The following is a 144,179-nucleotide window of genomic DNA, read 5'->3' as shown; positions in this document are numbered from 1 at the left end:
GACCGACCGTGCTTGGACTGTATAGCCAGTCAAGGTCGCTAAACTCTCATTATCCGTTTAGAGATTTTCAGAAAATACGATGGTTACTGTCTCATTAGAAATTAAAACCTTATCAAATATGGTGGCCTTCGGCTGTCATCTGCTCTTTTCGGGTTGTTGTCTCTTTGACATATTCATCATTTCCATTCTCAATTTTAAAATAACTAAAAATATAATTAACAGTTGTCAGATCAATATTCATTTAACAAGCCAGTGCGTTGATACAGGTTATATTCTACTAATTTTACTATATCCGTTATTATTACGTAATTATATAAGTCCCGTGTCCAGGTAAAAATAACAATTTGTGGTTTGTATGTCAGGTGAAAGTGACAACGGGTGGTATGTATACTAAAATGTTTATCGTCTTCCATTATACATGAGGGTGTGGATGGGGGTTTATAGAATAGAAAATTATTGACAAAAAAATAAAGAATACAAAAAATAACAAGACAAATATATAGAAAAGAAAATGATGAGGTACTAGAATATATGGAATAAAGAATGATCGACAAAAGGTATAACGATTAGAAAAAAATGCCTAAAATGATAGAATACAGAAATAATGAATCCCTATTCAGACCCTCACAATCTGACGATGACATTTAGCTTTAGGACAATTATGGGCATGTGATACAGTTTTAGACCCACAGTGATTTTTTTTTACAAAAGTTCACATATATACAAGCTAATTTTTACAAAATCAATTTGTATATGTAATAAAAATTATATCTTCATGTGCTCAATTTAAAAGACAAATGGGTTTGAATTATTCGACATTAAAAATTTTTACTTATAACATTTCGGTTTCTTGGACATTTTTGTCCTTTGAACAGACATCCTTAACTTTTTTGTTTCAAAAGATAAAGATATGCGGATTTCGGTAAAGAGATTAGGAATATCTTCGTTATAAAATTGGGCTCTACATTTGTGTAACAATTCTTTGTTAATATTTAATTTTTGTGAAAAGAAATTGATACAAGAAGAAAAAAACGGTATTTTTGTTGTATATTTATCTAGTTAAAAAAAAGTCGGTAATTTCTTCATAAAAGTTGCAACGAATAATCTTCATACAGTATCAAGCAAAATGTCATGTCTAAAATGAGGGGGCCATAACTGATAACACTTTTTCCTTAAAAAAATGAAAAAATAATTATTTGGATAAGAAAATAACCCAGATATTTAGATATATTAGAATAAAAATATTTTTTTGATTTTTTAAAAATCATTTAATATTCATCGGTTTATGATTAAATGAAAAATATAGAAAATTGTTAAGTTGTTTTTAAGGAAGGAAAATAATGTTTGTCCCGAGAAAAAAGCCCCCCCCCCCCCCCTATAAATGATCATTATTTTACCTAAGTGGGGGGCTTAAATTTGGAGACCGATCGCGAGGCCTGACTGCCATAAACAACAGATAACGAACAGCAAACAGTGGATACACCAATTGATATGTATGAAAGACAACGGCGGAAACAAAATGATTGCACTGAATACTTTCAAATACCATTGAGATCGTTTTTTTTTCAAATCTCCTTATCAAATTAGAAATGCATTTTAAAAAACCTTGGGATATCTTTTACAGTTTGGAATTGGAATTGGAATTAAAAATTGCATTTCCCAAAGAGTTTCAGGTAAAACCCCGAGAATATCACCTCCTAGAAATTTGAAGTGCCAGGATGTTTGAAAATATGTATGAATTTTATTACATACTTGAAATTGTATTGATTGATTGATTATTCAGTCGTTGTTTAAACGTCCAGTGGCAAAATTTTCATGCATATTCAGGACGAAAAGTCGTTTCAGAAGTATATTATGAAGTATTTGGTATTACAAATGTTTAAATTTTCTCATTATTTGGTAAATTTCATTTTCTTAGCTATTTTTAATTAATTTTTACGAATCAGATTTTTCTGACAAATTATATATTTTGCTCTAAATTAACTCATACGATTCTGATAATATAAGGAACATTGTAACTTCAGTAAAAAAAAAGAGATTATGATTGTTTAATCAGTTGTTATGTAAGTTCGCTCGTGTCAGTCGGATCACTGATTTTCGGCAATATCAAGGAAAAACCGGCACGTTCCAAATATTCTTCAACTACTCATTTAATGGTGATTCTTTTTTCTTTAAAAATTGGAATTTATGTAATAAAAATCTATCTATCTCTACCATAGTATGAAAACAGAGTACAAGTAACACGTCCTTTCTAGTCCTTAGTGGCATATTATAAGTCCTTAGCAGTGTTTAGACGTACAGGCAGAAAACAGTCGAAGGCCACCAATGGGTAGAAAATCCCGCACCGAAGGCGTTTTTCAGCTGGTCCCTAAACAAAAATGAATTTTAGTTCAGTGATAATGTACATCATACTAAACTTCGAAACATACAAATATTTCCTAAATTTCGGAACGTAAACATATGATAATTAATTAGTTAAGGTAACAAATTTAGGCAGATAAAAAGAAGAAAAGAAGGGGGGGGGGGGTCAATGCATTTGAATGGGGACATATGGTTAAAACCACCCCTTTTATCCTGGGTTGAGAACCCTCTTTTTAAAAATGGCTGGAATCGCCACTCTTTAAAACGTAGCAATTTATAAATTATTTATATTAAGTAGAATTATAAAATCGATGAGTTTTATAATTTGACAACACTCATTGATATTGGAAATACTATACTACAATTAATTTATTTAATACATGGAGTGTTTAGTAAAACTGTCGACCAATCAACACAGAAAGCGAGATATCTAAAATTTGTATACCCTTATAGATTTTCATTATCATACATCAATTTTAAATGCAATTCCAAATAAAATGGCTTTGAGAACCGTGTATTAAGCGCTTATCGTTCATTCGTCAATGAATCATTCACCGTGCGTGTATCGTGTGTTCATCATTCATCGTGCATCGTGCGTGTATCGTGCGTTCATCATTCATCGTTCATTTTTCGTTAATCCTCCGTGTAACGCTCATCGCTCATCGTGCGTGTATCGTGTAACGTGCATTCACCGTGCGTGTATCGTGCATTCACCGTGCGTGTATCGTGCGTGCGTGTATCGTGCGTGTGGTCAGTTTGAATTTTAGAAGGTCTGTATTACCATAATATGATGTAAATATTTTATAACAAACACTTATTTATTCATTCACATCAGTTCGGTTTTGTTGCACACATATATATTTTTAAAGAAATGTACGTAGTTATCTAGTGAACGTAAAAACAAATCTAACTATTTATTTAAAGGTATGTCGGTTTATATACATATAAGCCAACATCCGGGTAATAAACTTTTCAAAAAATATTAATAGTTAATCTATATTTAGATATGACAATTTTAACGTATTTAAACTAACTTTGGGTAAGTTAATCTGTGTTAATAAGTACAATGCAAACTTTAAAGTGTGTTGTTGTAGGTGACGGGTAAGTTAATATGTATGGTATTTAAAATAAATTGTTTTATTCGATATTTCGCGAAAACATAATTTGTTCAATAAATAAGATACAAAATCAACACAATTGAGTTAAATCAAAGAAATTGTTATGCGTTTACTTTTCTACATTGGCTAGAGGTATAGGGGGAGGGTTGAGATCTCATAAACATGTTTAACCCCGCCGCATTTTTGCGCCTGTCCCAAGTCAGGAGCCTCTAGTATTTGTTAGTCTTGTATTATTTTTAATTTTAGTTTCTTGTGTACAATTTGGAGTTTAGTATGGCGTTCATTATCACTGAACTAGTATATATATTTGTTTAGGGGCCAGCTGAAGGACGCCTCCGGGTGCGGTAATTTCTCGCTGCATTGAAGACCTGTTGGTGACCTTCTGCTGTTGTCTGTTCTATGGTCGGGTTGTTGCCTCTTTGACACATTCCCCATTTCCATTCTCAATTTTAAATGTTATTAAAATAAAGTTTGTTTTATCTAAAGGTCAGTGTCTAAAAATATTATATTCTTGTTTTCATAGTCAATCACATTCTTCGTTAACTCTTTATACATGTAATATATGCAGTGGGTTTTTTTCAAATGGTTTTGAATAGCAATTTATAGCGCTGAATAACATATTTTTTAAGAATACTCGTGAACGAAATTGTTGGATAAATTATCGCATATTCGTTTTATTTCAAACCCTTTTATATTAAAATTTCACTAGGATTCAAACCTTATTGATCCCCCTTTTTGATTCCAACAAGAAAATAGAAATAGAAAGCGCCATGATCATCAACAACTGTTTGGAAGTAAAAAAAAAAACAAAAGAAAAAAAACACTTAACGTGAAACTGACAATAATTACAGAATAAACTCAATAAATGTGCATTGTCGTAGTCTATAGAATTTCACTCGCTAGGAAATAGGAGATGAGGTCGAAGAATCTCGCTTAACTCTCTGTTTCTAACAAACATACAAATTATTCTACAATATACGTTTACTGTATATATTAGTATATATTAAGTTATATAAGTGTTATTTTTGTTTTTATTTGAACCAGAAATATTTGAATCATTATTCAAAACATTGGTTAATAAAAAAAAAACACGGTTAAGATACTAAGGAACAATTAAAAGCATCACTCTAACGAAAGGCAATACCATGATATAAAAAAATAGACGAAAAGACAAATAATTGAAAACAATACTACAAATCAGCTTACGAGTATGACAACAAATTAAGGAAATAAACTTAATTATAACGTGGAGTTGAACTCATGTGCTTCGGAAGGGTAAACAGTTCTTTTGGGTTTTTCCCTTCATCTATTTATAAAATCATTGCAGTGCCGTTGGGGAGACATGTCTGCTTATGAGTTATACCAGCAATAATTTCCCTGGAGAGTATATTCCTACTGTGTAAGTTAACATATACAAGTGGTAAGACTAATTCCATTCATTCCATATAGTTACATGACGTGACACTTAGGCGAAATAGTTCTGTAAGTGTTGATACAATGCTATACCATTATTGTTTGGTTAACGTTCATTGGCAAATGTTTCATGCATATTCAGGAGGAGAACCAAAAAAATCGTCAATTAATCCAATAGTAAGGTTTCACAAAGTGGAACAAGCTGGATAAAACACGGGGAACTTGACGTGTGACTAAAAAGAGAGCCTATGTTTGAGATGGAAATGGATTTTGCCCTACAGCAGTCAACCTACGGATCCCATAAAGCCACTTTTCCTTCGATATGCATCGTATTTAACATCCACATTCTGATTGGAGGTAACTGTCTTTTGATCTATCCTACACAGCCAATCAGACGCCCTGTTTACCCTAAATTTTACTGCCTGACGTGAAGAATTCTATACTGAATATGAAAATACCAATCGATTGATTGTTGTTTGCTTTACGTCCAATGGAGTAACTTACATTCGTGTTTAGGAAAAGAACAAATCAACTACATACATAAATACAATAGGTAGGTCCTGTAAAAGGTGTCGTTCGTGTTAAAGGACGGGTGATACGGTGCTTTTTGTCCGCAATTTGCTTTTTGTCCGCTTTTGCTTTTTGTCCGATAATCTTGCTTTTTGTCCGACACTTTTGCTTTTTGTCCGTTGCTTTTTGTCCGTTTTACTTTTTGTCCGATAATTTTGCTTTTTGTCCGACACTTTTGCTTTTTGTCCGTTGCTTTTTGTCCGTTTTGCTTTTTGTCCGAAAATTTTGCTTTTTATCCGACACTTTTGCTTTTTGTCCGTTGCTTTTGGTCCGTTTTGCTTTTTGTCCCCTGATTTTGCTTTATGTCCGCTATAAAAATGTGTATATTTTTTGCAGGTTTCATTTTGAACTTCGAAACACCATGCCCTTTTTTGGAGTTAAATACAGACCATACTCACTTTAAAAATGGAGGGGAGGGGGGCCTCGGAGAATTTGAAAATGAATGATATAATACCTGGTAATAACTTGAAAAGGAAAATTTGCTAAAAAAAAACAATGAATATTCCATCCGAAAATAAATTCGCATGGCCCATACACCCACCTACCACGACCCGAAAATGAAATGATCGATCACCATATATATAACGTTGCAATTATCCCAATGAAACTACCAGCCCAATATCATATTAAATTTGGCCACATTATCCTTTAATAATGAGAATCTGGAAGCAAGAAGGATTCCGATGAACTCACCGGTCGCCAAATATGACTGCAATGGTTAACATAGAATACAAAGTCGTAAAATACAATTTAAACTTATTTGTATATTAAAACCCTTAAAATTAGAAACTTTGATTAAGAATATCTGACAGAGATTAAGTGTTAAGAATGTGAAGAACGTCTTACTTAAACTATCGGACGACTCCTTTAATATTAGAGCTATTGCCCATAACTGAAACTATTTTAATTTGTGTTTGGTTTTTTTTTGTTTGTTTTTTTGTTGTTGTTGCTAATCTCGAAAACATAAATGGTCTGAGAGAAACTTCGAAAAGGTTTCAAAAAGCGTACTATCAAGACGATAACAAAAAACTTGACGGAAATAGCAAGGACAGTACTGGAATGGAAATTTTGTTTGATTGAAATTTGTATTTAAAAAGATTACATTAATTAATTTCCACCTTGGTCTGTTTAGCTCAATTTGACGTCCTTTATGGCGCAGCTATTCAACATTTTTATCAGATTTTCTTTTGTCTCCAACATCACTGAGGAGATATTAATTGCTAAAATGGCTGGTGCAATAAAATTGGTACCGTTAATGTTATTTGAGACGACCTTAGGATTATCGAGAAGGGGTGTGGTTGTTTGGATAATTTTCATCCTATTTCATAACTAAATCCTGAATTGTCCTGTAGTTTGAAGGACAAACTAGTTATCTTAATGTTGACATGAAGATGGGCTCAGTTATTTATGTTCAATTACTGATATACAAATCTATCCATTTTTAAAATTCTCTTCTCCAAAAATGTAAAAAAAGAAAACAGTTGTCATTCCCTTACTGACTCTTTGATATTATTCATGTAGGCATTCTGGTGAAGATGAAATTCATTTTGTTTCATTCAACGCCCAAGCTGCTTCACTGCACGTAAACATTACTGTGCTGATGAAAAAGATATTGTTTTCTGTTAAGTAATGACGATATAATATATAATGGTTGTTCTGTTGTAATACTGTCCCGGTTTTCGGGGCAAATTGGACTGATTGAAATGAAAGGTTGTGATATGCTGCTGATATCGGTGATGAATTTCACTATACATGTATCTTATATCATGTAGTGCTCTCACACAAGAGTGGAAAAAGCTGTTATAATAATAATAATAATAATGATAATAATAATAATAATAATAATAATAATAATAATCTTTATTTCAAGAGGGTATGCTCAATTAGTACAAACACTATTCTCCCTTGAGGCCCTCACACTCCACTCACAATGCATCACACAATTTCATCATAACAAAGATAAACATAAGAAACATAAGAAAACATAATCAAAATTGATTGAAACTGTTGCTACATCAATGCATGAGTCCTAAATTTAACAAATTCAAGCAATAAATGAGCTGAAATAACCATATCACTCTTGAAAAAACTTATTAGATTACTAGTATAGGAATTATAACAGTGGGAGTCAGTCCTCCTTCTTAGTCTACACAGTTATGTTTGCATTTGTACTTTTGTAGTACTACTCATTTGAAATACTGAAATCGACCCATAATAATGAAGTAATTTTCACAAATCAAGTACTATAAAATAATGGTACAATGTTATGCATTACCGTTCTTCAATTTTTTTATCATTACAAAAGTAAACATACAGAAGTGATTGTGCATATTATCAACATAGGCAGAAATGTTTAGTGTTATCGTGCATATTTATAATAAATTTTGCGTTTCTATATTTAATAGTTGAAGTTTGTAAGAAATAGTTCAAAGCTGAAATTTCAAATTATGCATATAACATAATCTATAACATATATTGAATGCCATAGAAAATGCAATGCTATTATAATTTTTTTCTCCAAAAAACATACTGATTTATTTTCAGCTCACCTAGCTTTATTGACCAAATGGGTTTTTCTCATCACTTGGCGTCCGTCGTCCGTCGTCGTCGTCGTCGTCCGTTAACTTTTACAAAAAGAATTCCTCTAAAACTGCTGGGACAAATTTAAACAAACTTGGCAACAATTATCATTAGGGTATATAATTTTTTTAAAATATGTCTGATTAACTCGCCTACCAACCAAGATGGCTAACATGGCTGAAATAGAACATACGGGTTAAAATTAAAGTTTTGTCTTTTATTTGGAAAACCATTAAAAAGAGAGAAAATCTGACAACAGCAGGATGTTCAGCTCAACCAATTGTCTTACATGTCAAAACTGTCAGATGACGTCCCAAAATTGGTTTCCATTCTCTAACTATAGTTTTCCCCAACCCAATGTTATGAAACTTAAACACAATGCTTATTACCACATAACCCAGATCAAGTGTGAATTTTGGTGGCGTCACTTTTACTGTTCTAGAGTTATGCCCCTTTGAAAATGGAAAAAACTGCTGAATTTTTTATTCCCGTTCTTTCACTTTAGTTTGTTTAAAAAAATGGTATGAAACTTATGTGCAATGTGTATTACCACAAAACACAAGTCACGTGTGAATTTTTGTGGTCTCACTTTTCCTGTTATGCCCCTGTATAAATGGGGAAATGCTGACTTTATCGTTTTTGTTTTCTAACTTAAGTTTGACTTAGGCAAATGTTATGAAACTTATACACAATGCTTATTACAACAGAAGTTAGATCAAGTACAAATTTGGGTAGTGTCACTTTTGCCGTTCTTAAGTTATGTCCCTGTGTAAAGTTTTATGCAAGCGGGGGCATTATCTGTGTCCCATGGACTCATTTCCCATTTATTATAGGATTTATTGCCCTTAAATGAAAAATTTTACCATTTGTATTCTTTTTTTGCCTTCTATCTTGAAAATTATAATAGATACAGAAAAAACTTTATGATGATCAGCAAGATCAGTTCTACAAATGAGACAACATGGTCGAAATCGCTAATCGACTCCTTATTACAGTTAATGTCCTTTGATGATGATTTTGACCATTTTGTTTGGCATTTTTTTGCCTTATATCTTAAATCTACAATAAAGACAATACGAAGGCGACTTCTTATTGGAGTTATTGCCCTTTAATGTAGTGTCTTTCGCATTCTTGGATTGTAAATAACAGAGAACCAATTTTTCATCAATGTAGCAAAATTTGATGCAGAAATGAAGATAACTAATGTGAATTTCATTTAAAAGAACATATTTATGAGATTTTAACATATAAATATTAATAATTGTACAAGCGTAGATTTTTTTTTTTTTTTTTTTAAATGCTTTTAAATTTGCATTTTTAGGAGAGATAACTCTGAAATAGTGTATTTTCTGAAAGGGTTTGCATAAACTTTTGCTAATTTAAATTTTAGCAGGAAAAAACGCACGGTGACCCTATCTTATCTATTGAAATTCTCAAAGCATTTTCTAAAAGCTATCTTCTCGCATATTGTTTTCAATTCTATCATTTAGTATAGCTTCTGATCACATAATGCTGTTTTTTTTTCGTATAATCCATACAAAATGTGTCATTTTGTCACAACCTGTAGCTTGAGAAAATGCTCGGTGACCTATCATATTTATTATATTTTTGAACATTTCACAATATATACTACGTTTTGGCAGAGACTGAACAAATTCTGTCATTTTTAATCTATACTCCCATACCACCTTAAAGACGATTTTCACCTCTTCTTTTTTGCATTTTGTCATATATTATAGAAAGTTATAATAGATAAAGATACACTTTAAATCAGCAAGTCAAGATCTACTAACAAGTCAAATTTTGCCGACATAGTTAAAAAGACTGTGACCCTTTATAGGAGTTATTGTCCTTAAATGAGGATTTTTATCCTCTTTTGTGTTTTGAGCAAAACTAAAGAAGATAGAAGAAAACTAAACAGCACATGATCAGCAATACAAGATCAACAAAACAGATTTTGTCATGAGTTCTATTCTTGTTTACAATGTTGGAGAGTATCCTTTGTTGAATATGCACATAGACCAAGGTAATCACAAAGGCTCGTTAGAGCCTCTAGTTTATTATTATTAGAACTATGTATAGTTGGTTAAAAATGACTTTTAAGACCAATGTCGAATACTTTTCGCTTGATAGATTTTTGGAATAGATGTGGAGTACAGGGTTATATGAACGGACGTAATTCGAGTTCGAACGTTTTCTAACTCAAGTATGACTTTCTTGCTTTTACTTTCGACATGTAAAGTTTAGCTTATGTCATGAATTTAACGCCCTTATTGTAAAGAAACAGCAGACTATATGCCAGGTCTTTTTGACAACAAGTGGCAAACAATTTGGGGCGTAATTTAAGGAGGCTTTTCCCAGGATGCAATTGCTCGTAGACTGTATTTACCCTCTACAGCAGACCAAATTATCCACAAATTCCGAAAAAGGGATCTTTTAATGACAGGCCATGTCCAGGGAGACATAAAGCAACAAACGCCCAGCAGGACCGATGCATTTGTCTGAAATATCTCTGATATTGATTACGCGTGGATTTCTAATTGGCACGAGTATCCATAGGTGTTCATGGTAAAACCTTTGGAGCTATATCAGTTTGCGTGGAAATTAAAAAAGAGCACGGCGACCTTTCCTTGGTGATATTTTAATGGCCGTCCGGCGTAAAAAATATCTGTTAACCAAAAACCATCTTATGTGTACCAAAGCCGTCAGCGATGGTCACACAGACAATTTGCTTCCTTCGCGGACCAAAGTCTGGCTTTTCGCGGGATCCTATTAAATATATAGTGTTGTCGCTACCATGTGCTGTTACGTAGAGATTTCGTTGCACAACATAATAATAATAATAATAATAATAATAATAATAATAATAATAATATCTTTATTTAGAGAGAGTTACTCATTTGGATTACACCAATTTTCAATAAGGGTCTCTTAATACAATAATAATTACATTAAAAATAAACAATACATATTCAATAATAATGATAAATAAAGATGTAATACAATTTAAATACAATAAACAATTATTATATATGGCATTACAGTACAAATATCATGGTAATGTTAAAAGTACATAGATTTGTAGTTATGTTTAAATTCTAATACTATGTTTGATTTTGATTGAATCAGGAAGAGCATTCCATACTTTTGGTCCAGTGTACGAGAAACTAGACTTATACAACTCTGTATTTGATTTTGGAATTATAAAATTATCTGAGGACGAAAATCTCGTATTGTATTTTTGGTTTGCAGAAGCTGATATTATAAGACTGGACATATATTCTGGAGCTAAGCCATGTTTTGCCTTATACATTAGTAATGATTTATGATAATGTATTCTTTGTGTAATCGGCACAATGTTACATTCGTGAAATAATTCGCTTGAAGGTTTGGTGTAATCATGTTCGTCTAAAATTATTCTTGCTGCCCTCTTTTGCAGTTTTAGTAAACTATCTAATAGAAAGTTATTACAGTTTCCCAATATTGAACAACAATAATCTAAATGAGGTAAAACGTAAGCGTTATAGAACATTTGTCTAGCTTTGTGATCTAAATATTTCTTTATCCTTTTTAGTAAAGCTAAAGAAGAGTTAACCCTTTTTATGATATAATCAATATGAGAAGACCAAGATAGAGATGCATCAACAAAAATACCTAGAACCTTTTCACATGTACTTTCTTTAATTTGTTGTCCATTCATAGCAATATTAATGTTTTCATTTGATGTAGCTGAAAGCTTCTGTTTAGAGCCAATACATATAGCCTTCGTTTTAGATACATTTACAGCCATTTTATTGTCAATACACCAGCTAAAAATATCTTGTAAAACCGTATTAAGTTTATGACTGATACAACTTTTGTTTTGTCCAATGACTGATATGGTGCTATCATCAGCAAATAAATCGGTGTTATGATTAGGATTAGACATGACAGAAACATTCTTTGTTAGGACTCTATTTTTTTTATAATTCGACATTGCATGTTTCATATACCCATTGTAGCCGAAAAATGATAAAGAAACATTTTTGATTGATATCTACGGAGTCCCTTAAGTGCCAAAGATGAAATTTGGAATATTTGTGCGCGTGACTTTAAATCTTGTGCGTACAACTTTTTTATACTTGTGCGCACAACGTTTTTAAACTTGTGTACACAACTTTTTTAAATTTGTGCGCACAATTTTTTTAAACTTGTGCGCACAACTTTTTTAATCTTGTGCGCACAACTTTAAATTTTTCATGGTTAAATTGAACTAGACTGAGTTATGTTTTAAGAAGCAATATTTGGTTAAGTAAAACCAGATATCATGGATATCTTTTTAGTACCGGACTCCATATGTGAGAATGAAGATGTGTTATGTGCTTTGGAAAACTTTGCAGAGATTGACAAAACAAACCTTGCAGATTTTCTTGATAGCCACTCTTGTAAAAAATGGAAAAACCTGACAATTTCAACCGAATCATAAAGGAAATTCCCCTCATTAAGAACTAGTTCAGCAACCAAAGTGCATTGTCCGGACTTGGGAACCTTGATCAATCCAACGAATTAACAACAGCGTTACAATACGTAACAAACGACTTTTAAGAACGTTTTGGGAAGCCTTATCTTTCTCGAAAACCTTTCTTCTACTGATAGAGATGCCATGCAGCACTTGAGAAAATGCACCAAAGAAATAGTCCAAGCCAAATTGAAATTGTTTTTATGCTTTTGTACAGCGTCTGACTTAATGTTGAAAGAACAGGCAGATATTCCATTCAGTTTCTTTCACAAGATGGTCTGGGTCATATGGGAAACTTTTGGAGGTAACAAAGAGCTACGAAAATTATCCCTCATTTAGAACAGAATTTAACTGTTTCTTTTCTATTTGGGTAATGGACATCATTTAATTACCAAATTGAAGTCTTGATGAATACATGTATGTTTGCATATCAAAACGTTTTTTTTTTTATTTATGTTGATCATAATTGACTCTTTTTATTCATAGCCTATAGTTAACTTGTACCAGAAACAAATATAACAATTAAATTCATTATGTGTAGAAAATTGTTAAAAAAAAACTACCCTCAACTTTTATATCTTTCACACATATTTCCCAAATGGCTATACTGATGTAAATATTTGATTTATCATAGTATTAATGTGTAGGTCTAGCTGTCGTCAATAATTGTTTGGGAATGAGAAACAATGAATATGGTGTATAAATTCATGACACAAAATTTCTACATACACTTGACAACGCCCAAAGCAACGGAACAGCAGTTTTATTGCTGTTCTTCATCTCAAAGTCACAGTGATGCTTTCATCGGTCTCACCGCAATGTAAGTTTAAGACGGAATTCTTTGCTGTATGTCTATAACGATACGGGACTATGTTAGGATTTTTGATTGCATGATTACAAGGGCATTTTGAGGCTTATTATTTTATCACAATGTGTTATTTCTAATGAATAATTGGCTGTGTTATTTCATTGGTGTGATAATTTTATAACTGAAAGAAATGGTTTAATGACAACCAAAGCACAACAATGAGTTATTACATGATTACGCGCACCCCCTTAACAGAGACTCGATAAATCTTCATCTGTGTAAAGATTTTGATCCAAACATATAACATACCATCAGGGTATAAAGCACAGGCACACAACAACTAAATATTTGAACATGTCATAAAAAAGAAGATGTGGTATGATTGCCAATGAGATAACTCTCCACAAGAGACCAAATGACACAGAAATTGACAACTATACGTCACCGTACGGCCTTCAACAATGAACAAAGCCCATACCGCACAGTCAGCTATAAAAAGCCCCGAAATGACAATGACAGTTCAAACGAGAAAACTAACGGCCTAATTTATGTACAAAAAATGAACGAAAAACAAATATGTAACACATAAACAAACGAGACAACCACTGAATTACAGGCTCCTGACTTGGGACAGGCACATACATACAGAATGTGTGTGTGTGTGTGTGTGTGGGGGGGGGGGGGGGGGTAAACATGTTAGCGGGATCCTAACCCTCCCCTAACCTGGGACAGTGGTGTAACAGTACAACATAAGAATCATAAGTTAGTTATGATTCCACAATATACATTTCTTTTAAATACGAAGTTGTATTTTTTGTGCGCTCGATGTTTACCGGATCAAGGTATGTCAAACAATGAAGTAAAAGCAGGCAAATATTGACAATTAATCTGATTTCTCCATTTAAATGTTTAGTTATAGTCTTGGTTCTTCAAGACATCTACACAAATATGTCATTTTCATGATAATTTATGTTTAAGCCCTGTCAATATATCTCTAGCACCTTGGAAAGATGAGCTTCAAATGTTTGTAAAATGCTGGGACGAAAAGGGTCCTCTAATGCCCCTTATCCTTTGAGGTTGCAGTGGATTGATTTACTTGATGTCTAGGAAATTGTTACCAGGACCAAATGCAGATAAGAGTTTGCTATTTGTTTTTTCCCTTCAATTCTGAAAATAAAGGCACCAAAAAGGGTGGAAAGTCAACATTGTTAAAAGCAGGTTGTTACTTATCGGTTCGAAGTTAGTTGAACGTATATGCCAGTCTAATTTTAAAAAAGACATCCCCTATCTGCCACCTGATAATGTGCTGGTTAGATTTGTGATCTGAGAGAGGTGGGTAGCTATATTCTGACAGTCCACAAGTCATACTTCCCTATTTGTCAAACAGCCTATTTTTCCGACACTTCCTTTAGTCGACAGTCCAAAAGTTGACCAACCCTTTTTTTCCAGAAATGTTTTGGACGACAGGTAAAAACATTGTGTCTGTTTCGTTCTTATCTTTAAATGAAAAATGCACGCATTGATTTCTGTATTTACAATAAGTAGTTTTTAAGTTAACAAGTTAGTTAAGTTGTTTAAACGAGTTAGTTAAGTCGTTAAAAGAAGTTAGCTAAGTTGTTAGCTAAGTCGTTATAACAAGTAAGCTAAGTCGTTATAACAAGTAAGCTTAGTCGTTACAACGACTTAAAAATAAAACTTCAATCAAATAAAAACCAAAAACTGCTAATTTTCCTTAAAATTACCAATTCAGGGGCAGCAACCCAAAAACGCGTTGTCTGATGTGTCTGAAAAATTTCGGGCAGATAGATCTTGACCTGATGAACATTTTTACCCCTGTCAGATTGGCTCTAAATGCTTTAGTGTCAGAGATATAAGTCAAAATCTACATTTTACCCCAATGTTCTATTTTTATACAAGGCGACCATCTTGATTATTGGGCGGGGTCATCGGATACTTTTTTGAAACTAGATACCCTAAGGATGATTTTGGCCATATCCGCTTTAATTTTGCCAGGAGTTTCAGAGGAGAAGATTTTTGTAAAAGTTAACGACGACGACGGATGCCAAGTGATGAGAAAAGCTCACTTAGCCCTCTGGTCTAGGTGAGCTAAAAAATCAAAACGGACAAAAAGCAACGGACAAAAAGCAAAAGTGTCGGACAAAAAGCAAAATTATCGGACAAATAGCAAAACGGACAAAAAGCAACGGACAAAAAGCAAAAGTGTCGGACAAAAAGCAAAATTATCGGACAAAAAGCAAAACGGACAAAAAGCAACGGACAAAAAGCAAAAGTGTCGGACAAAAAGCAAAATTATCGGACAAAAAGCAAAAGCGGACAAAAGGCAAATTGCGGACAAAAAGCACCGTATCAGACGGGTTTGAATTGCCACTGGAAAATGAGAATATAATGGATAGGGACAGATATTTAGCCTTGCAAGAGACAACCTACGTTCGGATCCCTAAACGAGTTGTTGCAGGGGTTTTACACGTGCAGAGAGCGTATCACTCTCTTTACAAAATCTGCGTATTTAAATATACCGTGCGGACTTTCTACTTTTGAGAGAGTTGAGCAGACCAAAAGTGACCATATCTATTCTCAAGTAACCGTCATAAAATGTATTTTTAGTTACATATATACGACCATTAATAACAAATGCCAAAAATAAAGATTTTATTTCTTAATACTATGATTAATAATTTCTTTAAAATGCTCAAAATGGACAGAAATAATACAAATAAGTTGCTTAGTAGCAAACTAATTTTTAAATAGTTCAAATAACAAAAATGGTATAATACTTGTAGTAATTTCAGAGAAAAATTAACAAAAATACCGAACGCAAAAGTGAATTCCGAAAGGATAAGTCCATAAAAAGTGACAAAATCAAACGTTGGACTATTATATCAAAGTGATTGATGTTCCGTTATTTATAGGACACTTGAGTAATAAAGTTCGTGGGATTGATCACAATTTAATGTTTTCTCTATTCTTCTTCAAAATTGTTTGGTGCTGTTTACAAGTTTATTTCATACGATTTCTTTTCCCTTTATACATTACTATGAAACACATTTTAAGAATTCATTACAGTGGTTTCCAGAAATCCAGCATCATTGTGCAGACGTCCCAACTGTATTAGTTGGAACCAAATTTGACATTCGGAAAAAAGCACTATGGGAAATGCCGAAGGTAAACACGAAGACAAACGATCAAGGGCTCGTAATGCCCAATAAAATGGGGTGTGTTAAATACGTTGAATGTTCTACAAAGACACAAAAATGTGTGAATGACGTGTTTGATCAAGCCATTAAGGCAGTATTAGTTCCGACCAAAACCAAGAAACATATACATAAAAAGTTTCATGTGTTGTAACGTATGAAACAATGTTCATACGAAAGATTGTAATCGATCAAAATGAGGTTGCGAAAATCGATAACTACAAATTTTTTATTTCGTGCAAAGTTTACTGTGCAATATAATTTGATAAAAAATGAGTTGTGATTAATTTTAATTTCTATCATTTTTTTCATGATAAAGTACATGTATCATGACTTTGGAACATTCAATTGTCTGGACCAGTTTAATTGATTCTGCATAGAGAGCAAGGTATATTCGGTTATCCGATCCAGTATTATTGGTTTTATATAGAGGAAACAGAGAATTCGTTTCTCTGACCAGTGTAATTGATTCTGAACAGAGATTATGAACCACTCGATTTTCTGGACCAGTATACTTTTATTTTGTATAGAGAATAGTATTAGACCAATAGTCGTGGTTGGTCATTTTAGAGTTGTCTTTCGTTGTTTATCTCTAAGACATTTTGGTAATTGCTCACTAAAATCGGGATGGAGAGTACATGTACCTAATAAAGTAAGTCACTGAAACATGTTTCGTGTGCAATTAAAGGGTCTAGAAGGGGTTATAATTTCTGTATTCTTTTATTTGTGAGGCTTTTTTTTACTTTATATTTTTCTCTGTTCATTGTTCTCAATTCTTTATATTTTATGTCTCCATTCTCTGATCTTTTTTTCCTTTTTTTTCTAGATTTTTTGTGGGTGTATTATTCTCTATTCTGTAATCCAAAATTTGACCCTCATTTTACTTCTTATATGTCCTATGATTATGTTTACTGTTCAATTAGACTTTAGTATAGGAAAATACATGTTGTTATTGATAAATGTGGATCGTTTCCAATTTTATATACATGTACTTAGTGTACATACTGAAAATATAATATATCTACGAGTTTATTATGTTCAATATTTATTTTGACATCCTACACGTTTACATTTTATATAAGTACACATTATGTTTCAACATAGTTATATTTATTTCATTGCAATTAACGATGCAGGCTTTGAAACTAGTTGTTGTTGGAGATTGGTAAGTTTGTTTAACTCAATATAAAAACAAGAAGACAAATATCCACCAAACACCAAACGACAAGGTTTGAACAGCTGCACGTGACCGTACGACCTCCAACAATGAGAAACAAAACTATTCCTTATAGTTCGCGACATACAAAAAGTACCTGGCTGACAAAATGTGAAACAATTTAAAGAGAAAACGAACATCAATTGGATTATATGACTCAGATATTTACTAGATTCATTAGAATTATATCACGGTTAATTGCATTGTGAAATCTGCAGTATATATTAAGAAATTGAGACGTGGTGTATAAGTTAATGAGACAGTAACCCAACGACACTTCACATACATGTATGAATATATGAAATTTTCAATAATATTTTTTTATTGATTATTATTTGAGTCCGGTGTCGTATTACAAGAGTGAAGTCTTTTTTTTTTTTTTTTTGTAGTAGTAAATTCTGAATTTGTCTGATATAACAGTTTTCCTTTTCTCTTCCATCATTTTCAAGTTGTTTCATATTTATTGACGAAATTCACGTGTATCCAAGAGCCTCCGTGTACATCCATACATCTGCACAAGTTTGTATATATCGACAGGATATTGAATTTTCTTTATTTCGGAAAGTATAAAATGTACTTCTTCTTTCATTATTTTGTACATAAATCAGGCCGTTAGTTTTCTCGTTTGAATTGTTTTACATTTGTCATTTCGTAGCCTTTTGTAGCTGACTATGCGGTATGGCTTTTACTCATTGTCTCATTGGTAGTCATACCACATCTTCTTTTTTTATATTAGTTGTTAACTTCTACGTCATTTGGCTCCTGGTGGAGCGTTGTCTCGTTGACAATCATATCACATCTTCTTTTCATATGAAGTTCCACATTCTCTTATTGCTTGTAACATTTAATGGAGATTCGTTTGATCGTTTATTTTAGTGCTGCTGCTTTGAGAGATTTATTAAATGTATGATAATGTAATTTTCATGCAAATTTGCAGAATTGAAAAGCTAAGTTTTAACTGTCCATCCTCACTCCTCTCCCAACAACAATACCGCCAATACGAGTTTATAATGTAATTTTTATACAGATTTTCAAAGGTCAATTTTTACTTTTCAACTCTTCCTCCTCTCCCTATAACAATACCCCTATTAAGAGTGTTGTTATTATTAGATAATGTAATTTAAAACTCGGCAGATTTTTAAAGCTTTTAACTCTCCCTCCTTTGCAAACATCACCCCGGTTAACACAATAGAACCCGAAAATTCCCCTCTATGTGGTCATGTTTGCGTTATTCTAAAACGTATTGATAAGCGAAAAGGGACCTATGTATAAAATTATGGTGACATGGACTTCTCCTGACCGCCAGAAATACACAATTTGGCAAAAAATTGGTTTCGCTATGTGGGTTTTAACCACGTCCGTCTTGTTTAAATAAGAACATAAATCAGACCTCTGTATTTTTCCAAAATGCCTAGCTATGCCTAATTTGGCTTGACAATCTACACCTGGGCATGGAATCATCTATGTGATTTGAATATTTCAATATTTTTTAAACAGTTAATTTACATAAAATGAAAATATCAATGATATTTCATGTCAGCACAAAGCTGACTACCGGGATGATGATATCGAACTGTATAAAATTGTACCAATTCAAGGTGTCGTGTGTCTCAAAATTGAGACAATTTTAGAATGGCTGCGTTCTCCTTTGTTTTTATTTAAGAACTGAATGCTTCTTTTTGTAAATTTATTGGGGTGTAAAAGCGTTGACCGTAGTACATTTTGTATGAAGCACGGAAGAGCTTCATTCTTAAATTGTGCGCACGGTCAACGCTTTTGCATTCCTATAAAATTACTAAAAGAAGCATTCAATACTTATGATTACATTGTTTTGCTAGGATCATGAAAAGATGATTTCTTTCAAGTTTAACTTTATTTACCTGTGCACTTTATTGTTGAAGTTCGTGTCATCATGCATGTTACATTTCATTTCGAAATGAAGATTAATTTCAGAATGACGCGAGATTGCTGTTAGCCATCAAAACGAACGTATTATAATGAAACATACATGTAATGTAATTATTACAGCTCATTTACCTTAATGTTTCTTATGGAATATAAAAATACAAAAACAAGCAAAGTTGCAAAGCATGTATACGGTAACAAAATAGTAAGCAAAGAAAAAGGACAGATGTTCGGTATTAACTATTGTTAAGATCTTTAGTCGAACTCATCTGGAGGTTGTTGAAACTTTATACAGATGAAATGGACAATCGTTCCTTAATTTTAATGGATGGTATTAATTGCTGTTCTATCATTATTTATAATAATAAGATGTGATAAGATCGAGTTCATCCAAAGACCAACTAAAAATAAAGAATTCGTTATAACTCACGTTGTCTATAGAAGACATTTTTATGAATATTCGTTAAGGTTTAGGTATATAACCGCTTACATCAATTGCGTCTTCTTCTGCTTATATTAATTGAATGCAATAGTAGTACATGGAATGACTAAACATGTGGCAAAGTATAAAGATTACAAGTTTTGTAATTGTCACTGCAATGTTATTGTTCCATGGTTGTTCCATCTATGTATCAACTACTTCAAAGCAATTAAAAAAGAGCCGTTTCTTGGTATTATCAATGTACCTTAATCTCAGCGACAGCGCATTTGGTCTGGTATTCATTTATCACAATATTCTGGTTTTTATGAACTCTCAAGGCGTTACATTCCAATACCAGTGTTTGATGATTCAACATCTAATTGGTGAAACAGTAATGTCATCTCTTATTCAGACCTTATTGATATACATCGAACGACTAAATGCTACATTCACAACACAGAAAAGAATATTGGTCTTGGTATCCAGCAACAAATGTGTTTTACTTTATCTTATACTTAGTAACTTCATTGCTTTAGTGAGATTTGGTATGGCAGCACGCGATGGTTCAGTACCATGTGACCCTAAAAACACTACTACTACACTGTTTTTATTTTCACACGACATTCCTTGCTTTTGTATTGTTGTTGCAATAGTTTCTTGTTACAGTGTTGTAGTATACAGGATGATTCGTTCGCAAGAACATTTTAAAGCAAGTAGTATGACTGAGAGCCAAGTCGCCAAGAAAAAGGCTAATGCTATAAGAACACGTAAAAACGTAATTACGCTGGGTTTAATAATTGGTATTACTTTGGTGGCAGTTCTACCACGAAGTATGTTTGTGTTCTATTTGTACATTGGGAATAAATAAAGTACCGTCAATATCTTCGTTGTAAATGCACGAAGAACAATTCAGTTTCTGATGTGACCAATTCGACAGCCGTATCCAAAATGTGCATGTAGACTAAAACTCAAAGATGTGTTGAACGTTTCTCAATTTTTCAACAACTTTAAATGTAAGTCTTGTTTGAAAAAAAATAAGTGCTGTCTATAATTCAGAATAAAGTAATCAATTTCTACGAACAAGTCAAATTTGCATCACATAATGAAGATCGTTTTACACACTTGTCTTCATTTTGAGAGTATGTATGCGCTGAACATAACTTGACGTCTCTTTTGGTTTTTAAATGATATTGTCAGCTTTTATCAGTGTTTTGTGTTTTTCTTTTGTGATTTGTTTCTTTTTATATTGCTTTTTTATTATCAACTTCTGAATCAAGATAAATGACGACAACTTATTTATAAAAATACATTTTCGGAAACTAGGTCTGTTCCTAGGATTACCCTCAGACTTCCGAAAAACAAGGGGTCATCTCAAAATAAAAAAAAAAAACAACAGAAGAAGAAATACTTAGTAGAACCAAATATTATTTTATTATGTAAATAAGTCTTTTCGGCGACGCACAATGCAGCGAATTTAGTTGGAACAAATTGTAATCTCTGTCTTTGATGTTTTTGTATGTTTGTGTTCTATTTGTACATTGGGAATAAATAAAGTACCGTCAATATCTTCGTTGTAAATGCATGAAGAACAATTCAGTTTCTGATGTGACCAATTCGACAGCCGTATCCAAAATGTGCATGTAGACTAAAACTCAAAGATGTGTTGAACGTTTCTCAATTTTTCAACAACTTTAAATGTAAGTCTTGTTTGAAGAAAATTGTTTTCATTAATTAGAAACTAGTTATTCAAATATTCAAACATGTTGAGAACGTATACGTGGATTAAAATTGTAGATGGTCTTAGTTTGATCAATTGATTAATATGTTAGTTTTACATTAAGTGCTGTCTATAATTCAGAATAAAGCAATCAATTTCTACGAACAAGTCAAATTTGCATCACATAATGAAGATCCTTTTACACACATGTCTTCATTTTGAGAGTAGGTATGCGCTGAACATCAACTTGACGTCTCTCTTGGTTTTTAAATGATATTGTCAGCTTTAATCAGTGTTTTGTGTTTTTCTTTTGTGATTTGTTTCTTTTTATATTGCTTTTTTATTATCAACTTCTGAATCAAGATAAATGACGACAACTTATTTATAAAAATACATTTTCGGAAACTAGGTCTGTTCCTAGGATTACCCTTAGACTTCCGAAAAACAAGGGGTCATCTCAAAATAAAAAAAAAACAACAGAAGAAGAAGAAATACATAGAACCAAATATTATTTTATTATGTAAATAAGTCTTTTCGGCGACACACAATGCAGCGCATTTGGTTAGAACAAATTGTAATCTCTGTCTTTGATGTTACCACAAAGTCCCCATAACTCTGTATTTGTTTTAATTCTCCGATGGAGATATTAACATCTACTCTATAGGGTGTGTTATGAACGTTAAATAACGCGCTTATATCTTTGTGCGAACGTAACATCGTTCCCGGCAAATTTGACAGTTGCCGATTTTGCGTTTCAAAATTCCGTCAACTTGTGGCATTCGAATAACATCTTTGTTTTCTCGCTTCTTATTAATCTTACATTTCTTTAGTTACTGCTATTTACATGCTTTATATTGCTAATTCGGTGTCAAGACGAACAAATGTATGCTTGCTTTCTAAATTATCCTATATTTATGTTCTCGCTGACAGTAATACACATGATAAATTTTGAATGTTGGCGACCTATTTCTTGCACGCAAAGTTATTTAGTGATTTTGTGTATAGAAATGGGGATTTCCCATGGTAAACACAATTATGATTTGAATTCGAATTCATCAGCTGAAATCATCAGGTAAATTCTTCCGACATACGAAAACCTATTACAAAAAAACGTTCAACATATTTATTATGCATGTATTTACTGTATTGCTCTTTAATTGATATATTATGCAAACGGAAATTTTTGCCTCCTACATTGTAAGTTCTGCAATTCGTCCAAAGAAACATGTTTCTTCGGAAATAGGTATATACATATGTTTTTCATCTTTGATAGTCGAAAAACTGTCGTCAAATATTACAGAAATTACAGAAACCATATGATAAGATTTGTTTCTCGGAATAGCGTATAGTCTTGGCCGGTTTTTCGTCTGAATAGAACAGTCCTAAATTGACTGTAAACGAATTGTCTGACCAGTACTAAATTTACCGCCGTCCATTAAGGTGAAAATTGACCCAAAGACTGAACATGTCTTAAAAATTTATTGTTCAGACATTGCAGATAACGTTAAGTTCAAAATTACCATTTCAGACTAAAATTCGTTCTCTAGTGAAAATATCCTTAAAAATAGATACAACGTGATTATACATTAAAAAAATAAACGCCAAAACTACTGGACAAAATAACAAGTCACATCAACCACCAAGTCTCTTATCTCCGAAAGAACTGACCTACGTACAACAACGAACAACAACGGACAACACATGGTTCAAACACTCTAACTTAGTATACACAAAACATGTATTTGGGGTTGAAATGAGGCAACAGCAGTTTACCAATGTTCAAATCCCGTAAATCGATCAGTAGGGACAAATCAAGGAAACAAAAACTGAGGGCATCGCATGAATTACAAAAGGATCGAGACTGGGTGCGTCGACATGGTAACATCACCTGCTTCACTACGAATTTATAGACGTCAGTGAAAATGTCACAAACGGTAAAATTACAGATCAGACGACTATACTTGTATCTTAAGAGTTAAGACCGATAAAACATGTGGCTAGTGAGTTGAGACATCGACACATCGTTTCTGACAACCAATTCATGACCTTGCAACTGATGTACTGTATTCAATCGTTCTTTCTCATAACTCTATTGTAGCGTGTTTTTTTGGCAGAAGCACACTCCTGTAAATGAAATATGTACAAATGCACGAGCATAATGTATTAACTGAGATATGTAAACGCAACACGATGGAGCAGAAGGTATGTTACTGCTGAAAATGGAAAGATGATACTTGAGTTTTTACAACCACTGAGTCACTACTTATATTAATTATCCTAGTGGACGTTTCGTCCCCGAGCTCGAGAATATCACATGCTCAGTAGTCAGCACTTTTGTAATGATACGAAATATCATTGATACTAAAATTGAGAATGGAAATGGGGAATGTGTTAAAGAGACAACAACCCGACCATAGAGCAGACAACAGCCGAAGGCCACCAATGGGTCTTTTTCTGTAAATTTACTGTTTATAAAATGTTGAATTATTCGAAACACTAAGTTGTTCTGCCTCCTAGCATAGACGACTAAAGTTGTACTTGGGACAACTTTTCGGTATTTGCGGTTCTAATGCTCTACATTTTCGTTTTTGATTTGACCTTCCAACTGCCTTGATTCGAGCGCAACCGATGATTTTTTTATAGGAGTAATACCACCATTTTGTCTTTGTTAAATTGGGACTTTTCAAAAAATTGTACAAAATCTATCTTTGTTTCAAATAAAAAAATACTTGTCATGAGTAAAGTTTTATCCTGTCCAGTACTACAGTAAAAATATCACATAAAAATTCATTGCATATAAGATAATAACCATCACCGGAAGTTAACCAATCAAATTGTCACCCCTTTTTTCCTGTTTACAAGCTTAAGTAACCATGTCTCTTCAAGTTACCAAAATATTTGATAGAAACACCAAATAAAAAAAAGAATGGTGCTTTGAGACACCCAAGATATATGTTTATGGCTCAAACAAATTTTCTGTAATGAAATGCAGGCTTAATTTTCTACAACTGTCAAATTCAAGAGAATGATTTTTTCAATTCTTTATCGTTGAAAGCGGATGTGACGTACTATGATTTGGTGGAATTACACGTCTGGCGTACCAAATTATAAACTCTGTATATTCAAAGATTTATTTCATTAATTTCAGTTTGAAGTCGTTTATTTGTGTCAATATCGAGGCAAAGATCAAGATATAATTTAAAAGCAGACCTTTTACTTTCGGTAGTATCCTTAAACTCAAGTTAACTGAGATATATTAGATGTAAGCACTCGTGGACCTGTGAGCTATTGAAATGAGGACATCATCAAAATATCAGAGTGGGGAATTCAAGAACTTAGCAAGATGCTTTTTCTTTTTGTCCTTGAGAAGGTTCTGTATGAATTATGCTGCATATAAATAAAAAAACAAATCGGCCTGTTTAACTTGAGCCATTCTTATCGCTCATCCGTCCGTCATCTGTCATTCGTTGTCGTCGTATGTCTGTAATTCAATAAACTTAATAAAACAAATGCTTTTGCAACCTTACTTTGTCCCTATACTTTTTAAAGGTTCTGAGTCTCAGATTTAGTCCTGACATTTATGCAAATAAATAAGTTGATCCTGGTACTGGTTAAACAAAAGATATGAATTTGAAAAGACATGTAAGACTCACGAAGCTGCACAGTATAACAAACTAGTTTCTGTAACAAAAACAAATCTCAAAAACATTACAAATAAATATCCCATGGAAGAAAATGTATAGCAAATATACCGAACTCCAAGGTCAATTCAAAAAGGGGAAGTCCATAAAAACAAAACGCTATCAATCAAGGGAACAAGTGAAGAACTGCAATATTCTTGACTAAGTACTGACATTTTCCGAAGAAAATGGTGGCCTTAACCTGGTTTTATATCTAGCTAAACCTCCCACTTATTTGACAGTTTTTAATAGTAGTTGTTTATGGAATATTTTCCCAGGTGAAAGATCCAGACTAACTAGTTTTTCAACATTTTTTGTACATTGAGTTACACATTTATCAAGAATGGACAATTAGCGAAGCCAATACGTTATTTATTGACCTGTTTAGATTATATTGACCGACAAAGTCCTAGGTTCAATATAATCTAACAGGTCCATATATAACGTATAGACTGAGTGAAAAACCTTAATTTATATTTTAATATGTAAATAATGTATTATAGAATTATACTGCAATGTTCTTAGTGTGTATTTTACATTGCATTTTGCAAGATTTTTAATATTGACCGTCAATATAAATATAAATAGAAACATAGCGTCCATATACTTAAATACCCTATGAATCACGTTATCGTAAGGAACAATGAAACAAGAAGAATGCTACACCATATGTAATATCTGACTGTATTGAATGTCCAAATATATGTATCGCCAATATAAAGTACCAATGTGGCTCTTTTCACAAAAAATCTTAAGAGTAAAAATACTCGTAAGTCATACACATTTCAGTATAACTTACGATCAATTTTAATCGTAAGATTGCTTGTGAAAAAAGGGTTTGTATTCATAGCTGTATATAATACTAATACATATCTAGTTATATATTAATACATTATACTTTTTATACTGTTAATACCAAGGAAAACAATTTCCAAACCTAAAGTGTTACATTAATTACCTTTCAGAGTAAATTATTTAAATGGTGAATAAATTTAAATGGATCGTATCGAATATGTCGGGCTCTTAAAACAAAATATACGTAAGGATGTGATATCAAGTTAGTCCAATTTCCCATACAGAACCAAGCTTCCTAACCAAATTTATTATATATGAAAACAATTTAGTACATGTTCACTGAAACAGTGGTAACGAAAACCAAAACTTAAGAATTCACCATGTATACATATATTCAGAACAGTCACGTTCAATACAGACACGGGCATAGCAAGCGAGTCATGAACTATACACGCCGTTAGAAGGGGGCAAAGGAACATGACCGTCTAAAAAAAAATAAAAATCGTATGTTTTGTTTTAAATTTGAGTATGGAGTAGTCCGTGTAAAATGGAAGTATCCAAATCTAGAAAAACAAGTACAAGTTTTGCTTTTTAACAATGTTCGTATTAAAGGGTTACAGTTGTGGATTCGGGTGGGAACGCAACCGGCGTTCCTCTTCTTATATCGTCAAACAATTATCAGGTAGGTTCGCAAACCTACCAACCTAAAATCCTGGGTCCGCGCCTGGGTTAATATAAATTCAATTTCTCAGTATGCTAAAACAAATATATTCAACACTAAGTCATAGCAAAAAATGTTAGTGGCCTAGTTAAACAGTTGATCTTTATGATATATTAAGCATTCGTTTACCTTACAGACAGAGTTACTAATAGGGTCTGATAAAACAAGACTCTTGCATTCGATATAATAAGTAATGCGTCTGGTTATATATAACTTTTATTATTCCAAAGAACTTTAAGAACAATTACTGTTTTCAAATGCAAAATGCAGATAGCATTGAATTTCTAGCATATCAAAAGACATGCAGCAAATATTATAATAAAACGGAAATTTAGCGATAAATAATAATCATAAGACTTGAAACATATGCAAAAAACTGAATTTTGATTAAAATTACTTGTACGTAGTCATAAACTGTTAACCTTAGTTATTGGCGTTCCTATTGAAACCAATTGTGCTCCCTATTCCTTTAGTCATATTAGACAGACTTTGATACAGGAGATTTTCAGGAAGAATTAAAATAAGATAAGATTATCCTTTACATTCACGTTCTACTATATAGATGATTTCCTCTCACTTAATAATCCAAAGTTTGGTGACTATGTTTTACTCATCTTAACAATCGAACTTGAGATAAAGGATACCAGGAAACAGTTAAGTCTGCCTCTTATATTTGCTTACAACTAGAGACTATCAATAAGTCTGCCTCTTATATTTGCTTACAACTAGAGACTATCAATAAGGGTCTCAATAACGGTCGGCTGAGAGCCAAACCTTACGACATTTCAGATGATTTCAGCTTCCTAATTGTGAACTTTCCATTTCTATGTTGTAATATTACGGCACATTTGTTCACCATCGTTTTTTTTTTTGGGGGGGGGGGGGGGTGTGTTGCTCAATCTGTAGTTTTCTATATAGTGTTTTGTTTGTCTTTTCGTCGTTTTTCGGTTTTTTGCCGTGGCGTTGTAAGTTTTTCTTCGCCATATGAACTTTGAATAGATATAAGAAGATGTGGTATGAGTGCCACTCTCCATCCAAGTCACAATTTGTAAAAGTAAACCATTTTAGGTCAAAGTACGGCCTTCAACACTGAGCTTTGGCTCACACCGAACAGCAAGCTAAAAAGGGCCCCAACAATGACTAGTGTAAAACCACTCAAACAGGAAAACCAACGGTCTAATCTATATAAAAAACGAGTAACGAGAAACACATATGAACCACATCAACAAACGACAACCACTGAACATCAGGTTCCTGACTTAGGACAGGTGCAAACAAATGCAGCGGGTTTAAACGTTTTAATAAGCACCAACCTTCACCCTACCTGAAACAATCGTGTAACATCTCAACATAGAAAGACTCACTATAAAATATCAATTGAAATGGCTTAACTCAATCAAAAGACATATTTACAAAAACAAGTGATAAGTTGAAAATAAACTGATAACGCCATAGCAAAAAACGAAAACGACCAATAGACAAACAACAGTATAGAAAGCACAACATAGAAAACGTAAGACTGAGCAACACAGACCCCACCCCAAACTGATCTCAGATGCTTCGGAAGGGCAAAATTCTATATATAGTACCACTTTTTTTTTAATTTTCAATGTAGTTATGTTGAAATTTGTTTCTTAATAAAATGAACAAAGTCATTAAAATGGAATAAAAGTACGTATTCTTCCACCAAAGGAATGTTTCTATGTAACATATCTATGAACTTAGCCATTGCAGTTAACTCTTCTCTTTTACTTTGTTCCACAAATTAACATTTGTAATAGTATGAATAAACATAGGAATAACTTTCTACCTTCAATTTTCTATTTAAGCTTAATTAAATCAAAAGTCCTGTCAACTTATTTTCGCGGACGATCTTTTTTCTCATTAACCCGTTTCTTTGCTATGTTGTGGCAATTTTAGTTTGCGATTTTTTTTAACTTGTTTTCATATATTAAAAGAATGACCAAAATTAAACACATTCACGACGATTGTTAATTTCTCATTATTTCATCATTTGCAAAACCCAATAAAACAAACCGCTCTGAAAATAAGTTGGTTTATACTTTGACTTCACAATATTTGCTATTAATTCAAGACTTATGTGCAATCTATTGTAATGTCTCTTTCGTCGATAGGACCAAATATGCGTTAAATATTTCCAAACGTTTTGTTAAGTTACAGATTGATTAAACTAAACATCACACTAAAAAAGTCATTAAAGATACCAGGTACTTAATTTAGTACACCAGACGCACGTTTCGTCTACATAAGACTCACCAGTGGGGCTCGAATCAAAACTGTTTGAGGTCAAAATCAAATAAGAAGTTGTAGAGCATTAAAAACCGATAGTTCCAAAATGTTGTGCTAATACGGCTAAAGCAATCCTTACCTGGGGTAGAAAAAACCTGTGTGTTTCGAGAAAAATCAACAAAAACAGTAATTTTACAGCAAAATAAACACATCACTGATATTTCATGTCAATACGATAGTGCTGGCTACTGTGCCGGTGATACTCTCGGGGGTGAAACGTCCACAATCAGTGGCATCGACACAGTGATTGTTGTACGCAAGATTCGCGTCTTCATTAGACATCTCATGTAAGTGACATGTGAAGCCATTTGATCACACATTCATTAAACTAATAAATTAACAAACTTTATTGATAAGCATATTGCCGATAGCTATCAAATGTTTTTTGTTTTTCTTATTAGTTGATTATTAATGTCAATATCGAAACTTGTGAGGAGTTAATGGTTTACGAACCGAAATTTGACTGGTTAAGGAAAAAGTAAGAGAAGCTAAAAAAAAAAAAACAAACAAGAAGGATGATGTCCAACCGTTCTCATTTTTTAGCAACATATTTTCGCCAATAAATATTTTTATTTGCCATAATATGATTTGCTAATGGAAACCCTGATATAGTTTCTCAGTGTCTATGATATATGTAGTTTCCGCAAAACAGCTTATTTAGTCAGAAGTATTGAAAACCAACTTATTTTCGTCGACGATATCTTTCCGCGTTAACCCCTCTTTAGGCTATATTGTGGCGATTTTTTAACGTATTTTCATATAAGACAAGAACCAGATTAGAAATATTTGCGACGATTTATCATTTTACTATTTTGCTAACTCGCGAAAACAACGAACATGAACCGTTTGCATGGTTATAAAAAAGCATGGTTAGTTGGTTTACAATAGACAAAACTTTTTAGAATGATTGAATTACACAATATTTGCTATTTATTCAGCTCTTTTCGTCTATATTAGACTTGTCAATGCCGACAGAATCAAAGCAGCTTCAAAGCCAAATCAAATAAACGTTAACTAGCATTAATAACCAAAATTCCGAAAAGTTTTGCCAAATTCGGCTTAGGCAGTTTACATCTAGGGGTGGAAATACCTAAGTGTTTTGAACATTGCAATATTTAAGAATCAGAAAGTTTACATAGAATGAACATATCAATGATATTTCATGTCAGCACACAAGTGCTGACTACCGGGATGGTGTTATCCCAAGGGAGCATCTTATGTACCAATTCAAGGTTTCATGTGTTTAAAAGTTGAGACATTCTTATAATGTGTGCCTTCTCCTTGGTGGTAACAACAGTTTATTTACCTTAATGTTTTTAATGAAATGTAAGAGTGCAAACATATATCTTGAAAAAAATAGTAAACAAAGACAAAAGACAGATGTTCGGTATTAGCATTTTTTAAGATCTTTAGTCGAAGTCACATGGAGGTTGTTGAAATTCTATAAAAGAAAATGGACAATCGTTCTATAATCTTAATGGATGGTATTCATTACTGTTCTATTATTATTTATAACAATAAGATATGATGAGATTAAGTTCAACCAAAGATCAACTAAACATAAAGAATTCATTTTAACTCACGTAGTCCCTAAAAGACATTATTATGAATATTCATTACGGTTCAGGTATATAATCCCTTATATCAATTACGTTTACTTCTGCTTATATTATTGAATGCAATAGTTGTACATGAATGACTAAACATGTGGCAAAGTATAAAGATTGCAAATTTTGTAATTGTCACTACAATGTTATTGTTCCATGGTTGTTCCATCTACGTATCGACTACTTCAAAGCAATTAAAGAAGAGCCGATTCTTGGTATTATCAATGTACCTTAGTCTCAGCGACAGCGCATTGGGTCTGGAATTCATTTATCACAATATTCTAGTGTTTATGAACTCACAAGGCGTTACATTCCAATACCAGTGTTTGATGATTCAACATCTAATTGGTGGAACAGTAATGTCATCTCTTATTCAGACCTTATTGATATGCATCGAACGACTAAATGCTACATTCACCACACAGAAAGGAATATTGGTCTTCGTATCCAGCAATAAAGGTGTTTTACTTTATTTTATACTTAGTCACTGCATTGCTTTGTTGAGATTTGGTATGGCAACAATCGATGGACCAGTACGATGTAACCCTAAAAACACTACTACTACACTGTATTTATTTTCACATGACATTCCTTGCTTTGGTATTGTTGTTGCAATCATTTCTTGTTACGGTGTTGTAGTATACAGGATGATTCATTCGCAAAAACTTCTTCATGCAAGTGGTATGACCGAAAGCCAAGTCGCCAAGAAAAAAGCAAATGCAATAAGAACACGTAAAAACGTAGTTACGCTGGGTTTGATAATTGCTATTACTTTGGTGGCAGTTCTACCACGAAGTATGTTAGTGTTTTATTTGTACATGGGGAATGAATCTGCTATTGCAGTTACTCTAACTTTAATATTCAACAACGTTTTTCTTTTATTAAATCCTGTAGTAGATCCCATTATCTACGTCTTGCGGATCAAGAAGTACCGTCAACATCTTCTATGTAAATGCCTGAAGAACAGTTCTGTTTCGGATGGGACTAATTCGACAACCGTATCTTAAAATGTACCTATTGACTAAATATCAAACATGTGTTAAACGTTTCACAATGTTGCATTTACTATGTAAAGATGTAAGTGTTGTTTTAAGAAAATGGTTTTCCTTAATTTGTAATTCAAATATTCAAACAGTTTAAGAAAGTATGCGTGGCTTACAATTCCAGATGAACTTTGTATGATGAGATGATTAAAAGGTCAGTTTTATATTATTTGTTGCCTATAATTGAGAATAAAGAAATCATAATTTGCAAGTTTGTTGAATTAAATGCCTGTTGTTCCTTGATAAGGTCAGAAGAAAACGGACATTAACGAATCCAAGATAGCAAGCTAACAGATCGATTTTAAAATGTACTTTTAGTAAAGATAAAACTAGAAACAGATATTCTTTACAATTAGCCCCCTCCCTTAAAAATGCAATTATGTTATATCTTAACGGCCAATTATATATACACGTGACTAATTTTGTTCAGATTCAAGTAATTCTAGCTGAAATTTAAAATTGTTCATGAAGCGGAAGGTACGATAAGCTCCTTTTTTTGTCCCTTTAATTTCAATAATTCAAAAGCATGCGGTATGATTGTCAATGAAACAACTCTCCACCAGAGAACACATGACGTACAAGTTAACAAATATAGGTCTCCATACGGACTTCACCATTGAGCAGTTGGTTTGTTTAATCTCACAGACATGTTTATCCCCGGCACGTTCTTTATGTGCGTGTCCCAAGTCCAGAACCCGTACGTAATTCAGTGGCTGGAGGTTGTTCATTTCTGTCATATATGATTTTCGTATTACTAAATTTTGTTCTATCAATTAGAACTTTATTCATTTTTGATATCGGGAACTTTTATAGCTGACTATACGGGAATTATTCTCATTGTAGAAGACCGTACGGTGACCAATTAGTTCTTATATCTTCTTCATTTGAACTCTGATGCTTGGACAGTTGTCTCATTGGCAAACATACTACATCTCCTTTTTTTATAGAGACGTGTTGTAGCGATCCTAGATCTGAAGTTTGTGTCATTTTGTACCAGCATTGTCGTCTGGTCTGTAAAATCACCAAATGTGTCCTATTCTCTATGGCGATATTATTACTGAGTAAGGATTCACATGGCGGGTGATGCATGCATAGTAGGAGATGCCTATCCTGTTGGCGCATGCTTTCCGAGTTCATTTGAACCCCTTGGTTGTTTTACTTGATTTGTATATGATAATACTGAAAATGAAATAAAAAGATTAGAGTATCAAAAGAATGCCTTTGTATGTTTTCTCAAGGATTTAGTAAGTACTAGCAATGCTAATTTCATCAGACATTTAAATAATATCCGCATTTACATGCCAGTACTGATGTATTCAGCATATAGGGCTGCTGATACCCTTGGGAGCAAACAGACCCAGTGGTTATAATAAAATAAGAAGCAGCAGATGTGTCTTTCGACAATTAAAGAAAGTGCTGCCGGTGAGTCATTTCGTTTATTCAAGTTCGTTTGAAGAACCCCTAACCTAAACAAAACACACACAATATAAACTAAACAAAAAACACAAAACACAAAAAGATAAATTGAACAAAACAAACAGGAGTCAGGAGCCTGTAATTCAGTGGTTGTCGTTTGTTGCTGTGTATCATATTTGTTTTTCGTTTATTATTTTGTACATAAATTAGGCCGTTAGTTTTCTCGTTTGAATTGTTATATATTTGTCATTTCTCGACCTTTATAGCTGACTTTGCGGTATTGGTTTGGCTCATTGTTGAAGGCCGTACGGTAACCTATAGTTGTTAATTTCTGTGTCATCTGGTCTCTTGTGGAGAGTTGTCTCATTGGCAATCATACCACATCTTCTTATTTTTATAAACAAAAAAATAAGAAAAGCGAATATCCTTTAAAGTTTAGTACATATTAGTAACTTCGTATCTCATCTATCATATCTATATACCATAATATGATGCATATATTTTATAAAAAATTAATTTATTCATTCACATCAGTTCGGTTTTGTTACACATATATATGTATAATGAAATGTACGTGGTTATCTAGTGAACGTAAAAATACGGCCTTGAGCCAAACTCGGTGTGGTTTACAGTAAGTGTACACTACACCACGGCTGTCATTCAGTATATGGAGAAAAAGATCGTGAAAGAATAAGTAACGGTGGTCAAGTATTGAGATTGGATCGTGAAAGACCTGGTATAGGATCGTGAATGAAATCTTATCGAGAAGACACAAGCAAGGTCAATGAAAAATCTTAATCAAATGAGTTATAATGACAAATTTCGGAAAAATAAAACTGTCTGTCAAAATGGTTCAACATTATGATCAGTATCTGAGAAAAATCAAGTTTCAAAAGTACACCGTTTTTACCAAACTACAAAAGGCAAATTGCTCTTCAACATTTCAATGACAAAAAAATGTAAACAAACATGATATGTTTTCATATTTCGAATGCATAAACTACTTTTCTCTTAAAAATATCGTTCCATATTACTGTTTTAAATGTTCTTAACGTGATTCTGTTTAAGTTTAATCAGAAACGTTGAAAACATAGGAATATTTGATAAAATTTGATATTTCCACTTTTTGATGATCGTGAAAAGGATCGTGAAAGATCTGTTGCCGCTCGATCGCAAAATTCCACGAAAACGACCAAATCATTCTTTAAAGGGGTGAAATGATAATTTATATTTGTAATTGTATTGCAAAAGATTGAATTTGCATGACTTATTCCGCTTTATTTTTGTTTGTGAATAGGGTTATGATGGTTTAATACTATTGGATCTGATTATTTGATAATACCACACCGAATAGATGCCTTATGATAATAAAAGTCCGTCTACATGTCGTATGAAAAGTTCAGATTGTCTCATCTGATTACCATTAATTTTTATGCACAGTCATATATATAAAACGAAGATCCTTTTTGATTCAGTTTGTTAAAATTTAAAGAAAAAAAAACATTGTTTAGAAATACCGTAGGAAAACAACGGTCATATTCTTAACTTGGAACAGGCATTTTCCTAAGAAAATGGTGTGTGAAACCAGGTTTTTTAGCTGGCTAAAACGCTCACTTGTATGACAGTTTTTGTTTATGTTCCGTAATATTGGCAAATTGGGTGTCTGAGCAACCTAAACAGACATAATTGGTGAACGTTGCAATTACTGGGATCCAGCAGCCAAAACTGTGTAAACATTCATCACAGACATACAACACAACTGAATTAAACGTTCAATCACATTTACAATTAAATCAAACAAAGACGCCAACAAAAAAGTTTTTGTAGTTGATAATGCATTCTTTCACAAAACCCTGGCTCTTTAATTTTTGGCTCAGACACTGTTGAGGTTTTACAAATTCTGAGGAGCAGGTACAAGCTCCTGAATATCGTATGAATTGAGAAATGTATAATCCAAACACGAATGAAGTTGTTAAATTGCTGCTAAGGTGAGGAAAATTTATAATTTAAAATTTGAAATCATCTCGTTTCTTTTGTCATAGATTCAGGTATTGTAGTCAAATTCGGGGTATATATGTCTAAATATGAGGCTTGAGAAGCTGTAAATGTGGTGTCTGTAATCTGTAGTTCAGGACTATTACTGGGACCCAATCAGAAAAGCTTCTTTTGTTAATGGAAAGAACATCTTCAATATACCTGTGTTTAAAATTAAATGTTATAGCTTCTTTGATCTAACCCTTACCAAAACAAAAACGTACACATTAAGATATTTCCAGGTGAAGACCACCAGACCCCCTCTCTTCCACACAATCGTGGATGCATTTAGCATTATAAATACAATTTATTTTTTATTTTTCGACAATTTGCGCTCTTCGAGGTCTAATTATCTTGGATTCCTAGTTAGCACTGCCTCTTAAAAACACGTCTAAATATGGGTCTATATGTATACATGGTATTCAAGTAATAACATACTTTTATTTATTGGACCATCTGACACACTAAAAATTAAGTTTCAAATATATCAAGTATATTGGAATGTGACCATTATAGATACAAAACGTGAATTTTTTCTTAATGGTTCTCTTTAGATCGTGTGTCGCCTTTTGTGTTTTCTCAAAAAGTACTGCATTTTTTCTTTGAAATAGTGCACAGTATTATTAAGAAAGTTGAATTATTTTGACAGACATATTTTTTTTCTGATTTGTTCCCTAGGGAGCATCTTATGTACCAATTCAAGGTTTCATGTGTTTAAAAGTTGAGACATTCTTATAATGTGTGCCTTCTCCTTGGTGGTAACAACAGTTTATTTACCTTAATGTTTTTAATGAAATGTAAGAGTGCAAACATATATCTTGAAAAAAATAGTAAACAAAGAAAAAAGACAGATGTTCGGGATTAGCTATTTTTAAGATCTTTAGTCGAAGTCACTTGGAGGTTGTTGAAATTCTATAAAGGAAAATGGACAATCGTTCTATAATCTTAATGGGTGGTATTCATTACTGTTCTATTATTATTTATAACAATAAGACATGATGAGATTAAGGTTCAACCAAAGATCAACCAAAAATAAAGAATTCATTTTAACTCACGTAGTCCCTAAAAGACATTATTATGAATATTCATAACGGTTCAGGTATATAATCCCTTATATCAATTACGTTTACTTCTGCTTATATTAATTGAATGCAATAGTTGTACATGGAATGACTAAACATGTGGCAAAGTATAAAGATTGCAAATTTTGTAATTGTCACTACAATGTTATTGTTCCATGGTTGTTCCATCTACGTATCGACTACTTCAAAGCAATTAAAGAAGAGCCGATTCTTGGTATTATCAATGTACCTTAGTCTCAGCGACAGCGCATTGGGTCTGGAATTCATTTATCACAATATTCTAGTGTTTATGAACTCACAAGGCGTTACATTCCAATACCAGTGTTTGATGATTCAACATCTAATTGGTGGAACAGTAATGTCATCTCTTATTCAGACCTTATTGATATGCATCGAACGACTAAATGCTACATTCACCACACAGAAAGAAATATTGGTCTTGGTATCCAGCAATAAAGGTGTTTTACTTTATTTTATACTTAGTCACTGCATTGCTTTGTTGAGATTTGGTATGGCAACAATCGATGGACCAGTACGATGTAACCCTAAAAACACTACTACTACACTGTATTTATTTTCACATGACATTCCTTGCTTTTGTATTGTTGTTGCAATCATTTCTTGTTACGGTGTTGTAGTATACAGGATGATTCATTCGCAAAAACTTCTTCATGCAAGTGGTATGACCGAAAGCCAAGTCGCCAAGAAAAAAGCAAATGCAATAAGAACACGTAAAAACGTAGTTACGCTGGGTTTGATAATTGCAATTACTTTGGTGGCAGTTCTACCACGAAGTATGTTAGTGTTTTATTTGTACATGGGGAATGAATCTGCTATTGCAGTTACTCTAACTTTAATATTCAACAACGTTTTTCTTTTATTAAATCCTGTAGTAGATCCCATTATCTACGTCTTGCGGATCAAGAAGTACCGTCAACATCTTCTATGTAAATGCCTGAAGAACAGTTCTGTTTCGGATGGGACTAATTCGACAACCGTATCTTAAAATGTACCTATTGACTAAATATCAAACATGTGTTAATCGTTTCACAATGTTGCATTTTACTATGTAAAGATATAAGTGTTGTTTTAAGAAAATGGTTTTCCTTAATTTGTAATTCAAATATTCAAACAGTTTAAGAAAGTATGCGTGGCTTACAATTCCAGATGAACTTTGTATGATGAGATGATTAATAGGTTAGTTTTATATTATTTGTTGCCTATAATTGAGAATAAAGAAATCATAATTTGCAAGTTTGTTGAATTAAATGCCTGTTGTTCCTTGATAAGGTCAGAAGAAAACGGACATTAACGAATCCAAGATAGCAAGCTAACAGATCGATTGTAAAATGAGTTAGTAAAGATAAAACTAGAAACAAATATTCTTTAGAATTAGCCCCCTCCCTTAAAAATGCAATTATGTTATATCTTAACGGCCAATTATATATACACGTGACTAATTTTGTTCAGATTCAAGTAATTCTAGCTGAAATTTAAAATTGTTCATGAAGCGGAAGGTACGATAAGCTCCCTTTTTTGTCCCTTTAATTTCAATAATTCAAAAGCATGCGGTATGATTGTCAATGAAACAACTCTCCACCAGAGAACACATGACGTACAAGTTAACAAATATAGGTCTCCATACGGCCTTCACCATTGAGCAGTTGGTTATTTTAATCTCACAGACATGTTTATCCCCGGCACGTTCTTTATGTGCGTGTCCCAAGTCCAGAACCCGTACGTAATTCAGTGGCTGGAGGTTGTTCATTTCTGTCATATATGATTTTCGTATTACTAAATTTTGTTGTATCAATTAGAACTTTATTCATTTTTGATATCGGGAACTTTTATAACTGACTATACGGAATGGGAATTATTCTCATTGTAGAAGACCGTACGGTGACCAATTAGTTCTTATATCTTCTTCATTTGAACTCTGATGCTTGGACAGTTGTCTCATTGGCAAACATACTACATCTCCTTTTTTATAGAGACGTGTTGTAGCGATCCTAGATCTGAAGTTTGTGTCATTTTGTACCAGCATTGTCGTCTGGTCTGTAAAATCACCAAATGTGTCCTATTCTCTATGGCGATATTATTACTGAGTAAGGATTCACATGGCGGGTGATGCATGCATAGTAGGAGATGCCTATCCTGTTGGCGCATGCTTTCCGAGTTCATTTGAACCCCTTGGTTGTTTTACTTGATTTGTATATGATAATACTGAAAATGAAATAAAAAGATTAGAGTATCAAAAGAATGCCTTTGTATGTTTTCTCAAGGATTTAGTAAGTACTAGCAATGCTAATTTCATCAGACATTTAAATAATATCCGCATTTCCATGCCAGTACTGATGTATTCAGCATATAGGGCTGCTGATACCCTTGGGAGCAAACAGACCCAGTGGTTATAATAAAATAAGAAGCAGCAGATGTGTCTTTCGACAATTAAAGAAAGTGCTACCGGTGAGTCATTTCGTTTATTCAAGTTCGTTTGAAGAACCCCCTAACCTAAACAAAACACACACAATATAAACTAAACAAAAAACACAAAACACAAAAAGATAAATTGAACAAAACAAACAGGAGTCAGGAGCCTGTAATTCAGTGGTTGTCGTTTGTTGCTGTATATCATATTTGTTTTTCGTTATTATTTTGTACATAAATTAGGCCGTTAGTTTTCTCGTTTGAATTGTTATATATTTGTCATTTCTCGACCTTTATAGCTGACTTTGCGGTATTGGTTTGGCTCATTGTTGAAGGCCGTACGGTAACCTATAGTTGTTAATTTCTGTGTCATCTGGTCTCTTGTGGAGAGTTGTCTCATTGGCAATCATACCACATCTTCTTATTTTTATAAACAAAAAAATAGAAAAACGAATATCCTTTAAAGTTTAGTACATATTAGTAACTTCGTATCTCATCTATCATATCTATATACCATAATATGATGCATATATTTTATAAAAAAATAATTTATTCATTCACATCAGTTCGGTTTTGTTACACATATATATGTATAATGAAATGTACGTGGTTATCTAGTGAACGTAAAAATTCGGCCTTGAGCCAAACTCGGTGTGGTTTACAGTAAGTGTACACTACACCACGGCTGTCATTCAGTATATGGAGAAAAAGATCGTGAAAGAATAAGTAACGGTGGTCAAGTATTGAGATTGGATCGTGAAAGACCTGGTATACGATCGTGAATGAAATCTTATCGAGAAGACACAAGCAAGGCCAATGAAAAATCTTAATCAAATGAGTTATAATGACAAATTTCGGAAAAAATAAAACTGTCTGTCAAAATGGTTCAACATTATGATCAGTATCTGAGAAAAATCAAGTTTCAAAAGTACACCGTTTTTACCAAACTACAAAAGGCAAATTGCTCTTCAACATTTCAATGACAAAAAAATGTAAACAAACATGATTTGTTTTCATATTTCGAATGCATAAACTACTTTTCTCTTAAAAATATCGTTCCATATTACTGTTTTAAATGTTCTTAACGTGATTCTGTTTAAGTTTAATCAGAAACGTTGAAAACATAGGAATATTTGATTAAATTTGATATTTCGGATCGTGAACGATCGGGTTCCACTTTTTGATGATCGTGAAAAGGATCGTGAAAGATCTGTTGCCGCTCGATCGCAAAATTCCACAAAAACGACCAAATCATTCTTTAAAGGGGTGAAATGATAATTTATATTTGTAATTGAATTGCAAAAGATTGAATTTGCATGACTTATTCCGCTTTATTTTTGTTTGTGAATAGGGTTATGATGGTTTAATACCATTGGATCTGATTATTTGATAATACCACACCGACTAGATGCCTTATGATAATATAAGTCCGTCTACATGTCGTATGAAAAGTTCAGATTGTCTCATCTGATTACCATTAATTTTTATGCACAGTCATATATATAAAACGAAGATCCTTTTTGATTCAGTTTGTTAAAATTTAAAGAAAAAAAACATTGTTTAGAAATACCGTAGGAAAACAACGGTCATATTCTTAACTTGGAACAGGCATTTTCCTAAGAAAATGGTGTGTTAAACCAGGTTTTTTAGCTAGCTAAAACGCTCACTTGTATGACAGTTTTTGTTTATGTTCCGTAATATTGGCAAATTGGGTGTCTGAGCAACCTAAACAGACATAATTGGTGAACGTTGCAATTACTGGGATCCAGCAGTCAAAACTGTGTAAACATTCATCACAGACATGCAACACAACTGAATTAAACGTTCAATCACAATTACAATTAAATCAAACAAAGACGCCAACAAAAAAGTTTTTGTAGTTGATAATGCAGTCAGTATAGTCAAGCATAATGACAAAAACCTCATTTGCCCGAATAGCATCTCTGGAATCACTCGCATAAGGAACGCCAAAAACCAAAAACATGAAAGCTGGATGCGCATATACCGAACCACGTCAAGAGTCATACAACCAAATGGAACATACTAGTACAAAATCAAATAAAGTTCAATTTGTAGAGTAGATAGAATTCTACAAAGTCAGCAGCACATAGAATCTGTAACTCAAGACCATCCTGTATTATTTTTTAAGTAGACACTGAATATTTATCTAGTATTAGGTCTTGGTAGGTTCCAATAAACTTTTTGAGAAAAAGGACGAGACATTCTTTCACAAAACCCTGGCTCATTAATTTTTGCTCAGACACTGTTGACATTTTACAAATTCTGAGGAGCAGCTGCAAGCTCCTGAATATCGTATGAATTGAGAAATGTATAATCCATACACGAATGAAGATGTTAAATTGCTGCTGAAAATTTATAATTTAAAATTTGAAATCATCTCGTTTCTTTTGTCATAGTTTCAGGTATCGTAGTCAAATTCGGGGTATATATGTCTAAATATGAGGCTTAAGAAGCTGCATATGTGGTGTCTGTAATCTGTAGTTCAGGACTATTACTGGGACCCAATCAGAAAAGCTTGTATTGTTAATGGAAAGAACATCTTCAATATACCTGTATGTAAAATTAAATGATATAGCTTCTTTGATCTAACCCTTACCAAAACAAAAACGTACACATTAAGATATTCCCAGGTGAAGACCACCAGACCCCCTCTCGTTCCACACAATCGTGGATGCATTTAGCATTATAAATACAAAGATATTTACTTTTCGACAATTTGCGCTCTTGGAGGTCTTATTATCTTGGATTCCTAGTTAGCACTGCCTCTTAAAAACACGTCTAAATATGAGTCTATATGTATACATATATATAATTATATTTCACCAAAAAAAAGCAATAATTGACGTTCTTAGTAAGTGATTACACGCTTCAACCAATTACAAGTGTATCAATTCGTAAAAGAAATGTTGTTTTCTGATCATTAAGCCTGGTCACGCCGGGTCTTTCACGATCAATTTTGATTAAAAATGAACAAAATTATACTATTTTTCAAAAATAATATGAATTTTTTCAAGTAATAACATACTTTTATTTATTGGACCATCTGACACACTAAAAATTAAGTTTCAAATATATCAAGTATATTGAAATGTGACCATTATAGATACAAAACGTGATTTTTTTCTTAATGATTCTCTTTAGATCGTGTGTCGCCTTTTGTGTTTTCTCAAAAAGTACTGCATTTTTTCTTTGAAATAGTGCACAGTATTATTAAGGAAGTTGAATTATTTTGACAGACATATTTTTTTTTTTCTGATTTGTTCCACCTTTTGAAAATACGGCAAATTTTTCACAGATTTTGAAGTAGAATTACACTTAATTGCATTCACGATCCGATACCAGATCTTTCACGATCCAATCGCAATGCTTGACCACCGTTAGTTATTCCTTCACGATAATTTTTCTCGATATACAGAATGACACCCATGTACACATAAACTAAATTAAATCTCTATTACGTTCCCATAGATAAAAAATCAATATTTACAGGTAGTTTAAAACATGTTTTCACTACATGCAGTCGATAGTCAATGTTGACCTTGTGTGGGTTTAGTAGTTCATAAAACTAGTCTACTAAGATATTAAAAACGTGGATTGTATTGATTATTTAACATGTTTAAGGAAGTTACAAATATTGAATACAAATGATTATAATAGTAATATGAATTAAGTTATTTACCTATTTATGTGACAAAAACTCAGAAATTGTGTCGTTAAAAACAGGATTAAATTCAATTGGACCATTTGATTTTCAGTGGGAGGGGGATTTTTTTGTTGATAGAATATTCATTTTACACACCGGTTGATAGCATGGCTTATATATTTAGCACGACAATTATTTTCACTTTTTGTACACAACTATTTCTTGCAAAGTCCAAAATAATCATTTTCATCATGTCTTGGACAAGGTTATTTTTACAGTTAGTACCAGTCCAGACTATTTATTTCCAAAATCACCCCATGTGTGACTGGGGAATAGAAATATGTTCACTTGGATTGTATGCCGATTAGCCGTAAAACCCTTGCCAAAATGGGGCGTCCGTTAGGCTGTGCGGGATGTATAAGTACTCAGCCACGTAATATCAGAATGGGAACATTAAATTTGATGCCTCGTGTAGGTCGAAAAGTGTCAAGATTTCTGCACGTTAAGAAACTTTGCAAAAACTCTTTGAGGGGTCCGAAGGTGGACTGTTTCAAGGCAAAATTTCTGTCCCTTTCCAATATATACTCTCATTTTCAATAGCAGTCCAAATTGCTCCGATCTTAATCTCGGGCGCCCTCTATTACAGGACCTACCTACTGTATTAATTATGAATTTGTCCTTGTCCTGAATATGCATGAAATATTTGCCACTGGACGTTAAGCAATCAACAATCAATCAATAAATCAATCATAAAATTCTTTTTTTCGCCCATTTTTTAGTCCGCGTAATCGTGACATCTTTAGAACTTTCAAAGTTCTCCAAATCAATAAAACGATTTTCTTAAGGCACCGACCATTCATCTCCGTGGGAAAAACGATTTTTTTTATTTGTTTTATTACTTTAATTTAACTAAATTTTTTTTAATAACATACACGATCATTTATTTATTAACTAAAAAAGTATGAATTTAAACATTTGATCTCCCCTCATCCCCACCCCAAAAAAGTATATATGTGAATTGGTTTACGCTTAACTGATGCAAAATTTTACAGAGAAATTTTAAATTCAATTCTATGTAAAGTAAATTGTAAATTACGTGTACAAAAAGTCATGTAGTTTACTGGTGAAAACAATATTCATGTACAGGTAATTAAAACCGATGTACAGATGAGAACAAATTTAATGTGAAACCAATTGTACATGAAACTAATTGTAAACAAGTTTACAGTACGCGAAGTTTGGTGTGAACACTGCCTTTATTTAAAGGTTTGTCAGTTTATATACCTAAGAAGTAACATCCGGGTTATAAACTTTTCACAATATATTAATAGTAAATCTATATTTAGACATGACAATTTTAACGTATTTAAACAAACTTAGCGTAAGTTTATCTGTATTAATAATTATAATGCAAACTTTAAAGTGTGTTGTTGTAGGTGATGGGTAAGTTAATATGTATGGTATTTTTCTATAAATTCATCTTTTGTGTATGTGTGCGGTTGGGGGTATTTTTTTTCAAATAAATTGCTTGATTCTAAATTTCTTGAAAACATAATTTGTTCAATAAATACTATTAAAATCAACACAATTGAGTTATATCAAACACATGTTATTGAAAAAAATGTTTGTTTTATCTAAGTAAAAAAAAATGTTTTTCTGAGAACGGTCAGTGTCGAAAGTTTATTATACTATTTTTTTCTTAATCATTCAAATTAACGTTAACTCTTTATACATGTATGAACTACTTGTCGTGGATTGTAGAAAATAAGCACAATATTTGTAACCTGTATTGCGTTGGCTGTGCGAAAAGGTACATGCATTTAAACCCTCTTACTGCTTAGAATATATAAAAGAAATTTCACCGGAATTCATGTCACAATAGCGCAATTTTTCAAAACTTTTTTAATTAGATATTTATTTTACTAATTCATTAAAAACTCACAGTTTTACCGCTTCATTTGAATGTAACAAATTTCAAATCTACCGTATGTCTAAACATTTTACCAACTGTTAAATGTCAAAACCAACTGCTAGATGATGTCCTAAACTGCAATGTTGTAAGGGCTTGGCAAATTTTTCAATTCAACAAACAAAACAAAAACGAATATATATAACAGGAATTTTTAAACAAAACAGAAATGCTATAGGACATAAACTCATTTACATGTAGTTACATGTCAAAAGACATAATTTGATGCAAAATTTACAGAAACCTGTAACATTTGCAGTGTTTTTTTTTTCAAATGGTTTTGAATAGCAATTTATAGCGATGAATAACATATTTTATAAGGATGCTTGTGAAATTGTTGGATAAATTATCGAAAATTCGTATTAATTCAAACCCCTTTCATATTCTTATTTCACTACGATTCATACCTTATCGAACCTCCTTGTTGATTGCAACAAAAAAAAAAGAAACTGGTCCTACCTATTTGCGCCATATTCATAAACAACTGTTTGGAAATTAAAAAAAAACACTAAACGTGAAAGTGGAAATCTTCATATAATTACAGAATAAAAATAATAAATGTACATTGTCGTAGTGTATAGAATTCCAATCGCTAGGATATAGGAGATGAGGTCGAAGAACCTCGCTTTTCTCTCTGTTTCTAACAAACGTACAAAATTTTCTACAATATACGTTTATTGTATATACTAGAACATTGTATATATAAAGTTATATAAGTGAGGTTTTTTTTTTTATTTGAACCAGAAATATTTGAATCATTATTCAAAACATTGGTTAATTAAAAAAACCGGTTAAAATACTAAGGGACAATAATTACATTACATGTATGTTTCATTATAATACGTTATTTTGATTGGCTTACAGCAATCTCGCGTCATTCTGAAATTAACCTTCATTTCAAAATGAAATGTAACATTCATGATGACACGAGCTTCAACAATAAAGTGCACAGATAAATAAAAGAAAAAACTTGATAGAAATCGTGTTTTCATGATCCGAGCAAAAAAATGTAATTATAAGTATTGAATGCTTCTTTTAGTAATTTTATAGGGTTGTAAAAGCGTTGATCGTGCGCACCTTTTTAGAATGAAGCGCTTCCGAGAGTTATACAAAATGTACTTCGGTCAACGCTTTTACACTCCAATAAATTTACAAAAAGAAGCATTCAATTTTTAAATCAAAACCATATCACTCGAAAAATAAGGCAATACCATGATACAAAAAATAGACGAAAAGACAAACAAATCAAAACAATACTACACATCAGCTTACAAATAAACTGAACTATAACGTGGAGATAAGCTCAGGTGCTTTGGAACAGTCAGTTCATTTTGTTTTTTTTCCTTCATCTTTTTATAAAATTATTACAGTGCCGTTGGAAAGACATGTCTGCTAATGAGTTATACCAGCAATAATTTCCCTGGAGAATATATTCCTACTATGTAAGTAATTAACATATTAAAGTGGTAAGACTAATTCCGTTCATTCCGGCCCATAAAGTTCCATGACGTGACACTTATGTATTCATACACAGGCGAAATAGTTCTGCAAGTGTTGATACAAACTATATCATTGTTGTTTGGTTAAAATTCAGTGGCAAATGGTTCATGCATATTCAGGAGGAGAACCAATCGAATAAATCCAATAGTTAGATTTCGCAAAGTGGGTCAAGCTGGATGAAGCACGGGGAACTTAACTTGTGACTACAAAGAGAGGCTATGTTCGATATGAAAAGGGATGTTGTTCCAGCAATAATGATGCCACTCTCCCTTCGAGATGCATCGGATTTAACATCCAAATTCTGATTGGACACGACTGTCTATTGATCTATCCTACACAGCCAATCAGACGTCCTGTTTATCCTGAATTTTACAGCCTGACGTGGGGAATTCTATACCCCATGCAAGTCCAATCTTAGGGTTTGAAACAAACAAGAGACAAACATAATATTAAAATTTTGTAACACGTTTAGAACTCACTACAATGTGTAATTTATTATTAGCAGTATTATTTCCATTCACTGTGAATTTGATACTAGTCAATATGAAAACAAATACTGATTGGTTGATTGTTGTTTGCTTTACGTCCAGTGGAGTATATTACATGCATGTTTAGGACAAGAACAAATCAGCTACATGTATAAATACAGTAGGTAGGTCCTGTAATAGGTGTCGTCCGGGATAAATTACGGGTTTGGAAAATGAGGATAATTTTTATACTGATAGGGACAGATATTTAGCCTTGCAAGAGACAACCTACGGTCGGATCTTAAACGAGTTGTTGCAAGGGTTTTAAACATGCAAAGAGCGTATCACTCGCTCTATAAAATTTGGGTATTTAAACATGCCGCACGGACGCCCCACTTTTGCAAGAGTTTTACTGCATTTCTATTCTCCAGTAACCCTTGGTATATAAAACAGAGATGTGAGGTATATGTCAATGAGACAGCATCAAAAGAAAATAGAAAATTCAAACAGAAGACATCTAATGCATTACCTATAAAGACGAGGAGGTCCGGAAGTTACTAAGAAGTCTACTAAATGTATGTTTTCTTTTAATTTAGATTTGATAATTACAAAGCTAATGTGAGAGTAAACGACACCTGCGTCCAGTTATGTTTGTGGGATACGGCTGGTCAGGAGGACTATGATAGAATACGGCCACTCTCTTATCCACAAACTGTAAGTTATTTTCAATATTGGATAAAACACGTCCAATATCTTATCCACAAACTGTAAGTTATTTTCTATATTGGATAAAACACGTCCAATATATTATCCACCAACTGTAAGTTATTTTCAATATCGGATAAAACACGTCCAATATCTTATCCACAAACTGTAAGTTGTTTTCTATATTGAATAAAACACGTCCAATATCTTATCCACAAACTGTAAGTTATTTTCAATATTGGATAGAACAAGTCCAATGTCTTACCCACAAACTATAAGTTCTTTTCAATATTGGATACATAAACAATAATGACAATTCTGCCATTTTGAGAATTTGATGTTGATGGTAGTCTCTGTTAAATTTATTCACATTTTTTATGGAGTCAGGACGATAAAAAGATTTGCATATTCAAAAGAGACGTGTTACAACAATATGCGTATTTTGAAATATTTAAAAACAGAACTTACAAAAAGATTCATCTAACTCATAAGTACATGTTTTTAGTATACAAATGCAATTATAATAACGAGATATTCTCTTTTCTTTGTATAGTTTTTAAAGGGTGTGAAAAGGCGCTTTCGCTCAGCTCTTTATACATATTGTGCTTTAGTCAAGGCGTCTACACTAAAACAAAATGACAAAACATATCTTCGTCTGATTAAACGCTCACACAGCATGTTTTCCATGACACAATATAATTCTATGTCTGCAACATTTTACTTTATACACAGCTTGTTTTCCATGACACAATATAATTCTCTGTCTGTAGCATTTGACTGGTTAACCTTATTTCTTTACAGGATGTGTTCTTGATCTGTTTTTCTTTGGAAAGCCAAGCTAGCTTTCTAAATGCAGAACAAAAAGTATGTATCATTCGTATCAATATAAACTAATATTAGTAACAAAATAAAAATAAAAAATACAAATATAGTAAACAAGAATTTCAATGTTTAATACTGTTTGCATGCAAAATAATCCGTCATAAAATTTATTTATGATTTATGTATAATTCATTTTATTCGAGCATAAATGATAAATGCTAAAACTAAAGATTATCTTAAGTTACTTAATACTATGATTAATAATTTCCTTAATGTTGTAAACGGACAGAAATAGTACAAAGTTATTGCTTAGTAGCAAAAATATTTTAAAATAGTTAAAATAACAAATAAGATATAATATTTGAGAACAGGAATATAAAAGTGATTTGTTTGGTTTAGATGTTCCATGATTTGTAGGACGTTTGTTAAATGGGTAAAAAGCTGCTGTCTTTGGAGTTTTGAATAGTTTTGCTGTTTATTATCTATTGCAAATGTCAATGGTGTTCGTGGAATTTCGGCGAGCGCTAGGCAGACTACCTACCAAATACTGACTGACCCAATGCATCTGTACTGGTGATTACTGAATTGTACCTTTTTTATTTTGTTTATTCGGATCGGTTTGGTGGCTTGATATAAGGCGTATGACTACAGGTTTCGGTTATATATCTATATCTATCCCTTTCAAGTTATAATGTTACCATGCAATATTCTTTTCGTCTTAACCGAGCTCATCCAATCTTTCAACACTTCGTGTGATTGATCATAGTTAAATTTTTCCTTTATTCATAAAACCATTTCTTGAATTCATCTTTACAGTGGTTTCCAGAAATCCACCATCATTGTGCAGACGTCCCAACTGTATTAGTGGGAACAAAATTGGATATCCGGGAAAAAAGCACAAAGGGTAATGTCGAAGGTAAACACGGAGACAAACAAAAGCCATTCGTGTTATACAATCAAGGGCTCGCAATGGCTAATAAAATGGATTCTGTCAAATACTTGGAATGTTCAGCAAAGACACAAAAAGGTGTGAAAGACGTTTTTGATCAAGCCATTAAAGCAGTGTTGGTTCCGACCAAAACCAAGAAACATAAACATAAAAAGTGTCATGTTTTGTAACGTATAAAACAATGTGTATACGAAAAATTGTAATCAAAGAAATTTAAAATTGCAAAAATCGAGAACTACACATTCTTTAATTCGTGCAATTATGTTTACTGTACAATAATTTTATACAAAATGAGATAAGATTTTATTTCCATCTATGTTTCTATGATTAAGTACATGTACATACAGACTTTGGAACATTCGATTCTTTTGGACTATTTTTAATTAGCTCTGTATAGAGACTATGGAGCATTCGATTATCTTGACCAGTATTTCTTTTTATTATGTATATATAATGTGACGTACTCTTTTCTCATGACCAGTATGTACATTTAGTGTATTTAATTCTATAATAGACAAAAGGAAGATTTGATTCTCTGGATAAGCGGACATTACTACAGGTGTCGCTTGGCTAACAACGCCAAAAACAACAGAAATTCACCAATAGCGCGATGTTTTTAAATAAAAAAAAAATAGAACTTAAAGACAGCAATAATAAAGAAATCAATGTCGTGGTTGATCATCTTAGAGTTACCTTTCGTTGTTTAAGTAATTTTGGTAATTACTCACTGACATCGGCCTGGCTCTTTGACTTATCGTCTTGAGAGTACCTGATAAAGTAAATCACTGAAACATGTGTCGTGTGTTATTTAAAGGTCTGGAAGTGGTCATCCATTCTGTATTCTTTTATTTTTGAGGCCATTTTTCTAATATTTTTTTCTCTCTGTCCATTGTTCTCTATTCTTTATACTTTTGGACTCCATTATTCTCTGGTTTATTCTTTATTTTTTTTTTTGTCTATTATACTCTATTCTGTAAACGTCATTTAGACCCTCATTTTACGTTCTTATCACATGATTGTTTTTCAAGCAGACTTATCAGGGGAAATACATGTTGTTGTTGATAAATTTGGATAGTTTCCAACTTTATATATACGTAGTGTACATATACATTTACAAAATAAAACATATCTAATAGTTTATTATGTTCTTTATTTTTACATCCGACATGCCTTCATTGTATATGTGTACATAAGATGTTTCAACATACTTATAATTAGTTTATTGCAATTAACGATGCAGGCATTGAAACTAGTTGTTGTTGGAGATTGGTAAGTCTGTTTCACTTAATATAAAACAAGAAGATGTGTTGAGACATCTATCCATCAATGACCAACCGACAAGGTTTGAAGGACTGCATGTCACCGACCTTCAACAATGAGCAAAAGCCATGCCATATAGTTCGCAAAATAAACAAAGTCCCTGGATGACAAAATAAGAAACTGTTTGAAAAGAAAACCAACGGTCATTGCATTCTATAACTAAGATATAATTGACTAGATTCAGTTGAATTGTGTTTATTTCAAGGTTTGTATATCTAAAGCTTGGAATATTTATGATATTCTGTTTGGAAATCCGTACTAGTTTCACCATGATTCTATCTCATTATGCGGAAAATTTCAAATATATAACCTAATGAGGTTTTAAGTTTTGTTTAAAATTTACAACCGTTTTAAATTTGTTAGTTGCAGACATTTATTTCTTCTGTATACAGAAGCGATTATTTTTGCTATATACAGGATATTTCATTCTTGTTGTATACATTGATATATATTTTGCTGTATATATTGATACATGAGGTTGTGGTATATATATATATTTGAGGCAGCAACACAACGACACTTAACATCATATTTAATGAAATTTTCAATAATGATCTCAGTTGTTTGATTAATTGTTTATTCGCTTTGAATCCATTGACAACATTTTCGTGCATAATTTTTTTTTTTTCAAAAATGAAGTCCGGTCTCTGTAAGGAAATAAAGAGTGACTTACATTGTATTAATAGCATGTATTGTCATTGTCATATTAAAGAGTCTATTTCATGTAATTGAGTTACAAATATGTAAGTATTGCCAGAATAAAAGTATAGAAGTACAAATTTTGTATTTTTTGGAGAATAAATGACAAAAACAATTATACTCTGTGTGCATCCTATATCAATAAGAAGATGTGGTATGAGTGGCAATGAGACAACTCTCCATCCAAGTCACAATGTATAAAAAGTTAACAATTATAGGTCAAAGTATGGCCTTCAACACGGAGCCTTGGCTCTCACCGAACAGCAAGCTATAAAGGGCCCCAAAATGACTAGTGTAAAACAATTCAAACGGGAAAACCAACGGTCTTATCTATATAAAAAACGAGAAACGAGAAACATTTATGAACCACATCAACAAACGACAACCACTGAACAACAGGCTCCTGACTCTATTCATATAATTTCTGAAATGTGTTTTTGTAAGTTGGTTTGTGTTTTGTATTGATCTAATGAGTTAAGTCTGTTTCAACTGGTTTGTACACTTTATCCTTATGGTGTGCTGTTATACCACTGTTCAGGGTTGTGGGGAGGGTTGGGCGTCCACAGACCTGTTTAATCCCGCCACATTCTGTAGCCTGGCCTTCATTTTAATTTGACTTCCGAGCACGGACATTTATAGTTTATAACAGGATGGTTTCGAGTTAGTTGCCTTGTTATATTTGAGTATGGATAGTAAAAATGTATGATGGTGTCAGAGTTGAAAATTTAAAAATAAACACGGTAAGTCAAGCATAGCAGTTTTAAATATGAGGTAGAAAATAGAAACTTGATTATCTAGTGTATGTAAACAAATCGAAAATCTGTAGTTCTGTTAGAACCGAGGACATTTTTTACATTATTATTCTAAATAGTCAAACTAAAAGTCTACGTAATTAAAGTTTCGGATAAAGGATTTAACCAATTTAACGTCAATACACGTTTGTATGATGTTGAATAAAACGAAAGACAATCCAATCTTTAATAGGTACTGAATAAGCATTTATTATACTGGCAACCAGATGGTATTGACTGAACAATATTTTCCCTTACCATATAAAGCTCTTTTCCGACGTGAACAGTATGTTTCCGTATAATTTGATTTGTTAAGTTACAAATGAATACAGGTTTGCAGAAATATTACATCGTCCGGTTCTTGTCCAATTGAAAAGATATATTTAGTTTTGCTCACTGCTGTATATAAAGGCAACAGTATTATACCGCTGTTCGAAAACTCATAAATCGATAGAGATAAAAGCAAATCCGGGTTACAAACTAAAACTGAGGGAAACGCATCAAATATAAGAGGAGAACAACGACACAACAAAAACACAACATTAAAATGTAACACACACAGAAACGAACTATAATATAACAATAGCCATTTTCCTGACTTGGTACAGGACATTTTAAGAAAAAAATGGTGGGTTGAACCTGGTTTTGTGGCATGCCAAACCTCCCGCTTTTATGGCAACGTCAAACACAACACCAAAACGACAACATCACATGACAGGACCACAATACAAATAAATGGGAGAACATATAGGACAAAGAAACACACGAATAATAGCTAACAAAAGGTACTAGGCTTAAAATTCAATACTTCAGACGTACGTCTCGTCCACACAAGACCAACCAGTGACGATCAGATGAAAAAAGTTTGAAAGCCAAAACAAGTACAAAGCTGAAGAGCACCGAGGACCAAAACTTCCAAAAAGTAGCGCCTAACACGGCCAGGGTTTTCTGCCTGGGACAAGAACATCCTTATTATTTAGAATAATTTATAATTTTGCAAACAGTAAATTTTATAAAATTACTATATAATAGATATACATGATAAAACCAAAGTGGGGACTAACTACAGAATAAAAACGGATACATTACATAAAACAACTTAATCCAACACATAAAAAAATACACAGCCGAGTTAGCCAACGCCTCAACGCACAAAGTGACGTCACATTTGAAATTCTAAAAAAACACACAGAGTGACGTCACATTTGAATTTGTAAAAATATTTCCCAAAAATAAGATAGGATTAGGATTGATTAAAGATTAGATTTGTAATACTGACATTACATTTATTAATAACAATGAAAATTACAATACTTACTAATATCAAATGGTAGTAAATAGATAATTAATTGTATTATCTAGCTATGTCGGTGTTTCTTCTGAATCAAACAGTAAACCAAACATATCGTATAAATTTCGTTGAACCAAACTAAAATCTAATAAATGAAGGGGGTGATTAATTATCTTTACCATAACACACGAATATAACAGAAAAGACGTTAAGACATTTGACAAAATCCGACGAGAACAACAAATATAACATCAAAATTAAATACATGAATTTGGGATAGAAAGGTACCGTGACACGTCTTATAGCAATGCGGTTTCACACTCAGCAAAACAATCACAATCGGGAATAAGTCACATTCGGTAATTAAAAGATCAGACGACGTAATGACAAACCACAATCTAACACGTGGTGAAATTGTCCTTAGTTAGTTTGGACAAAGACACATCGTATGGATCAACCAATTGGTGATGGTGTCCGTAAAATTTACGGAGTGTCATTTTTAATCTGTCCTCCTCATAACTTTGTTGGAGCAGTTTCTGCGTAAGGAGCACACTCCTGTACATGAAGTCCGTATAGTGTGAACAAGCACGAGAATAACGTATCAATTGAGATATGTAAACACCATACGAAGGGGCAGAGGGTATGTTACTGCTGAGAAATGGGAAATTGATAATTGGGAAGTTGAAATCGTCCCGTTTATCATAGATTTTCGTGTGAAGTCGTCCATCTGTGTCAATATTGAGGAAAAGATCAAGGTATGAAGCAGTCCTTCTAGTATCAATAGTATCCTTAATTTCAAGTTCACTGGGATATATGAGATGTAAGTATTGGCTGAAATATGGGTTATTCAATGATAGAACATCATCAATATATCGGAAAGTAAAATTAAAGAATAATTATAATAGAGACCATATATTGTCTCGGCTATAAAATTGTGACTCGCTACACCTCCTATAAATTTCGTTTGTCCGAAGCGCTTTTCTTGATTTAATTTCACCAGGAACGCTCACATCCAAAAATTCGAAGGTCAGGGATGTATTAGTACTTGAACACGTAAGAAGTTAGCTGGTGAACAATAATAATTTATGTTGTAGTGGTGTTGGAAAGTCATCTCTATTAATGAGTTACGTTGAGAAAAGATTTCCAGGAGAGTACGTACCGTTTGTGTAAGTATATGTATTCATGCAGATCGTAAACAAACTACATAGACGAATGCTGTAACAATTGCAGAAACAAACAGAACTGTACAAGAACTGTTACATGTAAGCATAAAAAAATAATCAAAATAAAGATAAAATTTACAAAATATTTATATGAATTATATTATTTAGGATTCTTCATGTTAGTATAATTATATGGCATTATACATGTACGCAATATAAAAAAGAAGAAGATGTGGTATGATCACAATGAAAAATACTTTCCACCAACTAACAAAAAACGACCAAGATGTCTACGAGGAACAGTGCGACTTTAAAAAAAACAAAACAATTTCTTTTATTTGATATTGCATTATTTTCATCTTTTTCTGCTAACAGTGATTTAAACAAAATGTACACTATTCGTTTTAGATGTGACCTTCACGATTATAAACATAATATTCAACTTGATGATGCATTTGTGCAGTTGTGTCTGGTAGATACGGCTTGCAAAGAGGAATACGACAGATTGCGTCCTACGGCATACAAGGAAACAGTACGTGTAACTCTCATGATAGATATAGGTTCTTTATTGTCTCTTATTTTTTTAATACAGGGGATAAAAGAATGTTTAAAAGGCATCGATTTGATAGTAAAAGGTATCTTATTTAAAAATAAGGAAGGCGGAATATACCAAGGGGACATAACTCAAAAGTTGGAGAAATACTGACAGCACCGTGATATAAAAACTACACAGAAAACTACAGATTGAGCAACGCGAACCCCACCTACAACTTGGGATGATCCCAGGTGCTATTGATTAAAACTTACATACCCTGCAGGTGACAATGCTTTGTTTTTTTAATTTTTCCAATGAAATCTTGTTGCATATATCTATCAATTGAATATCTATCACAAATATATCAGGGTAATGCGATACTTGTTTCTCAGGTGTATATGAATTTATGTTTATAAGAAACACAGATCGTATAAGACGCGAAGTCGAAAATTTAGGAATGTTTAAATAAGGAAAATGAAAGTTCACTACAGGGAAATAATAATCGTGTTTAGTAAACAGTGTTTCATTTAAAATTATACTGGTTTCAATTTGTATCCATATCTTTTATCTGCAGGATATATTTTTGATATGCTTTTCCTTGGTGGACATTGACAGTTTTCAGAATGTCGAACAAAAAGTAAATAATTAGGATCTATTTAATTCATATAAACGTTGGTATAATAGAAAAACAAAGGATATGGGGTATCCATCCATGACACAAAATCAGTACATGCACAGCAAAAAAACACACAAAAAGCAAAGGAACTGCAGTTTCGTACAAACGCGCTATACAATGAAACTGATATATATATATCTGACATATGTCTAATTTAAATATTAAAAAGTAAACTTCGATGAAAAAGATCATGCAAAGGTATTTTCTGATCCCAGACTTTAATCATTTTTAAATTATTGTATATCTTGTGTAATCTGCATGGCCGTCAGTCAACCGTTGCAAAAAGATCATGACCTGTTAAATCCAATCTAATCAAATACATGTCGTTATTACCCAATTATTTATGTTCCTTGAAGCAAAATATAAATTTTATTTAAATGAGCTTTAGAAACGTGAAAAAAGCGAGTCTCACCGTTTCGTAAAAGTACAAATACATTTTCCGACAATGTACATTTCTATACCTATATGTTTTTTTCTGCAATTTAAACCTCACGATTAGTTTTTAATTCTTAATTGTTATCATTGAATTTTGATTAGAAACCAACATATAGCTTGAAAGCGAGGGCGTCAAAATGACCTACGACGTTAAAAATAATTTTGACATTACTATTTGCTCAACATAGAAGCGGGATACATTTTGTACCATTATACTTTATTTGTATATTATTCATCCACGTCATTTGATTTATTGTGAATAGTTGACTCATTGTCATCATACACCAATTCCTATTTTTTTTATATATATTTAACGCAAAACTACAATGACGCATCAGGCTGTTGAGTATGACAGTTTTACGCTCTCGGTTCGAACATTCATTAATTATCAAATGCATCCAAATATTTATCTTAATAAACAGATTACTGTGGTGAATATAAACATGATGCATATTTCTTTGCAGTGGATCCCTGAAGTACGACATCACTGTCCATTTATACCTTTTATTCTAATAGGAACAAAACTAGATCTCCGAGAAGATGTACTGAACGAGGCATCTGCCCAAGAAACACCGTTTGTTTCATACCAAGACGGAAGGTCTTTTGCTGATAAATTGAATGCGGCTGAATACATTGAGTGCTCAGCTCTTACACTGAAAGGGGTGAAATCTGTCTTCGATGAAGCAGCGAGAACAGTACTTACGACTACAATGACTAAAAAGAGCAAAACAAGCTTTGGAACGTTTTTATGCACTTTGTGATTATGTATGACCTTTAAAAGTTTACCTTGTCGGGCTTTGTTTCAAACTGTTTGTAGATAATAAATGATTTTATATCTATACTATTAAACGAGAAGACCTTATTTTGTGTGTCGCTTCTCTTCTTTCCACAATAAACCAATCATCATGACTCAGTGTCCTATAGGTACCATGCAAAGTCGCATTTGTCATCCTTGCTTATGAGTATCTAGTTTGGGTTATTTTGGGAGAAAAACGAAAATAAAGGTGTCCGGATATTGTTTCCGTCATCGGGCGGACTTTCAAGTCATAGACAAGACTTCCGTTTCGGACTGTTTTACAAAAATTTTCATAATAACTTGGGGACAGGACAATTATTTCGCGTTTTTCTGTATACTATGATCATACATATACTATAAAGAAGACGTATTTGCTATTTACTATCAATTCCAAGTTTACTATCCGCGGCTGTCACTGACATATTATATAAGGAGTCTCTATAATGACTATATTGCCTAGGATAGTAAACTTGGAAAGGATAGTAAATAGCAAATACACTTTATTTATAGTATATATGTTCATAGCATACAGAAAAACAGAAAACAAAAATAACGGACTTTGGTAAAAAGGGGGAGGGCTAAAAAAATATTGTCCTGTCATCAAATACCTATTACTTTTTATACCTTAATATTTCCTGAAATTCTCCAGTCATAAAATCTTTAACAAAAATTCATTCTTAAACAGTGCATACTTTCAACCACGCTCTAAATGCCCGCGATTTCGCGGATGTGTTCTAGTATTTATGAATTAAGGAAACTAAAGTGAATCTTGAAACTTTAAGGATATGCTTTTTTGTAATCATATTCAATTTGATTCATTGCTTTTTGTTAAAACCACTTCAGATTTGTTAATATATTTTCCAGATACATGTTAATATTGAAAAAAAAGATTAATTGTATGGCCTAGAGATTACGGTTTCTGAAGAGAACTGGACCCAAGTAATAAGTTTAACATATTTTTACGTGTACATTTAAGTATGTGTACTCTAATCAAGAAGTCGAATATGCCAAGCGTGACCGATCAGGCAAAACTATGTATGCAATTTTGACGCTTATGATATCTTGTTGGGATATTTCTAGATTATCAATAATGGTACGCAGAAACATGATGATAAAATAAACGGTGACAGTTTAGGAAATGGATGATTAATTTTATCATGATGGGGAAAAAAAGACATAACATGTTTAACCACGACACATCTTTTATGTACCTGTCCCAAGCTAGGAGTGGTTGTCGTTAGATGCTGTCGACCATAATTGGTTTCCCTTTATTGTTGTAGTAAACACAGGACATAGGTTTTCTCATTTTAATTTTTAACATTTTTTAATCCCTGTGACACCAGTCATAAAACTTCAATCAGTATCCAGAGTACAATATTTGTGCTCGAAACACTAAATCAAGAATTTTGATAGAATGATTTCGGAGTCTGTGAACGATAATCGTACTTAAAATGTATATATATGACATAATTTTTTAAATCTTACACAGTCAGGCTTTTACCCCTCGGTCGATAAAAAAAGAATATTTGCTTCGCATCACGATGCGGGGCTATTAGTTTCAGTCGATATTAAACACGCCATCTTGAAATAATTACTCATCACATATAGATTCTGATTGGTTGCTTTATGATGCGGCTGAGATACAGCAACAGCTATTGGCTTAAATGAGATAAAGAATTACAGACTTTTCTCGTCTCAGGATAAGACATCAAATGCCGGAAAATTAACTATGTGTATTTCAGTTCCGATCAACTGTCATTAATTCGTGTTCGTTGTATTATGCATATATTGCATACTGAAATTCAATATTGAAATATCAGTTATTAATACGTGTTTATTTTCTTTGTTAATCTGCAATATGCACGATTTGTTTTGCTAAACAATGTTCCTATACAATGTTTACAAAAATGCATAATCTGTATTTTATAACTTCTGCCAATCTAGGCACATCTCCAGAGAGGCACACCTCCAGAGTCGTGTCTATTTGTAAATGTTTTAATTTTCAACTAGTGAAGTGAACAAAATTTTAAAAGCATGGGTGTATAACGCACACTCTTAAAGTAGAACAACATCATTTCCACTGAAACTAATAAAATATTTATTGCTGTTTCTTATTTATTTTAACTATTGTAAATATCTTTTGGTTGTACAAGTCTTTGTTTACTCCTTGGTTTTGATTGTTATTGTCTTCATCACTCATAATCATGTTACTCTTAATCAACATACCTAAACATTCATATATATCTAAATAATTTATATACAGAACTAGCAATCAAAGTCGCAAGTCAATGACCAGCTGAAAGAACTAGAAAACCACACTCCACAAAAACACATTGACAACTAAACACTGAACAGCCAGTTTAAAATTTCAGAAAAGTTCATCTTAATATATATACAAAAATTGATATTCCAAGTCTAAGACATCCATCTTATATCAATCAATATCTAAAAATACCACACTTCCAATACCAAATCAACAACCACAAGCACACATATTACCTTAAATTAGGATAGAGCGAAGCAGTCCACAGCTTTTTAGAAAGCTCAAACTTGTTTAACATTATGTTCGTCTATCTGACTTGCACCAAAATTTCTATTTCTGGTATATGTCGATAGAGCTTGTCCACAGCAAAAAAAAAATGGTTCTATTTCATTTTCTGATAATTACACGCACTAACTTTTGAATGTCATTTAATCTTCAAGCAATAAAGTTAATACGGAGATGCCAAATAAGGCCCTCACCGACCGGTGTCTTCCCGATTGTCCCACTTTTTTGAAATTACAGGTAAAAATGTAATGAAATTTTGTGGGACAATCGGGAAGATGTTTGTGGGACAATTGGGAAGTTTAAATGTGGGACAATTGGGAATTGTTTTGATAGTGATTAATTTGTTTTTAAAGTGTGTAGCAGATAATTACAAGTTATTATGTAACTCATAAAATTTGAAATAAACATTGAGAAAAGATGGTATTTACATATTTATTTTGTTTTGTGATATTTTGTTAAACTACTGTCCAAATAAAGAACAATTATATAACAAAATAGATATATTTTAACTTAATAAATTATTAAATAGACTCTTTTAGCATAAATTGTAAATTGAACATATAGTACATAATTGAAAAATTTAGAAGTATCAAGGATAAAATAAAATTAGATTAAAAGATGTGTTTAAGAGAAATACAAAGAGATAAGAATAATTTTACATGTTACAAAGTTTCAGGGATTTGTTCTAAAATTGACAGGTTTTAAGCTGATATTAGATATAGACTATCCATAAAACAAAGAAATGAAACATATTCTATATAATAAGTCTGATCATAATATTGTTCAAGTAAGCATTCAATTCAAGCAAAACAAGAGGCTCTCAAGAGCCTGAATCGCTCACCTGTATTTCAGAGAAGATTTTTAAATGTTAGCAAACTTGATGAACAAATTGTGTAAAATTGTCTTTAAAGGGCAATAACTCCTTAAGGGGTCAATTGACAATTTTGGTCATATTAACTTTTTTGTAGATCTTACTTTACTGAACATTATTGCTGCTTACAGTTTATATATATCTATAATAATATTCAAAATAATAACAAAAAACTGCAAAATTTTGTTAAAACTACCAATTCGGTGGCAGCAACCCAACAATGGGTTGTTCGATTCGTCTGATAATTTCAGGGCCGATAGATATTGACCAATTTAACAATTTTACCCCATGTCAGATTTGCTCTAAAAGATTTAGTTTTTGAGATATAAGCCAAAAACTGCATTTGACCCTTATGTTCTATTTTTAGCCATGGCGGCCATGTTTGTCGATGGAAACAAACTTCGGATACAATTTTTAAACAAGATACCCTAAGGAACATTTAGTTAAAGTTTGAAGGTAATGGGCCCAGTAGTTTCAGAGGAGAAGAATTTTAAATGTTAGCAAATTTGATGAACAAATTGTGTAAAATTGTCTTTAAAGGGCAATAACTCCTTAAGGGGTCAATTGACAATTATGGTCATATTAATTTTTTTATAGATCTTACTTTGCTGAACATTATTGCTGCTTACAGTTTATATATATCTATAATAATATTCAAAAAAATAACAAAAAACTGCAAAATTTTGTTAAAACTACCAATTCGGTGGCAGCAACCCAACAATGGGTTGTTCGATTCGTCTGATAATTTCAGGGCCGATAGATCTTGACCAATTGAACAATTTTACCCCATGTCAGATTTGCTCTAAAAGCTTTAGTTTTTGAGATATAAGCCAAAAATTGCATTTGACCCATATGTTCTATTTTTAGCCATGGCGGCCATGTTTGTCGATGGATCAAAACTTCGGATACAAAACATAAACTAGATACCCTAAGGAACATTTAGTTAAAGTGTGAAGGTATTTGGCCCAGTCGTTTCAGAGGAGAAGATTTTTGAAATAGTTTACGACGACAGACGACGACGACAGACGACGGACGACGACGGACGCCAAGTGATGGCATAAAAATGGGGAAAGTTTTATTTGAATATTAATAAGAAAATCCTTGAATTAGAAAATCATAAACTTAAAACGAAATAATATGCAGATATGTTCATTGTATAGATATCTGGTCTAACTTTACACAATAAGAATAAACTGACCCCAGCCAGGTCCAACCAATGAACAGAAATTTGGAATTTGTTGCTTCTCCTTAAAGGACGCTACATTTTGGACTAAGAGGAAAGACTGGTCAGTCCTTACTTAGAATAATTTGTCTATGTATGGTGACACATGTGTCTTCCTGCGGACTGTTATCCTGTGAACTAGCAAGTTAAAATTCCGGCTTGATGACTGTGTCGGTCTAGTTCTTTTCAAAGAAGGTTTCATATTCATCTAACACCAACATGTTCTCGTCCTGCTTAAAGCATTTAACTTGCCACTGGACGTTTTTAAAACAGTGTATGAGTTCAGAGGACATTGATGACATTTCTGGTCCACATCTATCTCTTTTCCCTTAGTGAGAATATATGTTGAGACCTTGCAATCTATTTTATTACATATAAAAATTGCTTATGTAATATTGAGATTGTAAATGTTTTGTTTTTTTAAATCAGTCGCTTAACCTAACATAATAGATATCGTTTATTACATATATGTTATATTGCTTAATCAAAAGTGCATTTTAACTGATGATTTATTTAACAATTCATAGTTACATTTATAAAATTGATATCAACTACTAGTTTGCTCATGCAATAATCAATTTTAATTTGATATTGCAAAACAAACAACAATTACATTGTTTATTTAAGAACATTAAAAATAATGTGGGACAATCAGAACTTTTCATGTGGGACAATCAGAACTCTTAAATTTTAAAAAGTGGGACAATCGGGAATAAACCCACCGACCATTCTCTTTTGTTTTGATTCTGAAGGGGGAGGATTTTGGAAATAAATACTCTAGCACCCATTGAGTTGGAAAACATAATATTGCCTTATCACACATGAAAATGAATATTCTGAAATATTTCCTTTACAGAAGTTTTAATGAAATTATATTTTCATGTATCATATAGACTGCACATATATATTTTTAATTTCACGATCTGTATCATGAAAGTTTAACTACTTAAAGTCCCCTTTAGAATCATTTGATTCGGGGGAGCAGAAAATAAATATTCTGGTCCTTGTCTGAGTGGAAATAGATAATATGGCCGCCTTGAAGTTGGATATAAACATACTGAACTCAACTTGTCAGAACCCCCACCCCTTCTAAGTGGTTTTGGGGTAGAAGAAAGACCACAGGGCTCAAATTTTTATTTACCTGAAATTACTAGACAATTCTTGAATCAGAAAATATCTAACCAATTTAAAAAAAGCAACGGTACTAATATAAGATGGTAATATACGAAGACGACGTTATAAAATAACATCAGCTTCGTATATTACCATCTTATATATACGTCATACTCGATACACTGGCGCTGTTGGAATGTTGTTACACAGAAATGGAAAGATCGCAATGGAAAAATTGAAATAATACCTTTTGTCGTAAAGCTGATATGTTCCAATTGTCGTAACTACAACCCGTCCTCTTTTTCCCGAATGTGACAAAAGAATTAGACTTATCACCGGGTTTGTACTTACATGAGCAACACGACGGGTGCCACATGTGGAGCAGGATCTGCTTACCTTTCCGGAGACCTGAGATCACCCTAAGTTTTTAGGGTGTATGTGTTGCTCAGTTTTTGGTTTTCTATGTTGTGTTTTGTGTCTTTTTATTTTTTAGCCGTGGCGTTGTCAGTTTATTTTCGACTTATGAGTTTTAACTGTCCCTTTGGTATCCTTCGCCTCTCTTTTAGTTCTCAACCGACGCTCATTGCCAATTTCTTATTATATTTGAAAATCAAAGGATATGGGGTATTCATCCATGACATTAATATATAAGTATAGATATGAAGCAGACTTTACTCTATTGGTATGATCCTTTATTTCATGTTCATTTGGGTTAGTAGGGGCGGATCCAGCCATTTTCAAAAGGGAGGGGGGGTTGGGGGTTCCCAACCCAGGATAAAGGAGGGGTTCCAACCATTTGTCCCCATTCAAATGCATCGATCGACCAAAAAAGGGGGTTCCAACTTCCAACCTCCGGACCCCCCACCCCCCCCCCTCCCCCTTCTGGATCCGCCACTGTTTAGATGCACAGTTTCTAGCATCTAGAACAAGCCAGTGTTAGAACATCATCCATATAGCGGAAAATGAAGTTAAAGAATAATGCCAGCTTTTTTTCATCTGTATTGCTCATCTTTTGTATGGAGACTGCCTTATAAGAATAAAGGAATAAGTCGGTAAGTAGAGGCACACAGTTGGTTTCTTATAGGAATACTGATGATATGTTGAATAACAAATTCCCTAAACGTGTTGTCGATAAAAAAATCCAGCATTTTGATAATATTAGTTTCATTGATTTTTTGTTCGAATCAGAGTTTTTTTTTACAAAGTCAGAATTGTACTTTCCTAAACCGAGATATTTGTATATGCGTTGGCCATTTTTTTTTTCTCAGGAAACAAAGTTTAACTTGTTCTGTCAATCTATTGCTTAGAATAAACAAAGGATAACAGGATTTACCGAAAATATTGTATCATTAAACAAACCACACCAACCTACATATATTTCTCACAGGAAATAGACGCGATCTTATAACGATAAACAATAACGCACAACAAATGATACACATTCTTAGAAACGTTGTAAACTTACTTATGATTCATTATACACAATGTATAATCATTTCCTACAAGTTTAGTTTATTATTATTATTTGTACGCTAACATTATGTATTTTTGTTGATCATAAAATATTATCATGCTTTCTATGTCGTTTCAGTTTTATGCGATATGTTTTATTGGTTACAATATCATAGCCTGGAAATTCAAAAAATTATTAGAAACAAGCACTGCTTCTAGTGGGATTAATTTTTGCCCCCAAAAAGATGAAATTTTATACATAACTTAGAAATATTATTTCTTCAAAACCATGGCCAATTTTGGGCAAATTATTTCAGGAAACATGATGCAGCTTCAAAAAGTTAACAGACGGTCGGACGAGGGACACCAAGTCATACTATATTATCCTTTAAAATTCAAGTTGGCAAATACATGCTGAATACAAACGTAAACTTTGTAAAATTAGTCGTTGTACAATGTATAATCATTTCCTACAAGCTTACGCTAAATAATTATTATTCGATCATACCACGCTTTTTATGTCCTTACAGAACTATACACAATATGAACGTACATATTTCCGGGTGTTTTGTTTACTTTGATAATCTTTATTATTAAAGAGAAATCATTTGGTTATAAATATTGCATGACGATGCAGCATATAAAATGTGTCGTTGTAGGAGACGGGTAAGTAAGATGTATTTACTTATCATGTTCATATTCAATTCATTCAATATTTGTTTGAAAATCAATGAAATGAGACGTTGGGTAAACGTTAATTTAACTGCGATACAACTAGAAAAAACATCAAGATATTACGGTCTTCGGCATCCGTATAACATGTTTATTGGCAATTAGTACATTTTTTCTTTGATCCAACTGCCTTATATTGGTTAGATCATGGACTGGACTTAATACTCGAAAATATACGTATCAATGCAGCAACGTCGCGTGTTCATGTTCATTCGTGTCAATTTATCAATGAAATGCACCTGACTTCATTCATATGTAACCAAACAACTACCACTGAGTACGCGTAAAAGTAGTTTTATTAACTAATTAATTTTATTTCATATTCTCAACCCCCCAAAAAAAACGAATTGTAAAAACAAATTTCCGATACTAAGAATGATGGCATTTTGTTTTTTTTTATACTGGCTTCCATCCACTTCATTTGAACTTTGTAGAATAGTTATCTCATTGTCAATCATACCACATCTTCTATTTTCATATTCATCAGCTCGATCGAATATCAACTCGCCCTAGCGGGCTCCTAGCGAGCTCGTTTGATTTTCTTGCTGATAAAGTCAGTATCAAAAGTAAAAGTGTTATTATTCTATATATATATATTGATTGAGTGTTGCTTGCTTTATATAATAAATAACGCCGCGGCAATGTTTTATGCATAATCAAGACGTGTCCAAAAACTACGTTGAGTTTTTGATAAGTTATGGATCAATTCAACAGATTTCTAAATGAAAAAAAATATTTTCCAAAAAAAACCGACTTAGAATACACACATGTTTCAACTAAAAGTAAATAAGGCAATATATTAACCATCTAGCAATCTTCCTCAAGCTACTAGTGCTTCCTCAAGCTACTAGTACTTCCTCAAGCTACTAGTACTTCCTCAAGTACTTACTATCTACTAATATTCTTTGTACTTACATGTACTAATATACATATTCACTTGCAAAGTACTGACAAGTCCTATTGACACAGGGAACTATTATAGATAGTGGTAATCAACAGAATATAACATGATTCGATAATAAATGAGATTGAAATTTCTAAATATTACTGCTCATTCATGCTTTGTCAACGTATATTTGTTCCGCCTAACAGAAGTTCTACTGGAAACTTTGTTATAAACAATGTCATAATATCTGTTCCTGTTGAAACACATATTCTACTTCCATTTATTCCGTTAGGAACATTTACTGTTGTATTTATTCCAGTGGAAATAATATTACAGAATATTATTTTCATTTGGAACTTATATTATGAAGTAACTTCTATTCCGTGACAGCTTTAGGTTAATTATAATCAGAAGTAAACAGTAGACGGTGAAAAATAGACTGTGTTTGATTGTTGTAGAGGCGTACGCCAAAACTGCAAAAAAACGGCAATTCGCATTTCACTTTTATTCTATAATACATGTAACTCTTATCAACCAATAAGCGCGAATTAAAGAATATAAAAAATATTAAACTGCAAGATAATTCGTTTTGATTATGATATTTTTCACTATTTTCAGATATGTAGGAAAGACATGTATTTTAATGTCTTATTCTAGCAACAAATTCCAACATGAACACGTTCCTTCAATGTAAGATATCTCACATGTAGTGGTAATACAAAACTTGATTATATTTTCATCTTATACTTTTTGCATTCTTTGGTCGGGTTGTTGTCTCTTTGACATATTCCCCATTTCCATTATCAATTTTATTAAATGGAAAAACCTTCATAAAGAGTATTCACATGGGACTATTGCAAAGTATATAAAGTTTATTTGGAGAGACATATTTGATGGTTCTTATCTGACTACTATCCTCCCCATGTTTATATCGATCAGTTGAAAGCCTCTACGTTTCCTAAAGTTGCGCACATTAAAATGCAATTCTGGAAAAGTATTTAGCTGGTATATATTGTATGTATTACAGATGAAAAAATTGCCTGTTACAATTAATACAATACTAAATAATATCGGGAAGTGCTTATTGTGCTGGTATACAAATAGGATGGTTTACGTCCGAATGGATTTCATATATTCAGGATTAATGCGGGAAAACAAAATTTTGTCATATGCTTAAAGTCTGTTTTAAAACTTCTGTACAGAAAAAAAAACAAAATGATGAGAATATAATCAGTTTCATATTATAAATAAGCGAATCAATTTACCGCCCTACTCCCGAAAAAAATGTAACCCCCCTTAAAATATGTATAGATATAACAAGATGCAATTATTTCACCACACCCGTATACTTATATAACTTAATAATTATAGGTCTTTCAAATCTAAAAGTTGACATTGGATGAAATTGTAAACTGTTATTTTAATTTTTTTATAAATGATTCATTTCATTTGCGCAAACAACGAAAACATTCGTTACAAAAATACTTATCTCTATAAAAAGCTTATAATTTATAGATTTGACAATTATAATGCGAATTTAATGGTAGATGGTAATTGTATAGAGCTAGGGTTATGGGATACAGCAGGACAAGATGACTATGACAGACTGAGACCATTGTCGTATCCACTCACAGTAAGTTTTCAAGTTTTTACACTTGCACACATGCAAACGTTGCATACGATTTATCGATTAAGACAGGGTTTCGGTTTTTTTCTAAGCCTTTTACTTCAAATCAAATATAAATGTCGAGTTAACGTACTTCAAAAACAATTACTTCACATTATTTCATGTAATATTGCTTTCAAACTAATAAAATGTTTCTATTTGTAATTTCTTTAAGCCGAAATTTATGTTTACTACAACGAACTGTTTATGAGTTGTGTGTGAATAGTTTAAATTAAGTGTTAAATTATGAATGTTACGAGTTGGACTTTTTTTTTAAAACTAACTAATTGTGATATGCTAAATGCATTATTTTGCAAAGTAGTATCGATTCATTGACTGCTAAACGTCCAGTGGCTAATGTTACATGCACATTCAGGATGACAACTAAATTAATTAAATTAACCATCCTACTCAGACACATTATTCTGACTCCGATGTAATTTTAACCCCCTAGTGCTTTGCTTAGAAGCAGTTATCACCATTTTGAAGTCTTTGATCATCGATCCCACCAACCCAGCATTCGAAGCGAACCGAGACAGCTATGCACTGTTACTTTATAAAGTGGGTGAATTTTAGACAACGTCCATGCTTGTATTTATATAGAGTTTGCGGTGTAACGTGTTTGGATATGTTGATACGATATTCTATCCAGTTGTAACTTTGTTTTAGATTTGCCAAATATGCAAGAACCAATTTGAACTTTCCCGTTTCTTCCTGCCATTCAAACCCAAAATATTGACTGAAGTTACGAAATATGGTCACCGACATTAAAATCAAAGCTAAAGAGTGCACCCGTTTGACTGCGTGGGATGTGTAAATACACAGCCACATTTGTTTGCAAACAGAACGTTTTATCTGAAGCACAGTGAAGAGGGAGTGCCTGTTACTGTATACTAAGTCTAAACGACTGCCCTATCATATATTACCTCTTTTTCAGTGGCTGTCAAAATTCTATCCCTGTATTCCCGTCGATCCACACTTTGGGGTTATTGTAATACTACATTTGTTTTCGTGTTAAATGTAAAGTATTTGACACTGGACATTAAGCACACAACAATCAATATATCAGTCGTATCATTTTGTTGGTAAATAAGTTGTCCATTGATTTCTTAATCTATTATTGTAATGAAAACATGTTGACTTTACTAAAAAAAACAGCTTCATTGTACCAATATTCGTCCAGTAGATTTAGTCAATAAAAAAATCTGGTGTAATATTCTCAATTTACAATATGTCCGCATCATATGTAATCTGAGTTTTCTTATTTGATTAGACACATGTAATAAGATATCTATAGTGGCTTTCATATCGTTAGACAGCATATTTCGACACGTGTTCATATGTAGATACATGCTTAACAAGCTTAAGGATGACCTATTAAATTAAGTGTTTTTAATTATCGATCATAATTACTATAAAATTGATGCAATAATGTAGAAAAATAAAAATAAATAGTGTTAATTTTGTAAATTCAGGCGATAAAAAAGGCTCGTCTTCAAACGAATGCTTATCGTCCAGTGGCAAATATTTCATGAAATTAAGACAAAATCAAATTAACAATAAATAAGGTTCAGAAAAGTAGATTGCCCGGCGTGAAGGACGGAAGATGGAGGGTGAATGTTCATCAGACCCCTGAAAGAGGTGTTGCACGGGTTCTTAAACTTGCTGAAAAAGTGTCACATTCCCTATACACGAACTTTAACTTGAAGCTCACAAGTGTGAACGGAGGTTTTAAGCATCTAACCAAAAAAGGAATCCCATCTTTATTAAGGGTTCAATTTGTGAATAAAAGTCAAACTGACAATATCTATATGAAAGTCAATACTTGGGGTTAAATGCACATAGAGTATCCCATTTAAAGCAAGAGGTATTTCATGCAACGTCCTTAATTTCTATTTCTGTCTTAAACTACGACCAGTGTTATGTTCCTATAACATGTTTGTCCAGTGAATATTTTAAAGAAATTTACTTCATTGAAAATTTTTTGCAGGACATATTCCTTTTGTGTTTCACTGTTGAAGGTCCAGTAAGTTACCAAAATATTGAACTAAAAGTAAGTTTAAGGATTATAATAATCAGCAGCCGTTTGTACGAACGTGTCATTAGCCTAATGCATCATAAAGGCTAAATGAAGACTTAATGACCAATTAGGCTAATGACACGTTCGTACAACCGGCTGCATCTGCTATGGACAAGATAGAATAAAGCATATAGATGCCAGATTTCAGATGCTAGATATTAGTTCTCCTGTTCAGAATTGGATAAATATACATACAGTGTATGCAAAGAGTTTTTACATATGTAGTGGACAACAAACGGTCAGCAACAAATTGAGTCCGGAATTATAATATATGTCGAGCTGTAAATCGGCCAGAATCTGGACAAAGTTGTGACAAATAAATTTAACAAATACAAAAAACATGCCAGAAAACTGCAATTATTACAAGACAGAAATACTGAGATGTATTTAAAGACAACATATGCCAGAGTTAGATTTTTTTACGGCTCATTACTTAATAACTGTGACCAGTGGAACTTCGGAAAGCGCAAAGTAGAATTCACAGCGTAAATGAAAATCAGTTCAATATAATAGCCTCACACTATCATATTGGTAGTTCAAGCAAAAGAACATGCACAGCTGAAAGTAAACAATAATAAATACCGTGCTAAAGAATCTGTCTAGTTACAGAAACAATAGGCGGAAGATACCAAGGGACATTTGAAACTCATAAGTCGAATAAATCTGACAATGCCATGACAAAAATTGCAACATGATGTAAAGACAAACAGGCCCACACATTTCAATAATACTAACATAAAAAACTATTGATTGGGCAACACGAACCCCTTTAAAAACTAGGGATGGTTTCATGTGCTCCGGAAGGGTAAGTATATCCTGCTCCATTAGTGGCACTTGTCATGTTGATCATAGTAAGGAATCTTAGGTATAAGTTCTTTGTACTGTCATATCAGCTGCTGTACTTCCAAGTATATTTCATACAGCAGCGCCATGACGTGTGAAATCTATTAAAGCCCAATGTAAATAAGTAGGCTACATTTCATTACAAAAAGAAAAAGAAATCTAATACCCCAAAAGTATATGTAATGCATAAGGGAGGATATTGTGTATAAATTCATGACATTAAACCACTGAGCGGAACACATGACATAATAACAAGCATCTTCACATAAAATCACTACGCACACATGAACAAACAAAAATCATAGGAACAGGATATAAAAGATTTAATTTTTATTTTGTTTTTTTGTGCGAACAGCGCAAGAAATGCACGGTTTTTGATAAATGCGACTTTTTGTATTGTTAACCTATAAGTTATATCAATCTTTTCATTAAAACCCATTAACACATTATCAAATTTATCCGATATCAAAGAGCATAATTTCGTAATCAAGTATATTCATATCCATGAAATGCAAATCACTGTCTGAAAAAAAAAGAGCTTTTCTTTTTACATTTCAGTGGTTTCCCGAAGTCCGCCATCACTGTCATGACGCACCACTGTTACTTGTTGGAACAAAGATTGACTTAAGAAATACATATGAAAGAATGAAAAACAAGCCACAGACACAGGAACAAACGTTTATAACACACGAACAGGGACAGGCACTAGCTGAGAAAATAAGAGCCGAAAAATACGTAGAATGCTCTGCAATGACACAAGAGGGTCTAAAGGAAGTTTTTGAAGATGCTGTTAGAATAGTTCTACATCACAAGAAAATAAGACAGGACGGTCAAGGGAAATGTGGTTTACTATAACCATATTTCACTATTGTATTTTACTGTTATAAGAATAAAATACTCGTTTTCATTGAGAATATTATTACTCTATATGGATTTTTATTTGACGAAACGTACCAAAATTGAACTTGCCTTTATATTTTTTTAAAAGGACACCAAATGCACCTAACAGAGATAAGCCATCAAAAGCACTTGACATAACTTCTATTTTTGATTGGACTACACGATATGTATGTATACGTTGCAAAAATATTTAGTTTTTGTCTAGACTTTCTCTATACCCGTGGATTTTGGTTTTGGATTGGATCGAGTGTCTTTTTCTATGAGCATGTTTTTTTACTTGAGGATGCTTTTGTTTCGATTTTTGTTGTTGTTGAGTTTTTTTGGGAGGAGGGGGGTGAAAACAATAGAAGATTATGTTTGCGAACTAACTTAAAGTAAATCATTGAAGGATGCGATAAGGATACTATAGATTTTCGTTAGTGGAAAGCATGTTTTTACTATCTTCCTCATTTTAGTAGATTTTGTTTATTTGCGAACAAGGAAGATTTTATAAGCATACAACGTATCGGGAAATATAAGATGAATACCTGTCAATCATAAATGCCAGCTATAAGATCTAATTATAAACTCAACTCAACGTGCGGAACGTACATCGCTTTACTATTATGGGATTTTGTTTATGGTTTAACAATAAAAAAAGCTAAATAGTAAAAATTTTGTTTGGAGATAAAAGATTAAACTTGTTACCTGTACATCTTATTATAATAAAATATTGTTATATTCTTTTTAACTTTTTTTTATGTATAACTACATGAAACTAATTCTAACTCATATCATCTCAACCGACAGAACATTTATTTATGATATTCAAAGGGGAAATTTCTTTAAATGTATAATATTTACACATAAATAAATAAAGAAGTGGATTGTACATGTACCGCGTATCACAATTTGAAAAATGGAAACTTATACAGTGAATTAGAATTATTATCGATCTTTTTTTTTGTTTTGCGTTTTTTTTTTTTGGGGGGGGGGGGGGGGGGGTTGAGGGTGGGTGAGCATTGACTCTTGAATTTTCATTTACTGCAATTTATTTCCCTCGAAAGGAATAGCACTGTTTTCTTCCTAATTGAAGTGTTTTCTGGAGTAGTAATTAGAATTCTACATGTACGTCTAATTTCACGTTATCTCATGGTAACGTGCTAAGAATATTGTGTCTGGGTAGGTTGACAGGTTTTCCCCGTGAACTATCACGCTAAGAATATTGTGTCTGGGTAGGTTGACAGGTTTTCCCCGTGAACTATCACGCTAAGAATATTGTGTCTGGGTAGGTTGACAGGTTTTCCCCGTGAACTATCACGCTAAGAATATTGTGTCTGGGTAGGTTGACAGGTTTTCCCCGTGAACTATCACGCTAAGAATATTGTGTCTGGGTAGGTTGACAGGTTTTCCCCGTGAACTATCACGTTTGATGCTATGTGTCTGGGTAGGTTGACAGGTTTTCCCCGTGAACTATCACGCTAAGAATATTGTGTCTGGGTAGGTTGACAGGTTTTCCCCGTGAACTATCACGTTTGATGCTATGTGTCTGGGTAGGTTGACAGGTTTTCCCCGTGAACTATCACGTTTGATGCTATGTGTCTGGGTAGGTTGACAGGTTTTCCCCGTGAACTATCACGTTTGATGCTATGTGTCTGGGTAGGTTGACAGGTTTTCCCCGTGAACTATCACGTTTGATGCTATGTGTCTGGGTAGGTTGACAGGTTTTCCCCGTGAACTATCACGTTTGATGCTATGTGTCTGGGTAGGTTGACAGGTTTTCCCCGTGAACTATCACGTTTGATGCTGGTACAGTATAAAGCAGCGGGGTTCATATTCATATTATTTTAACATTTTCTCGTCCTGATATGCCTGTAGTATTTGCCTTTGTGCGATGAACACTAGTCTACCTTTCTACGTTAAATTGCATGGGCTATTATATTTAAGTAAATATTCATGGTAATTAATGATATTTCATAAATTTGTAAACTTGTAATTGCAAGTAATTGATAAAAATAATAGTTAAGAAAGCCAAAAATATATATAGATATTAGAGCATAAAACTTAAAAGGCCTTTCCAGAACAAGCGAAGCCGTCTAGTTGCAATTTTACCTGAGGGGTATCAAAACCTTAGTATTATAACATGCAATATATACTATAACCATCAATTATCTCGAAATATAAGTAGTCCATTTTAATTTCAAAACTTCAAAGAACTGAAATTGGTGGTTGTCCAATCGGTTTTCGAAGACCCTCGGTTATAGCTTTCCAAAACAATTCTTCACCCATACCTTTCTTATATTTAAGGTGAGGTGTACTGTCCAGTAAGGTACGCAAGGGACTGGTCATGTTTTTCGAATTTATATTTTCAAGCATTATCAAAAGAAGAACTTCTCGACCTTGCCTTCGTCGTCTTTCTTGAACAATGTCAACTTCCCACTGACACCATTCACTTTTGGCAAATGCATTTGACATTATGACAACGACTTTCCAAGATTTTTTCAATAATGTATCTACATTTCCAATTATCGTTTCACCTACAGCAAAATCTCTGTGATGAATGCACAGTTTAAATCCTTCCTCGTTTTCAAGCTTCTTGACAAACTCGTTATGCACCCATAAACGGTTAGAATCGCAGTAAACGACAAACGCGTGATACTCATAATCTTCACTGTTATCTATTGGAAGATAACCCTGTCGTCGTCGTCGACTTACTTTTAAAAGATATATATAATTCTTTAAATTAGTATAGCACCTTACAAAAACTGTTATTGATACAATAATGATAAATCCGAAGACTGACATTGAAATTGCTATGGTAAAAAGTGGATTCCAGGGAGTACATGACTCAACAGTTGGCTTATAGTCTTTAAGTTGCACACCGTTTAAAGCTGGTGGTTGCACACAACGATATCTTTTTGGATAATTGACAATATCAATTTTGGTACTTCTGAGCCAATTGACAAACCACATTTGGTGGCAGGTACAAGAAAACTGGTTCGTAGCAAGATTTATTCTACGCAAACTTGACAACAGCTGAGGTGGAATGGATGATTTATTTACAACTTTGATATAGTTGTTACTCACGTCAAGTTCTTGTAGAGTAGTTACATTGTCAAATATTCTAGCCTCGTCCCAACCATATATCTTATTTGAATTAATGCTTAGGGTTTCCAAAAGAGACATTTTTGAGAACACTTGGTTTGGCAAATAAGTTAGCTTAGTTAACTCTAGATTAAGGTATATCAGCCTTTCTAAAGGAAAAAGCATTGGTCCTAAAAGTATCCTACCAGGATTTATATCATTTTGAGCAAGGTCCAAATGTTGGAGATTTTTGCAGTTTGAAAACAGATCTGCGAGAGCAGATAGATTCAATTTATCAAAATGGAAATTACAGTCACGTAAGGACAAATGTCTTAGAGAGGTACTGTTGAAAGCTCCTTTCTCTAAAGTATCTAAGTTTTTTCCTCCGACAGCCATGAGGTATAATTTTGTCAAAGAATTCAAATATGCGAATGTGTTTGTTTGAATACGTTTCAACGAATTTTGTTCCAAGCGAAGTTCTTTCAGCCTTGGGAGGCATCTAACTGGTCGTAGATTCTTTAAACTGTTAAAGGCCAAACTAAGAAATGCCAAATTTGGCATTTTACTGTTGCTGGTATTATGAAAGCAAAAAGAAGGAATGTCGCTAATGTCATTATATCCAAGATCCAGTCGTTGAACATTCGATAGATATCCTAATATAACTGTTCTTATTTGATTTTGTTGGAGATTTAGCTTAATCAATTTTTCTACATTTGAAAATGTTGACAAATTGAAAACATTAAAGTTGTTGCCTGTAAGAGCAATGATTTTAGATTTCCTGTTTTGAAGAGAATCAAACATATCAATCGGGACCTCCTTCCAAGCGTTGTCGGTAAAACTAATTCTTCGTAGCTGATTTGGAGATATATTTTTCAAAGCATTCCTAACATCAATCGGATTCAAGGCTGATTCTTCGCAAATAGATAATTGTATCATGGTTGTCATATGTAAAAACGCGTCTGTTTTCATCTCCTGAATCCCATTGTTAGTGAAGTTCAGACGTGTCACATTACTATTTGTGAGGTTTGCCATTGTTATTCCAGAAAGTATTTTTATTTGCCCGTTCATAAACGTTATCTGTTTAACCCTTGCTGGCATACGTGGAATATATTCTCCTGAACAGATAGCCTCAAAGTCTTGACATGTGCATATTGAAGAAGGACATGGTGAATCGACAATTCCTCCAACACTAGTTGTTTGCATGAACTGCATGTAAATGACAAGCAACAGGAAGAAAAATTTAAGCCCTGTAATACAAAAATTAGAAAAAAGAAAAAAAAATAGGGTAATTATGTGTTTTTAATAATGGAAAACTTGGTCTTGAGAACTAATTTCATACACAAGGGAGATTTGATGTGACTAGAAAAACCTATCTTAGCCAGGCTCTTTCTAGTTAAGCTCGAGAAATTTAGGAAGTTTTATTTTATTCATTCCAATCCGCCACGATTCATCGCTTTTTGTCGTTAGATTTGACTCTTTGATATAAATGGCTCCCCTGTGTCTTTAGTATTTCAATCGTTGCTTATTCTCAAACAGTGTCGTTCTATCCCAAAAAACAAATATGTCTAAAAATAGTATCAACAAAAATACCAAACTAAAAAGTAAATTCGAAAAGAGAAGTCCATAAAAACTGACAAAATCAGACGTTAGACGTTATTAACCAACGGAAAATATGGAAAACAACTGTCATGTTCCTGACTTTGTCCAGGAAAGCAATTGGAGATAACTGATTAAAGAATCAACAAAAGAAAAAATGTTAAGATGTGTTTTTGCAAAAAAAATCTTTATGAATCTGTCAGATTTTATGTAATACTCATACATTAGTTATATTATCTATGTTAAATTGGCGCCTGTTAAAACGTTAAACCCGCTGCATTTGTTTGCACCTGTCCTAAGTCAGGAACCTGTTTTAGTGGTTGTCGTTTGTTGATGTGGTTCTTAAGTGTTTCTCATTTTTTATATGGATTAGACCGTTCGTTTTCCTGTTTGAATTGTTTTACACTAGTCATTTTGGAGCCCTTTAAAGCTTGCTGTTTGGTGTGAGCCAAGGCTCCGTGTTGAAGGCCGTACTTTGACCTATAATTGTTTACTTTTTACACATTGTGACTTGGATGGAGAGGTGTCTCATTGGCAATCATACCACATCTTCTTATTTCTATAAAACATATAATCTTGCTCTTACAAAACTGAAAGATTTTGATCATCATATTTTTAACATATCCTACCTTGTAACGTAGGAGACATTTCTGTCAATATCCTGATGGTATTTGCAATAAAACTTTAGTTAAATGCCAACTATATAACAATATTTTAACTTACCATCTTTTATATTGATTTACAAAAGACAGGAAAACCAAGGCACTTCCTCGTTTTTTGTTAGTAAGTTTTTTATTGTCTGTATGTTCTCAATTTTACACGTGTCTTTACAAATTAGTAGTACTAGTAAGAAAAGCAATGTGACATAAAGGTGTTTTCAATAAGGAAAAAACTGTATCAAACGCTTTATCTAAAAAAAACAACAACAACATATTCTTTTGTGTATAGATCATAATAGTATAAACAATATTTCAAAATATATGTTTTTACTTTGTCAAGTATCTAGTATATGTAAATCAAGCCAGTTGTGTGACAAACAATTATACAATCAGTAAAATTTATATATATAAAACTGTGCTTTACTGGAATTTTAAGCGAGTTTAGATTTTGAAGTTTTTATTAATACTAGTTCTTGTTGAGAATTTTACTTTTGTTGAATTGTTGAATATGCTTTAAAAAATTCACTGATCAATATCAACCTACTGTTATATTTACAAAAGAGAGGCGAAATATACCAAAGGGTCGCTCAAAGTCGGAAATAAACTGACAACGCCTTGGCATGAAAAGAAAAAGACCAACAGACAAACAACAGTGCACAAAACACAACACAGAAAACCAAAGACGGGGAAACACGAACCCAACCAAAAAACCGGAGGTGATCTCAGGTGCTCAGAAATGGTAAAAAGATCCTGCTCTACATGTGGCACCCGTCTTGTTGCTCATGTAAGTACAAACCCGGTGATAAGTCTTATTCTGAAGGTTCAGTTCAGTAAACCGCAAAATCTACATGAAAATCCGTACATTTTTAAAATTTCAGATTCTAATAAGTATGATTGATAGATTTTTAGCCAATATGACAACAAATTCGTGCTTCACTACTTTAACCAAAACGTTAACATGTCAACTTAGTTTCAAGTTTATGTTAACTGTACCTTAACCAAAATCTTCGAAGAGTAACGGACGGACAGTGTAAAGACTGGAAAATATAATACCCCTATTGTCTTAAGCAGGGCATTACCACATCCACACTTAAGACAGACAAATGCATATGTGGCGGGTTTAAACAAGGCTTTTATGGTATGTTAGCACTAAACACACTTCCTTTCTATCTCCATTGATGGAAAAAAGAAGTCTGGGATATATATTAAATTCTAAGAAGTCACATTGAAGGTCTACGATGATGAAGGAAAACACCGAACAGCATATCACCGAATAGATCACCGTATTGAACATGTTGAAGTCATGTCACCTTTAAAATGGGAAGTTGAATCTAAACATTACTGTGGGAAAAATATCAGAATACGACATTACACTAATACATGCAATACAAAACGGTTGAGACCCCAAAGGTGACTTGGGAATAGAAATATGGACACTTGGTCTTCTTCCGACCGGCAGTAAAACCCTTGCCAAAGTGGGACGTCAATGTGGTTATGTGGAATGTATAAGTTCCCAGTCACGTCTGGTCAGAATGAGGACGTTAAATCCGATGCCTATTGTAAAGAGAATGCCACGCGCTCTGATGTTAAGAACCTTGCAACAACTCTTTGAGGGGTCCGTAGATAGCCTGTTACAGTGCTTAGTTTTTGTCCCAATCTCATTTACTTATTTTCCAGTGGCGGTTGAAATTCCCTACCCTTCATCCCGTTCGACTCGTATTACAGGAACTACCTATTATATGTATTGTTATTTTGTTATCTTCCTGAACATGCATGGAATATTTGCCACTAGACGTTAAGCAACCAACAATCAATAAATCAATAAAAACGGATGATGCTGCATACTTGACGGAAATGAAATCCTTTCCGGAACATCAAGTGTTAGATTATTCTTGTATCAGTTGTTATTGGCTTTGAATTAGCTGTCAGTAACTGCGAGTACTGTCAGATCTGTAGTTAGTGTCTTTTTTGTTGTAGGGATGTATAGATACCCTGCCACGTCCGGTCGGTTACTTGTTTTTTCTGCTTTGTATCGATCTGATGAGTTAAGTCCTTTTCAACTGATTTTTATAGTTTGTTCATATGTTGTACTGTTACACCGCTGTCCCAGGTTAGGGGAGGGTTGTCGTCCGCTAACATGTTTAACCCCGCCACATTCTGTATGTGCCTGTCGCAAATCAGGAGCCTGTAATTCAATGGTTGTCGTTTGTTGCTGTATATCTTATTTGTTTTTCGTTCACTGTTTTTTTACATAAATCAGGCGGTTAGTTTTCCATTTTGAATTGTTTTACATTTGTCATTTAGGAACCTCTATAGCTAACTATGCGGTATGGGTTTTGCTCATTGTTGAAGGTCGTGCGGTGACCTATAGCTGTTTACTTCTATGGCCTCTGGTGGAGATTTGTCTCATTAGCAATTACACCACATCATCTTATTTTCATATTTGTTATCATAAGATTATCCATCTTGTATGACAAAACAAAGCGTATGACAAAAAAAGTATAAAATTTAATATCTTTTTTCGGTTCTTTTCAACACCCTACAATAGCATAAACGGTACCAATTTTTCTACACCAGAGGCGCATTTCGACAGTAAATATCTCTTCAGTGATGCTCGAGACCAAAATATTTGAAAATCCAACACTTATTCAAAAAATGAAAAGCTTATAAAACTAACTAAGGACAAAAAGTTTAACCAAAGCATACACACGGCTATCATTACATCAGATACCATAGGATCTGCATGTTCCCGAATGCTTTCAAATACATTGGTTATTGCTATCTTAAAGAGCAGATTTTTGTTTGCTTTGCAAATTTTATGCACTCGTGTACTGTAGAATTGATCTTTGTTACCTATTCCATATATCGTTCCGATAGTGGTAATAAAGTATGTTATATGAGGTTTGCTAGTAAAAAGTTCTTCAAAAGTTGTGGTACTTTCCTTCTGGAAAATATCCAGAGGGAAGTCTATAAACCCAATTTTGTCTAAGGGCTGATGACAGAAAGGGAACAACTTGAAGCGCTTTTTAGAAATCAGATTGTTCTGTACATGACCAATATATGTCCTGCCGTTATTTGTGTCACTTGTCTGACTGTGCTTCTTTGACATTTACCCCACATCATCTTCTTAAAGTGCGTTTTGAAAGTTCTTCTTTCATTTGTATCCCTCATCAATTTTTAGGGGTCTATAGGTGATCAGTTTCAAGGCAAAATTTCTACTCTTAACCATAATATCCTTTTTTCCAATTGCAGTCTAAATTTACCGTCCTTCATCCCGTACGACATACTTTGTAAGGAATACCTTTCGAATTCATTGTTAAATTGTTCTCGTCCTGAATATGCATGAAAAATTGGAAAAATTGCCGCCGGACATTAAGCAAACAATAATCATGCAATCAATCTTTAACAAACTGGACGATCTCTTGAACCTGTGATTGGCGAAATCACTACAATATGAAAGCTTCAAAATTTTATAAAAGTTTTACAATTTTGTTCTATAATTTTGTAGTATTTTGATTGACATTGTCATCTAACACTTGCAACATCATAATCTTTATATTGGCGTCTTATGATTAAAAGGAGATCTGGGTTTATACATCAATAAGACAGCCCCCCCCCCCCCCCCAAAAAAAAATAAATAAATAAAATAAATGGAAATCATCGAAAGGCACATAGAGGCAATATTTAATCTTTAACAATATTTATTGGTACCTTGTACTTTTGACAAGGGTATTTTGGGCACATGTATAGATGTTCATCACATTCACGTCAAAATAAAAAAAATTCAGATATCCAAATATAATATACTATAAAAACTAATTATGATCTCTTAAGGTGAACTAGGTGACAACAAACAATTAAGTATTTTTAGAACTTAGTCTATTGTAAATTGGGGACGATATGGGCTCTCATTTCCTATGTCCTTACTTGAAATCAATGTCTGACTACAGATTTGTTTACTTTTTTTTTATCATAGTTTGTCATTTTCTGTACTTCGGTACAATTTCATTGCGGTCACTTTTTTATGCGGTGAAGTAAATAAAAAAAATCTTGTTTATATAAGAAAGAATCAAATCAAACTTGCAAAACAATGGCCGGAATAGATACTGATGCCGTAAGAAAAAATAACCAGAAGATACCAAACATGGTAGTGAGAAATCATTAACAGACAGATAGATCAGTCTAAAGAAAATAGAAAGAAATGACAATCAACACGCAATGTACAGTCAATGACTGCTTAATACGAGCTTCACTAAAAACCATGGTGAACCCAGGTATATGCAGTTCCTTCTCCAGTTGTGTAACCCGTAGTGATGATAGCTACAGTGATTATTCCTTGTGATAGTGATTAAAGTTTTTGTTCCATACTCTCGCTTTTTTATTATTTGACCATCGTAAAAATATTTATATGTAAACTATATCCTTGACATGTTCGATATACAAGATACTACATTAAAAGGAAGCTATTATGAATTAATTTTATTATTTTTAATCCTACGTTATACTATAAGGCAATTTTTGTAAATTAAACTTTCACACAAATACCTCTCATTCAACATTACATACATGTATGCACATGTACATTTTTGTACATGTGCGTGACTCTTATGGGTTTTCGCAATAGATTACATTGTACAGTATACATATCTCCTTCTTTTTATATATACGTGCTTATCTATATGATCACTAATAACCGGACTTTCCGATCGGGATTAAATATAAGTTTTAATAGAGTAAAGAAATATTTATGGACAGGATCCAAGTAAAATGTGTTGTGATGGGAGATATGTAAGTATGGAGGATAGCATCCTACTTTTTACTCTTTCCATTACAAATGACGTCAGCTATTTTTTAAGCAGTTTCTGCATTAATGTTGTGTATATCATGTGTATTTTTTTTACTAAAAATATAAGGGCAATTTGGTATGATTGAGATAATATCCAAAAGACACCAGAGGAAGATGATACATATTTAAAAGAGGGGCGAAAGATACCAGCGGGACATTAAAACTCATAAATCGAGTAATCTTACGTGACTAGGGACATGCTCATATATTCGTATGCGACGGAGTCAACCATACTCTAATCTTGGGCCGTTGTGTAACAACACAACATGATAAGAAACTGTAAAAATCAGTTGAAAAGGGCTCGCTTGCAAGACACACTATGTATAAGCTACATCGGTACAAAATTCACAATTCAACTAACAAAAACAAAGAAAAGAAAAAACATACACAAATCTATTTTACCGTGTGTTTGGCGTTTAATACTCTTTACTCATTTGAAGACACACCCCCCAAAAAAAAAGTGAAAAAAGAAGTGTTTTGACTAATATGTCTACATTGAGTGAAAAAAGTTATAACAATCTGACTGTTACCTAATAATATTAGTTAGCATACATTTTGTACAACATTACTACATTATACCTGTATTTCAGAAAGGTTGGGAAGACATCATTGATTATGTCGTACGCATATAACATATTTCAGGAAGAAGATATTCCACTCGTGTAAGTCTACTTTAGATTATTTTTTATATTTGTTTGAATTGTTTAGTCAGTTGTGTTGTATGTCTGTGATGTTTGTTTACACAGTTTGGCTGCTGAATCCCAATTATTGTCACATTAACCTATTATGACTATTCGGGGTTGCTCACCCAATTTTGTCGATACAACGGACATGCAAACTACTGTTATACAAGTAGAAGGTTTAGCTAGCGTTAAAACCAGGTTTAACCTACCATTTTCTTCAAAAAATGCCTGTACTAAGTCAGGAATATGACAGTTGTTTATTCACTTGTTTCGTTGATTAATATCATTTGATTTTGTCAGTATTATGGACTTTTTTAATTTGCCTTGGTGTTCGGTATTTTTGTTATACTTTTGTTTTGAAAATTAAGTTTGCATATTGTATGCAGCAGAAAGTAAAGGACTAGGTTAACAAAGAATGAACATTGGCCCTGAGATATGTTTTTATTAATTTGCTAAAAATACTTCAAATTTTTCAAACGAATAGTAACTGTTGTGATGTTAGAATTAACATACATTAACCAACCTCGTTAAGGCGTATCACATATAAATACGAAGTACTGACCCCTTACGTAGGCATTATTTGTGTTGTAAATAAATATAAGAAGATGTGGTATGAGTGCCAATGAGACAACTCTCCATCCAAGTCAAAATTTATAAAAGTAAACCATTATAGGTCGCAGTACGGTCTTCAACACGGAGCCTTGGCTCACACCGAACAGTAAGCTATAAAGGGCCCCAAAAATTACTAGTGTAAAACCATTCAAACGGGAAAACCAACGGTCTAATCTATATAAAAAACGACAAACGAGAAACACTTATAAACCACATCAACAAACGACAACTACTGAACATCAGAAGTCAGTTTTAGTCCAATTATTTCCATAATGTATAACAATTTTAGCATAATTTGCTTTGGCCGCTACCCTTGATCGAGATTTTTTTGTGTGTCCAGGGATTCAATATAAACATTGACCCCTTTTGGTTTCGTACAATGTCATAGCATTATCAGTCACTGTCAAAGTCTTGGTGCCAATATAATTTAAATTTCAATAGTTTTTGTTAACTTTCCGATATAAACACAAGGTGAGTAAACCAATTAAAGAGAAAAATGACCATAATTTTGTGAAAATGAATTATACTATGATAAATATAAAACAAAAACTGATGGAGGTCAACACAAAAGGTGCTCTTATTTCAATTGCTTGATTAACAAGCAACGTCTAGAGCATCTTTTTTCTTTTTTTACCTCCATCAGTTAATTTTTCATCATAATGTCTGTGATCGCTATACATCTTAACGAATGCGGATATCAAAGAGAAAACAATAAAATCTCGCTTATACAGCAGCATGAGTTGAAAAATAACAAATAATATTGGAACTTCATATAAACTGATATATTTCAAAAATAACGTTATCACGGGCATAGCCATAATGATTTTCCCGTTATTCCATGTCCTCAGAGCGTTTGGATGTTTTCGTTGTCGTTAAAGTTAAAAATGATCTACAATGAAGTTCCTCACATAATTATGATAATAACAACGAATTGATAAAGTACATAAATGTTTTAACAACTTACTCAAGTATACAGCACAATAAAATCAAAAGTAATTTTAAAATTATTAATTTAAACACTGTTTACTAAATTTCAGATTTGATTTTTAAACAACTGTAACTGCGAACGACAAAGTAGTAGACCTCGTTTTATGGGACACGTGTGGTAGTGATGATTATAACAAACTGCGTCCATTATCCCTTCCAGATACAGTAAGTTATTACTACATGCGTTTAGAAATACCTTTTTTTTATTGCATTCGTTATTAACATGTGGTTGTACGTTTCGTCTTTCATCGAAAAGGTTCAATTTAACGAATTTACATTGCACGTAAAAAGAGGTGGAAGATACATTAAAAGACAATGAAAGGCTATCAGTACGGAGACACTAATGTCAATAACTCTAAGGCGAAAGACGACGAAAAGACACACAAGTCCATGAAACACTAGATATCAACAAAAAGACTGAGCAACGCAAATCCCACCAAAAAATCGGGTTTAATTTCAGATGCTCCAGAAGAATACTAAACAGATCCTGCTCCACTAATGACACACTTCATAATGTTATTATAATTTGAAATTCAAATATGTTCTATGGAGTTTTATTTCACTTGGGATAGCTATTAAACAATTTGCATAATGCTTTCTGGGTAATATTTTTAAAAACGCACACAATGATTGAGTTAAGCCATTTCAGTTGATATTTTATAGTATGTCTTTCTATGATGTAATGTTACACTATTGTTTCAGATAAGGGTGAAGGTTTGGTACCATTAAAACGTTTAAACCCGCTGCAATTGTTTGCACCTGTCCTAAGTCAGGAATCTGATGTTCAGTAGTTGTCGTTTGTTGATGTGGTTCATAAGTGTTTCTCGTTTTTCATATAGATTAGACCGTTTGTTTTTCCGTTTGAATGGTTTTACACTAGTAATTTTGGGGGCCCTTTATAGCTTACTGTTCGGTGTGAGCCAAGGCTCCGTATTGAAGACCGTAATTTGACCTATAATGGTTTACTTTAATAAATTTTGACTTGGATGGAGAGTTGTCTCATTGGCACTCATACCACATCTTCTTATATCTACAAAGATATTCTGATTAGTTATCAACATCCGGAACGATTGGAATGTATCCTATGACGTGGCGTTTTTTTCCATTCTGGGGTCCGATATTAAGCATGGTTCTTTGATATTTGAAACGACGAACTACAAAGAATAACAGAAAGCCAATTATATCTTTCCCTGAATTGATTGACAAAGAGTACAAACTATGTATAGTTATTTTGATCTTTGATCAGATAAAATTGCAATGCTATATTCACGCTTTTTGTAATAAAGTCAGTAATATATCTGAATAAAAGAAGATAAAAGGGTTCTAAATTGACATAAACGACAGTGACAGTCCTAGGACGGACACATATGCACGCGTGATTGAAATAGATATGTTCCTTGATGACTCAATTCAAGCTGCGTCAGCCCTTATGTGTTTTTTTTCAATATCTGCCCATCAAGAAAGAAAGTAAATTGTAAGGCGTCGGGTAATTTAGATGTTAGTTGTAAGAACTGCTTGTTCGTGTTTTTATTTGTTGCTTTACATTTATTGTGTTTTCTTATACACTAAACTTATATTTATTATAACTATGATAAAGTAATGACCGATTGAGTGATTAATAATAACAATAATTTCAGGATGTCTTTTTTGTTTGTTTTTCTCTGGATGACCCAGACAGCTTTGAATTTATTGAGCAAAAAGTGAGTAATTACAGAACAGGTCACGATAAGATGTCCACAGTAAAATTGGTTTATGGATTGTTGTGAGCTTAACGCCCGGTGACAAATATTTCATACATAAACAGGGCGATTTAAAATGAGAAACTTAAAGACAGAAACGATACTATCAGAAAACCATAATACAATAATAAAAACAACAAATAAGAATTAATTTAACTGAAAAGCAGCAATAAAATAAGGGAGTGAGCTTCGTAAGAGTAAGAATTCCTGTCCATTTAAAGTTTCCCTTATTTTATTCATGAAGCAATTTGAAGATATTTTAAAAAAATCGATCATGTTCGCAATCTGTTAGTTTTAAAATTGATGTATGCTTTTTGTGCGCTGCTGTAAATCGTACAACACCACTGACGGAGAAGCGAGTCGATCATTTTATCTATTAGGTAATTGACACATTGATGTTTTGCAACAGGAGGTCAGTGACACGACTGGTGTATGGAGTAAGAACTCCTGATCCTTCCGGAGCACATATAGTTTGACCCTTTTTGGGGTGGAAAAAAAGGGGAGATCGTGTTGCTTTTCTTTTTTTTTTAGTCGTGTTATGATTGTGTATTGCCTCGTTCATATCTTCCCTTTTCTTCTTTTTGTCTTTTTATTATTTTTTTTTATTTCAGTGTTACCCAGATATCAAACTTCTCTGTCCAAATGCATTAACTTTGCTTGTTGGTACCAAAAAAGATTTGATAACTATTGGGCAGAATGAACAGGAAATTAGGGAGAAAGACACAAGCAATTTATATTCTTATAAGCAAGGAATCAACCTGGCAGAACGGATTCAAGCAGTAAAATATATAGAGTGTTCTGCAAAAACAGGAGAGGGAATTCAATCAGTGTTAGAAGAAGCAATTAAATGTGTATTTGATAAGACGAAACGATTCAAAAAAAATAATTCAACGTGTAATTTATTGTAGTTGCTTAACTGTCTTTTGCTCAGTATCTGTTCTGTAGTAATTTAAAGATATTCTTCTCATTTTTCACAGGTAGCTAAACACCATGAATCAACAATAAGGCACCGATCAATCATCTTTTTATGGGGAACATTGTTTTTTCGTTCAATAAATTATTTGATACCAAAGGAGGAGATATTTTGTTTGGCTGCTAACATAACAAAAATAGTAAACTTGTTCCGGCCGTTCAAAAGTCTGTTGATTTTATTAATAAATTAACCGGTTGATATTTACTGAAAATTCAAAAATCGTGTGGGATGTTCCTTTGATTGATTGATTGACTGTTGGTTGCTTAATATTCAGTGGCAAATATTTCATGCATGTTCAGGACGAGACCAAATTAACAATACATACAATAGGTCGGTCCTGTAATAGAGGCCTTCCAGAATGAAAGTCGAGGATATTTGAACTGCAACTGGCAAATGAGGGTATATTTAATGGAGACAGACATTTTGCCTTGCAATAGGCCACCTTCGAACCACTCATAGACTTGTTGTAAGGGATCTTAGCGTGAAAAGAGCGTGGTACTCTCTTTATATGAGGCATCGGATTCAACGTTCCCATCTGACCAGATGTGGTAGCAAAGGGATTTACTGCCGGATACTTTTTTTTGGGAGCACATGATGTAATAGGCTTTGAACTAGCTTTCAGTATTTCAGCTGAGGAAACTAACGGCCTATTTTATAACAAAACTATTTACGAAAAACAAATATGAAAGACATGAACAAACGACAACCACTGAACTACAGGCTCCTGACTTGGGACAAGCACATAAAGAATATTGCGAGGTAAAATTGTTAGTGAGCGCACAACCCTCCTCTAACCTGGGACAGTAGTGTAACAGTATAACATAAGAACAAACTATAAAAATCAGTTGAAAATACGTCCACTTGTATTTGTAGTATTTGTATTTTTATCCATCAGATGAGTTAAGCCTCTTTCAGCTGATTTTATAGTTCGTTCTTATATTGTACTGTTACACCACTGTCCCAGGTTAGTGGAGGGTTGGGATCCCGCTAACATGTTTAACCCCGCCACATTATGTATGTATGTGCCTGTCCCAAGTCAGGAGCCTGTAATTCAGTGGTTGTCGTTTGTTTATGTGTTACACATTTGTTATTCGTTAATTTTTTGTACATAAATTAGGCCGTTAGTTTTCTCGTTTGAATTGTTTTACATTGTCATTTCGGGGCCTTTTATAGCTGACTGTGCGGTATAAGCTTTCCTCATTGTTGAAGGCCGTACGATGACCTATAGTTGTTAAATTCTGTGTCATTTGGTCTCTTGTGGAGAGTTGTCTCATTGGCAATCATACCATTGCTTCTTTTATATATAAACTCATCAGATGGATACAAAGCAGAAAACATCTTACGAAAACAAAGACCGGACATGGCAGAGTATCTATACATCCCATAACAAAAAAAAAGATACTATGTAAAGATCAGAGAGTATTCGCAGTTACTGACAGATAGTTCAAAGCCAATAACAACTAATAAAATCCTGTATCTAAGACATAATTATCAATCAGTACACATCCAACATCCAATGGATTTAGTGTAAGGACGTCATTAACATTCAGAGAAAAACATGACCTTGTGCAATGCCAAAATATAGGTATAGACAAATGAAGCCAATTAAAGCTGATACATTAATTGTGTTATAAAAAACTGAAGTATCAAAGGAAAAGTACACATCCATTAGATTTAGAATAAAGATGTCAGAATCAATTTGTGAAAAGCTTATGCGATGCCTAAATATAAGGACATAGTATCGACAGGATGAAGGACCACAGTTCATAACAGTATATAGATACATATTTAGTAGCGTTTTAATTTATCTAAAATAAAATCTATGTGCGTACCGATAAAAAAAGATATTTACAGAATTTGCTACGGTATTACATGTAATTAATAACTTTTAAGAACTACGTTTTATTCAAAGGATCAATTACTTTACGTTGATCGCATCTAAATTTACGGGCGCTATAAATATCCCCATTATAAATCTTATAAATAATAAAAAAAAAAAGATGCAATGTATATATGTATGAATCAAATCAGAAGTAGATCAAGTTTGGGTTAATATACAAATAAAATTTTAACAAAAAAACAATACATTAAAATCATCGAGTGCCAGTATTTGCAAAGTATAATTATTGTGTATACTGATTAAAAGAAAGTTCCCATTCCCCCTCCCCCATGCGCCCCCCTTCCCCCAAATGCTCGTATTTTCTTTTCTTTGGTCAGATGGACATAACGTTTCGTTGGGTAAAATAAAGTTTAAAAATATAGATACATATAAAAATTTGAAACCAATAAGTAGTACGCATACGTCGATTTCTCTTTCATTTCGTATACAAGTTAAAGATTGTACACTTTGTTTGAAATTTTCATACACAGGCAAATTTTGATCGCGTGAATTTCACGTTAGTCTCATTTTACGTGAAACTAATGTGCAATTCATGGAAATTATGGCTTACGTGAATATCAAGTGAGATTTTCACGTGAAATTCACATGACAATTTGCAAGCGTACGTTGGCTTCAAAATATCAATGAGAAAACTATAGCCTCACTCAACTTAGTAATCAGACTAGACATACTTAGTAGTACAAACACATGATATACATAATATGCAATGTTTAAACGGCATCAACTTGTTTAGCTTTTCACATTTCTGTTGTTAAAGTAAATGTTACCACCTTAAACCAGAGAGTACATAAATAGAGAAAAATAAAGTAAACAAACACACATTAAAAAACAACAATCAAAACAGTCGCACCTACACGTATATTTATGTTTCGGAAATGATGGTTTCTGAAAAGTGGGTCGAACTTAATGAAAAATATGCTATTAGACAGGGAAACGAAGATGTGTTAGTTGGAGGCAGAAATTGTGCATAACCATGCTCATACACCTACTGATCCCTCCAACATTTGTTGCACGTATTCTTTGAATTTAAACATGCAAGTGTTCAAAGAGCGTGACACTCCTCTTAAGGTGGTACCCAACACCTTGACTAATATTAATTTGGCTCGTTTAATTTTCATAAAATTTTGACAAAATGTTTACTTTGACCCTTTGACAAAAATATAAAAAATTCAAAAAATTTGAACCAACCACTTTATCAGAAAAATTTCGTTAGTTATATAGCAGTTTGACAAACACTAATTTTGATCATTGAGAAGCTTAATATTTCCTTAACAATACAACGTAATTAAAACGTTTAGCTGATTTTTACAGAGTTATCTCCCTGTAGTGTTAGGTACCACCTTAAACGAAGGTATCGAATTTAACGTTCAAATTCCGACTGGACGTAGCTGCGTATTTATATACCTAACGGCCAAACGAACGCTTTTCTTAGCATATTAGCATGATTTTATACTTCCGGTTGGGAAAACTGCAAATGACCATATGTATACGCCAATATTTTATCTGTTATGTGCACATACATCAGTTAGTATAAACATTTATTTCTATCGTAGGAACGAGTTGCAAAAATGTTGTTATCCATATAAGTTTATAAACTTTTAATGGATTTAAAGAAACCTTAAGAGATGACTGGGCTACATATTTAATAGAAATGTTGTCTTCTGGAATTCTACCATTCGGCTTTTGCGATGTATAGACTATATATTTTCACACAGTTAAACCCTTACAATATTTCTTTAAATCTTGTCTATTTTCAAGCAATTGTCTATCTCCTATCAAGTATTACCTCCTTTTCCGATCTTAATCTTCATCTTAAATCTTAATTAGCTTAACATATTTGCTAGATCGTTTTTTGTTGAATCGAGCGCAAACATCATTTCTACGTTAAAATCATTACTTAGAAAAAGATCTAAATATCGTCCACCGTCAATTATCAATTAGAATGAGTGTCATGACATCTTTCATGACTCACTCCATACCTACTGTACAAAATGAATAAAACGAAAAAATCTGACAAAAATCCGTTCATTCTTTTTTTAATTCATTAATGAAATTAGTTGGTATTTTTGTATTAAACATTTCAAAGAACATTTTACTTCTAACAACAACCATTATTGCCCTGTTTCCCGTATCAATCATAAGCTAAAAGAATTCGGCAAGGAATTTGTGTTTGTCCTGGCTAATAAGGCTGACAAGCATTATTGTCATCATTATTGTCAGACGTAAATTTTATATGGAGGTTCTGGAATAGGAAATCACAAATTTACCAACATCCCAACTGACTAATTTTTTGGAAAATGACATCATTAACAAACATAAACGTTTGCTACCTCTTTACAATCAGAACCGAATAACATGAAAGAGAGGCGAAAGATACCAAGGGGACATTCAAAAGTTCCAACTATGTACTGGTTTCCGAAACTGCACATAATACCTTACAACTATAGATTTATTTCGTCGCCAAGCCATTGTTTCACTACTAAACTGTCTTTTCTACTTTCAAGTACTCTTGGTACAATCAAAAACCTGGTAATAATTTTTTCGAATAAGGTCTACGAAACATAATGGAATTAGTTACTTTTGGAGTGTCGAAAATTGGTTGGAAGTTCTAGCTTGATAAATTGCATGCTCATATGGGTGCCTTCGAATCTGTTCAAAGTTTTGAATTTTCGACCTTATATACAACTCTGCTTCATAATCTCATCACATACCTAATCAAATTGGCATTTGAAAGGTCGGGAATGTGAATATTACTTTTATATGTTCAAACTCTTTTAAGTTATTTTTCAGTAACAACAAACAGAAGAAATATGTCAAATGGACCTACTTTGATATAATAACTGCGTGCGCTTGAACTTTTACTAGATACCAGTTTTGTTCGCTATGGAGATTCCGTATATTGCCAAGTTGTCGGAATTCCAATAGGACTAACTGTTTATCGCGTATTGCGGACCTGTTTCTGTATTGTTACGAATCACAATTTATGTCTAAAATCAGCAAAGATCCATCGAAACAACATCGGATGCAAAAATTTAATAACACTTTTTATATTTAGATGATATTTTGGCTCTCAATAATGACGACTTAAGTATGTACACTAAAGGGATTTATCCTGTTGAAATTACTTTAAAAAAAGCTAATACAAATAATGAACACTGCCCTTTCCTGGATCGTGATATCTATATCTGTAACAAGAGGCTTAGTACTACAACTTACGAGAAAAGAGATGTTTGTTTTCATTTCCTATTGTCAATTATCCGTTTTTAGATGTTGACATTCCCTTGGCACCATCGTATGGTGCTTATATATCTCAACTTGTTCGATTCGCTTGTGTATGTAACAACGTAATTGATTTTAACGAAAGAAATCCCTGTAATACGGAAAAATTATTACACCAGAGTTTTCGATACCACAAATATGTCAAAACTTTTCCAAATCTTATCATCGCTACAAGGACATCATTCGTAAATATAAATCAACGTGCAGACATCTTATATGTTCTAGCATTTCACATCCAATCTATTATGGTAAATGTCTATCCAAAGCACACAAATTTCGTCATTCATCTCAAAAGCTAACAAAACCTTTAAACAGACTTATTCAGAAGGGTTTGTTTATTCCACATAGGCTAGAAGGTATAACGGAGGGATGAGATATCACTTATGAGTTTGACTGTCCCTCTGGTATCTTTCGTCCCTCTATCTTTTAACACGTTCAACCCCGCCGCATTTTTAAGTCTGTCCCAAATCAGGAACCTCTAGCCTTTGTTAGTCTTGTATTTTTTTTTCTTTATAATTTGGGTCATTTTTATATTTCAGAGTTTAGTGTGGCATCCATTTCGTTGGACTAGTATACATTATTGTTCAGGGGCCAGTTGAAGCCCGCCTCCGGTTGCGAGATTGTCTCTCTGCGTTGAAGACCCCCTTAGTAGCCTTCGGCTGTTTTCTGATTTTTGGTCTAATTGATGTCTCTTTGACACATTCCCCGTTTCTCTTCTCTATTCAATTACGCAAATAACAGCGAATAGATGAATATAACGATAAAATGTTACTGCATTTTTAACGTCAAGGTAAATGAATCTTTCTGGATTTTTTTATGCATGTATGATATTTTTTTTCACAGAAGTATTCATTTTTGATATATGAACTATTCTTTCTTATGGAAACGGATTACTAGTACCTCAAATTGTCTATGTTGAGAGATGTTTATATGATATTACTCCTAAAAATGTTACTTTTTAAATATTTTTTTTATGTATCTATTTATTCATACTTGTTCGTATCGTTTTAATACAATTGGGTTCCTGTTTTATTGAAATCGATCCTTTTTTTCTTTTGTAAATTTATGTTAATCATGTTTATATTTACAAGTACACGTAATGCCCTGATAAACAATGTTTGTACTGAATCCATGCAGGAAGAACAAAAACATATGTTATTATCAAGTTATAAAGTAAATATACAAAATGTCAATAAATCTTTAGAAGTGGGCTGAAATGAAGTTATAAATTGGTTAATCTATAATCGGAACTTTAAAATGCAACATATCAAATGCGTTGTAGTCGGTGACGGGTGAGTAAAACATGAATATTTTTGTTATTATTTTTAGTATGAATAATTTAAAGAAAACGGTTACCAACATATCATATTAGTACAAAATAATAGACAAAACATCAGTCTTTAGTGTTTATTGTTTTTCATAAATCAAAATTTTATTTTGAAGCGTTTTAGTATTAAAGTTTTTTGTATATATCTCGATCCTAAAATCATTTCCTTCTTTGTTATCATTTCTTCATTTGCAATGTAAGCTAAATACTACATAAACACTTATGATATTTGTGTTTAAAGTGTCGAGGAAAAAAGTTTTGACTAAATTTTGGAAATATGCAAAACTGATATTAAATGTCAGAGCAAACAACACGAACATATGACTGATATTCTGATATGACGTTACTTGTTTGACTCTGGGAACTCTTCTACGTTAAAAACGCAGAACATAATACAACAAAATCGACAGACATGATGACGTAATAATACGTTTTGTACACACACAAAAACGACATATTCTTGTTATTTGCACCTTTTCCTTCTAAAATCACAATAATGTATTTCATGCTGTAATTTACAATATATGTTCTTTTTCAAAATTGCTATTGCAGAATCTAAATGACTATAGGGAATTATATTGTACGTTCCATAAAAAGAAAATAACGTCACGACATTGGTTGGATTAGCCAACTACGAGGTTTTGGTATACATACGATTTTGAAAATATTCCTTAGAATGCATAGCATTCTGACTTGGCGAATAGACAGGCTAGAAAAATGTTTGGAAAGTTTAAGAAAAATATGGCCTACCAATAATCAACATCCACTTCACCACGAATTGCCAAACAATATCAATTAAAGATACTTCTATTTCATTTTTTCAGAAATGTTGGGAAAACGTGCTTATTGATATGCTTTTCCACGAATACCTTCAATGAAGATTATGTTCCCACAATGTAAGCACACATTTTATCTAAGTCATTGTCGATCTAAAATGTATATGTTGTTAAAAGACAACTCTAATTTAAATTTTAAATCTTTGAATATGCTTAAGCTTATCTACATGTAATAAAACAAATCCGCTGAAATTCTGCATGGTCTTTTACATCTGATAGATAGGAAAATAGTAAAAAAGAGAGATCGCAGGGTTTTCTGAAATTATTTGTTTTACTAATGAAATAGATTGTGTCTTTTAAAATTATCCGGCATAATTTTTTACCAACTACACCCACCTTACAGCGCATGTTTTATTTATGAAGAAATCCCTTTCTTTTATCTCTTCCTAAACGTGTCTTCATAATTTCAAATTACAAAAAAAAAATCATTGTGGTCTAAATTGTATTTTATTCTTAATCTTCAAAAGGGAAGGTGTTTTCCGTGTTGTAGTTCGTAGTAGATATTATCTTTTATAAATCATATGTAACAAAGTTAACTTCCTGTTACTTATTGATCTGTGTAAATATCTCGGAAGTACGTTTATTTGTTAAAATTAAAAATACCCTGTAAATGTTAACAGATTTGGTTCCCTCCATTTTATTGAATTGGATTCAAACATAGCTTATCTATCTACTAAATTATCGTTCGGAAACAACTGAAAATAATACTTTATAAGTTGAACGATCAGGAACACTAAAAGCCAAAATATTTAATAGCCAATGATGTACTGAAACATGCGAAGAGCTCTATAACCAGAAGGTACCTAAAATAGTAGCCAAATCCAGCTAACGTAGTTTTTGCCAGACGGAATTTGGACTGAAAGATATAATTACTTTCAGAAATGCTTTATTTACCTATCACATTCAATATAAACATCAGATATAAAATCGAAAAGAAAGGATGTAAAATATTGGTATCGACCCAGTGCTGTAAAAATGTACACTTTATAAATTGCATGCGTCCGAAGCGCTTTTCTGGATTTGTCTTTATTTAGTACGCCCGGAGACATCATTATACACACATATACCAAATTTATCAGATATATTAAAAAAGAGAGGCGAAAGATACCAAAGGGACATTCAAACTCATAAGTAGAAAATAAACTGACAACGCCATGGCTAGAAAAAGAAAAAGACAAACAGACAAACAACAGTACACAGAACACAACATAGAAAACTAAAGACTGGGCAACACGAAGCCCAACAAAAGCTGGGGGTGGTAGCAGGTACTCCGGAAGAGTTAGAAGTACCTGGTTCACATGTGGCACCCGTCGTATTGCTCATGTGAGTACAAACCCGGTCATTATCATTATCTACTGACCTTTGGAAATGGTTCGACGAAGATTCGGCTAAGAAATTTTTGAAAACTATAAGTTATGTTTTAATGTAAATACGTTCTCTTTTAACGGTTATAGCCATGGTTGAAAGAGAATATAATTTAAGGAGATAATACAATTTTCCCCTGCATATTATACTCTAGTATATAACCTAGGTTCCAAAGCTGTTAGCATACATTATCTCTGTAGATAATGTTACATCAACATGATATAATATTAAATAAACATTAAATTTTCAATATCTATAAGGATTTCATTTCCCATTCGCATTTTACAAAAAGAAAAATAACAAAATATGGAACTCCTAGGAAAATTCAAAAACGAAAGTCCATTATCAAATGGAAAAATCAAAAGCGAAAACACATCAAACGAATGAAAAACAACTGTCATATTCCTGACTTGGTACAGGCATTTCCTTATGTAGAAAATGGTGGATTAAACCTGGTTTTATAGCTAGCTGAACCTCTCACTTGTATGACCGTCGCATACAATTCCATTATATTGAAAACAATGTGTGAACAAAACAAACAGACATAATAGGTATGTTATATAGGGGTACAGCAGTCAACATTGTGTTATAATCTTAATCACTATAAAAACAAAAAAATGGTCAACAAAGAAAACCGAAATGGCATATAGACCAAGCACATAAGCAAAAATGAAAAAGAAGAATATAAAAAATTACCATAGCACAGTCACACAATGGCTAGATTGCAAATTTGATTGAGACGAGTCCACACAATGTACACCTTTCAATGGTTGAAACTCCAGTTAGCAATCTGTCGCTCATACACAATCACTTAATTTTGAATTAAAATACATGTATAAAAGACATGTTTTAGTCGTGCTTGTGAACAAGATAATTGTAAATTATTTCAAAATTAAAAATTTAGTAACATTTGAAACGTATGAAAAATTTCAGAACTTTATTGTGATTTTATATTAAAAATACTGCATATATATTCAATTTAGATTTGATAATTACAAAACAACTATAATGGTGAATGACATTTATGTAGAATTAGGATTATGGGATACTGCAGGTCAAGAAGATTACGATCGATTCCGTCCATTATCATATCCACTAACGGTGAGTTTTCAGGACTATCTAGACTTAACGTTCAAAGTTGAATGGGAATATGAATTAAACAAAAATAAGGTCGGTGATATGACAGGTTATATTGTAGATTATCAATTATTTGTCGTCATTTAGGCATATATTTAAAAAAAAATAGAAGGTGTGATATGACTGCCAATGAGACCGATATCAACCCGATTTAAAATGATATAGATAAAAGCAAATATTTTTCTCTCTAAAGTTTAGAAGCAAATAAATGATACAAAAGAAAAAAGATACCTCAGTGCGATACATACAATTTTTTATGGTTGTGACCTGTTATCTATATCTTGCATGAAGAGATATTTCTCGTGTCACACTACACGGAGTGTGATACGAAAACGTGATACGAAAACTGCTTTTGATTGGCTTATCCAGCGTCATGATATCATCGATATTACGACATTGGCATTGGCTATTCATTAGGTCATTGACAACTTTCAAAGGATAAGACATGTATATTTTGTCCATTTCAACTGACAGATGTGATTTCTTCGATATTAAAAAAACCCTCACATTTTTTACCTGAAAATATTCTTTTTTGTCAAATTTTATTACATTATGGAGCGCACCAAATGTTTTAAAATGTATGATGTTAATTTTTGACGCAGTAACAGGACATATGACATATGAGGTCATACTGGTATGTTCAATAGACTAGATCAACGATTCGCGGAACTTTTAACACAATGCGAGTGTTGATCATAAGAGAAATAGGTTTAACAACTCGTGATAACTGGGTATCGCTTGAAATCAACTCTAGTTTTTTAATTTTAAAAATCATTATATTTGAATTAAACTACTCAAGTTGATAGCAAGCGATATCCAATTCTCACTCGTTATGAAACCTATAATTCTTAATTCAAAGAAAGACAACCAATGGTGGATAGAAAAACAAGCGCACAAAAACCTATACATTAAATAAATCACAAATCAAGCTACATGAAAAATAGGGATTGAATTCCACTGCTATGAAAGGGTATGCCATTCTCTGTGTTATCCTCATGACTAACAAATCCGAGATAAGTCGCATTCGGTAATGTCCTACTAAAAAAATAGAACACGTGCGTGGTCTTCTGTGACACAGATATTGCATATTATTTTCAGCTTGTCAAACAGTTATATACCTTGTACTTCTTAAAAAACATGTCCCCTTCCTCACCTCATCGTCGTGACACCCTTTTTATAATAAAACTTCTACATGTTCTAAGTGTGCTGGCAACAATCTTTTGCTTTTTCAACTTGATTTGTAAACTATTGTCTGTTTTTATCACATAAAGGTCTTTGGATTACACAAACAAATACACAAGCTGACGACACATAGTGAAGATAAATGAAGAACACACACACACACAAAAACATAATGCAGACGTCAAGTAAAAAATCTTCATGGTCTTTTAATCGAGTATTGAGTTACGTAATGTTCCTAACCTTAACTTAAGGCTTAAGTCTTAATGAACTAAAAAAAGAAAAAAAAAGAAAGGAAAGAAATTGAAACAATTCTATTCAGAAAGTAACCGGGTGCATCGGAAGAGTAAGTGCTATTCGAAACTCGCAACAGCTTAACTTGCAAAGAAGTAGATTACACAAGATATATATCGTATATAAAGACTGTATAACGGTTTTGCAAATATCATCTATAAAAACTTATTTAATTTCAGGATGTATTTCTTGTATGTTTTTCACTTGTTCATCGACCAAGTTTGGAAAATGTAATTCAAAGAGTAAGTTTTTTAAATCAGCGAATCAGTGTGTATTTATATCGCTGTATCCCCCCGTCTGCAAATCCTACCAAATCAGTGACTAAAAGTAGAGGCAAAAAATACTAAAGGGACATTCAAACTTGTAAGTCGGCAAAATGACATAAAAAGTAAAACGATCAAAAGACATACAGCAGTTTACAAAACATACCATCTGATACTAAAGACTGAGCACCACGACCCCCACCAGGTGCTTCGGAAGGATAAGCAAAACCTGCTCCACATGTGGCTTCAGTCGTGTTGCTCATGCAAGTACAAACCCGGGGATAAAGTTTTAATTCGGTAGATCACATTCGAGGGAAGAGGACGGGGTTGTGGTTTCGACAATTGTTACGGTTCTTATACATCCTTGGCTTTCAAATATTCGGCTTTGAGCGTTCCTGATGAAGGTAGACCCAGAAAAGTGCTTCCGTTAATAAATTTTGAAATCATTAGAAACTAAGGTTTCAACTCCCTCAGGAAAAGTTAACTGTGGATGGATTTGTACTTTACGATTGTCTATTATGTATTGGTGTTTATGTCCTTTTTTGGTAATATAGATCTTCATCAGTTTCGGTTCTTATACATCCTTGGCTTTCAAATATTCGGCTATGAGAGCTCCTGATGAAGGTAAATCCTGAAAAGCTTTTCGGAAATTTATAACGTGTTGTTGTAAATTTTTTTGAACATATCCATGATATCCGTCGTCATTTGTAAAACAAATGTTTCATTACGGTCAACCACAACGTGATGGTGATTTTCGAATTTTCCAAGGGATTTGTTTAAAAAAAAAACACACAACTTTGCACAAAGGAGTTGGAGCAAAGTTTCATAATTTATCAACGGAGAACTCAGGAAAGGTATGTTTTAAAATCATGTCAGTACCGAAGCACTGAATTCGGAGCTTATGAGATACCACCTTAACAGGGCTCATCGTTTGTAGCTTCAGACTTTTCAAATGATGTTAATATCAAAATGACCGTTTAAGACTGCACTTCGTTTACTAATGGTACATATTACGTCATACTACACGTTTCATGAATGTAAGAATTATGTATAAGTAGTTATATATCCTTGGTTATTATTTTTAGTTTGAGCGTTCCTGGTGAAGGTTAATCAAGAAAGGTGCGTTGAACGTTCACAGTTTCTTTTATAATTTGTTATTTTACTTTTCTAGCACTGGTTCTATATAACATCATTTGAAAAGTCTGAAGCTACAAACGATGAGCCCTGTTAAGAGTTTAAGGTAATTTTCAGATAATTTCTTGTTGTGAATTCAGAGCTGGTCAGCCATTATGCTTGCAGTCAATTTAGTGCTGTTTAGTAGTTTTTTCGACAGTTTTTTTGCACAAGTAAGTAAAAACCACTGAACAATCAGAACTGAACATATCTTAATTGAGTGCAAGCGAATTGTCGGAACAATAACTGAATTTACTGTAAGCAGTGAATAAGTCTGAAACTTTACTGAAATACTAAACTTAATCATTTATTGTCTAGTCTTTTAAGAAGTGTTCATCAAAATGACCGATTCAGTTCAATATTGGTTTATCTGTGTAGCTTTCGACGTCAAACGAAGATACAGGACATTTTTTAGGTTTTGAGTCTACTTCGGAATTAAAATAAAATTTTTCAAAACCAGTTTTTAAATAGCAGTTGTCTTTGTTACTGACTGGAAGACATTAGATCCCCCCTCTGCTCAGATTATACAGTTTTGCCCAATCGAGATAGTGATTACAAGCTAATAACATTTGAACTTGTATTATGTTTGACATACGTGCCTCATATCTCAAATTGCAGATAATTTCCTAAAACAGCCACACAAAAAGTATAGTTATGCTGCCGTTTCATAGTTTTTTTTTATTTTACAGTGGATTCCAGAGGTCCGGCATCACTGCCCAAGAACGCCAATCGTTTTAGTTGGCACAAAATTGGACATTAGACAAGACGAAGTACCAAGAAAATCAAAACATGTTGACAAAAATAGCCAGCTTATATCATTCAGTGAAGGACAATCTATAGCAAATAAAATAAATGCCGTAAAATATTTAGAATGTTCTGCAAAGACTCAGGAAGGATTGCAAATGGTGTTTGAGGAGGCTGTAAAGGCTGTGTTATTTCCCTCTGAGCATAAACCAAAACGCAGACCATGCATTTTGTTGTGAAATCGATCAGAATAATATACATAATATATTGTGTTTTAATTGTATACAGCGTTTGGAAATACCAAAGCAATTTCATTAACCGACTAAAGACGTATTTCTTTCTACTGATGAATTTACATGAGTTTCCATTAACCGTTGTTAATCAAATGCAATTATCAAAGAAAATATATCAAGATAATATATACAATCAAGGTCGATGTATCATCTTAGAGTTTTACCGGAGATACGTCGTTAGATTATTAATGCTATTGTAAAAGCCATACTTTTTAAAATCGGCGTTGCATTCATGGAACATCGTACAAAAACAATCTGTTTTTACTCAGAAGCTTATGAACATTCTTAAAGCAGTGATAAATCCAAACGCACCAGTGACTTTTTAAGAGTTATGTCCATTTATCTAAAATTTACCTACCTAAAAATCTTAGCTACTACGTTTCAAAATAACAAGCTTTTTAAAAGACTGTTATAAATACATAGTATGTATATAACGGAACTAAATAAAGCAGAACATTATGCAAGGTACATGTCCTTATTTTTGAGATACAAGACATTGAAACTTTGGCGGGAAATCATTTTCTCTAGATTTTTAATGAAAAGTAGAATAACAATAATACCGAACTCCGAGGAAATTTAAAACGGAAAGTCCCTAATCAAAAACTCAAACACATCAAACGAATGGATAACAACTGTCATATTCCTGACTTAGTACAGACATTTTCTTATGTAGAAAATGGTGGATTAAACCTGATTTTATTATCAATTTACATTTTGTTTCTTTCAAAAACTATGAAAAAAAAGAACAAGAAATCTATAAAATTTTCAAATATGGCTAGACCTATATGTATTAAAATTACGAAAGAAAAATAGTGGTTAGATGGCAAAATGATTTAATGGCATCACATGGATAAAACCAGAGGATTCCAAATATCTGACAAAAAGACACAAACAAGACAAGCGAACATCCTTAAAACTTAAACGGTAATACTTTACTGCACCAGATGCGCATTTTGACACATCATTTTTGTTCAGCGATGTTCGCTGCCATTATACATGTTATTAAAAATCCAAAGTCTAATACACACTTTCCTACCACTGGGGCGGATGGTGGGTCGTAATCTGAAAAAGAACTGTCAATGGCTCATTTTAACTCGATGTATGAGGTTTTACGACAGAGATAAACTAACAATTAATTTAAACAGTATTTCAAGTAAGCAAGATATAATACAAATATTACGGCTATGAATGATAAAAAAAGCAATGCAGGTATTATTTCATGTAGACGGAAAACAATCTAAACAACAACGATGAAAAGGTTAAAAATGAAACCCTAGAATCAAATAAACTATTGTCTTTCGTTTTGAATTAAAATTGTTAAAAAAAATGCTACCTTGCACAGCTTTAAATCAAAGGGCTCTTACTAGAAACGGATCGATAAAAAATCCAATCTATTGGATAAATAATTTAATACTGCATATACATGCAGAATTAAATTGTTTCGGAAATGATGATTGTCTGTTTTTGAAGAACAATTCACGTAAATGCATCTTCAGAACCCTACAAAGAATTGTTCCAAGGATTCGTTTACAAAAAGAGCGTTGCACTCTATCTCAACAATGAATCCGATATCATCAAAAAATTGTTACAAGGGTCGTTTACGTAAAAGAGCGATACACTCTATCTGAACGAGGAATTGGATCTCACCAAAGAATTGTTAAAAGTGCTGTTTCCGTAAAAAAGCCTTACAGTCTATCTGAACGAGGAATCGGATATCCTCAAAGAGTTGTTACAAGGGTTTGTTTACGTGAAAAGCGTTATATTCTATCTAGACGAGGAATCTGATCCCATCAAATAACTGTTCAAAGGGTTCGTTTACGTAAAAGAGCGTTACACTCTTTCTGAACGAAGAATCGGATATCAACAAAGAGTTGTTACAAAGATTTGTTTATGTAAAAGAATCGGATATCAACAAAGAGTTGTTACAAAGATTCGTTTATGTAAAAGAGCTTTACACATTATCTGAACAAGGAATCGGGTCTCCTCAAAGAGTTGTTTCAAGGATTCGTTTACGTAAAAGAGCGTTAAACTCTAATTGAAACGGAAATCGGATCCCCTTAAAGAATTGTTCTAAGGGTTCGTTTACGTAAAAGAGCGTTACACTCTCCCTGAACGAGGAATCGGATCCCCTCAAAGAATTGTTTAAAGGGTTCGTTTACGTAAAAGAGCGTTACACTCTCCCTGAACGAGGAATCGGATCCCCTCAAAAAGTTGTTATTAGTGTTTGTTTACGTAAAAAAGCGATACATTTTTGTTATTCAATGTTTACTTATTTTGTGTTATATCTCGTCTCGCTATTTTTAATATGTACCACCTTTGTAAGTATTTAGTATGACGATAAATTTTCACTGCTGTTCTCGTACTATGAACAACAAAATCATTTATTTTGTAAAACATATTTTCGTCCTCCTAACAACAAAATTATTATATTTAAATTTACCTGTGTACGTCATTTTATTTAACGTCATTTTGTCCAAAATTATAGTTGTCTTTTTGATATTGTTTTACATCCCCCTTTTTTATTCAATATTGTATTTAATATTGTGTCATAGATAAAATTTATCTGTTCAGTGTATGTTTAATTGTTTTTGTTAATATGTCTTTTTGATTGAGGTAAGCCATTTCAGTTGCTATTTTATAGTGTGTCTTTCTATGTTATAAGGTTACACTACTATTTCAGGTTAGGGTGAAGGTTGGCGCCTGTTAAAACGTTTAAACATGCTGAATTTTTTGCAACTGTCCTAAGTCAGGAACCTGTTTCAGTGGTTGCCGTTTGTTGATGTGGTTCTTAAGTGTTTCTCGTTTCGCGTTTTTTATATAGATTAGACCGTTGGTTTTCCTGTTTGAATTGTTTTACACTAGTCTTTTTGTGGCCCTTATAGCTTGCTGTTCGGTGTGATCCAAGGCTCCGTGTTGAGGGCCGTACTTTGACCTATAATTGTTTACTTTTTACACATTATTACTTGGATGGAGAGTTGTCTCATTGGCACTCATACCACATCGTCTTATTTCTATTTACACTTTGTCTGAATGAGGAATCAGATCGACACAAAGAGTTGTTACAAGGATTCGTTTACTTAAAAGAGCGTTACACTCTATTGGTATGATATTGTAATTATTATGTTTATTTATCTTGGCCTAATTTTTTTTTGTTTGGCCTTATAACATGTATAATATGCTAACATATTATTTATAGTTGTTTACAAAATAATGATATAATTATGCAGTTTAGAAATCACTGGAACAATCATAGATACTGATGAATAGAACTTTCTATTTGACTTAAATATTAATTCTGGAATGATCATTATCTACGATGTGTAATTTAAAATTCTACCGTATTCCAGAAGTTACCGTTCTACAGTTTCTAGGAGTTTCCCTTCTACAGTGTTCTAGAGATTTCGGCCACAACTTTATATATATAGACACTAAAGTTAGACTTTCAGATTAGACATTAATATTCTCAGAAGTTCTCTGGAGTTGACATTTTTATTTACGAAAATCATACTAGATTGTAACTACTGGACATAATATTCTGTTTGGATTTCGTTACAGTGAAGAGAAGAATTCCGGATAAAGAAAAGACAAAAGATCGGACATATATTTTAACAGTTAAGTTGACATTTCGATTTGTATAATATTTCTTGTAAAATTGTATAATAAATCTTGTTAAATTTTATTACTGATTTGTGTCTGTTGGCTACAGTTTAAAGGTGATTTCTGGCCGTAACACTATCTAAACGATGAATCGGATCTGGTCAAAGAATTGTTATAAGGGTCGTTTACGTAAAAGAGCGTTACACTCTATATCAAAGAGGAATCGGATTCCTTCAAAGAATTGTTCTAAGGTTTGTTTACGTAAAAAAGCGTTACATTCTCCCTGAACGAGGAATCGGATCACCTTAAGGAGTTGTAACAAGGGTTCGTTTACGTAAAAGATCGTTACACTCTCCCTGAACGAGGAATCGTATCCCCTCAAAGAGTTGTTACAAGAGTTTGTTTGATTACAAGAGCTTTACACCCTCCCTGAGCAAGGAATCGGATGAAACATCCACAGTTCTACAGACCTTATAAAACTTAGCCAAATTGATACTTATCTAAGCATGGATTTTACTGCAGGGTTGGAGAACTCCAAGTGATCATATTAATATCCCTTGCCCTGTCAATCTATGTAGATTGTTTTTATAGGTTTTTACATATATCAATTCATATTACAGATAAAAAGTAAAATAACAAAAATACCGAATTCAAAATGGAAAGTCCCTTATCAAATGGCAAAATCAAAAGCTCAAACACATCAAACGAATAGAAAACAACTGTCATATTCCTGACTTGGTACAGACATTTCCTTATGTAGAAAATGGTGGATTGAATCTATGTTTTGTAGCAAGCTACACCTCTCACTTGTATGACAGTCGCATACAATTCCATTATATTGACAACAATGTGTGAACAAAACAAACAGACATAATAGGTAAAAATGTCAAAAATAGGGGAACAACAATCAACATTGTGTTATAATCATAAACTCTATAAAAACAAACAAATATGTCAACAAAGAAAAACAAAATAACATATAGACAAAGCACATAAGCAAAAATGAAAGACAAGAATACAAAAAATGACCACAGCAAAACACATTGGCGGGAAACATAATAACCGACCCACGCCGAAAGGATATCACAAAAAATAGATTAAACAGTAAAGGTTAATAATTTACAAAGACAAATAAAAGAACACTATACGCGTGATCAGAAAGGACTAAATAGACTTTTAGTAAACTTGCCGACACTAGAAAACTCATCATAGATACCAGGTTTAAAATTGTGTACGCTGGAAACACGTCTCGTCTACACAATTCTCAACAATGACACTCAAATAAAAATGTTGTAAAGGCAAAATAAAGGACGAATGTAAAGAGTTTTAGTGTTCATTATAGACCTATTGATCGGTCCATGCTATCATTGTTTATAGCGACAACCGGTGTTATCTCTGCCAAACAACTCTGGACAACAGTTACTCTTATGGTAGAAACGAATTGCTAAAAATAATCACCAAAACATATGTTGTTCTCTATAGGAGATATTAGTAATTGAATCTCAGTGGATATTGAATAAACATGTATAATACAAATGTGGTCAAATTGACTTTGACATCAAAACTCATGCTAAAAGCGGAGGGAAGGGGGTCCGTTTCGCTGTATGGTAGAATTATTGATAGAAAATCAAGTCTGGTCAGAATTAAAACGTTAAAGCCATTATTTTAAGAGTGTTCTTTTACATTGTGGATTGCTGCAATAAATCTATGCAGGGTCTATATGTGACTTTTTGTAATGCAAATAATTGCCCTTAACTAATTAAGCTATATAACCCCCGACAAAGTATGAAAAAGGTTTAACCAGAAAACATGATACATGTATGTTTTATGTATAAAAATACACAAAAGACAAATATGAGAGGTAGGAACAATCGACAACTACCGAATGATAGACTCCTTCCGGACTTAAGACGGGATAAGGATTTTGAGCGCTCAGTCCTCAAACTTACATAGGGCCGTGGTGTAACAGCATAACCTAAGAGCATACTGGTTTATGTTGATTTCGTTGTCGTCCTGAATAAGCATAGACTATTTTCGGTTACAAGTTAAGTAAACCCATTTATCCCCGGCTTAGTATATTTCTAGGATTCTGATTGGTTAACGTACGTCGTTACAAAACCCATAGCCCCTGGGTGTTGCTAACCCATATCCCCGGACGTTGCTACCCATTACATCGGGGAATTTTACGCGCGTTTTCCTTAGTTCCATGGTTGTTCCTTATGAAATATCGAATTTTGTAGATTTTCCATGATGTCTGTATAATTAAATATTTAATCCACTAACGATTTTATCTTATTATATCGATTATTTGCACTCATTTTAGTAAATGCATCACTATGCAGCCACATTGTCAATGAATGGTACTACTGACCTAGCTATGCAAATGACCCACGTTGACGTCACACCGTTTATGATGTAACTCTCACAACATTGCGAGCCAAATTCGACCCATTTCAGTTTCTCTGTCTCTAGTTTAAAAACGTCTTATATTTGTCTACCTGTAGGGTTCTACCAAAGGTAGTACCCTACACCCCGTTTAAAATATGTCAAATTCCCAAATTTCAATAAAAGATATTTAAAAAATGAAAAAAACGTTGCTTTCACGTTTACCTTTGTGGTCGAATTTCTCTAAAAATCGCCAGATTTAGACTAAGACCGGGGATAAATTCGTTATCTACGTTCATATCCGTAGATATGGATATTTTAACACCCTTCAGTACCCTGTACACCCTTCGGCTGCACCTCAGGGTGTACTTAGATACTTCAGGGTGTTAAAATACCCATATCTACGGATATGAACGTAGATAACTTATAATATAGAATCAGTGTTTAATGCAGTCACTGTGTATTGGTTTCCAAATTCAAGATTATTTCTGTTGAATTGATTGCAAATCTCTTGAATATTTGATATAATAAGTGTGATAAAAATCGTTCCGTTTCTATTTCAGATACTATCAAAGGCTACGCTGTTTATTTGTTCTTTATATTTATGAAATATTTGCAAATAACAATCAAGGCTTGCATATGACTTTTAAATTTATATTTTTTCCATTGGCTACTATTTACCGTAAATCCTAAGTTAACATTTCGTACTTAAAAGTGATCTGCCATATTTACTAAATGGCTGCAACCCATAAATGTGCGATTACAGTTAAAGAATTGAAAATAAAACAACACCTACCCCAAAAACGCCATTTCAATTAGATGTTAACTTTATATTTAAAATTTTAATTATTCATACCTGCTTATTCAAATTTTTTATATCAGTTTCATTTCCTGTTTTATTGAAATAGATATTTTTTCCCATGTGAATTCAATTAATCATTTTTATATTTACATGAACTTGTACAACTATAAAGCACTTATCAACAATAGTTTCACTGAATCCTGGAAAAAATTATCAAGTTAAAAGTAAATATAGAAAATATCAATAAATTTAAGAATTGGACTGAGGAAGTAATACATTGTTTTATCTATAAAAAAGTTTAAAATGCAACATATCAAATGTGTTGTAGTCGGTGACGGGTGAGTAAACATTCTAATATGTTTTCTTTATTCGTACGAATATCTAAAGGAAAACGATTACCTGGCATATAATTATATGAAAAAAATTCTCTTAAAGTTTTCTTTACAGTTTGTTCATTAAACTGGTTTTTTTTTCAGAGAGTCTCAGTTTTATATTTTATGTTGTATATAATCTCGATCTTTAAATCATTCATTCGTTGTTATCATTTGATTCAATTTAAGATGAAATCCCAACGTCAGCTAGACCCTTCCAAAATATTCCTCATTTTTACGTAATGTGTTGAGGAAAAGAAGCTTTCACTATATCAATATGAAATGTTGGATATATACGTCAAATACTTAAAATGTCAGAGCAGAAAACAATGCGAATATGGAAAATTCTGATATGACGTTACTTGTTTCATTCTGGAATATCTTCCATGTAAATAAATGTAGTACACAGTACACGATGATTTCTGGGATATCTTTCATGTAAACAAATGCAGTACACATTACACGATGATGGACAGAAAAAAAATATGACATATGATAATTTGAACACAAAAAAGACAAATTCTTGTCATTTGCATATTTTTTAATTAGAATCCAAATAATGTATGTCATGTTGTAATTAACAATGTATATTCTATTTAATCATTAGCCGTTACGGAATCTAAAGAACTATGGGTAATTCCTTACAAATCTAGGACATTTTACGAAATATGACCCAATAGTAATCAACATCTACTATACAACGAATTGCATTAAAATAGGAATTAAAGATACTTTTATTTCTTTTTCAGAGATGTTGGGAAAACGTGTTTATTGATGTGCTATTCAACTAATACTTTCAATGACGATTATCTTCCAACAATGTAAGCACATATTTTATTTTACTCATCATCGATTTCAAATGTATTTGTAGTAAAAGGCCACACTAATTTCTACTTCTTTGTAGTTACTCAAACCTATCTATTATCATTTTGTTTAAGATAAAAAACTATTACTCCGTTTAACGTAGAAAAATCAACCGATATGTTCCGCATGGTTTTAAATATCTGCCAGGAGAATAGTTAATAAACCCATCTTAGATGCATGGAACAAAATGTGTACACCAGACGCGCGTTTCGTCTACGAGATACTTATCAGTGCCGCTCGAATCAAAAATGTTTAAAATGCCAAATAAAGTTGAAGAGCATTGAATACACTAACTTTCAAAGGTTTTACCAAATACAGCTAAATTTAATGTAATATATTCCTGTGGTAAAGCATCCCAAGTATTTTGAAAAATTCAAAGTTTTGTAATAGAGAATTGACAGGGTTCTTCTAAAAGGGAAGGTGTTTTCGTGTTACATTTCGCAGAAAATATCATCTATTATAATTTATACGTTACAAATTTAACTTCCCGTTACTTATTGTATGTATAAATATCTGGGAAATACGTCTATGATTTAAAGTACTTATACCCTGTAAATGTAAACATATCTTTTCCCCTCACAATTTTAAAACTTTGTGAAAACATTACTTATAGCTTAACAAGCTGCTCCATGATCGTTAGAAAATAATAAAAATAGCTCTTCATAAAGTGTATGCATCTGAAGTGCTTTTTCTTGATATCACTTTCTATTTACATTTAATCGACTGTTTGAATATGGAAACAACTTTCAAGTGTCTTAAAAATGTTATGATAAGAAATAGTATATAATAAACCATCGTGGTTCTCAACTGACAAACATATATACTCAGGTTACATACAAACTACCAACAGAACGTACAAGACGACAACTCCTTATCTCATAGTAATACTCTGAATAAAACTCAAAGTTGAATGTCGGCAGTAGATATCACAATAATGTTCCAATTCCAGGATTTAACTCATCATTTTCTTTGGAAAATGCCTGTGCCAAGGTGGGAGTGTGGTAGTTGTTTTTCACTTGTTCCGTTGATTAATAGCGTTTAACTTTTGTCGGATTTTATGGACTTCCACTTTTGGGGTTTTCGATGGGGTTCTGTGTTTTTGTTGTACTTTTTTGCAGCATTTTTGCGAAGAGTCGGTCAACTTTAACGGAAAATTCGATCTTGTTATTTATCAGATTTATTAGATCATTAGGCCTTTTACATGTTTTAGAGATGCACGTTTCTACGACAATTCGGCTGAGATGTTGTTAAATACTTAAACTTATGATTAAATTTCAATGGATTTACTTTCAAGTTATGGCCATCGTTGATAAATACCGACACATGATACGCAATTTCGACAATACATGTCTCTTCAGTGATGCTCCAGGCCAAGAGATAATAAAATCTACTACTGAATATAATTCCTTCCTGCTATATATAACCAAGGTTTCAAAGTTGTTCGCATACATTATAGTTAATGATAATATTACATCATCATTCAAATATCAAATGTTGTGTAGATTATGGGATATGCAAATTTGATTGGGAAGTGTACACATCTTTCAATGGCTGATATCTCACGTACAAACCTGTAGCAATTGGTGCCACATGTTGAGCAGGACCTGCTTACCCTTCCGGAGCACCTTATATCACTCCCAGTTTTAGGTGGAGTTCGTGGTGCTCAGTGTTTGGTTTTGTGTACTGTTATTTGTCTGTTTGTCTTTTCTTTTTTGGCCATGGCATTGTCCGTTTATTTTTTATTTATGAGTTCCAATGTCCCTTTGGTATCCTCTGCCTCTCTTTTTGCACAATTAGGTATCGTTACGTCAAACAAAAGGAAAATATTTTAACAGTCCCATATCTTGAGTTATAGAAACCAAATTAATTAACTTCTCATGTTGTTAATGGGCTAGAAATAAGAGATAACGACAACTTATCAAAATTGATGATTTTCAGTACTAGGCAAAATCCCGCTTTTGTACATAATGCCAGATTCGGTCAACTATCTTAAATAATTTCTGGATACCAGTTGAAAACACGTACTAATAATTATAGTTCATCATAAAAAATTATCCTCTTCTGAAGCACAAACAATTCTGTAAATTCCGGTTGGTAATTCTAACCACGTTTGTGAAAAAACATGACATGCCCACAAATGTTAATGACGATCCTTTACTCAGAATAGTGCGAATTTGTTTCAAAATTGAAATTCAGTAGCTTTTTAAAAATATAAAAATTTTTGAATTTCATTTAACTTTATTATGTTTATATATTATTATATAAACATAATATAATTTACATATAAAGCCAATTATGTAAATCAATTGTATCTGATTTTATGCCCTTTATGGGCCCTGTAATTTGGGAAATAAAAATATTCTATTCTATTCTATTCTATTCTATATATGAAAATTACTATTAATTAAATTTTTTTTGTCAAATGGACACATTAGTTTCCTCGTATTTATTGTTTAACGTATGTCATGTCGAGACGTTTGATTGCTTGCTATTTGGTATGGATTTTTGCTCGATGTTAAATGCCGTACGGTGACATATAGTTGCTAACTTCTACATCATTTGTTCTCTGGTGAAAAGTTGTCTCATTGGTAATCATATCTCATTTTTTTAATTTTTATATGAAAGTGAACATGCATTAAATATGTTAAATATATTCATTGTAGATTTGATAATTATAAAACAACCGTAAAGGTGAATGACATTTACGTAGAGTTAGGATTATGGGATACAGCAGGTCAAGAGGATTTCGATCGATTCCGCCCATTATCATATCCACAAACGGTAAGTTTTTGGGTCTGTCTAGATTTTCCGTTCAAAATTGAACAGGAATGTAAATTTTAGATAAAGGAACGGTAATATCACCTGAATACAATCTGTTAGTTGTTCTTTGATTATGTTTTCTTTCTACGGCTTTGAAGCAATTTACAATACAACAGAATGAAAGATACTAAAGTGCTATAAAAAAAGATTAAGTAAAAAAAAACTCATTGCCAAAAAGAAAAAAAACATTAAAAAGAAAAAGTTAACAAAATACTATACAACAAATAAGGATTGTTCAATACAAGCCTAACCGAAAACATATGGTTTTATTTCCGGTGCTGCGGAAGGATAGCAGATTGTCCTAGAAAGTGACCATTTTCTGCGTTATGCTCTGATACATATATTTAATAACGGTCAGGCACCCGCATTTCTTTAAAGTAATGACCTCAAACTCGGAAAACTATAATTCACATTATATTTTCGTATAAAGCATACCCCTTCCCATCCTCATCCTAGTCAGAGCATTGCAATATTTAAACTACGTGTGCTGTCAACAATCTCTGGAAGTTTTTAATCCATTTATTTTAAGTAATTTTCTGATTTGTTATTCCGTACATGTAGCTCTGACATAATCTGAGGTAAACTACACGCGCTGAAGACTAATAAAACATAATAAACATGAATGAAGAAAAAACATAATGCACACGGGAAGTAAAAAGTCATGGATTTATAATACACGTATACATTTTGTAGTATTTATTTAACAAAAATTAAGCAATCTTCTATATCTTAAATCAATCTAGAATATAAAGAAAGAAACAAAAACTGAAATAAGTGATTGAACTTCATTCAATGCAAGACCGGAAGCGTTAACAGGATAAGCTTCTGCTGCTATACAAAACTTCAGCCGGCATTTGAGATTAGCGCTTAAATTGAAAAGATGAAGACTAATCAATATAGATACCGTATTATATATATATATATATATATATATAGATATGTAACTAAAGAAAGTTTTAAAATGTTTGTCTACAAAACATTAATAATCATACAATATTTCAATTTCAGGATGTAGTTCTTGTATGTTTTTCACTTGTTCATCGGACAAGTTTTGAAAATGTTACTGACAGAGTAAGTATTTACAGATGTATTTTTTTTTATTAAACCCACACTGAACGAGGCAGGGTGTGTTTTGATGAGTGTTTCGAAAGTAAAGTATTATCATATAATAAATATCGAACTGTAAAGTGAATTCAAAACGTCTGCTTGTTAACAACATTTTCAACAAAGAATTAATTCTGTAATAGATTTGTTCGTCCCCTGTTTTATATAAATAATATTTATCTGAATCAGATATTTACGAAACATCTTCACAGAAAAATTTCTTCAAAAGCAGAGAGCGGGATGTAATTGTCGAAGCTCTGTCTACTTATTTTATTCGAAGGTAACTGATGAGTCTTTTGTAGACGAAACGCGTGGCTGGCGTACATAATTTTAAATCTTATATCTCTGATGAGTTTATTCAAACCGTTTCTACCTTTTGAATTTTTTAAATCCAAGAAAGATGTGTCACGCGCCCCAGACTCAGACTTGTGTTAGGAATATAGTAGATAATTATTATATACTTTAGTTGTGAAAGTGACCGCTTATTTGTCGTCGATGTAAAAATAAAAATCGGTTCATACTGGATATCAATTCTATTTTATTTCTATTTTTGTTGAGAGTGCATCGTTTATTTGAAAAAAAGAGAGTGAAATCTGTGAAAGTTTCTGTTCTGCATTGAAAATAGAATAGTCTACCCCTTACAACATGTACATCTAAACGTAACCTTGAATTTCTATTTACAACAAAAAGAACGTCTTGGATGGAAAAAAAATTATTCACATCAATGCAGTCGGTTAAATCAATATTTATTAGAAACCAAATGAATTAGGAGATACCTGTATTGTCCTTTAACATTGGCCTACATAAAATTTGCCGGGATGACGTCATAGTCATGCGTCCGGTATCAAACAATATACCAGACATGTTAAGGCGCTGTCTACTCGTTCGAATAAAAAATAGTTGACCGACAACAAAAGTATTTGGATTTTTTTAGATTTTTATTACAGTAACTGAAGAAAACAGCATATTCCAATAGATTATTCACTGACAAGTAGACCGTTTATTTCCCCCTCAAAATATAAAATGTCACCCAATCAATATCGTCATTAGGTAAAGACCGTTTTAAATTTGTGTTCTTTATGACGTAGGTCTCTCATATACAACGTTGCAGGTTATTTCATATTACATCTAAACTAAATATTGCCATTTAATTACTTTATTGTATTACAGTGGATTCCTGAAATCCGTCACCACTGTCCAGAAATACCAGTCATTTTAGTGGGCACAAAACTTGACATTCGACAAGACGGAGAACCACAAAAATCAAAACATATTTACAAAAATAATAACACTGTATCATTCAGTGAAGGACAATCTTTAGCCAATAAAGTCGATGCCGTAAAATATTTAGAATGTTCAGCCAAAACTCAGGAAGGGCTGCATTTGGTGTTTGAAGTGGCTATAAAGGCTGTGTTATTTCCATCTCAGCACAAACAAAAACGCAGACCGTGTATTTTGTTGTGAAATTGTTCAGCACGATACAATATGTAATATCATTGTAAACAGCGCTAGCGTTTACAAATATAACATTCAAAATTAAATAATAAACAAATGATTGTATAAATTGTCAAAGGCCTTCTTTCTCTTCAGATTCTTGGCTTAGCTTCTAGTATACGCTATTGCTCGATAGATACATTATTGCGACAAGTGATTCGTAGTTCAAAAGAACATCTGACAATGAATGGATTAGACCTGGGTCAAGGGAGTAAGTCGTTAAATTAGTTTAGCTATTGTTGTAGCCATTACTTTCTGCAACGTCCAGCAAGCATTCATGTGGAACAGAATTAGAGTTATCTGGGTTATTGAGAAACTTGGAAACATTTCTTTAGAAATGGTTAGCTAAACGTACGAAAGATTCCAAAAGTTATGTCCCACCACTCGTTCCTAGTGTTTACTTCATTAATAACGAACATTAAGTATGTTTTACCACGGGAACGATTGTTAGCCTGTTATCAGAGAATAGTTCTTTTAAACAAAACACATCCGCGTTGATACCAACAAAAATCAACAATGATGGTTTATTCGTAATTCAAGTATGAATAATGAAAAACACGGACAACTAACATCGCCATAGAAAAAAACAAAACAAAAACAGACGAAAATACAAACAAGTCCATAAAATATTACAAAAACAAATACTAAAGATTTAGCAAAACGAACCCCACAAAAAACTGGGGGAGAATTTAGGAGCTCCGGAAAGGTAAGAACTTCCTGCTATAAATGTGGCATCCGTTGTATCGCTCATACAAGTATGCATTCAGTCAAAAGCCTCATTTGTTGATGGCACAATCGAGAAAAAGAAAACGGGATTATGTTTAAAACAATTGGAATATATCCGTTGTCATTTGTGGCACAGATATTCTATATCGGTCAACCAACTCGTAAGTCCGTAAAACTATCGAATGGGTGTCTTCAACCGAACTGTATGCTTGATCATTACGTTAACTAGCTGTACAGGTTAGAAATGCACCCATCTGTTTGGCAAAACCACAACTTACAAATACGTTAAAGAGCTCATCAAACCAAAAAAAAAAGGACTTAAAGTATAGACAAGTAATCAGAGCTTTGCAATAGAGAGATATATTTCTTGATTTTAAATGATTTTTTAAATTGTATATCACAACATTTAAAAAGAAACATTATCCGTATGTTGATGCCAGTATGAACGTACTGGTTACTGGACTGGTGATACCCTCGTTGACTAACAGTCCACCAACAGACTAAATAGTATGTTTTTCTTTCCTAAAACATGATATCTGTATCTATCATATAGCTCTTCAACTGTTTAGGGTATTATACATTCTTGACGTTCATATATTCGGCTTTGAGCGTTCCTGATGAAGGTAAATCCAGAAAAGCGCGTCGGACGCATAAAACTTATAACGTGTTGTTTTCATTTTTGGCCATTCCTTTTATGAAACAAAGTTGGACAAGTTCTTGCAACTGTCTTTAGGTTTAGAATTGGTTTTACTAGCGTAGGGTGAAGAAGAAATATGCTTACACTATATGTGCTCTTCCTAACTGATCATTTTATTTTTTTAGTTTCCACATATAATTCTGACGCCCGACTTTGATTGCTGACAAAATAGATGCTTATAGTTTGGAAAGAGGTTTCCTCAAGTTGTTGGTAGGGACATTTACGTAGTTTTGGTATCCAGATCAAGTTCCTCGTCTAAGATCGGGTAAATCGAATTTAACTTTCACATTTCGTCAAAATGTGGCTTATTTGTACATCTCGCATAGTAAACGGACGACTCTTTTAAGCGTGGATGTTATTGTCAGGTGAGAGAACTATATTTATCATCCACTGGTATTTCATATAAAACTATCATACAAATGGGAGGTTAAGCTTGCCATGAAATCAGGTCTAACGTACCATTTTCTCGAAAAAAAATATTAATTACTTTGGGATACCATACGGCATATTTTGTTATTAGTGCATAAAACGGCGAAACATGCTACACAGAAGAACAAGTTACCAGTATGCTGGGGTTTCTAATTGACAACATACTTGTTGAATTTGGAATTAAGCTTTTTCAACAATTGTCGGCATTCCTATGGGAACGAACTGTGAACCTTTCCTTACCGACCTCTGCTTATTTTCATATGAGTCGGAGTTCATTCAGATACTTGTCAAAACTAGAAGATCAAAGAAGCCAGATAATTTAATTATAGATTCAGATATATTGATGATGTTTATTCCATTAACAATCCAAACTTTTCTGATTAGGTTCCATTAATATATCCTCCAGAACTAAAATTAAAGAATTTATAGACATATACCTCGAATTTGACATAAGCGGTCATCTCAGTACCAGAATATATTACAAACGAGACGATTTTAATTTTGAAATTTTAGATTTTTCCCACCTTAGCAGCAATTTACCAACTCATTCGGTATTCAAGAGCTTGTATCTGCTACTCAGACTCTATACATTGTCACCAGTGTCTGATAAGAAAGATGATGAACCAGGGTTATGTCAAAGAACGTCTTGTTCTTTTTCTAAAAAAAAGTTCATCGGAAGATACCACGACCTTGTAAATATTCCGTATCAACTTCACAAATAATACATGATAGTCTGGGAGGTATAGATTCTAGGTTCTGACGTTGTTTATCAACTTAATTACGTGTTAAAGTGTTCTTTTAATTTGTCCTTGTACATATTTTACCTTTACTGTTTAGTCTATATTTGGTAATATACTTTTGGCGTGGCTCGGTATTCATACATCCCGACATTGTGTTATTGTTCTATGGTCAATTTAATATTCTTGGTTTTTTTATTTTTGCTTAATATGTACTTTGTCAATATAATGGAATACAAGTGAGTGGTTTAGCTAGCTATAAAACCAAGTTTAAATCACCATTTTCGACATAAGGAAATGCCTATACCAAGTCAGGAATATGACAATTGTTTTCCATTCATTTGATATGTTTGAGCATTTGATTTTGCCATTTGATAAACTTTTCGTTTTTAATTTTCCTTGGAGTTTGGTATTTTTGTTATTTTACTTTTCACTGTTCTGATGGTCAAGGCTTATAATTGTTTTCAGCGACAACTGATAGAATATCTACCAGAGAGGGGCGAAAGATACCAGAGGGACATTCAAACTCATAAATCGAAAAAAAAACTGACAACGCCATGGCTAAAAAAGAAAAAGACAAACAGACAAACAATAGTAGAAAAAACACAACAAAGAAAACTTAAGACTAAGCAACACGAACCCCATCAAAAACTAGGGTTTTTCAGTTTCTTAATTCTGATTTGTATCAACGATCTCAGGTGCTCTGGAAGGGTAAGAGATCCTACTCCACATGTGCCACCCGTCGTGTCGCTCAAGTTAGTACAAACCCGGTCAATAGTCTAATTCGGTAGGTCACATTCGTGAAAAGGGAACGGGATTGTAGTTACGACATTAGGAACATATCCGCTATCATATGTGTAACGGATATTCCATAACGGTCAACCAACTCCTGATGGCGTCCGTAAAATTAACGAAGGGATGATTCCAATTTCACCATTTGGAACTTTTGGTTTTAAAGCTTCCTTGTGAGCAGCAAGCCCAGGAATATCGTATCAATTGGGAGATATATACTCCGTTTGCAGGCGCTGCGGGACTGTTGCTACATAGAAATGGAAAGTTCACAATTGAGAAGCTGAAATCATCTCTTTTGTCGTAAAGTTTTGTTTTCAACCGACCCTCATTGTCAATTTCTAGATGTAAGTCAAGACATGAGGCAGACTAAACTGTATCTGTTGTATCCTTTATTTCTAGTTCGATGGGATAGATGCGTCAACATAGTCACCAAATTTTGAATTATTTAGTGAGAGAACATCATCTACATAGCTGAAAGTAAAGTTAAAGGATACTCCTAGCTTCTGTTCTTTCTTCCTAAGAAGTTCCTGTATGAATTCAGCCTCATAAGAACAAAAGAACAAGTCGACAAGAAGAGGGGCAGAGTTGGTTCCCATGTGCATGCCGATAGTTTGTTGATGAACACGTCCTCCAAACCTAACAAATATGTTGTCAATCAAGAAATAAAGCATCTTATTAATGTCAGTTTCAGAGAATTTTTAGTTTGTATCAGAGTGATTTTTTACAAAGTAGGATTTATCCCTCCCTAATACAAGATACTTGTATCTACGTTGGCCCTTCTTTTTTTATGAAACAAAGCAATACCAACTCTTTCAATTTGTCTTTTAGTTTGGAATGGGGAATACTTGTGTAAAGTGTAGAAAAGTCAAATGTGTTAATACTATTTCAAGATGGGCGAGTCTTAGATTGTATGTACTCTAAAAGATCTTAATAGTTTAGAAAGAGGTTTCGTTGAGCATTTGAAAGACCCAGCAATATACCGTTGTTTGTAAGGATACTTATGTAGTTTAGGTATCCAATACAATGATTGAAGATCCAGTTCTTCATCTTTGGTTGAAATTCCAAAGGAACATAGAACAGACCTATGACTATCCAGGATTTCCTCTTTAGTAAGTGTCGTGTGGGTATATGTTGGGATTTCAAGTAAATTGTCAATACCAAATTCATTTATCAAGCAGTTTATGTAATGTGATTTTCACACAGAAACGATGTTGTTTGGGGCTTTATCTGCGGGGACAACAACATATTTGTCATGGAGGTAGGACAAGTGTTTTGCAACATTTGGGTCTTTAAAGATTGACGTAGTATGGGTATTGATAGACACATTCAGTTTCGTAATTCTGATTTGTATCAACGACCTCACAGCCTTAATCTATTCGGTAAGAGTATTTACGTCTTCTTTATTGCGTTTAACCCATTGCCTGGTTATAATCCTCGACTGAATCCATCAGTATTTTGAAGTTGTGTTTCCAATTGATGGATTTAGGCCCTTTGGATAACATATTTCGCAGGGAAGTGTTATTGACAATGGTGAAGTCACCGGTAATAACATGGCCAGCCGGATTATATATAAATGTGGAACTAGCAGAGGTGCAATGAGGAAGTTCAGACTTGAAATCGTCAATATTGAGATCCTGCAACACGTGTTTGTAATTGAAAAATTTAGTTGCAATTGGTTTGGTATAGGTATAAGAAATGATTGGTACAGACTGATCTTTAAAATAGGGAGATATTTTCGATTGAACTAATTAATGATGAAGTATATTGTCCAAGTTGACGGCATCGAGACCTTTGTTGGTAAAGGAAAGTTTAAGAAAGGATCTTTTCTCTTTTTCATCTTTTCCAATGCAAACTGGTTTGAAAAGTCTATGACTTGCAATATCCGAAATGATAGCTGTAAGTTTGTATTGGTTTAAAAGAGGGTTTGTAACAGTGGTTTCCAAACATAAATTGAACAGAAAATGAAGTTTTGAAAGGGGTAATGAATAAAGCTTCGTGCGAATGTGATGAATACCTTTTGTATAAATGGCAGCAAGTCATTAATAGAGACATCATGGAGAGTTTGTGATGTATAACGACGATGACCATGATTGTGTCTACGTCGAGGAGTTGAGTTGAAAATATTCATCACATTCACCGAGCTACAGGAAGGACTAGATAGAATATCTATACCATCAATTTTGTCAATGCAACCATATGGTGTCGCAGTTCCCAATTGTCGAATCCAGAGTCTTCTTTTTGTCTACGGAGAGGCGTTGCAAGCTGAGGATTGTTAGTCCTGTGGTATATGTAATAGTTATACACCGAGGGATAGGTGTGTCTGGATACGAAACCCCGACGGCCGGAGGCCGGAGGGGTTTCTAACCAGACACGCCGTATCCCAAAGTGTTTAACTAACTTACACCCAATGTTAAACCCTATATTTGTTAACATTGGTAATTAAATGAAAAAGAATGGATAGCATTTTCATTGACAAAATTGAACCATGAATTATAAGAAAAATATTGTTTTTTACATGAAACCCCACTAGTGACCTTACTTTGGCTATGTTCTTTCAAACTTTAACCAGTGAGTAGATTTTAAAAATGTCAAAGTTGCTGTTTTGCATATATTCCCGTTAAATCCTGGTGCTAATATGGATCAGAAGTTCTAGGTTGATCGTTTCGTGCATTCTTATCACAAAAAAAAATACATCATGCTCCTTGTAGGCAGTTGTCAATATGGACGGGTATAAGACGGACGACATTTTGAGTCAAGCGTTGGATTTGGTAGAAGAGACTAAAGATAAAGGCAATATTATAACCCAAAGTACTTTTTCGAGAATAAACAAACATTTATATTCGGACACACTGAGGGATAGGTGTGTCTGATTAGAAACCCGACGACCGGGATCCAGATCTAGCGTTGAAAACCTAAATAAAATTGTTCGCGATTTGCGAGAAAAAAAGTTCTGACTCCGAAACTCCTTTGAAGTTAAAATGGTTGCTCCCTAAATACATCTTTGCTTGAAAGGGGGGGGGGGGTATGATTTTTTGTCGGAGTCAGAATTTTTTTTTCTCGCAAATCGCGAACAATTTTATTTAGTTTTTCAACGCTATCAATCAAATTATTTTTCCCTTGAAGGATTTTTTTTATTCAAAATAGATGCTTCATATTTTTTTCGCTATTGCAGTTTCCTAACATGTGTTTTTTAATATCTTGAAACAACTTGTAGTGAACACTATTAGTAATTTCTCTTATGTTCATGCTATTTAAAAAAACAATCAATTTCTATTGAATGAATAACAATGGACTTTGTTTTCGGGATGTAGAAGCAGGGGTTTCCAGAAACCCCGCTCGTCACACCCTGTGGCTAAAATCCATTGTTATTCGTAACGTACACACATTTATATATATATATAGATCTATTCAATTTACACTTGTTTCAGAAATAGAAGCTATGAAGGATAACAATAGAACTTGGGTGTAATTTTTCGATGAGGCGAACTTGCATAGAAAGGATTTAATGATCAGGCTGGTTAAAATACTGGTAAAGAATGTCGCTTGCATTGTGGTTGATGTCTGATCTATGGCCGCACATACGTTTGTTTAGCCTTCCTGTCGTTTCACCGACGTATACCAATTCGGAAAGGTTACACTCTAATCCGTAGATGACATTTATGGTCAAATAATTCTGGTTAATAAGAAGTTCATTCTACAATCAGGACATATTTTGTTCTCTTTATATCATTATGAGTTCTCAGTTGGTGATCAAGGAACAACAGTGGTTGACTACATGGGTACATGTATCATAATGTAGAACTGTGTGGTTATTTATATTTATGCGTAATGTGGAGGTCGTTTCCAGTTTCGCTGTAGTTTAGATACACGATCAATTCAAATCAGAATTGGAACGTTAAATCTATGCATTGAGGATGCTGCGTTTTCTTTACGCTGTAGAACCGCTGCAATATTTCTTTGAAGGGCATGTATTTGCCATTTTTTAAGGGAAAAATCCCAGCCTTTTTCAAGCCTACAAGTGAAAGACCGACTGCCGCTTTTCATCAAGCTCCACTTCCACTTACTGTACGGTCTAGTTTTGCTTAATTCTATCTCTTTCGGAAAAAGCATAGAATATTTGTTGTTGCAAATTTAGTAAACTCCAATAAAATATCAATGTTGAAAGCAGTCACTGTGTATGTGCTTCCAAGTATTTCGATTGAATTGAGCGAATTTCACTTAGTCATTAGAGTTTATAATACAATACTAGTGATGACAATCTACTCTGTCAGTACATTCTGTCGGTCCATCCGCTTTCATACCCTATCAACTGATTTTTGTTTATTTTATCTAAATACATGAAATATGTTTTGAAATATTTGCAACTGGACGTTAAGAATGAACAGCAATTGGATCAATATAACGATGAACGCAATAATTTATCCGTCTTAACTTTATATACTGTAAACCAACTAATTTTCCCGTGCGTTTAATTTTCGCGAATTTCGCGAGAAAAAAATAACGCAAATATAAATCGCCGCGAATACGTAAAACTTGTATCTGCAAAATAAGTTGGTTTACTGTACAGTATGTTAAATATGTGTACCTTGGAGTATCAATAGTCCTACCTTAATGACATGTCATTTGGTTATGGCCTTGTATGACATAAAATTCCTTACCTTAATGACACGTCATTTGGTTATGGCCTTGTATGACATAAAATTCCTTACCTTAATGACACGTCATTTCGTTATGGCCTTGTATTACATAAAATTCTAGGATAACCATATGAAAATGTAAATAAAAAGATATAGTAGAAACCAAGGTAACACTGACGCTTTGCTTAATTATATGACTTCAAAATAAAGTTTGTTTTATTGATAGATATAGATTACATTTGTTTGGTTCCTGTTTCAAGGAAATTGATCCTTTTTCGGTTCTTGTTAACAATCTGAACTGTGAATGTATAAAAATTACAATAAATTTAAAGTTGAACAAAAGATGTTATAATCTCGTTAACCTAAAATCAAAACTTTAAGATGAAGGATGTAAAATGCGTTGTTGTCGGTGATGGGTGGGTACAATTTGATTATCACTAATTATTTGAATGAATATTTTTCACTAATGAGAAACCGATTATATATATATAGTTCTTTTAGTGTTTGTGCATACTGTTTTTCATTATTTCAGTGTGCAAACATTTTGTGTGTATTTAACCTTTGACTGAAAATTATTTCCCTGATTTATCAACTTTGTTTTATTGGCATTGTATTAAAATTTAGATGAAATTTCGAATTGTAAGGATGACATAACCCATTCGTTTTCATAGTTTGTGTTACTGATTCTTGAAACGAAACCTTTCACTCAACAAATATGGAAATTTTGGAACTATACACGATTTACTTCATGTATCTATCAAATAACAAACAAACTGTTCAATAATACTAGTATGACGTTCATTTCACTTGGATATTTCTCAGTTCAACGTGACCGAGAGGAAAGGATGACGACAGAACGTTGTGTGCACAAATGAAATTTTGATTGCGTTGACTGAAACACCGCGCAGTCCTGTGGTTTATTACAGTTTTCTATATAGATTGAAATAATACATGCAAATCCATGATTAAACGTCGATTCAATCATGGAATAAACTTCTATTTTAGAAAAATCGTACGAAAATATTGCGGTAGCCGTATTTGGCAAAACGTTTCAAAATTTTCGATATTAAATGCTCGTCATCTTCTTATATGATTTGGCCTTCCTACTGCTTTGTTTTGAGCGCCACTCATGAGTCTTGTGTAGAAGAAACGCTAGTCTGTCGTCCCAATTTATAAGTCTGGTATCTCTTTTGAGGTTTTTTACAGTCATTTGGTCGACGCCACTTGTGGTGGACGTTACGTACCCGAGGATATCCAGTACTTTTGTTTCGACATAAAAGATCATTGATATGTTTATTTTCTGTATAAAATTCTGTTTATTTGTCAATCAAAAAATTCAAAACAGTAAGATGTATCAACCTGAGACATGATTGCCTACGCCGCCGTATTTGGTATAAAGAGTTATCGGTATGTAATGTTCTTTATATTTTTATATGATTTGGCCTTCGGCTTTTTTTTATTCGATGGCCACTGAGGAGTCTCATAAAGAAAAATTCATGTACCAAATTATATGGCTGGTATCTTTTTATGAATTTTTACAGTCATTTGGTCGATGCCACTTCTGTTGGACACTTCGTGCCAGAGGATATCAGCTACTTTTGTGTTCACATAAAAGATCATTGAAATGTCATTTTCTTTAAATTTACTGTTTATGTTTCAATCGAATAATTCGAATCAGTAAGATATAGCAACCCAAGACATGATTGCCTTACCCGTTCTTGGTACTAACAGTTATCGGCTTGTAATGATCTTTAAATTGTTATTTGATTTAGCTTTCGGACTTTTTTTATTCGATCGGCACTGAATAAAGTTTCATAAAGACAAATGTACCAAACTATGAGCCTAGTATCTTTAATGAGTTCTACCAATGGTTTAACATCCAATAAAGCACGATTTGCAGTAGATTATTTAATATGAAAAATGTGCTACGTGCTGAGCTCTAGGAGGATATTTTGGTTTTTAACAACGGATTTTGCATTTTGTTTTACTTTTCATCATACTTTACGTTAATTAGATATACACTTTTGGGTTAACAGTAATCCAATTTTTAGTGCAATAAGATAGTAATTTACGTACCAATGTATGTCTAAATGATATTTGAAAACAAATTAAGAAAAAAAAAGAAACTGGAAAGAAATATCTGTTCCGCCATGTTTGTATAGGTTTTTCATGCCCACACTATATGTCCTCATGTCGATCCTTCTCCCATTAATGCTCATATTACAAATACTGTTTTTCTGTTTCAGCAATGTTGGGAAATCGTGCTTATTGATGTGTTATTCTACTAATACTTTCAACGACGATCATATTCCAACAATGTAAGCACAATTCTTTTTAACATCGAATTTACATGTATGGTTGAACAAAAGCTACATAAATTTAATTCAGATTTCTTGAGGTTTGCTCGTACCTATGTAATATTTTTTTTCTAATCTAAAAAGGAAAAGTATCTTCCGTTTTGTATTTCTAAGCAGATGTTAACATTGATATGTATGTACCATAGTTCATTTCCCGTCACTTATTGATTTGTGTAAGTGTTTCGGAAAAGGTTTGTTAAGAAACAATTGCAAATCTCCCTATGTACAATGTATGTATGAAAACAGATATGTTTCTCATAACTTGGCGAAATGTAGAGCAAACATTATGAATCGATTAACTTGCCAATCCTTAATCGTTAAAAATACATAAATTCTTTCAGAAAGCGTCGCCTTAATTCAATTCATTTAGAGAACAATATTATATTAAAACGGTTTTTTGAACTGAAGTGACAACTTGCCTTCATAATGTGTAAAAATCGGAAGACGATTCACAAACATATTAAATTAGGTTCGTATGACGTTATGAGATGTTTGTGATGAAAAGGCCGATTTAACACATTAATAAACTCCGTAAAAATAACATAAAATCTTCGTAATTCAATCAAACTCTATAAAAAAAAAATACATGTATCGTCAATCTTACAAAACAAGAAATATAATATATTACATATCAATTATATGGTCATTTTTATAAATTTACTGTTTGCAAAAGTATGTATTATTCGAAATACTAAGGATTTTCTTATCCCAGGCATATAATACCTTAGCCGTATTTGGCACAACTTTTTGGAATTTTGGGTCCTCAATGCTCTTATACTTTATACTTGTTTGGCTTTCTAACTATATTGATCTGAGCGTCACTAATGAGTCTTATGTAGACGAAACGCGCGTCTGGCGTATCAAATTATAAGCCTGGTACCTTTGATAACTATTTACACATCATATATCCTTTTGTTAATATATGAAAATAAAAAAAAAGATTAATATTGCCAATGAAACAACTACCCAACTGAGTTCAAATGACGACGATAAAAGCAATTATAGGTCACCGTACGGCCTTCAACAATGTCATAACCTCATTCCGTATAGTCAGCTATAACATGCTCCTGGGTTTGTAAATTAAAATCAAATATTACCTTAAATTTTGATGTCCTGAAAATACTCATATACATGATATACATGCATATTTGATAATTAATCTATAATGGTTTAGCAAGGCGAAAGATATTAACAGGATTTTTAAAGTCACAAGTCGAAAACCATTTGACAATGTCATGGCAAAAAAATCAAAAACGACTAAAAACAAACAACAGGACGTAAATCACAACAATGAAAACTGAAGAAAAAGCAAAACAAACCACATCAAAAACCAGGTTTGATCTCAATGCCTCGGAATGGTATGCATATACTGATCACATAAGACACCAGTCGTCAGTCGTACTTCTGCTCATGTTACTGCTATAAAAGAGAGCCGAAAGATACAAATGGCACTTTCAAACTCACAAGTCAAAAATAAACTGCAAAATAAAATTTTTTTTACTAAAAAACAAAAACGCAACATAGGAAACTATAGACTGAGCAACACTAACCCCCCCCCCCCCCCAAACCCCCCCCCCCCCCCCCCCCCCCAAAAAAAAACGGGAGTAATATCAGGTGATTTGGAAGGTATAGCAGATCCTGCTCCACATATGACAACTGTAGTGTTGCTTATGTAAGGACAAATCCGGTGATAAATCTTATTCAGTCGGTCAAATCCGGGGAAAAAAGGACGGGGTTGTGATTACGAAAATTGGAACATATCTATTGTCATTTGTGAAACAGATATTCCATAAAGGTCAACCAACTCGTTATGGCGTCCGTAAAATTTTAAAAGGGATGATATCAACTTTACTACTTGAATCTTAACTTTGTTAAATAGCTTCCTTGTGAGCAGCAACATAAGATTTGTTTATAAGTTTTTCCAAGGCATCACACAATAGCGGATTGGTAGTTGACTCTAAAATTTATCTAACCCTAAGACATCACCAAATAAATAAAACATCACCTAACCCTGAAACCTGACTGATTGAAAACTAAAAAATAGAAAAAGGATTTTGATTACAAAGGATAGACGAGACAATTACCAGTATAAACAACACAGACATTAAAAAATTATAAAGAACAAAGAACAACTCTTTTTATAAAAGTATAAGGTACAAAGACAACATATGATTGTAATGACAAAATTGATGATATAGGTATTTTGTCTAGCTCGTCCTGTAGCTCGCTGAATGTGGTGAATATGTCAACTCTGGACTTCGACGTAGACGTAGACGCAGTCATGGTCATCTCCATTATACATCAACTACTCCCTTTGATTTCTCTATTAATGACCTTTTGCCTTTATACAAAAGCTGTTGGGTATTCATTACATTCCCATAAATTTTATTCACCACCTAAAACTTCATTCTCTTTGAAAATTATATTTGGAAACCACTATTACAAACCCCCATTCAAACCAATACCAACAACTTACAGCTATCATCTCGGATATTGCCAGTCACGGACTTTCAAGACTTGTTCGCATTTGAAAAAAATGAAAAGTAGAAAATATCCTTTCTAAAACTTTCCTTTGCCAACAAACGTCTCGTCATCAACTTGGGTAATATCCTTTATCATAAATAAGTTTGATTCAGTTCAGCGAAAATACCTCCCTACTTTAAAGATCAGTCTGTATTTTTCAAATCTCATACGTAAAGCAAACCAATTACAAGTTAAATATTCAATTACAATTTCGTGTTGCAGGATTTCAATATTGAAGACTTCAAGGCTAAAACTCTGTTTGCACCAGTGCTAGTTTCCCATTCATACATAATGTGACTGGTTATGTTATTACTTATGACTTAAACATTTTCAATAACAGTTCTTTGAGAAATGTGATATACCAAGGCCCGAAATATCGTTAACCTAAATCCATTTATGGTAAATACCATTTCAAAATACCGATGGATTAAAATTCTGAATGGGTCTATGAGTACACATGCTTCATCGATCTTTAAAGAACTGAATGTTGCTTAGCACATGTCCTAACTCCATGACAAATATGTTGTTGTCTCTGCAGTTAAAGCCCTAAGCAACATCGTTTATGTTGTAAATCACATTACATAAACTGTTAGATAAAGGAATTATGTATTCACAATTCACTTTGAAACTCAACATATACCCCCTGGACGCTTACCAAGGAGAAAAACCTGAATGATCATAGGTCTGGTCTATGTTTCTTTGGAATTTTAATATAACCTAGGATGTAGAACTGTTTCGTCCTTCATTGTCTTGGATACATGAATTACATATTTGTCCTTACAAACAACGTTATATTGCTGAGTCTTCCAACTGCACTATGAACGTTCTATAGTATTAACACCAATTTAATCAGCAATCAAAGCCGGGCTGCAAAAATTGTTTTGAAACTACATACTCTAGATGTTGCGAGAATCAGATTTGGTTATTAAAATTCCATCTGTTAGAATACATACATTGTAAGTCTAGTTCCTCTTGCAATAGTGTTAAACATTTGTTTTTCTACCCTTAAGACAAGTATTTCCCATTCAAAATTAAAAGGCAATTAAACTAATTGGTCCTGCTTTGTTTCATAAAAAAGAATAGCCGAGCTGTTCCTTTATTCATATGAGGCTGACTTCATACAGGAACTTTTTTGTAAAGAATAAAAAGAAACTAGTATCATCCTTCAACTTCACATTCGGATATATAGATGATGTCCTCTCACTAAATATTTCAAAATTTGGTGACTATGTTGAACTCATCTATCCTGTCGAACACGAAATAAAGAATACAATAGATAGAGTTAAGTCTGCTTCATATCTTGACATATCTAAAAAAAAATGACAATGAGGGTCGGTAGAGAACAAAACTTGACGACAAAAGAGATGATTACTGTCTCTTAATTGTGAACTTTACATTTCCATGTAGCAACACCCAGGCAGCGCCTGCATTTGGAGAATATATCTCCCAGCTGATATTCCAGATCTTGCATTACCTATCATGATTTTCATGATAGACCGGTGCCATCACAAATCTTCCATAAAGGTGTTCAAGCTCGTGAAGGCGACCACAACATTTTCGAGGAGATGATCTTTTTTGTAAAGCTTTTTGTAATGAAAAGTGAAGATTCCCGGCCTGTTTTCCTGTTTCGAAAGGAGTAAAAATAAACTGTATAGTTACCGACAATATGACAATGTATGAGTATATAGTCTGTATCCTGAAATTTAACCTTGATTATTACATTGTTGCAAGGAAACACCGTTATTTCCAAGTCAAACAAAATTCAAATATTTTACGTGTCGTGTGTAACTTTATCGATTGCATCCTATTTCTGATTGTGACATTTTGACTGAGTGTGAATTCACATGACGGGTGATACATGCATTGCAGGAGACTCTTAAAATGTCGACGCAGCCGGTTTTGCTCCCTGTGGAGTTTATGCGAATCCCTCTGTTTCTGTTTGTTGTCTAGATTTTTCTCTTTCTAGTCGATTTACAGGATTTGAACACCAATAAACAACTGTCGCCTTAATATTTTTACAATAAAAGTCAATATAATAATGTAAGATAATAAATTACAAATTTAGAATATTCAGCTCCTGGCTGATGTGTACAGGTAAAAAAAAACGATTACTGAACAACCTGAATAAACCTTAACTGTTATTGATAATTTTGATAAATGGCAAAATAATGATTTTTTCAGTCTTTTAAGAACTGGTTACATAAAAATCGTTTCAGATTTTATTTGGTTTACGTATTGTGCATGTAGACCGAAATTGCGTTTAACTTTCAATATTTTAAATGAATTACTCAACCGTTTATCTCCAAGTTTCCAAAAAGTCGTTTTTGCGAAATATTCTGTAGCACAACCTAAGAAACTAGAGGCTCTAAATAGCCTGCGTCGCTCACCTAGGTCTTTGTGCATCTTAAATAATGGGCACTTTTCAACATGGTGTACTAAAATATAATTTATGACAATCTCTTTTTGGTTGATCTTGTATTGCTGATCATTTTCTGTTTACAGTTTTTCGAGATGTTCTTTCATTTTTACCAAAAACGAAAAAAAAGGGTTAAACAATCTTCTTTTAAGGGCAATCAGTCTACTAATGATTTTGACAAAATTTGTCTAATTTATAGATCTATTCTTGCATTTTTTTTGTTATTTAAAGTGTCTATCTATCTTTTATAATTTGAAGATAATAGGCAAGAACAAATAAATAGAGACAAACGATACTAAAGGGATAGTCAAACTCATAAGTCGAAAACAAACTGAAAATGCCATGGCAAAAAGCTAAAAACGACGAAAAGACAATTACTAGTACACAAAACACAACATAGAAAACTAAATACTGAGCAGCACGAACACTTAAACACTTGGCTTATCTCAGGTGCTCCGGAACGGTAGGCAAATCCTGCTCTACTTGTGGCACCCGTCGTGTTGCTCATGCAAGTGCAAACCCGGTGATCAGTTTAATTCGGTAGGTCACATTCGAGGAAAGATAACGGGATTGTGGTTACAACAATTTGAACATATCTGTTGTCATCTATGAAACAGATATTCCATAACGGTTAAAATAAGTAAAAATCGTCATTAAAGAGCAATTAAATGTATAAATGAGGAGTCGACTGACGATTTCGGTCATGTGATTTATTTCTAGATCTTTTCTGGCTGTTCATTTTTCCTGTTTCTCTCTATCTTGTAGTCTTTTCAAGATTATTGGCCAAAATGTAAATAAAAATGGTAAAATTAGTCTTTTAACATGTTTAAGGATGTTTCCTCCTCTGTCTTAAAGTAACAAGATTTTTAAAAGATTGTTATAAATTGGTAGTATATAGATAACGAAATTTAAGAAAAAAAATAAAAAAAAGATAAGTCCCTTAGGGACTTTCTGTTTTGAATTTTCCTCGGAGTTCAGTATTTTTGTGATTTTACTTTTTGAGATATAATCAATTGCAAATTTGGCGGGAAATGAATTTCTCTAGATTTTTCATACATTTGACATTGACACCGCTTTTCCTTCAAAAACTATGAAAAAATAACAATGACTTTCAAAAATTACTTTTAAAACTATATTTAAATAAAAATTTAAAAGAAAAGTAGGGGTAAACGGGCGAAATTTTTATTGGCACTACATGGATATAACTAGAGGATTTTGAATATCTGATAAAAAATCAAAAACTAGAGTAGCAAACATCCTCAAGGGCAATAATTCGAAGTCGTCAGTAGGTAGATCTCAACAATTTAAACATTTATGTCCCTCTCACATTTTCTCTATTTATAGTGGTTTTCAAGATATTAGTAAAAACTTGCATTTTGTCCCATGTTCCATGTTAAGCAATGTCGGCCATGTTGGTTTGAAAGTGTGGCCATTGGACACATTTTTAAATTTAGATACCCAAATAATAAGTGTTGCCAGGCTTGGTTAAATTTGTTTCCAGAAGTTTCAGAGGTGATGATTTTTGTAAAGGTTAACGGAAGACGACGACGAACGAAGACAACGGACGACGACGGACGACGGACGGCAACGAGGGACGACGTCCGACGACGGACACCAAGTGATGAGAATAGCTTAATTTGCACAACTATACATTGAACTATACAAACAATTGTTGTTATGTTTTAAAAAAATTATCTTACTTATAATTACAAAAAATGTTATCAATACTGAAAATAACGTTTTTAAACTGTATATTCAAAATTAAATTCAACCTATGGGCAAAATGAGAGGCACACACCATCAAGTTTCAACCAGAAACCAAATAACGTAAAAGTTTTAGAAATTATTTTTCACAGTATGGCCTTCAGCAATAAGAAACACCTTTAAAAGGCCCCAATGGAGTCGGATGCTGATGGTTAGTGTGGGGTGTTGTACTGTCTTATATTTCTGTTAATTCTTGTTATCCTTATTTGCATTCATGAAAAAAAATAAAATAACAAAAATACAGAACTCAGAGGAAAATTCAAAACGGAATGTCTCTTAACAAATGGCCAAATCAAAAGCTCAAACACATCAAACGAATGCAAACAACTGTCATATTCCTGACTTGGTACTGGCATTTCCTTAAGTAAAAATGGTAGATTAAACCTGGTTTTATAGCTAGCTAAACCTCTCACTTGTATGACAGTCGAATAAAATATACTGAATTTCTTTACTCAATTGTAACTTCTAGTATATTAAAAATGCTTTTCCTGAAAATATAATGTTATTTGTAAAATTGTCTCAAGATATTTTTTTTTAAATATTTATTGTAGATATGATAATTATAAAGCAACTGCAATAGTGAATGACATTCCTGTACAGTTAGGATTATGGGATACCGCAGGTCAAGAAGATTACGATCGAATCCGTCCATTATCATATCCACAAACGGTAAGTTAGGTTCATTCATATTCAAAAGTTGTAGTTGAATGGGAATATATATTTTTTTAAACAGTATCGTTTTGACAAATAATATTTCGGATCACAAACTGCGATTTTTTTTTATAAAATTTCCTTTGTAAATGCTCTGTAAAATTTTTAAATCAGTATTTAAAAGATAGCAAATCGGTAATAAAAATAAAAATCCTAAGTAAAAATAAGACAAAGCATTGATAAAAAAATAAACAAAAGACAAACAGTCCACAAAAAAATTGCTCAACTCAAGCCCTTCCAAATAAAATTTCAGATGGTTTTGGGTTCTCTTGAGGAAAGATTTTCAGTATAGTCTTTTTGTGGTAATGACCGTACTCTGGGTTATGATAATAACAAGCTGCAATTCGATGAGAAGTTGCAATCAGTGATGTCATAATCGAATCAGGAAAACCGGGTTGTAGGTACAAAAAACGAACAGAACATATCCATGGTCACCTACGACACTAATATTTTATAAAGTCAACAAAATCCTTATGCCGTCCGTCAAATGTTCGACACGGTGACCTCATTTATTTATTTTGTCATTTATGAACAAGCATGGCCCCACCATCTGTCCTAAATCCCATTCATAAAACGTCTACTTGTAATTTCAAAAATATTTTTAAATCTGAATACCTTGTTTTTATTTTTTTACTGTCAGTAACAACAACACTTATGCACGTCTTTGCGAGCTATAAATGTTTTTGTCGGTACAAACATTTTTTTTCAACTTTCAGTAAAAATATATATTTTTGAAAATCATACAAAACAAGATATTTTTAAACAGTTGTGTTACTAGGGTATCCGTCTCATGCTTTTATGCAAACTTCACATTAAATGCATGCATGGTTAAGGGGTTTTTAGGTGTAGCATGCCATTTAATAAACCTTAGAACAGATTAAAAAGATATATCTGTATAAATATTATTCTATTTTTAGGATGTATTCCTTGCATGTTTTTCAATAGTCTCTCGCTCAAGTTTTGTGAACATATGTCACCAAGTGAGTAATTATAAATACTTTTATTTTGTATTTCAACTGAACGAAGCAGGGTATAGTGTGCTAATTATGTCTGTTAAATCGTCTGCAAACCGTACTAAACCAGTGACTAAGTTCTAAGGAAATTTTATATAAAGTTTAAATACGTAATCGTTTTTACACTTCTTTAATCTAACTTATTCTTATCTGAATTTTTGTATTGCAAAAGAGGGACTGTCATATATATTTAAAAGGAGAAAATGGGAAATTAATGTGCTCACATCTTTTCTAGCCCTTGATTATGTTCGATATAAAAACCGATTTATAGACAATAAATGAACCTCGGGCTATTGTCGTGGAAGATATAATCATCCTTATCATAAGTGAGCAATGTATCGCTTGCGTTCTACAAAATAAAAAAGATCGAATATAGATTCAGCTGTTTGCTTTGATAGTAGACCCTATTCAATTGTTGATACCGTGTTTCATATAGTTTGAAATAGCTTGTTAAACTGTAAACGGTTAATCGAAACATTAGATAAAAAAACATTAAACTAAAGCTGTTAGTATGTCGCTTTGTAAGTATGTAATATTTTGCTGCTTTTGCGAAATTTACAAACGAAAAATTGTGTACACTCTGATATGCTTTCATCTTAGAAAATACTTCGAAAACTGAAAACAACACTTTATCAATTGTATATGTCCGAAGTGCTTCTCTGGATTTTCCTTCATCAGGAAAACTTAAAGCGAATATTTGAAAGCCAAGGATGTATTAGAACTGAAAAAGTTGAAAAGCTATATAACATAGTACAATACATGCTATGTAATGTAATATGCTGTGACAATACACGCACGTTTTATAGAATTAAACCTGAATCTAATTTAAACTGTTATAAGCCTCTTACAATCTAAAACTGTTTGTATATGCATGTAACTTTTGTTGAGTTTTATCTACTGACATGATATCGACTAGGCGTTGGTAAAATGCTAGTTCTTGCAAGTATAGAAAAGATTGGTATCGAGGTTGATAAAATGTGTAACATGTTCAGTTATGTTGAAGTTTCAATGTTTTTTTTTTTATCACAGTGGATTCCTGAAATCAGATACCACTGTCCAAGAACGCCAATCCTTTTAATTGGTACAAAACTAGACATTCGAAAAGACAAAGGACCAGGAAATTCAAAACATATTGAGAAAAACAGTCATCCTGTATCATTCAGTGAAGGACATTCTTTAGCAAACCAAATAGATGCTATAAAATATTTAGAATGTTCTGCAAAGACCCAGGAAGGAATAAAAGAGGTGTTTGAGGAAGCTATAAGGGCTGTGTTATTTCCATCTAAGCGCGAACCAAAACACAGATCATGCATTTTATTGTAAAAAGTGATGAGAATAATATAATAATTATGTTTTAATTGTATGCAGTTATCAAGTACCAATAGAAGATAATTATACCTGATTACAGAAAAAATAAAACAAGATTATACAAATATATTGCAATGGCCTGTCTTTCTTTTGATATGTTTTGACTAGTTTATCTTTTATCCCTTAATAATCGATGGGTGCTTCATCGTGTAAAGTGAAATCTAGGCCAGTGGAACATCTTTCAATTAAGGTAGTAGACCTGGGTCAAGGGAAATAGTTTATAGAATCAGTAATGTTATTGGAAAAGTCATGCAGTTTCAACAAAATATTTAAAGCATTTATAAAAAACAATCTTAGAAACTTGGAAACTTACTTATTTAAATAAACTGATCCAAACGTACTAGTGATGCTTAAAGTAATCCCCCTTAACCTAGCACCTCTGGTTAATGACGGACAGTAGAAATTCTTTGCTATAATTGGAACGGGTGGTGGTTTGTAATCAGACAAAATGATATGTTTATGTATAACAATACACGAAAGACAAATATGACAGGCAGGAACAATCGACAACCATTGAATTACAGGCTCCTTTATTTGTTCTGTATATTTATGAATTATTTCAAATAACAATCAATCAAAATGACAGCAAACATAAGATTTGCATATGACTTATTTCTTTTCTAATAAGACAAATGCGGTAAATTAAAAACAAATGAAGATAAAAAAAACAAATATGCCGTGTGTTTGCCACTGCTGGTGGACGTTTCGTCCCCGAGAGTATCGCCAGCCCAGTAGTCAGCACTTTGGTGTTGACATGAATATCAATTACGTGGTCATTTTATAAATTTCCTGTTTACAAAAGTATGCATTTTTCGGTCCTCAATGCTCTTCAACTTTGTACTTGTTTGGCTGAATAACTATTTTGATCTGAGCGTCACTGATGAGTCTTAAGTAGACGAAACGCGAGTCTGGCGTATTAAATTATAATCCTGGTACCTTTGATAACTATTTGAAAATTCTGTTTTGCCCTTGTTAGATCAAGCTATGGCTTTCGTGAAAAAGTTCTCAAATAACCTTTATTTTTTTTATAATTTTATTTCTCAGACCATATACGTGTTGTATGTTGTTAACTTCTATGTCATTCTGTCTCTGGTGGAGAAATGTCTTATTGGCAATCATACCACATCTTTTTATTTTTATATTTGCAATTTTAAATTTAAATATTTTTTTTTCATTGGTTACTATTTACCGTAAGTTTACATTTATTTCATTGGCTACTATTCCGTAAATCCACAGTTGACAAGTCGTTACCAAAGATTGAACCGCCATATTAACTTAATGGCTGGAATCCATAAATGTGTGATTACAGTTAGAGAATTAAAAATGAAACAACACCTACCTCAAAAACTCCATTTTAATGAGATGTTAACTTTATATTTAAAATTGTAATTATACATACCTGCTGATTCAAATTTTTTATATCAATTCATTTCCTGTTTTATCGAATTTGAATTTTTTTTTATATGTGAATTCACATTAATCATATTTATATTTACTTCCCCTTATCACCAGTTTTCACTGAATCAAGGAAGAACTTATCAAGTTTAAAAGTAAATATCAATACATTTAAGAAGTGGACTGCAATGAAGTAATAAATTATTTTATCAATAAAAAAGACTTGAAAATGCAACATATCAAATGTGTTGTAGTCGGCGATGGGTGAGTAAACATTTTGATATATTTTCCTTATTTGCACGAATATCTAGAAGAAAACGGTTACCTGTATTTATGATTGGCATATATTTATAGGAAAAATTTGAGTCTCAAAGTTTTGTTTACTGTTTTTTTATTAATCTAAATTTTAGTTTAGAGAGTTTCAGTGTTAAGTTTTATGTAGTATATAATCTTGGTCTTAAAATCAGTCAATCTTTGTTATCATTTGATTCAATTTAAGATGAAAATCCCAACGTCAGCTAGACCCTTCCAACACATTTCTAATTTATGTGTTAGTGTGTTCAGGATCAAAAACTTTCACTTAAACAATATGAATGTTGGAAATATGCATGACTTACTTAAAATGTCAGAGCAGAAAACAATTAAAATGTGACAAATTATGATATGCCGTTACATGTTTAACTCTGGCATATCCAGTGATATCTCCAATGGAAGAATCCAGTACACAATAGAGAATGATCAATATCAATGATGACGACACAAACAATACAAATTCTTGTGATTTCCACCATTGTGTATTAGTATCAAAAGACGTGTATGTCATGTACAATGTATGTTCTATCTTATCATTTACAGTTACGGGATCTAAATAATTATTTGAAAATGAAACTCTGAACGCATTATAATCTGAAATGGTAAATTGGCATGCAAAACAATCTTTACAAAATTTTACAAAAATATTTCATAATAATAATAAACATCAACTATACCACGAGTTATCAATTAAAGATACATTTTTCTTTACAGCAATGTTGGGAAAACGTGCTTATTGATTTGCTATTCAACTAATACTTTCAATGATGATTATACTCCAACAATGTAAGCACACTTTTTGTTTTACTCATCATCATTACAATTTCACATGTATGTGTTGTAAAAGGCGCCGTTAATTAAATTTTAACTTCTTCGTATTTACTCGAATTTTTTTTTTATTTTGATAAAAGAGTAGTCCTCCTTATTTTTACAAAATAATAAACATTCAAATTCCTAAGAAGAAAATAGACTGACAACGCCATGGCTTTAAAGAAAAGGAACATCAGACAAACAACAGTACACAAAACAACATAGACAAACAAACACTGAGCAACACGAACCCCAATATAAACTGGGGGTGATCTCAGGTGCTCCTAAAGGGTACGCATATCCTGCTCCACATGTGGCATCCGTCGTGTTAGATTTTCTACCCAAGGAATAGATTACATTAGTTTTATCTGCCAAAACCTTTCGGAATTTTAAGTCTTCAACGCTCTTCAAGTTTATACTTAATTTTGCCTTTTAACTTTTTTTTTTAAAGCTCTAGCGTCATTGATGACTATTTGTTATCGAAAACGCGCGTTTGGCGTACAAACGTATAAGACTGGTACCTTTGATTAGATTTTCTTTATTCTTTTCTTGTACGTGGATTCCACAATTTATTTCAAATTACAATAACAAAAAAATTATATTGTGGCCTAAATTGTATCTTTTTTATATTCAAAAGAGAAAGTGCTTTCCGTTTTGCATTTCGTAGTAGATGGTATATTTTACAATTTATACAAAACAAAGTTAAAGTTAACTTCCCGTTACTTACTTACATGTATCTGTGTGGATATCTCGGAAATACGCTAATGAGTTAAAGTTACTTATTCCTTGTAAATGTAAACAGATCAATTCCTTCACCTTTCTTAAATTGGAGGAAATCATAACTTATAGCGTAACTAGCTGCTGCATTATCATTCGAAAATAAGTGAATTTCCTTCATCAGGAACACTCAAAGCCAAATATTTGAAAGCCAAGGACGTATAAGAAACGAAACACATTAAGAGCTATATAACCAAATGGAACTTCAAAAATAATAGTCTGATCCATCCAGGGTCATCTTTGCCTTAGTACCTTGTTATTTGATTATTATCTACCGACCGTTGATTATGTTTCAAAGAAGATCTGGATGATATTTTGTTAAACTAAAAGTTATAATTAAATATAAATAAATTTATTTTTAAAGTTTCTGCCTTCTTTGATTAATATCGAACCGAATTCTCATATTTGAATGTAATTAATCCTGTATATAACACAGCTTCCAAAGCTGTAAGCATAAATTACAACAGATATTATACATCATACAGCATCAATTTTAAAATCTCCAATATTATGTAAAATTTATTTCTCTTTGGCATGTTTGACGTTTTGTATACGTGTTTAATTGGGACGTGTACACAAAGCTTTCATGTCAATCCGCATCCAAGTCGATCCGTCCCAAGTCGTTTCGTCCCAAGTCGATACAGCCCAAGTCGATCCGGCCCAACTTTTATAAATATATATGAATTGTTATACAAAAACGTTTATGAATATATAAAAGTATGTAAAAGGTGGACGGTAAAAAAAGTGTGCCTTTGACGAATATTTGAATATTTAATTTTCATTAGATGAGACTTTTATGATCATTTATTGAAATTATTTTTTTTTAATATGTCAATTATTCCTATAAAAATGTCATATAGAAATATCATATTATTTTGATATAAAATATTTGAATTCAAATCAATGTATAGCCTGTAATGAGTACGGATGATTATGCAGCATAAAACAAATATGTTGGTTTTGTTTTTAATACAAGTTTTCAAGACTATTGTGTATGCATAATTATAATAAAAAAAACCCATATATAACAGAATTTAGTACCATCAACATTAACTAGCAATAATTAGCATTTTTTCAATTGACTGTGATCTTAACTAGTCTTCCAAAATATATACTAACAAACAGTAACATACATTCTATAAAAAGAAAAGACAGAATGGATTTTTTTCAATATTTATTTTTTTGACGTTTACATTAGACTTTGGCTTTTTTTTATTAAAAATTTACCCCGGGGTATCGGGAAGCAGTATCTAATCTCCCTCTTCGCGATGAATATTCAGATTCATGCATTTTATTATTTTTATCATATATTTCATTTATTAGCTACTATTACCACAAATATCGAAGCAATATTATCTATATTATTAGCTTCTTTTCAACAAGCAATGACAATATCAACATTTCAAAAATCTGAGTTTTACCTAGTAAGATCAACTTCACAACACAGTAGGATTTAAAAAAAAACTCACAACTTCAGAACACTCGCAAAACACACGAAACACTAAGGGAGTATTTATTTTTTATATAATAAGTATTAAGTACAGCGCAAGACCCATACAAGAAAAGGCTCCTTCCAAAAAACCAAAAACACACACAGTTCTGATGATTACATAATTATATGTTCCATTGGATTGTAAATATCTATTTATCTCGTCATGTGTCAATTAAGTAAAAACTATTTATTGTTCAAGTTATCATGGAAAATAACTACATATCCACAGTAAGCATTGGGAAAATCGGACAACGGGGAAGTTTGGACATTGTTATAAATTCAGCATTTTTAAAAAAAATGATTAGAATAAAAAAAACAATCTTATATATTAATACATTCTTTTTAATACTACTAAAAAAAAATCCTAATTAAAACACATTTGAGATGATTTCCCATGTTTACCCTTCATGATTATGACTAGTGTCAAGCTATCCGGCATTCTCATCCTGCAATTCTCTTGCTAAAAAGCTATCCTGCAATTTTCGGCCTTTAAGTATGCTTACTACAGAAATTCTTTGCTATCCTACTGTCATTAATTATCGATACTTTGTGCAAATTCCATTTAACCTAAATGATATATGTCACTAAATCCTCAAATATCAATATTAACCAGGATTAATAAAGTAAGAAATACTATATTAATCCTTAATAGGAATTATATATTATTTTTTCATGGGGCCGGATCGACTTGGGGCCGGATCGACGTTGGACAAAACGACTTGGGACAGATCGACTTGGGACCGGATCGACTTAGGGCCGGATCGACTTAGGGCCGGATCGGTTTGGGGCTGGAACGACCTGATACCTATACAAACTGTACACCTTTAAATGGCTGATATTGTATATAGATACCGGTAGATGGTAGTTTGTCATAAAGCAAAAAAAAAGTAAAGTTTTTTCAGATCAAATTTATTAGAAATCTCCATCCCCATATCCGGGTCACACACCAAAATCGAGGGAAACACATCAACTATAAACTATTGTGTAACTTTTTTCAGAATGCGTGTTCCCATGTCCATTGAAGATCAGCTAACATAACAAAAACCGAAAGTTTTTCTTCCTTTCTTTTAAAAAAAAATAGGTTTAAAATGTTTTATTTTGATTAAAACAGAAAAATGATTTTAAAATGTCGAACTAACATATTTGACTTTTTGTGTTATGTTCATGATTATTCTAAAAGAGAGGCGAAAAATACCAAAGGGATATTCAAACTCACAAGTCGAAAACAAACTGACAATGTCATGGCAAAAAAAATTAAAACGGCGAAAAGACAAACAACAGTACACAAATCATAACATAGAAAACAAACGAATCAGAAGAGTAATCAGATCCACATTTGGCACCCGTCGTGTTGCTCATGTAAGTATAACCCCGGCGATAAGTCTTATTCGGTAGGTCACATTTGAGGAAAAGAGGATGGAATTTTGGTTACTACAATTGAAACGTATAAACATCATTAGTTTATAAAACAAAAACAATTGGATTTTTATTTTAAGTATATTAACTGTGCGTTTCGTTTGTTGTTCTGGTTGAATCGAAAAAAGTATACAATAAACTTCCTCCAACAATAGCATAAAATTGAAATAGAATAGCATAAAATTAAAAACGGCCAAAAGACAAACAACAATACACAAATCACAACATAGAAAACGAACGAATCAGAAGGGTAATCAGATCCACATTGGCACCCGTTGTGTAGCGCATGTAAGTATAGCCCCGGCGATAAGTCAAATTCAGTAGGTCACATTTGAAGAAAGGAGGATGGAATTTTGGTTACGACATTTGAAACGTATAAACATCATTTGTTTATAAAACAAAATCCATTTGATTTTTATTTTAAGTATATTAACTGTGTGTTTCGTTTGTTGTTCTTGGTGAATCGAAAGAAAGTATACATTTTACTTGCTTCGACAATGACATAAAATTGTAAAAGAATATCGATCGATCGATCGATTGATCGAGAGAGAGAGAGAGAGAGAGAGAGAGAGAGAGAGAGAGAGCATATAATTGGTAATGGACCCGTTTATATGTACTTGCATTTAAAGGGCACTTAAAACCCACTTAAAAAGGAGGGAAATACAATTTGTATAATGCTTTACGAAATTAACATTTTTTTATGTATTACTTTTCTATTTACTGTTATAATTTTGACTGAAAAGAGAGGCTATAAATTAACTGTCCTTTTCCTCTCTTATATTCCACCACCTATCTGTTACTGTTTCTGCATTAACACCGGAAAGATTTATAGAACTAACTTGTTTTTATGCAGCACTTTTACAGTCTCTGAGATTATAATTCATCGTATACATTTATCCTCCTTTGATAATTATGTCAATGTGTACACACTAGGTTAGTAATTCTACCCAAGCTTGTGGAAATGAATAACATGCGCACATATGTAAATGGTGTATCTATATAACATGAACACATATGTAAATGGTGTATCTATATAACATGCGCACATATGTAAATAGTGTCTCTATATAACATGAACACATATGTAAATGGTGTATCTATATAACATGAACACATATGTAAATGGTGTCTCTATATACAATGGGCACATAATATGTAAATGGTGTCACTATATAACATGAGCACAAATGTAAATAGTGTCTATATACTGAAACTGTGCAATTGTTTCAAAATTGAAATTCAGCAACCTTTGAAAAATATACAAATTTCTGAAATTCATTGTAGCTTTATATTATAAAAAACTACTTTTAATTACATTAGTCTTGTTAAATTGTCATAACAGGCCTAGGGATTTTCTCGCTGTGTTGGAGACCCATTGGTGGCCTTTGGCTGTTTTCTACTCTTTGGTCGGGTTGTTGTCTCTTTGACACATTCCTCATTTCCATTCTCAATTTTATTGTAGATTTGATAATTATAAAACAACCGTAAAGGTGAATGACATTTATATAGAGTTAGGATTATGGGATACAGCAGGTCAAGAAGATTACGATCGATTCCGCCCATTATCATATCCACAAACGGTAAGTTTTTGTTCAAAACTGAATGGGAATATTCATTCTAAAGAGCAGAACAGTTTCATGTCACCTCATCACAATATTTTAAATGTACTAAGATATTTTTCTTTCTTTCTAAGGTTTTGAAGTAATCTACAATACAAAAGAAAAAAGATATCAACGTGCTATAAAACATCATTAAGTCAAAGCAAGACAACTAATTGCCAAAAGAAAAGATGTTAAAAGGAATCAGTCCACAAAGTATTATACAGCTAAAAAGTCAATGATTTGTAACGCAGTATTGATTTAAAAAAAGTAAATAAATGTTCTAAACCCGACCGAAAGAGCTGGATTCGTCGGTAGGATAGGCATCTGCTGCTGTACAAAACTTTTTCCGCCACTCGTGATAAGCACTTTGTTTGCACATATATAAACTAATCAATAAATGTATCCTCTATATAGATGTGTAAAAGGATGCAAAAAGATATCAAAGGACATTCAAAGTCGAAATTAAACTGACAACGCCATGGCAAAAAACAAAACAAAATCAAAATCGTCGTGTTGCTCATGTAAGTACAAACCCGGTGATAAGTCTAATTCAGTAGGTCACGTTCGAGGAAAAAAGAACGGGATAATGGTTACGACAATTGGAACATATCCGTTGTCATCTTTTAAACAGATATTTCATAACGGTAAACCAAATCGTGATGGAGTCCGTAAAATTTCCAGAAAGATGATTCTAACTTCATCCCTTGGCTTAATAGCTTTCTGGTATATCAAGGAATTCGAAATCATGAATGGAAATACAAGCTCTGAAAAGTCTCATAAACTTAGAGATATATACTCCATATGCATGCGCTGCAGGACTGTTTCTACACAGAAATGGAAAGTAACTAAAGAACGTTTAAAAAGTTTTATCTACAAAACTTTATTTCAATTTCAGGATGTAGTTCTTGTATGTTTTTCACTTGTTCATCGACCAAGTTTTGAAAATGTTATTGGAAGAGTAAGTAGTAACAGGTATCTCAACGAAGGATGTAATTTGATCGGCAATTTCGACAGTCTGCTAATCTTACAAAATCTTACCAACCGATGAGTGACTGTTCAAAAACACCCTTAAAAAAATCTTCTTAAACTAGTTTTATGCATCTCTTGTATTATCTATTTGATTTTTATCTTAATTAGATATTTCAAAATATTTTCACTGTCCTATTTCCACAAAAGCAGAAAAACGAGATATAACTGTCTAAGCTCTGTCTATACCTATTCTGTCTTTTGATTTTGTACAATGCATGAAATGTGTTTCTTAGCCTCAAACCTATGTTAGTTATTCAGTAAATCGACGGCGTTCTAAAACAATTCTATTGTATACTGGATATTAGTTCTATATTGTATTTTTATACCTCGGTTTTTTTTAACAGTACATCATTTAATTTGAAAAAGAGAGTAAATTCTTTTGAAGTTTAATCGAGAAATCAAACCGATAAGTCATTTAAAAATTTTTTAAGTTGAAACTTGTTTGGTATTTACATACGCAAAATTCTGTCAGCAACAGGTAAAGATGTATACATGTCCCTTCCCCCCCACACACACACCTCTAATAGGAATTCTCTTGACCTCCATCGACAATAGAATGGTCGTCCCCTTTAATGACAATATACAGCAAAATTGTGCCTTGGATGGAGAAAGATCATTACATATCATTGCAATTGGTTTAAATTAAGTTTATTAATAACCAGATGAATTAGGAGATACCAGTATTGTACTTATAGCTTGGCCAACATTAAATATAATAGTTTGACGTCAAAGGCATGCTAACGGTGCCAAATAAAATGCAATGTCTATCTATTAGGATGAAATTTAAGTTGACCAAGCAAATGATAGGTTTTTTTCTATCATTGAATAAATCTCCACATAACAAACAATTTATTGACCGTGGATTCCCCCTTAGAATATATAATGTCGCTCAATCAATATCGTCATTAGGTCGAGCATATAACACTTGAATTTGTTTTATATATGACGTTAGTCCCTCATATTCAACATTACAACCTGTTTCATATAAAATCAAAACATAATATCAAAAATGTGCAAATAATTTGCCCTATGATAGCTTTATTTAATTACAGTGGATTCCTGAAATAAGCCACCACCTCCCAGGAATACCAATTGTTTTAGTGGGTACAAAACTTGACATTCGAGAAGACGCAGAACCAAATAAATCAAAACATTTTGATAACAAAAATCATCCTGTGTCATTCAGTGAAGGACAATCTTTGGCCAAAAAAATAGATGCCGTAAAATATTTAGAATGTTCAGCAAAAACCCAGGAAGGGCTGAATTTGGTGTTTGAAGTGGCTATAAAGGCTGTGTTATCTCCATATGAGCACAAACACAAACGCAGACCGTGTGTTTTGTTGTGAAACGTGTTCAGCATAACACAATGTTTTATATGATTGTACACAGCATTTAAAAATATAATATCAAAAATTAACTGATTAATAAATAATTGTATAAATGTATCAAAAGCCTTCTTTCTCTCCATATGCTTGGAATAGATTTTGGTTTTCTATGTTGTGTCATCTGTACTATTATATGTCTATCTGTTTATCTTTTTATTTTTTTGCCATGGTGTTGTCAGTTTGTTTTCGATCTATGAGTATGACTGTCCCTCTGGTATCTTTCGTCCCTCTTTTTGGTATACGCTATTGCTCGATGGGTACATTATTGAGACAAGTTAATCGTTTGTCTCTAGAACTTCTGCCAATGAGAGGGGTAGACCTGGGATAAGTTATTAAATCAGCTTTAACATTGTTGTTACCATCGGTTCAGCAAAATCT

At 32.8% G+C, this 144,179-nt stretch overlaps 8 protein-coding genes and 1 long non-coding RNA gene across 12 annotated transcripts; 8 read left to right on the top strand and 1 right to left on the bottom strand.

Annotated features, from left to right (window-relative positions):
- The first annotated feature begins 44,003 nt into the window (after positions 1 to 44,003).
- On the top strand, positions 44,004 to 50,148 carry LOC127710015 (ras-related C3 botulinum toxin substrate 2-like). The gene is made up of 5 exons (XM_052215736.1): positions 44,004 to 44,041; positions 45,938 to 46,009; positions 47,131 to 47,248; positions 48,041 to 48,103; positions 48,878 to 50,148. Exons 1-5 carry the CDS (start codon positions 44,007 to 44,009, stop codon positions 49,178 to 49,180), a joined length of 591 nt encoding a protein of 196 aa, XP_052071696.1. The 5' UTR covers positions 44,004 to 44,006; the 3' UTR covers positions 49,181 to 50,148.
- A 46-nt stretch (positions 50,149 to 50,194) lies between these two features.
- On the top strand, positions 50,195 to 56,746 carry LOC127710006 (ras-related protein Rac1-like). Of its 2 annotated transcripts, XM_052215717.1 has the most exons (5): positions 50,195 to 50,279; positions 54,206 to 54,277; positions 54,683 to 54,806; positions 55,384 to 55,446; positions 56,385 to 56,746. In XM_052215717.1, the coding sequence occupies exons 1-5, from the start codon at positions 50,245 to 50,247 to the stop codon at positions 56,679 to 56,681; spliced, it is 591 nt and encodes a 196-aa protein (XP_052071677.1). In that variant the 5' UTR covers positions 50,195 to 50,244; the 3' UTR covers positions 56,682 to 56,746. The 2 variants fall into 2 exon arrangements, with proteins under 2 accessions (XP_052071677.1, XP_052071678.1); XM_052215718.1 differs by lacking the exon at positions 55,384 to 55,446.
- A 7,679-nt stretch (positions 56,747 to 64,425) lies between these two features.
- LOC127710005 (ras-related protein Rac2-like) lies at positions 64,426 to 71,754 on the top strand. The gene is made up of 5 exons (XM_052215715.1): positions 64,426 to 64,588; positions 66,159 to 66,230; positions 67,056 to 67,173; positions 69,197 to 69,259; positions 70,688 to 71,754. The coding sequence occupies exons 1-5, from the start codon at positions 64,548 to 64,550 to the stop codon at positions 70,982 to 70,984; spliced, it is 591 nt and encodes a 196-aa protein (XP_052071675.1). The 5' UTR covers positions 64,426 to 64,547; the 3' UTR covers positions 70,985 to 71,754.
- Positions 71,755 to 72,732: 978 nt separating this feature from the next.
- LOC127709992 (toll-like receptor 3) lies at positions 72,733 to 75,331 on the bottom strand. Its single transcript, XM_052215696.1, has one exon. The coding sequence runs from the start codon at positions 75,302 to 75,304 to the stop codon at positions 73,217 to 73,219; it is 2,088 nt and encodes a 695-aa protein (XP_052071656.1). The 5' UTR covers positions 75,305 to 75,331; the 3' UTR covers positions 72,733 to 73,216.
- Positions 75,332 to 80,957: 5,626 nt separating this feature from the next.
- Positions 80,958 to 86,347, top strand: LOC127710018 (uncharacterized). Its single transcript, XR_007985901.1, has 5 exons — positions 80,958 to 81,135; positions 81,784 to 81,855; positions 83,526 to 83,640; positions 85,113 to 85,175; positions 85,826 to 86,347. It is a non-coding gene; the product is annotated as an uncharacterized LOC127710018 (long non-coding RNA).
- A 6,130-nt stretch (positions 86,348 to 92,477) lies between these two features.
- Positions 92,478 to 100,495, top strand: LOC127710009 (ras-related C3 botulinum toxin substrate 2-like). Of its 3 annotated transcripts, XM_052215722.1 has the most exons (5): positions 92,478 to 92,658; positions 93,518 to 93,589; positions 95,878 to 95,995; positions 97,684 to 97,746; positions 99,630 to 100,495. In XM_052215722.1, the coding sequence occupies exons 1-5, from the start codon at positions 92,624 to 92,626 to the stop codon at positions 99,921 to 99,923; spliced, it is 582 nt and encodes a 193-aa protein (XP_052071682.1). In that variant the 5' UTR covers positions 92,478 to 92,623; the 3' UTR covers positions 99,924 to 100,495. The 3 variants fall into 3 exon arrangements, with proteins under 3 accessions (XP_052071682.1, XP_052071684.1, XP_052071683.1); XM_052215724.1 differs by lacking the exon at positions 93,518 to 93,589; XM_052215723.1 differs by lacking the exon at positions 97,684 to 97,746.
- Positions 100,496 to 107,055: 6,560 nt separating this feature from the next.
- Positions 107,056 to 113,405, top strand: LOC127710016 (ras-related C3 botulinum toxin substrate 2-like). The gene is made up of 5 exons (XM_052215737.1): positions 107,056 to 107,099; positions 107,882 to 107,953; positions 110,660 to 110,777; positions 111,825 to 111,887; positions 113,091 to 113,405. Exons 1-5 carry the CDS (start codon positions 107,065 to 107,067, stop codon positions 113,382 to 113,384), a joined length of 582 nt encoding a protein of 193 aa, XP_052071697.1. The 5' UTR covers positions 107,056 to 107,064; the 3' UTR covers positions 113,385 to 113,405.
- An 8,311-nt stretch (positions 113,406 to 121,716) lies between these two features.
- LOC127710012 (ras-related C3 botulinum toxin substrate 2-like) lies at positions 121,717 to 133,653 on the top strand. The gene is made up of 5 exons (XM_052215729.1): positions 121,717 to 121,848; positions 123,679 to 123,750; positions 131,044 to 131,161; positions 132,121 to 132,183; positions 133,246 to 133,653. The coding sequence occupies exons 1-5, from the start codon at positions 121,814 to 121,816 to the stop codon at positions 133,537 to 133,539; spliced, it is 582 nt and encodes a 193-aa protein (XP_052071689.1). The 5' UTR covers positions 121,717 to 121,813; the 3' UTR covers positions 133,540 to 133,653.
- Positions 133,654 to 135,109: 1,456 nt separating this feature from the next.
- On the top strand, positions 135,110 to 143,845 carry LOC127710011 (ras-related C3 botulinum toxin substrate 2-like). The gene is made up of 5 exons (XM_052215728.1): positions 135,110 to 135,243; positions 136,006 to 136,077; positions 141,249 to 141,366; positions 142,283 to 142,345; positions 143,469 to 143,845. The coding sequence occupies exons 1-5, from the start codon at positions 135,209 to 135,211 to the stop codon at positions 143,760 to 143,762; spliced, it is 582 nt and encodes a 193-aa protein (XP_052071688.1). The 5' UTR covers positions 135,110 to 135,208; the 3' UTR covers positions 143,763 to 143,845.
- Positions 143,846 to 144,179: the final 334 nt, after the last annotated feature.

Source organism: Mytilus californianus, unplaced genomic scaffold, assembly GCF_021869535.1.
Source record: "Mytilus californianus isolate M0D057914Y unplaced genomic scaffold, xbMytCali1.0.p SCAF_7, whole genome shotgun sequence".
Classification (NCBI taxonomy): Eukaryota; Metazoa; Mollusca; class Bivalvia; order Mytilida; family Mytilidae; genus Mytilus; species Mytilus californianus.
Note: the sequence above shows the minus strand (reverse complement) of the source record. Positions and strands in the feature narration are given on the sequence as shown.

What these genes read in the sequence shown, in the direction of transcription:
- LOC127710015 (XM_052215736.1), top strand. Translation starts at nt 44,007, where the DNA reads ATGCAAACTTTAAAGTGTGTTGTTGTAGGTGATGG. An exon ending in TGTGTTGTTGTAGGTGATGG is followed by an intron (nt 44,042 to 45,937) that starts GTAAGTTAATAT and finishes AAATTATTACAG; the next exon opens with TGCCGTTGGAAAGACATGTC. An exon ending in GGAGAATATATTCCTACTAT is followed by an intron (nt 46,010 to 47,130) that starts GTAAGTAATTAA and finishes CTTTTAATTTAG; the next exon opens with ATTTGATAATTACAAAGCTA.
- LOC127710006 (XM_052215717.1), top strand. Translation starts at nt 50,245, where the DNA reads ATGCAGGCATTGAAACTAGTTGTTGTTGGAGATTG. An exon ending in CTAGTTGTTGTTGGAGATTG is followed by an intron (nt 50,280 to 54,205) that starts GTAAGTCTGTTT and finishes TTTATGTTGTAG; the next exon opens with TGGTGTTGGAAAGTCATCTC. An exon ending in GGAGAGTACGTACCGTTTGT is followed by an intron (nt 54,278 to 54,682) that starts GTAAGTATATGT and finishes TATTCGTTTTAG; the next exon opens with ATGTGACCTTCACGATTATA.
- LOC127710005 (XM_052215715.1), top strand. Translation starts at nt 64,548, where the DNA reads ATGACGATGCAGCATATAAAATGTGTCGTTGTAGGAGACGG. An exon ending in CATTGTCGTATCCACTCACA is followed by an intron (nt 67,174 to 69,196) that starts GTAAGTTTTCAA and finishes AATTTTTTGCAG; the next exon opens with GACATATTCCTTTTGTGTTT. An exon ending in ACCAAAATATTGAACTAAAA is followed by an intron (nt 69,260 to 70,687) that starts GTAAGTTTAAGG and finishes TTTACATTTCAG; the next exon opens with TGGTTTCCCGAAGTCCGCCA.
- LOC127709992 (XM_052215696.1), bottom strand. Translation starts at nt 75,304, where the DNA reads ATGCAGTTCATGCAAACAACTAGTGTTGGAGGAATTGTCGATTCACCA.
- LOC127710009 (XM_052215722.1), top strand. Translation starts at nt 92,624, where the DNA reads ATGCAACATATCAAATGCGTTGTAGTCGGTGACGG. An exon ending in TGCGTTGTAGTCGGTGACGG is followed by an intron (nt 92,659 to 93,517) that starts GTGAGTAAAACA and finishes TCATTTTTTCAG; the next exon opens with AAATGTTGGGAAAACGTGCT. An exon ending in TGGAAAATGTAATTCAAAGA is followed by an intron (nt 97,747 to 99,629) that starts GTAAGTTTTTTA and finishes TTTATTTTACAG; the next exon opens with TGGATTCCAGAGGTCCGGCA.
- LOC127710016 (XM_052215737.1), top strand. Translation starts at nt 107,065, where the DNA reads ATGCAACATATCAAATGTGTTGTAGTCGGTGACGG. An exon ending in CATTATCATATCCACAAACG is followed by an intron (nt 110,778 to 111,824) that starts GTAAGTTTTTGG and finishes TTTCAATTTCAG; the next exon opens with GATGTAGTTCTTGTATGTTT. An exon ending in TTGAAAATGTTACTGACAGA is followed by an intron (nt 111,888 to 113,090) that starts GTAAGTATTTAC and finishes ATTGTATTACAG; the next exon opens with TGGATTCCTGAAATCCGTCA.
- LOC127710012 (XM_052215729.1), top strand. Translation starts at nt 121,814, where the DNA reads ATGAAGGATGTAAAATGCGTTGTTGTCGGTGATGG. An exon ending in GACGATCATATTCCAACAAT is followed by an intron (nt 123,751 to 131,043) that starts GTAAGCACAATT and finishes TATTTATTGTAG; the next exon opens with ATATGATAATTATAAAGCAA. An exon ending in CATTATCATATCCACAAACG is followed by an intron (nt 131,162 to 132,120) that starts GTAAGTTAGGTT and finishes TTCTATTTTTAG; the next exon opens with GATGTATTCCTTGCATGTTT.
- LOC127710011 (XM_052215728.1), top strand. Translation starts at nt 135,209, where the DNA reads ATGCAACATATCAAATGTGTTGTAGTCGGCGATGG. An exon ending in TGTGTTGTAGTCGGCGATGG is followed by an intron (nt 135,244 to 136,005) that starts GTGAGTAAACAT and finishes TTTTCTTTACAG; the next exon opens with CAATGTTGGGAAAACGTGCT. An exon ending in GATGATTATACTCCAACAAT is followed by an intron (nt 136,078 to 141,248) that starts GTAAGCACACTT and finishes ATTTTATTGTAG; the next exon opens with ATTTGATAATTATAAAACAA.